Source organism: Phoenix dactylifera, unplaced genomic scaffold (assembly GCF_009389715.1).
Source record: "Phoenix dactylifera cultivar Barhee BC4 unplaced genomic scaffold, palm_55x_up_171113_PBpolish2nd_filt_p 000007F, whole genome shotgun sequence".
Lineage (NCBI taxonomy): Eukaryota > Viridiplantae > Streptophyta > Magnoliopsida > Arecales > Arecaceae > Phoenix > Phoenix dactylifera.
The window spans coordinates 2208750-2331296 of record NW_024067666.1 but is presented as its reverse complement, the minus strand read 5'-3'; the positions used below and the strand labels follow the sequence as shown (position 1 = coordinate 2331296).

At 39.8% G+C, this 122547-nt stretch overlaps 8 protein-coding genes across 18 annotated transcripts; 3 read left to right on the top strand and 5 right to left on the bottom strand.

Moving 5' to 3' along the window:
• Nucleotides 1-9882: 9882 nt before the first annotated feature.
• Nucleotides 9883-13049, bottom strand: LOC120104505 (CCG-binding protein 1-like). Its single transcript, XM_039115734.1, has 3 exons — nt 12656-13049; nt 10525-10598; nt 9883-10432 (listed from the first exon to the last, which is right to left on the bottom strand). Exons 1-3 carry the CDS (start codon nt 12891-12893, stop codon nt 10118-10120), a joined length of 627 nt encoding a protein of 208 aa, XP_038971662.1. The 5' UTR covers nt 12894-13049; the 3' UTR covers nt 9883-10117.
• A 14366-nt stretch (nt 13050-27415) lies between these two features.
• On the top strand, nt 27416-31670 carry LOC103723895. Its single transcript, XM_008814978.4, has one exon. The coding sequence runs from the start codon at nt 28289-28291 to the stop codon at nt 31121-31123; it is 2835 nt and encodes a 944-aa protein (XP_008813200.1). The 5' UTR covers nt 27416-28288; the 3' UTR covers nt 31124-31670.
• Nucleotides 31671-34008: 2338 nt separating this feature from the next.
• Nucleotides 34009-51136, bottom strand: LOC103723894 (protease 2). Of its 2 annotated transcripts, XM_008814976.4 has the most exons (10): nt 50474-51136; nt 47328-47550; nt 47108-47249; nt 46823-47020; nt 44047-44181; nt 40149-40277; nt 38538-38950; nt 38083-38299; nt 36217-36407; nt 34009-35063 (listed from the first exon to the last, which is right to left on the bottom strand). In XM_008814976.4, exons 1-10 carry the CDS (start codon nt 51030-51032, stop codon nt 34883-34885), a joined length of 2388 nt encoding a protein of 795 aa, XP_008813198.1. In that variant the 5' UTR covers nt 51033-51136; the 3' UTR covers nt 34009-34882. The 2 variants fall into 2 exon arrangements, with proteins under 2 accessions (XP_008813198.1, XP_038971658.1); XM_039115730.1 differs by lacking the exon at nt 40149-40277.
• Nucleotides 51137-52504: 1368 nt separating this feature from the next.
• Nucleotides 52505-59740, bottom strand: LOC103723893. Of its 8 annotated transcripts, none has more exons than XM_039115731.1 (5): nt 59403-59740; nt 59171-59336; nt 58910-58982; nt 58134-58216; nt 52517-52774 (listed from the first exon to the last, which is right to left on the bottom strand). In XM_039115731.1, the coding sequence occupies exons 1-2, from the start codon at nt 59555-59557 to the stop codon at nt 59186-59188; spliced, it is 306 nt and encodes a 101-aa protein (XP_038971659.1). In that variant the 5' UTR covers nt 59558-59740; the 3' UTR covers nt 52517-52774; nt 58134-58216; nt 58910-58982; nt 59171-59185. The 8 variants fall into 8 exon arrangements, with proteins under 8 accessions (XP_008813197.1, XP_038971659.1, XP_038971661.1 ...); XM_039115733.1 differs by having other exon boundaries at nt 59218-59336; nt 59403-59737; XM_026800274.2 differs by lacking the exon at nt 58134-58216.
• Nucleotides 59741-60775: 1035 nt separating this feature from the next.
• On the top strand, nt 60776-61457 carry LOC103723892. The gene is made up of 2 exons (XM_008814967.3): nt 60776-60789; nt 60912-61457. Exon 2 carries the CDS (start codon nt 60931-60933, stop codon nt 61297-61299), a length of 369 nt encoding a protein of 122 aa, XP_008813189.1. The 5' UTR covers nt 60776-60789; nt 60912-60930; the 3' UTR covers nt 61300-61457.
• Nucleotides 61350-68049, bottom strand: LOC103723890. 2 transcript variants are annotated; one of them, XM_008814966.3, is made up of 4 exons: nt 67803-68049; nt 63837-63906; nt 63046-63105; nt 61350-62712 (listed from the first exon to the last, which is right to left on the bottom strand). In XM_008814966.3, the coding sequence occupies exons 1-4, from the start codon at nt 67877-67879 to the stop codon at nt 62647-62649; spliced, it is 273 nt and encodes a 90-aa protein (XP_008813188.1). In that variant the 5' UTR covers nt 67880-68049; the 3' UTR covers nt 61350-62646. The 2 variants fall into 2 exon arrangements, with proteins under 2 accessions (XP_008813188.1, XP_008813186.1); XM_008814964.4 differs by having other exon boundaries at nt 61350-62732; nt 67803-68048.
• Nucleotides 68050-79747: 11698 nt separating this feature from the next.
• Nucleotides 79748-84873, top strand: LOC103723889 (probable transcription factor KAN4). Its single transcript, XM_008814963.4, has 6 exons — nt 79748-80602; nt 80743-80819; nt 81098-81134; nt 81338-81485; nt 83635-83743; nt 84518-84873. The coding sequence occupies exons 1-6, from the start codon at nt 80155-80157 to the stop codon at nt 84725-84727; spliced, it is 1029 nt and encodes a 342-aa protein (XP_008813185.1). The 5' UTR covers nt 79748-80154; the 3' UTR covers nt 84728-84873.
• Nucleotides 84874-101751: 16878 nt separating this feature from the next.
• Nucleotides 101752-115158, bottom strand: LOC103723888 (extra-large guanine nucleotide-binding protein 1-like). Of its 2 annotated transcripts, none has more exons than XM_008814962.3 (8): nt 113794-115158; nt 113169-113306; nt 112985-113089; nt 112707-112892; nt 109306-109483; nt 106288-106535; nt 103250-103419; nt 101752-102604 (listed from the first exon to the last, which is right to left on the bottom strand). In XM_008814962.3, the coding sequence occupies exons 1-8, from the start codon at nt 115057-115059 to the stop codon at nt 102019-102021; spliced, it is 2877 nt and encodes a 958-aa protein (XP_008813184.2). In that variant the 5' UTR covers nt 115060-115158; the 3' UTR covers nt 101752-102018. The 2 variants fall into 2 exon arrangements, with proteins under 2 accessions (XP_008813184.2, XP_008813183.2); XM_008814961.3 differs by having other exon boundaries at nt 106288-106538; nt 113794-115157.
• Between the last annotated feature and the right edge of the window lie 7389 nt (nt 115159-122547).

The following is a 122547-nucleotide window of genomic DNA, read 5'->3' as shown; positions in this document are numbered from 1 at the left end:
GAATTAGGGAGTAAAGAAAGCAAAGAAGAGGTGGAGAATCCGTGGAGCTGAGGACCGAGGATCCCAAACCCTCAACCCAAAGCAGCTGCAATCCCACCGGAAGTGGGTGCTTCTAACCGGAGGCGCCATCCAGCACCTCACCAAAAAGACGAGGAGCCGCCGCAGAAGAAGCTCCCGCTGCCCCCAGGGGAACGCCGCCTCCAAAGGATATTCCCATCCTCCCCAGTGGTAGGAAAGAGAAGGAATTCGAGGGGGAAGAGCATATGGAGGCGCGGTCCCGGACTGAGCGTCTGGTGCAGAGCTCAATCGGGAGGCTGAACTTCAAGGAGGGGAGATGTGATCCCGGATGAAACGCCTAGAGCGGAGTTCCGCCGGGAAGACCCTCCTTGTTGATCCCAGATGAAACGGCTAGTTGGCTGAAGTCGCAAGGGGAGCGCCTCCCCTTTTCTTCAACAGGAGTCTCTCAGTCATATGCCAAGGAGGAGGTCCGCGATCCATGGCAACCTGAACAGCTCCGGCTTGGCAAACTCCATCGTACCTGCACCTGTATTTATAGCCAAACTGCGGCCCCCTGGTCGTTCCGATGCGGGTGGCTCCAATAAATGCAGGCGCATTGAAACCGGAGCCGTTCCGGCTCCCGAGGCGTATCTCCCCGCGATTTCCTAAGCGTCATTCTCCTTAAACCGCATTCTTTGCGCAGGACAATCCGGGTGTCATGTACCCCTAGGTCCACATATCTCCGCTCGCGCCCAGGCCGTATCCTCCTCGAAGAACCCGCGTATCGCGGCCGCTCAACTAACACTCCTCGCAAGCAGCAGCTGGCGATCCGATTTCCCAGGTAACGCATTAATTAGCGTTTAATGCCCTTCTCGTGTTCCCCCAGGCAACGCTTAGAGAAAAGGAGAAACATGACCGCGGCTGGCCACGGAGAAACCCCGTCGGGCAGCGAGCGACAAGCGCACGACCAGCGAGCGGAATTTCCCGAGGCTCGGCCCTCGGATGCCTGGCTAGCCCGATGATCATCCCGGGAGCAGACTAGCCGGAAGCCCCGACCGGTCGCCTCGGCTTGCGCCAGCCTTGGCCGACCAACGAGTGGAATGTCCCGAGGCTCGGCCCTCGGATGCCTGGCTAGCCCGATGATCATCCCGGGAGCAGACTAGCCGGAAGCCCCGACCGGTCGCCTCGGCTTGCGCCAGCCTTGGCCGACCAACGAGTGGAATTTCCCGAGGCTCGGCCCTCGGATGCCTGGCTAGCCCGATGATCATCCCGGGAGCAGACTAGCCGGAAGCCCCGACCGGTCGCCTCGGCTTGCGCCAGCCTTGGCCGACCAACGAGTGGAATGTCCCGAGGCTCGGCCCTCGGATGCCTGGCTAGCCCGATGATCATCCCGGGAGCAGACTAGCCGGAAGCCCCGACCGGTCGCCTCGGCTTGCGCCAGCCTTGGCCGACCAACGAGCGGAATGTCCCGAGGCTTGACAACCCTCGGATGCCAGGCTAACCCGACGATCATCCCGGGAGCAGACTAGCCTGAAGCCCCGACCGGTCGCCTCGGCTTGCGCCAGCCTTGGCCGACCAACGAGCGGAATTTCCTGAGGCTTGACGGCCCTCGGATGCCAGGCTAACCCGACGATCATCCCGGGAGCAGACTAGCCTGAAGCCCCGACCGGTCGCCTCGGCTCGCGCCAGCCTTGGCCGACCAACGAGCGGAATGTCCCGAGGCTTGACAACCCTCGGATGCCAGGCTAACCCGACGATCATCCCGGGAGCAGACTAGCCTGAAGCCCCGACCGGTCGCCTCAGCTTGCGCCAGCCTTGGCCGACCAACGAGCGGAATTTCCTGAGGCTTGACGGCCCTCGGATGCCAGGCTAACCCGACGATCATCCCGGGAGCAGACTAGCCTGAAGCCCCGACCGGTCGCCTCGGCTCGCGCCAGCCTTGGCCGACCAACGAGCGAAATGTCCCGAGGCTTGACAACCCTCGGATGCCAGGCTAACCCGACGATCATCCCGGGAGCAGACTAGCCTGAAGCCCCGACCGGTCGCCTCGGCTTGCGCCAGCCTTGGCCGACCAACGAGCGGAATTTCCTGAGGCTTGACGGCCCTCGGATGCCAGGCTAACCCGACGATCATCCCGGGAGCAGACTAGCCTGAAGCCCCGACCGGTCGCCTCGGCTCGCGCCAGCCTTGGCCGACCAACGAGTGGAAGGTCCCGAGGCTCGGCCCTCGGATGCCAGGCTAACCCGATGACCATCCCGGGAGCAGACTAGCCTGAAGCCCCGACCAGTTGCCTCGGCATGCGCCAGCCTTGGTCGACCAACGAGTGGAATTTTCTGAGGCCTAACCCTCGGATGCCCGGCATAGCGCCGGAAGAATTTCCTGAGGCCCAACCCTCGGATGCCTGGCTTAGCGCCGGAAGAGTTTCCTGAGGCCTAACCCTCGGATGCCTGGCTTAGCGCCGGAAGAATTTCCTGAGGCCCAACCCTCGGATGCCTGGCTTAGCGCCGGAAGAATTTCCTGAGGCCCAACCCTCGGATGCCTGGCTTAGCGCCGGAAGAGTTTCCTGAGGCCTAACCCTCGGATGCCTGGCTTAGCGCCGGAAGAATTTCCTGAGGCCTAACCCTCGGATGCCTGGCTTAGCGCCGGAAGAGTTTCCTGAGGCCTAACCCTCGGATGCCTGGCTTAGCGCCGGAAGAGTTTCCTGAGGCCTAACCCTCGGATGCCTGGCTTAGCGCCGGAAGAATTTTCTGAGGCCTAACCCTCGGATGCCTGGCTTAGCGCCGGAAGAATTTCCTGAGGCCCAACCCTCGGATGCCTGGCTTAGCGCCGGAAGAGTTTCCTGAGGCCTAACCCTCGGATGCCTGGCCTAGCGCCGGAAGAATTTCGGGAGCCAGGAATCAGCAAGACGCTACCGAGAGTTAAAAGAAAAAGAAGGACGCCTGGCTGCCGAAGGGTCGCTCGCGCCCCAAAGGCGAATCGACACCATTAAGGAAGGATGTCCGCCGAAATCCTCAGACTGCCAGGTCGGCAATAACCGCCATACGCCATAAAAAGGGCGGGGAGCTCGAAGCGCGCGCGCCTCTCCGAGGAACGGCGGCAATCCCGAAACATCACTCCCTTCACCTGTTCCCCTTCTGGTTCCAGGCTCGGAAGTGGGGGCTACTGTTACGGGGGAAATAAGCCGCCATGCCCCACGTGACCGGCACGCGCGCCCAGGAAGACTACGGCTGCCCTTTGATCCAGCAATCCGACCCCGAGTCGGACATCCTCGGCTCCGCAGCCCGACCCCGAGTCGGCTGCCCTTTGATCCAGCAATCCGACCCCGAGTCGGACATCCTCGGCTCCGCAGCCCGACCCCGAGTCGGCTGCCCCTTGATCCAGCGCTCCGACCCCGAGTCGGAGATCTCCTGATAACGACAGGCTATTCCCCAGAGGCACGCCGCGGCCTCCTGCTCCACTACTCCCTGCAACGGCTGTATCCGATGCTGCTCCACGATCTCCTGCATCAGCCGTACAAAGCGGAGCCCCACTATGCCCTGACGTGGCCGTACCCGGTGCTGCTCCACGACGCCCTGTAACGGCCATGTCAGTGGCCACACCATCGTGCCCCACGATAACGAACCCCCCTGAGAGACCCCCCAGCCAGGTATATATGCGGCTGGGGGGAGAAAGGGGGGAGGTGAGCAATATCTCCCAGAGCACTCTCTTACTTGCGATTATCACCTCTCCTCCTCCTCCAATCTCCTCTGACTTGACCGTCGGAGGGCCATCACCACCCTGGTGGTGGTGCAAGGCTTGTTTGCAGGTTTCTTGGCGGAAGGTGGAGCGCAACCAACACCAACCAAGACAACTCAGACGGAACCCCGTTCACACCGCAGTGCCAATCGTTCTCGGTTTGGACCACCAGCAACACTTATTAAGATCATCCCAAATCTCCTTGGAGGTTTTAAAAGTGCAGTAGACATCAAAAAGGGGATCAGTAAGATAGGACAGAATCCTTCCCCTACACAGGTAGTCTTTCTTCTTAAATTCCTCCAAGTTACAAGTTCTAGCTGGTTCATTCTCTTCCTCATTTGGAGGAGAGTCAAAGATTATGGAAAATAACCCAAGTGTGGTTAAGAAGATTTCCATCTTCTGTCTCCAACGCTTAAAGTTATTTCCATTAAATTTTTCAGGAGGAACCGGGTCACTTGCATTGGCCATTGGGGTAACTCTAAGTACTAGCCTATTATATGTAGGATATCTACTTCAAGAATGTTGGGAAAATACTGTCCCAGAAAATTTTAAATCTATAATACTCTACTTCAACAAATAATAGGCAGAAATAGGCTTATAAAAAATAAATAGAGAAAGTGGAAAAATGGAACCCGAGATGCTGAGGCGTGGTATGTTGGTCACTTTCCTTGAAGTAGATTTCGCCGCCTTACAGTGCACTAGGCTTGGATGGCGTTCTACTCCTGAGATACAACAGCCTCTCGCACTGTTCCTTCTGCCTCAATGATTTGCACGGATCAAAGAAGCTTTCGAACCCAGAATCAGTATGCAGCAAGCCCGTTGATTGAAAGAAAAATAGCAAACAGGGAGAATAGTAGTTTTCTGCTTTCAAATTATATATATCACCTGTCTAATCCGAAGAGGTCTATTTATAGACTTCTTCGGGACAGACGCGACCCAAAACCGATCCAACGGTCAAAACCGGTAAGAAAGTTTGAAAAAACACTGGGAGTATGGCCAGCGGATGCGAGGTCGGTTGCGAAGAGGTGCTATCGAGGAAGCGACGTGGCTCCTCGTGCTAAGGGTGCGAAGCACGACTCATGCGCCTCTTGGCTCATCGCACCTGTTGTCCGACCTCGGCTCCTCTGGGCTCATTGCACCTGTGGTCCGACCTCAACCTCGGCACCTCGGACGAGCACAGGCACAAGGAACCTCGGACGAGCAGGGCCTCAGTCTCTTGGACGACCTCAGCTCTGGGTCGCACAGGTGCAAGGAACCTCGGACGAGCAGGGCCGACGAGCAGAGGCACGAGCGCAAGGAAACTCGGACGAGCAGGGCACATGCGCAAAGAACCTCTGGTCGCACAGGCACAAGGAACCTTGGACGAGCAGGGCCTGTGAGGCGCAAGTAACCTCGGACGAGCAGGGCCGAGCGAGCACAGGCTCGAGCGCAAAGACCGTCGGGTCGGACGAGCACAGGCACAGAACCGAGCCTTCACGTAAATAAATCCTCCATATGAGAGATTTAAAAAAGGAGGGAACAGAGATTCGAACCACCTACCTCAAGCACCTCAAGCGGGCACACCAACCATCCACACCACACTCCCTCTTTAACATATATACATAATATATATGTTTTAAGTATGAAAACTTTTAATCATTATTTAATAAAAATCTAACACCTCCGTGACGGTATGACTTGGGGTTTTTCCCCAACAAACACAAATATCACAAGGAGGAAAAGAAAGGTCAGTTCACATGTAACACTTCTATTGCACCTCTCACTGGTTGCCTGTAAAATGTGAAGTGCTCCATCTACAATGCCACGGTTGGATGCTTGTAATATTGGCAAGCGCTCCATCTAATATTGGTAGGAGGTGCAGCACGGTGTTAATTGGCATGATCTTGTAGCGTTCTGACGAAATATTCTTATTACAATATTGGCAAGCGCTCCATCTACAATGCCACGCTTGGATGCTTGCAAGTCCGTTGTACTCCTTCCATTGTTCTTGCTTTCCGGTGATGGGAACTCCGCAGCAATAATTGAGTTTGTTGGGGACCGGGGCGATGCCGACCGGCCGATAGGCGCTGGGTACGGCGCGGTGAGCGACGGACAGGCGCCGCTGTTCCCCGATCACGGGTTTCTCGGTCCGGCCGCTGCCGTACCAGGTTTGTGTTGCTTTTCCCGAGGTGCTGCTCTCACCGGAACCGGACGGCTAGGGGTGCTTCGCCGCCGCGCCTGAGGCCTGCCGTCCGCAGCTAAACGCTTCCGGCCGGTCTCGGGAGGAAGAAGCTGTGTACCAGCTCAGCTCAGCGGCGCATTAAGTTAATTATCATATCATGTATCCGACCACCTCAGCGTAAAAGTTTTTTAGAAAAAAAGAAAGCACTGCTCACCTGAAGGAGAGAGAAATTTCACAGGGAAACAAAGAGGGAAATTTATAAAACAAAGAAGGATCCCCTTCTCGCCCACCATCTTTCCCTTTCTAAGCCTAGCCTTTTTTCAGTCTGCTGAGGAAAAGGTGGGAGTCATGGAGGTGCGGCTCGATTTTTCTGCCCACTGATGAGGCCCCGCATAGCTGCAGAGGGCTAGCCGGCTAGGTTCGTGGCACCAGGTTGTTTTAGATGAAGGGCCAGGAAAGAGAGGCACGGATGGTGATCAGGCGAGAGATCTAGAACGAGAGGATTGTATTTATTTTCTCTCCATGCGGAGCTCCTCTAGCTCCTCCGAATCAGGACGGGGGAGTTGCTTAAGGAAGATATCGTTCGCTCGGGAGAGGAGAGCGGAGCGAGAGGAGCGGTGCTCGAGAGGAGGAGGATACTCTGAAGAGGATGGAAGGATGTGGGCGGCACTAGCTCTCCATCGTTCGCTCAAGAGATCAGGGCGCGGGTGGTGCTTACTCTCCGCTGTTTGCTCGGGAGGGGGAGGCGGCTGGGGCTCCGTTCGCTTGGAAGAGGGAGCTCTTTTTTTTTCCTTTTTTTTCCTTACACAGAGGCGCACCGGACGTAGGTGTAATTGCTGCTCATAAACGAAAGCTTTGGCCTGACGTACCAACTTAGCGGTACACCGGGCCAATCATATGAACCCAAAAATTATGGTGGAGAAAGATCTTGAGGGTATATTTAGTCATTTGAGTGAAATTTTTATTTTTATTTATTTATTTATTTTCCTTAGAAAAAAAAGCAAGAAGTACAAGTCATAGATTATTCAGTAGCAACAAATTATGTCATGTACCTTGTAAAAGAAACAAAATTTTCTTGCCATTTGCCGGTAATAAATCATGAAGCCTTTCTAAATATAGATTCTGATACGATCTACATTAATGTTATGGCCTTAGTGACTTAATACTTATAAGACTGTAAGACTAAGAAAAATATAGCTAGAGAGTTGACTCAGATAAATGCATCAAAAATGAAAATCTAAATATTTGATGAAAGACGAGATTAGAAAAAAGATTGAGAGTTATTTTGATAAACTTTGTAATAAAAATCACATTAATGATTTAGAATGCTTTATTAGTATCATTAAGGATAGAAATATTAAGTATAACATGTAGAATTAGAGAATATGGGGTAAAAGAGGCTACAAAAAAGATGAAAATAAGAAAAACTATTGAACATGAAAAAATCCCTATTCAGGTTTGCAAGTGTCTAGATCTGTGGGATATACTAACACGAAGGAGTGATTTGATATATATAGAGCGAAAAGGAGTAGATGTAAATGGAAAATTGTAGGAAATAAAGTAATAAGAAAGAACTTGATATCGCTCCATTTCTTAGAAAGTATGAGCATAAACAGAGTCAACAGGAGGAAAAGGATTGACCACAACTAGTTTCGGGTTAATGTTTAGATGGGTTGAGTTGATCATATAAAATGGTTCACTTTATTTAGCTATAAGTGAACTAAAAAATTACTAAATTAGGGAAATTATTATATGGATTTATGACAAAGATATAATCATTATATCTAGAAAATGTGCAAATATTAATTTTTTAGAGCCATAAAAGCTTATTAGAGCCATAATGCTAATCTAGCAATTTAATATCAACCAATTTTTTATGTACAATAATAAATCTTATGAGTTGCATCAATCTCCCTATGGTGCATATAATAGAACTCTTCAGGTGCATATATATATATATATATATATATATATATATATATATAAGACTTTTCATGTACATATAATAGCGTCTTGGAACATTCCTCAAAATTTTTTGCATAGGCATGAAAGATTTTGTCATCTAGTATTTTCGAAGTCATATATCATATCCACTTTTAATCATTGAGTTGAGGAATGCCCTAGAAACATTGGGTGGTATATATTTTGACAAAAGTTCACAGCTGGTATTTGAGTTGTTAAAAATTGGATATTTTGAACAATATGAAACGCTACAAACTTTTTCACCACTTGATGTAAAAGCTAGAAATTTTTAAACTCTTCAAGTGTGAGTAGTTTAGAAGTTGTAAGGATCATTATGTATTTGTGTTTAATTTCACGTCAGCTATGCACTAAGTAAATCTTGGATATTTATACAAGACAAAAAAAAAATCTATGACTAGCTTTTTTGGATGTTTATACAAGACCAAGAAATATATGGCTAGCTTTTTTGGATGAAGCTATAGATTGTTATTGTTAGAGCACGAAAATGGACGGCCCATGTTACGAGATATTGTCTGCTCTGGGGGAGGGCTGCGTAGGTACTTCACCCCCATACGGTTTTGTCCTTTTGGTGCAACTTTCGCTGCTACCAAAAGGGCCCTCACAAAGGAAAGGAAATGAGACGCTTATAAGCACGTCCTTTTTCCGCTACTCAAGCAGTATGGGACTAAAGTGGTCCCTTTCCCATCTGCCTCGCAACAGTACCCTAGTGGGAAGGGTTGTGCGGGGAAGTTTTGGCGGGGCTCTCAACAAAAGCACTAACTATTAGAGCATGAAAATGGACAACCTCCGTTATGAGGTATTGTCCACTCTGGGGGAGGGTCGCGTAGGTACTTCACCCTGCACTGTTTTGTCCCTTTAGTGCGACTTTTGCCGCTACCAAAAGGACCCTTGCAAAGGAAAGGGAATGAGACTCTTATAAGCACAACCTTTTTCTGCTACTCAAGTAGTACAGGACTAAAATAGACCCTGCCCCATCCGCTACCCAACAGTTATAAATAGTCATAGAGCGGACCCAGCTAGGATATTGCAGCATGAATCTATTTGGATTCATCATGATTTCATCTGATATTTGCAATTAAATTTATGATACACATTATTGGATTTGAATGGATATGGATCCTTAGCCCAAATCACGATTCGATCTTGGTATGTGTTTAATCCCACATCGATTATATACTAGATAAATCTTATATACTTATATAGAGCCAAAGAATCAATCTGATTTTTTTAAAGGGAGATTCTAAATTGTTACTGTAGTAGTAGATCACATCCATTATCTAATTCAACAACAGAAAAATATATCTCTATAAAACTTTCACCAAATGTAACTGCCGTACATTATATAGTAAATACATTATATAATATTTTATATATAATATAACTGTATAAAAGTTTCACCCAATGTAACTGCCGTACATTATATTGTAAATACATTATATAATTGTTTATATATAATACTCCATCCGAACATTTTTTCCATTTGATTTTTTGTTGTATTCTGGAATGAACGCTACTTATTCAAAAGAAACTGGCGATCATTTTGAGGAATATTTCTGTACCCCATCAAAAAAAATGAATACTTTTGTACGTACTGAAAGTTCTGTCAATCATGAACTACTTAAGATAATATTCTTTTTAACACCAGATCTCTTCAATTATGTGAAGGCAAATGTTTTGTTTTTTGAAATAACAAATGCTTAACTGATAAAACAATCTCTAAATCCAATTTGAGAACGAGGGTTACCAAATATTGAACAATCTTCAATGTGCAAGATTTGTTTTGCAAATCCCATCTTTGACATGACAAAGTAAACATTATCAGCAGGGACAAGAGGCCCAGTAGATTTTTTACATTCAATTTCTCAAACCAATACACATATTCTAATCTGAACCCAAAAAAAAACTTGATCAAACTTCAAGTGCCAGAAAGCAACAACCAAGTATATCATTCATAGTATACACTTGGTCGAGGACAACATGAAACAAGATATTTTCATTCTAGATGCTGGACCAACTTGAATCCACAACTGTAAAGTTGTGCATCAAAATAAATTCATATCAGCAAGATAAGGTAGTCTTTATACAGAAAACAAGAATAACACGCAATTTGACCAGTTTCACATGAAAAATATATACACACTACCTCTCCTACACCCAAAAGGACCTCAACCTTAAGAGACAAAAAACATACATGGAAAGTATTATATATACATTGATTCAGTCACCAACACTAGAAACAGTTCAATCAGTTTCATGATCTGGGGGTAGCGTATACCAAGCAGGAAGTCTACCCCTCCTCCTAAGTAGCCTGGTGAAAGAAGAGTCCGGCATTCTAGCTTTTTCTTCTTCTTCCATCTCTTCAGGGGTCTTGGGCAGTCCATCAGGCACAGGGAAAGGTCTTTCCCCTTGTGTCTCTGATCTCAATGATGTGGGATTTTGGACTTCTTTATCTTTCTTCTTTTGCATTGCTGTGATCCCATGTAAACAGTCGATTAGGGACTTCATTCCACCAGCTTGCCTCACTAGCTTCTCCACATCTTCTTTTGGCATTTCCTTCTGTAATTAACCCCCCAAAAAATAAATAAGCGAAGAGCCACAATGAGGTCATAATCGCACAGAACATTCCACAACTTGACAGCTGAAGTTACCTCAAGATCCTTAAGCTCAAAGTAGGCCCTCCAACAGCTGTAGGACTCATCACCTTCAAGTGTCGAGCAGTAATCTGAGGAACAAAAGATAAACAATAATGGTTAAAATCTAAGGAATCCAGATACAAAAAAACACCGTAATACCATTAGTGAATGCTCAGATAAGTCATCAATTCCTTCAACCACCTATGGTTTATTTAACAGATCACTTGCCAAAAGCCTTGGACCTAACCAAGAACTTATACCAATGACTTCTCTATCCATAAGTTTGTACGGAAGCTTCACAAAAAAATATTTGTTTCTCATTAGATCCAAAGCAGATCCACTCGAGTATTAGAGTAAACTGCCGTAGTATCAGAAACTGTCCACTAAAAAAAGTCAGTCTCTCTGTTCTGATTTACAGAAAGTTTCATTCTTTAGTTTTCATTTACAGTCAGTTGAGTATGCTGCTATGTTATCCTGAAAAGATCTTTCCAAAGAATATTTAACTGCTGCATTGTGGTGTTCTCCAAACACAGGGATCTCTGCTACTTTATCATCGCCGCTAAGAAGTGCTGCATTCCATTCAGGGTCGATTTTATAAAGGATTGTGCTGCATTGTGGTGCTTCATCAAATTTTTTTATTCACTTCAACTTCAGATCAGAATTCGTGTCATACACGTAAATGAAACAGAACATATTACAAAATATGGTTAGTGTATGAATATACTTTTTCAAAATTTGAATTGTATATTATTCCATAGAACGTCTTTAGCGTTGTTTTGTGCATATATGTTGTTAGCCTATGTATATGTATGCAATCCATTATGTGCTTTGTAAGAAAGGCACTCAGTTCAACTGTTGCTGAATATTGATGTTGGCATCTTATTGGTGTAATGATATATAAAGGATATTCTGACATGGCTATGACATTTTAGGCTTTGAATTCTGATATTTATTATGTTGCCATTTCCTGACCATTGCCCTTCATATCCAGGTACCGCTCTGCATTTTCAAATATTCTAATGTTTTTGAGTTCAGTTATACTTGACCAGAAGAAATGTAAGTTAAACAAGTCCATCATCAATATTTAAGGCACTCTTCGGAATTTGATTCTTAACAAATGATGGCAGCCAAAATTATGATCATTAGAAGCAAGTGACTCAGAAAAATTCCCCTTTTTTCCTTTCTAAGGGAATGAATTAAAGGTCTGTTTTTATTCTAACATTCAGAGAGGTCTTAAGTATAGCATGTGGATCACCTCCACATGTATCAAAATACACACAGTTATGAATCAAAGAAATTGAGAACTGAAGAGAGGCTAGAGTGGTCTCTCGCTCATATAGATCTGATTGAAAGTTGAAATCTACTAAAAAGAGAAGTAAAGCCAAGAAATGGTTCTGCAAGCTTCAATTTGCTTAGATCGGAGAACATGACTTGTGTGTCGACAACTCAACATATTGGTATACAACCTTTTTCTTTTTCACTCTTTCTATATGTCAACAATATCTGTCTGTCTAATATCAATGTTTTACCAGCTTCATCAGAGTTCATATATTGCACAACTAAGAAGTGTAAGAAAAGCAAAGTTAATATAATTCCTAGATCTTCTCCAATCTGAAAAACCCTTGCAAAATTTTGCTCTTATTCACAATATCTCACTTTCTTTTCTTTTCTTTTTTAATGTTTAGCATGTAAGTGCTGCTGCTGGTCGGTCATTAAAGATCTCCATCCCTTAACTATCACTTTGTCCTGGAGAGAGAGAGAGGGCTAATTTTCCTAATCCTCTCTTTAAACTCTCATGTATCACAGTGATTTTCCCCCCTTTTTCTTAACACTCTTCTCTTCGCATAACTATCTCTTTTTTATTATTTTGTTTTTTTTTCCTTTTAATTCCCCCCCTCCCTCATGACAGGGGAGGTTGAGATCATAAGAAAATCGGGTTCCTCCTCGTACATCTACAGAAAAAAATAAATGATTATAGCGTGAACACCAAACATATTTCTCAAATCATATCCCAGAACTCAAAAAAAAAAGGGTGCAAAGAACACCATCATATATCTCAAATCATCACCCAAAAACATAAAAAAGAAGAAAAGAAGGGGAAAAGAGCGAAGGATCAAGGTTTTTATAATAACAAGGCGGACAGTACCTGTGAGGTCGTTCTCGCATTTCTGCAAGAAAGAAGGCTCCTTGATCAGCCTATCTATCCGGCTCCTGCTGAAGGGCTCGAGCTTGGGGATGGAGGCATCGCTCCTCTGTGCGTTGCACACCACGCTCGATCTCGGCACCGGCCGAGCCTGCGAGAGATCGACGGCGGCGGACGGCTCCAAAAGAAAACTGGCAGCAAAAGAGGAAGATGGAGCTCGGATAGCAACGGATCTCAGCATTTCTCTCTCCTTCCGCTCGTATCGCACAAGGATTTGGTCCTTCTTCTCCTACCTCTGTTTCCGGCGAGAGGAAGCAAGGATTGGAACTTTATACACGGATCGCGGGAACGGTGGGCTATTACGGATAAGTATGGCGAGGGCAGTTAAATTAGTTTTTAAATTATATTCCTTGAGGTCAAAGAGTAGTGCCGAAATCTAGGCCGTAGATTCGCGAAGAAGAAGGAGAAGGTGGGGACGAGGAAAACTGCGGGCGTTGCTATCGGTTTGTTTTGGACGCCGTCAAGCGGATTAATCTAATCGGCGCCCACAAGGCATGATGCCCGGTCAAATAACCGGGCGTCGACGGTGACGCCAAGAGTGGGCGGATTGGATGGATTCATGCACGGTAAGAACGGTAGATCTGGTGTCCGTATAGAAAATTCTGTGTACCCGCGTTGGATGATAGTATTGTCTTTTTAACCGACCGTACTGCTGAGTTGTAGACAGTCTGGCGCAAAGAAAGATTTTTTTTTTTCATGGATACTTTCCTAAAAATTTAAATTTACGTGATTTTTTTTATAAAATTTATATTTATTCTGTATCTTTATATAACACTGTTTAATATAATGATTCTCCCAACATCATTAATAAAAATCATATATTATTTTTAATTAAAAAATAAAATTTTGAAATTACTTTTTTGTTCTTCACTGCGATCGTCTTATAAATGTTTTTTTTTTCACATCTACCCATTAAGGATATTTTAGTCATCTTAATTTGAAAACCGTTATTTTTTTAAGGACGTTAGATGGTGTGGATACATATACAAAAATAAAAATAAAAAAAATAAAGTAGCAAAATAAGTGTTTTACGAGGGTATACATGCAAATATTAATTTTAGAAAAGTATTTATATAAAATTCAATATTTAGAAGAGTATTTATGTAAAAAAATAAAATTTTTTTAACATCAATGTCAAAAAAAAAAGTGACGATGACGTGCTAAGAGTCCTGAAACTAACCCGAAATAAAACTATTAAAATATTAAATTAATTTGGATTTTGAAATTGGATCCGAAGTCCAAAATATAATTTTTGATATTTTGTTTATTATTTTTGGATGCACTTAATAATTTTAAAGAACTAGTCCAAAAAAATAAAATTTTAATTGATTTCGAATTTAAATTTTGATTTAATAATTATATTTTGGATTTGGATAAGAACATTTATAAATGTCGCTATCTACTTTGCCCTTTTGATATTTATATTTTAATGAGTTTTGGTTGCTTCTAGGGTTGCGTTGGCTGCCCTTATCATGAAGCTAGTTCATATGTCACAATCACTTATATTATAATGGGGGACCCTCGGGCCCATTTATTAGTTGCTCTTATCATGAAGCTAGTTCGTAATGTCACAGGACCTCACTGTGTAATGGGCCCCCAGGTTTTTATCTCAACCATGGGCCCATGATGTTGATTTATCACTTTGTCTCAAGTGACATAAAACCATAAATTGGTAAACCAATAATCTTTGAAAGAGTATAAGGGGCTCATATTTTTTTAATACTTCTTTTATTTTTATAAATAAATATTTTAATTAATAAATCTTGAACTCAATATCTAGTAATAGTTTTAAATTATTATATTTGTTGAGATTTTAATATCTCAATCCCAACATATGTATCTGGAAAAATGCTAAAACTTCTCAAATTTTCTGCATTTTGGCTTGAATACCTGCAAATTTTGATCGATCCTCCGATCATAGACGACTTCAAATCTTTGAAAATTGATTGAAAAGGCAATTCTTGATTCGTCTTCTGATCATAGCACATTTCTCTTCTTTAAAATAATTGAAAATCTTGATCCACGCTAATAAATCCCACTCAAAGGGAGAAAAAAGATTTAGGGCATATTTGGTTGGAGGAGTAATTAGATTCTGGAATGGAAATTGGAATGAGTGTTCCTATTTCAACCTTTTAGTTGGGAGGAGTCTTATTCTCATTTTGATTCAAGGAAAGAATGAAAATACCCCAATTTCCAAATATCCGATACTTGCTTTTATTTAGTTCAAACCCTATTCTGATTCTTATTCTAATTCATTCTGATTCCGATTCCAATTCTAGTCGTGACAAAATGTGCCCTTAATATAAAAAAATAATATTATAAGCATTACACTGGCGGAGCATAATCCTCTCTATAGCATTATGAGACACACCATTTATAACTGTAAGAGCATGGCTCCGATTTGCTTCAATGTCTTTGATTGGCCTTCTCATGCAATCTCAGGCTGAAGCAGATGAAACCAAAACATGGGAAACTAGAAGCCCTTCATGAGCACCCCCACCACCCCTCCCCTGTTTCGACCTTGGCTATGAGGTTGTGAATTATTCTTTGTCTAAATTTCGGGAGTGAATTATTGTAGCAACGATGGGAATGATCTGCAGATGAGAAGATGGGAAGCAGCAAGGATTGGTTTTCCTTCATTTCTTTATTAGTTATGGCGGCAGGGATAATTTTCTGTGCATGGATATGGATCTGCCAAAAAATATGGTCTGTGAAATCTCGTCACCTTTCATGATGCACGTTTGATTTGCGACGCAAAAAACTTAAGATACCTATGAGATTTGGAGGAGGTAACTCCTATATTTTCCTATCCTATATGTGAGGACCCGTGCGGGCGTGTGTTTAGTCCCACATCGGTTATTCACTGGGTAGATCTTAGGTACTTATACAGGATCAAAAAATCCAAATAATATCTTCCGGCTAGCCATTTTGGGTGAGGTCCTGAGTTGTTATAAATGGTATCAGAGTGGACCGGCCCATAACCTATGTGGACTAGGGAACACTGCAACACGGATCCATTGGGGCTGACCACGGGCCAATCGTGGTGTTTGTGATTTAATTTGAATAGATATGAACCCTTAGCCTGACGAGGACGTCAGGGCTTGAACGGGGGAAGCATGTGAGGACCCGTGCGGGCGTGTGTTTAGTCCCACATCGGTTATTCGTTGGGTAGATCTTGGGTACTCATACAGGATCAAGGAACCCAAATAATATCTTCCGGCTAGCCATTTTGGGTGAGGTCTTGGGTTGTTACACTATATGCATCTTATTCTTGGGGTTTTGACTCCAATCAAAAACCACCACCCTCATCATCCATGTTGCTAGGAGTGGTTATTGAACTATATGGGGCAATAAAATCACTTTTATGACGATGAAGCTGTTGATATCTTGATGTTTGATGCCAGCATTACTGCATTGCAACACAGAAAGAAGATCCGGATATACTCCTCAGCACCTCTAGTATCTTGACTTTCTAAAACCAAGTCCTATTATCCCCGATAAAGAGGACCTCATAAGCACTCTCAGATTAGTTGGAGACCAAGTCCGTAGAATTTTCTTTTATAATGCATCTTACTTATTAAAACAATTATGGAGATTAAGATTGGAATTATCTCTAATATAGTATCCTTATCGTAACTGCTATAAAATATATCCCATCAGCGTATCGGAGGCTTATCTTGAATACAGAATCCAGATTGAGTTAAATTAGTAGGTATGTGTTGGTGTAGGCCACATCGGCATGGGTTTAAATTGGATCAACTTGACATTGATATAATAGGAGCAAGTGCTTGAGATACGATTTACGAGTTATATGTGCATTGACATGTATTATGTGTATGTGCATGGGCATGTATTACATGTGTATACATAAATATTTGAACTTATATTACAGACTATTTTACCATTCATTTGAGAATAGGGGCATTATAGTTCAGTAAAGTTCAAAACAGACTATTTTAGCAATTAAACATGTTAAAAAAAAGGGACCAGTTGCTGCAAAAATGAGCATAAAGTGAATTCTTTTTACCAAAGCCCCTCGAAATTTCTTTACCATAAAATAAAAAAGCCCCTCGAAATTTGAGTGCTATCTTTTCTGATTTGCTGCGTATGTACTATGCTCAAGCAGGAAGTTATTTCAAGTCAATAGCACATTATGTTCAGACACAGAATCCCATTGCAATAAAAAAAACTTCTTCCAGCCCAAAAAATTTCCTTGGCTCAGAGAACTTAAGGTTTTCAGTCCTACCATTGCAATGGGAAAAGCAGGCCGCATAGCATAAATGACTATTTTAGAGCTTAGGAAAAGAGAACAGGGCAAATGAGTTTTTGTAAGCAAGCTAAGACTATTGCCACCAGATTGAGGAAGTGGTAGAACAAGCCACAAAGATGCCTGCCTCTCTTTTCTTTTTCTCTGTTTTGGTCACTGGAGTTAAATCAAAAGTTTCGGGGGCAAAAGCTTTCATTGGAAATGCTTGGAGCCTTCGAGTTTGGTAGCCTAATTAATCGGCTCGATTTTTAGCCATTTTGTTATCTTACCGAGGAGTGCAAAAACTTTGTATCAAAGTGCAGTCTAAAGAAATTGTGGAATCTGTTACTCAATGCAGTGATATTTTTCTCCTAGTGGTGCCAAAATAGAGCTTATTATTAGTCTGCAGAACGACACTTGGGCCATAGCAATTACTACTTGGTTCATTGCTTCTTTCAAGACCTTTCATTATTGCACCCATGGGAATGCCCATGCTTGTGTCATTCTGCATAGATGTTTCTTTCTGATGATTTGATCATGGCAACTATTTGTGTATGGGGGTGTCCTAAACCTGTGGTTTGGGGATGCAGCCAATTTATAGGAACTGTGGGCTGGCTTTGATTGCCCAATGTTGGACCTTCAAGAATTAAGGACATATCAACTTGGGTGCTCACCAAGGGTGGCAGGAGAAATTAGAAGTTTTTCTTTGGCTAGCTTTGAAAAATAGGCTGCATACAGGAGAATTACTTGCAAAATGGGAATGGGAAGACTCTACTGGATGTCCTTTGTATGGTGCTAATATTGAAAAATCTACTCACTTGTTCATTAACTGCCCCTTCACTAGAATTATTTGGCTAGCATTCAAGGCGTATCTTAAGTTGAAAGGTTTAGAATTATTTGGCTAGCATTCAAGGTGTATAGGAGATGCAAGGAAATCCACGCATCATGGAGAAGAGTATGGAATCAACTCATCGATGGAGATTTGGCTTGAGAAAAACTCGAGGATCTCTCTAAGGAAAAAAAAAAAAACTTTAGCATGCATAGTCCTAAATAAAATCCTTCACACCTTCCATCTATATCACGGAAGACTTATTAGCATCCTATAACAACCAGCTCTATGATCCAACCACTTGCTTTCATTCTCCTTGTCTCTCCCCCTTCTCATTCTTGTAAATCCCTCTCCTAAATTTTAATAAAAAGGGGCAAGTGTCTGACTTCCTCTATATTTATATAAAAAATAACGAGAAGATGCTCTCTTTGTTCTTTTTCCCATGTGTGCCTGTAACCCGCCACTTGCAAAAAAATAACAAATCCTTATTTTCTTGATATTTTCTACATTTGATGTCTTGTTCTAAAACTCTATCATTTTATGGGAATAAAAACTTTTCAATGTTTCTTCTTTAGTTGAAATTCTTATAGATCTAGAACTTCTTTTTAATTAAAACTATCCTTTATAATTAGAATGACCCATGGAAAAATATTTTTCTAAATAATATATTATTTTAAGACAAAAATATTTATTCAAGCATTTTGTGTTAAAAAAATCATAACTATGCACCTCAAATAAATGTACATGCTCATCCCACAAGCTAAACTCTATTATTAGATAGTGCAGCATCACATGATACTTGGGAAGAAAGAATCATTAAACTTTTATTTTGAATCATAGCAAACTACATCTTGTGATGAATAGCAGCTTATTAGATTTATTCTATGTGATTTCTCCTCATTTTCCCTTTTTGTTGCTCAATAACTTGATTCATCATAAAGACAGCCATTTCACTTATTCCTCTTCTCTTTTTCTTTATTTTTATTTTGCTGCTTTATTGGATAAAAATGTCTATATTTGTCTGTCTTTGTTCATTTTAGAGGTTTTCTTTAAAAATAAGTTGATAAAACTCTTTCATGACCTGAAGATAGGGATCTTCTTAGATGTCCAAAGTTATGATTTTGCCAGGCCAAAAGAAAGGAAAGGGAAACCTTTTTCTTTTTCTGGAGTGGAGGTTGCACCCCCCCCTCCATATGTTTTGAAGACAAATGATCATCTTGAGAAGTCCAGCCAATCACCTTTACATTATACCAGATATTAGAGCGGGCAGCAAGGCCACTCTATTCTAATTTTTAAAGCCCAGATACCAAGGACCAAGGTGCAAGATCCTCAAGCATCTGGGTCAAATGCCAAAGCCGTCCTTCCCCTTTTCCTCCATATAACCACAATGCCCATTCCAAAAGATCAATGCACCTCAAATCAATTTATTATCTCTTCTTTAGCTGTGTTATTATGAGCATAACAGAGCTGTAGTCCGTAGAGGTGCTCATCTGGATGCCAACTTTTTAGACTAAACCCTTGAACTGTATCAACATCATGGGAAAAGAATAAAAGAGCAGGTGGAAAAGCACTCAAGGAAGCATGATGGAATAGAGACTACATACAACTCAAGTGCACTCAGATGGGGTCTCAGCTCCACTCCCAAAGAAAGAGAAAGGTGATGTCTCTTGGTTGATTTGAAAAGCACCTTCCACTAAACATAGGCGCCCATAAATAGAGATCCTTTTTCATCAACAAAAAACAATAAAGATCCTCAGATATGAGTAGGCCACAGTTTAAACTCTTCCTAGGTAAGGTCTCAATCAATAATCTCATCCCATGTTTGGCACTGCATTATAGCCTTGAAACACTTGAAGAGATGTTATGGCCTCTAAGGAAACAAGAAGTGAGAAAACCCCTTGAAACACTCTAGAGGAATAGTATCAGACGATTTTTCCTCCTCTATCTTCAACACTTCAAACCTTACGCTTACGCCACCTTTTGCTTAGGAAATGAGGAACTGAAAAAAAAATGTAAAGCCTTAGACTACACATTATAAATAGACATAATCAATAAGCAAACACATGAGGACAAAGAAGAAGTAAAAAAAAAAAAAACAGTAAACCACCTAGATGAGAGAAAAGTCCCCCAGTGTGGAGACTGTTCTCCGGACATGCTCCCACTGAAAAACTACAAAGAATTAAGGAAAATGACAAGTGGGTAGTTATCCAATTATTTTTGTATTGAAACTTCGCAAGCTGCACACCTCACCATGCAAGTGTACTGAGGAAAGAAAAAAAAAGATCTGGTGTTCTTTAGTCAGCCACCAAAGAGATCTTACCTAATAATAATGCTATAGAGACAACAAAGGAGCCCCTAATGTGGAACTTTTAACCTTCCAAAACCACCAAAAGAGTCACTAATGGGAATGGATGATGATGTAATACACCATCCACAAGAGGGTGTAATTTCTGAAAGTAGCACTCTTCACATAAATCCCAACTGGTATATTTCCACTCATATATGATAATAGAGTCTTCTTAAACCCGAAAAATTGGAAAAGTATTCAATATAAATAGTTTAGGTACCATTCCTTGTGCTCAATTACTTACTGGTTAATGGTAGATAAGGAGGAAAGAACCAGCTATAAGTCAAAGGAATGGATTGTCTATTTACTAAACACACACACATACACACACTGTCGAAAACGAATTATAACATGTTCTCCAGTCCCTCACAAGCTTATGATTCTAGAGTCCCATGGCAGATTGCTGAGTTATTTTTAGTCCACACCTTTATCATGTCTTCATTTTCACATGCACATAAAAAAAGAATCAAATTCTGTTGATGCAAAGTCAATTTATAATATTTTAGATCATTGGTAATTTTCTATACTAATTCCATCCTAGATTATATGCTATCTTACAGGAGAATATGCCCACCCCTACAACTTGAAAGTGCTATTGCAAGATAATGTCTTATTTCTGGGAACATACACAATCACATTTGTGCTAACTAAAGTTTTGAAAGATGACCCAATATTTCAGACTTTGTATGAGGGAATATGTATTGGAAAGCAGCATAACAATATTTAAGCTACAGTGATTTGCTAAGATCAATAATGCTGCTTATATTATTTGAACCCATGTATCAGCCAAGAAGCACACTTCTAATCATCATGTTAATACAAAATGGAAGTGCAAATTAGAGACAAATTAAGATAGACCGAGTGGCTTCGAGTAAAATGAAGATCAGAATTTGTTTAATGAGATCTGCTGCATGACAATATTGACAAAAAAAAGATGCCTGTAGAATTTCTCTGCTAATCACTGGCTGACAAAACGTAGATTGTTAGAATCTCAATTATTACGATGAGCAGTGCCATGTTAACAAAGAAATCACTCGCAAAAAATGTCACCTAGCTGACGTGACAGCTCTTTTTCTTCATCCGCAGATGGCAACTGTTAATTTGTCGAACGCGAGGAGGAATAGAAGTGCCACGCATCAGCTTTGTGACTGTTTTGGATGAGGTCTTTGTGTCACCTTATCCCTTCTCAATTAAATAGGCTTATCTCCTTGGAAAAGTACAGGCCAGTTAGTTGAGTGAGGAGAAGATTAGTTTCTTCCTTTAAAATCACCTTCTATAAGGACATGGTTCTTATCTGGCACGCTTCTTTCTCCTCATTGTTTAACTTTACAACATCTTTGTTCAATAAAACTAAAAAAAAAAATATTTTTTGCAATAACGAGGGAATACCTATTAAATATGTGCAATGAGGTAATGAAAAGAGATGTATGTGCATGCTACCTTATATTTCCATCTGGGAGAAAAGGTCTTAGCTTGGTTGCCACAAAATGCAGAAAATATTTTATTGTGTTTTGAGTTGAAAGAGGATTGATATCATACCAAAAAAGATGCTAGTGGAGCTTGAGACGGGGGGAAATCATGGGATTATTAGTAACAAAATAATGATGATGACACACTTGGGATCATGATAACAGATAGAAAGGCATTAGTGGCTGGAGCTTTATGGAGGATCTCACTTAATATAGCTTGTTTTATGTGAAAAACAAAAGCAGTGTTGGTTTCAAGAGATAAAATCTGGAGAGTACTCATCATGACTTAGCTTGTTTATATCTGGAATCCTTCTGGCAGAACTTTGGATTAGAAAGGTTTGGTCTATGACTGATATCTTGTTTGGATTGAAGGTGACTATACAACAATTAAATCCTGGAGCAAGAGGAATTTTGATAGTTTGCATGCTACCATCTACTGCTCTCAGATTTGTGGAATGTGTTCTTTTATATCTGAAGTTTGGAGATCATCCTCATATTCTGTCACATTAATCAACTTGTAAATTGGATATGAACTACAAACTAAGCTGATAACTCCGGCTAAATTATATGACTGAACTCTCTCTCTTGGGTTTCTTGAATCGATGAGAGTGGATTTTGGGGACTATCATAGTTTAGAGTAATAATGTAAAATAAGCCTATTGAGAAACAGAAAAATAAATATCACCATCATGATTTACATTCAAAAAATAAAATAATAATCACAAATACCTTAACATTAGCAGCATCCTTCCTGAAAGAGCCAAAATACAACCAAATCTGGAAGGTGACATTGGGCTGTCTTTCGACCAGGAGAGATGTAAGAGCTTCTCCAATGTGTGAGGAGTGCCCTGACATGGAGGAATCTATCAGCCATACCCTTCTCAAATGTCCTCGGGCAGCACAGATTTGGAGAAGGGCTTCATTTTCACTACCGCGGTCTCGGGGTTGGTAGAGGGCTTTTTGCATCTTATGAGGAAGTCCCTTCGGAGATCGAATTTTGCCGAGTGGGGCATCATACATTTGGTTGGACAGAAATGCTCGGATCTTTGAGGGCAGAAGGGCGCCCACCGGAATGGCGGTGGACAGAGCTTTCCGACATTCTGCTGAGATTACCACGGTCACTGCGTCGACTTCATATAGGATGGCTAGGGACATCTGGGCCCCACCTCGCTGCGACAACGCCCAGATTCACTTTTGTCTCTTGGAAGCTCCTACCCCTCAACCATCTCAAGGTGAACTTTGATGGAAGCGTATCCACAGGTGGAGACAGATGAGGCATCATCTTTGTGATTAAAAGTCATGACTCCAGGTTGATTGCAGCTGGGGGGTGTCGCACCATTGATATGACAACTATAGGGGCGAAGTTCAGGATAACTTGGGAGGGCATCACCTACGTGAGGTGGGTATTAGGGGCTGAATGCATCTCCCTAGAAGGGGATTTAGCCATAGTTATCGAATGGATTTAGAACGAGGACCGGTGGGGGGCGGACACCCGCTGCTCAATGATATTTGCAGGCTGGTGAGGGATTGCGGCTCTTTCCAGGCTATGCATGTGTTCAGAGAGACGAATAAAGCTGCGGACTAGGTCGTCTTTTTTGCTGTTCAACACTTGAGGGAGTTCCTATGGATATATTATTATATAGCTGCCCCTCTACTATTACGCTACATTCTCTCTCTAGACTCTTTTGGCTTTTACTCACATTAGAGCTGCGTGAGCAGCCGTTGTACTCAGGAAAAAAAAATAAAGCCAAAATATGGGATCAAGGATATTTGCAATCTTTTGAATGGCGACCCCCTATTGGTTGGTCTACCGACAACAGTGCTGGTCTATTATGGTGCAGAAACAGAGAGTTTCCATTGAGATAGGATGTGATGCGATTCTTTGATCCATTTTTATCCAAATTGTGCTAAAACAATTGGTAGGTCTGTATTGAAGTGATCATCCATCAAATACAAGCCTCAAAGGCTTAGCTTGAAAGTGGGACAAGGGATGGGATAAGTCATTTATCCTGCCTTATCCTGGAATAAATGCCAAAAGAAACAATTATAAAGTGGAATAGCTTATACCCAACAATTTGATCAGCCTCACTTTTTGTCCCTGCTTAATTAGTGAAAATACCTGAAACCCCTTCAATTACCAAAAAACACTTCGTTAGCTAAAAAGTAAGCAAAGGCATAATATCTTTACCCAACTTATAACCAACACAAGTCAGCTTTATCATGCTACTTGATGATGATTATTCCACATACAAATTTTCTATTACTCCTACTTATTCACTTTAAAATGGAACTAGCTATCACCAAATTACTTCTCCTGCTTCCAAGCCAGGCCAAAAAAAACCATGGTCCATGGATGGCAACCCATCCAAGTTGACCCTCCTTGTTTCCACCATCCAACATACTTGAACTGCAGCATGTCACCATCTGCTTTTAGAGCTTGAACTCATCAACTTTCCACAACCCTAAAACTGGAATCATGGAGCAATGCCCAATTCTAACAACCCTAAAACTTGCACCCCATTTGCATTTAGAGACAACATGAGAGTGGGAGGAACATGCTCTTCCAAGGACACTGAGCCCTTTGAGATTAGGATGCCTTGAATATTTTTTGGTATTAACTTGCTTATTATGATCCAAAAAAGGACTGCCCCAGCTGTGCTTTGTCTCAAGTAGTAGGCCTAATAAGTTTGTACATGTCAAAAAAAAAAAAAAAGTTAGGTCAAACATTTGTCGCAGGGCTAGAAAGGCCTAGTTCCTTAGATGGGCGAATAAATTGGCCTCTCCTCCAAAGCGTGCGCTGACCTACACCAGTTCTCCAATCTCAAAAAAATCCTCATGAAGAGGCTGACCAATATCTGACCATCCCCGCTTGTCCATAGCACGACTAAGCTTGTCTTTTCTTGGAGAAAAGAATAAAACCGTGCCTGTTAGCTCATCAATACCGAAGAGGAGGGGGAGGGGAAAAAATAAAGTAGTCATATGATATAATTGTGATGCAACGTAGTCCACAGTTGAAGATGACTTATATGCTTTAATTATACTGTGATTTTGAGTTGTTGTGTGGAAAAAATGATCCTAATTGCATCATGATAGTGATTAATAAATGATCAAATGATGATGGAAAAAGGAATGAGGCTCCTGTATTAAATTCTAATTCATTGATGCTTGGGTGGTCCAATGCTAATTAATTCAACAAGAAATTTATATACTAGCACACATACGAAATTCTTTGGGTTAGGAATGCCGAAAAATAAAATCTATTCTGATGGATAGAAAAAAAGGATGGATGAGAGGACCCATCCTTCTTTGTGCCCAGTGCAACATAAAAAAAAATGAATAGAAATATTTTTTTATTTAATATAGGAGGAATGAATGGAAGGAGGGATGATATTTGTATGATTCATTCAACTACTATTTAATAAAAAAAAAGTAGGACATAAGTCTTTTGCCTTTTGCCAAAAAATTAATGCAGGATAATTTTGTCAACGTAGAAATCTATTCCTTATATGGTCCACCTATCCTTGTATCCTTTCAAATTTGGAAGGATACAAATTGGTGGGCTAGAATGGATGAGCAACCACTTCTTTTTTATCCATTGTTTGTAAGATTTTAAATTAACCAAATAGTGGATAGAGGCCATCCATCCTTCCAATTCCATCCATCCTCGTCTCGTAACCCCAAACAAACACAGGATTACTTTTTAGCATTTAAAGACAAGTACTAGATTATCATATGTCAATATTTGATGATCCACCTCAAACTTTGAGGCATTGATATTGCTTGCTTGATCTTATAAGGAGATCATCATGTGTCACTCAGACTTATTCGAGAACTAAAGATCTAGATCTTATAAAGATATATATCAACTTCATTTTGCTGATCAATCATCTCTCTCTCTCTCTCTCTCTCTCTCTCTCTCTCTCTCTCTCTCTCTCTTCTTCCTCATTTTTGTGGCCACCTTTTTTTATTGGCAAGGGATTTGGCTAAACATGTTCTGTGGCATGTAATGGTTTATGGTTACATTTCAATATTATGTTCAATATAGCCAATAATCATTTTTTCAGACCATAAGTAAAATAGAAATCACTATTATTGACTGATGATAATATGGAGTAGAAAAGTGTTCTCAAAACATACGTAGTAGCCAAATAAGAGCAGCTAATGCTACAACAGACAACCAAAATTATCATGCTCGCTTACTTCTGTCATAATGAGAACTTGGTCCACAAGGAGCTACCAGGATGCAGTCCTTTTCTTGGTGCCAGTTTCCTAGGTGCTGGGGTAGTGATAAGAAATTTTCATGGTGAGTCAGCATGTCATTATCCATTAAAAAATGGCATGAGTACGGTTACCAATTCATGCCTCTATCCAACCAAGGAGCAGACGGCTGGTGTGGTATTGACCTCTGATTGAATTGGCTTTTGTCTATAAATGGTTGTCAGACCTACCGAGTCTTAGTGTTTTAGGCTTATACCATGTTTAAGCTTCTCTATTCTACATCATCCGTCACCAAATATAAATTCTTCTCCTATGTCATTTATTCCAAAACCGTTTAACATTTGCACTTACCTTCCAGGATGTAAACTATTAGGGCTATAACCAAATTGAGTACCATTTTATTCATATCTATATTTATTTTATTTAATAAATATAAATATAAATATAGATATTAATTAGATGTAAAATTTATATTTATATTTGTTTTAAATAGATGCAAATAAAATATAAATTAATAGATAAATTACTAAGTAGAATCTAATAAATGATTAAGTAGGAGATAAATCAAATTAATAGCATATTAATATAGTAATTTATTTTTTAAATAATTATAATTACTATATAAAAATAAATAAGATTATAAAAAGAATAAGATATTTTGATATGGATTGGATAGTTATCTATCCATATCAAAATCTTTTTTTTTTATGGATATGGATACCAATATAGGCATTAATCAGATGCTCAAATTTATATCTATATTTTATGAGATTCAAATACAAAAATGAATTTGGACAGTCCACCTTCACCTCTAGAAATAAGTCTACTCTAACTTTTAGGTTGCTCCAAATCGAAGAAACTCAACGGCCATACCTCAAATTGTTAGAACAAAAAATAAAAAATTAAAAACTTGAAAGCCATATTGAAGGGTGACTCGGCGAATATGATCAGTTAGATTCAAGAGGTTCGAGTGGTGGTGGAGTGGGTCACTCTCTGCTTCGAGATATTTCGGCGGTAGTAAAAGATGGGGTGGCCTTTCAGGCTAAGCATATATTCAGAGAGGCTAACGAGCCGCGGACTGAGTAGCTGCTTACAAAGCCAGCCACTCCGAGAGCACTCTGTGGGCCGAAAAAAGGGAGTCAACTTGGGCACTCCATGATCCATTATTTTCTAATTTTATTGATGTATCGATACTCGTAATATATGAAATACATGTTTTATAAAATTAAAAAAAAAAAACTGCTCATAGAATGCAAGATGAGCTCAACAGGCACGCCCATGGCAGCACGTAGCGTTGCGCTGGCTATGGCTGGGGATTATGGAATTGGGCCCAACAGCAAGAGGCGGCAGGAGAGCCCACCCCCAATGGCATGCCACCCCACAAGTATTTAATTGGCTGTTCGATGGCAGTGATGTGGCAGGGCCCTATGAAAAAAAAAAGAAAAACAATATTTTATCTTGAGAAGTCAATGGCCATGCCCTTTATTTCTTAATCAATATCAGCTGTTAATTGATTAATTAATTTGTTTTATCTGTCCTTTTTTTTTAACTGGGAGTTAACGGAGGGAAGGGAGAGAGAGAGAGTAGGTGGTGTTGGGGCAGGGAAAGGGGCTATAATGGGGGAAGGGAAGAGCAGGCGGAAATAATGAATGCAAACAAATGGAGTAATGGAGCTGATGGGAAAGATGGCCTGCTTTTAATTCGTTGCAGGGAGGGGTTGGCGGAGAGAAGCAAACAGAAAGAGTATAAAGGGGTCGGAGTCTGTTCATGTGGAGGGGTTTGTGGATCTGGGTTTCTGTTGAGATGGGAGAAAGATCTGTTCTTTTGACTGCTCTGAAGGGCTTAAATTAGGGTTCCTGGGACTTGTTTTTGGATTTTTTTTCCCTGATTTTCTTCTTGGTTTTTTTTTTTTCTTCTTTGGATTGCTGAGTTGTTGTGCTGTGTCTATCTTCTTTGCTTTGGAGTGGTGGGGTTCAGGTGTTAGGGCTTCAGAGGCGTCTGGTTCTTGGTGTTTTAGAGGGAGTAGGAAAGGAAAAAGAGTTTGTTTTGGAATCAAAATCTAGTCTTGCCCCAGTTTGCTTCTTTTTCTCTCTTTTTTTTTTGGATAAAACTTCTTTTTCTCTTTTCTCTTCCCTTCTTTTGCTGTGGATGGGATTTTGAACTTCTCAAAGTTCTCATGTTTCGGGGTTTCGTCAATGGGAATCTGTGGTTTTAGAGTTTGAATGCCCTTCTCTTTTGTGTTCTTTTCAAACCCCAAAGTAAAAGTCCTCAAACTCCGTTAAAAGTTCGGGAATGTTGTTGAAGCTCTAGGGTTTCCGTCTCTCCCTTTCCCCAACGCCGTCCCCACCGTTTCAAGCTTCGATTTTTGAACGAAAGCTCGGATTTTGACCCTCTCTGTGCTTCCTGGGGTTAGGGTTTTGATCCAAATCTGATGGTCTTCTGAGGGTTTTCGAGGAGCTTGGCATACATGCATCTGTCTCTATGGAAGCCGATATCCCACTGCGCCGCCCTGATCCTGGAGAAGAAGAACCGGTGGCGGGACGGGTCCTCCGGCTTGTCGGAGGAGGGCAAGCGGCGGCCCTCGATGCTCCGGCAGCTGCAGGAGAGCAAGCTCCGGGAGGCCCTCGAGGAGGCCTCCGAGGACGGCTCCCTCTTCAAGTCCCAGGACGTGGACACCGAGCCTTTCGGCAACCCTGACGAGGGCTCCATCGGCCGGTCGCGGTCCCTCGCCCGCCTCCACGCACAGCGGGAGTTCCTCCGTGCCACCGCCCTCGCCGCCGAGCGCACCTTCCACGCTGCCGATGCCATTCCCGAGCTCGACGAGGCTTTCTCTAAGTTCCTCACCATGTACCCCAAGTACCAGTCCTCCGGCGAGATTGACAAGCTGAGGTCCGACGAGTACTCTCACCTCTTCGACGCTGGTGCCAAGGTATGCCTAGATTACTGCGGCTTCGGCCTCTTCTCTTACCTTCAGAGCTTTCAGAATTGGGAGTCATCTGCTTTTAGTCTGTCAGAGATCACTGCTAATTTGAGCAACCATGCTCTCTATGGCGGTGCCGAGAAAGGCACTGCCGAACATGATATCAAGACTCGAATAATGGACTATCTGAACATTCCAGAGAACGAGTATGGTCTGGTGTTTACTGTCAGTAGAGGTTCTGCATTTAAATTGCTCGCTGAATCCTACCCATTTCACACAAACAAGAAGCTCTTGACAATGTTTGATCATGAGAGCCAGTCTGTGAATTGGATGGCTCAGAGTGCAAAGGACAAGGGTGCAAAGATATGCAGTGCGTGGTTCAAATGGCCGACGCTCAAGATCTGCTCCACGGAGTTGAGGAAGCAGATCTCGACCAAGAAGAGGAGGAAAAGGGATTCAGCTGCTGGTCTATTTGTGTTCCCAGTTCAGTCTAGAGTTACTGGAGCTAAGTATTCTTATCAGTGGATGGCATTGGCACAGCAGAATAATTGGCATGTCTTGCTTGATGCTGGGTCTTTGGGTCCCAAGGACATGGATTCACTTGGGCTGTCTCTTTTCCGGCCGGATTTCATTATAACATCGTTCTACCGGGTGTTTGGGTTTGACCCAACTGGTTTTGGATGCCTCCTTATCAAGAAGTCAGTGATGGGGAGCTTGCAGAACCCAAATGGCAGCACTGGATCAGGAATGGTGAGGATTGTTCCAGTGTTTCCCCAGTATCTGAGTGACTCTGTGGATGGTCTGGATGTACTGGATGGGCTTGAAGATGAGACTGTCAATGGAAATGATGAATCACTGCAATCTGATGCCCACCGACGATCACAATTGCCAGCGTTCTCTGGTGCATTTACATCGGCTCAAGTAAGAGATGTGTTTGAAAGTGAGATGGATCATGACAACAGCTCTGACAGAGATGGGGCGAGTACCATCTTTGAGGAGACAGAGAGCATTTCTGTTGGGGAGGTCATGAAAAGCCCAGTTTTTAGCGAGGATGAGTCGTCAGAGAACTCCTTCTGGATTGATTTGGGTCAGAGCCCGTATGGGTCAGACAATTCAGGGCAGCTGCACAAAGGGAAGTTGGGATCTCCATTACCACCTTCTTGGTTTGCTGGGAGGAAAAATCATAAGAAGGTATCTCCCAAAGTGACATCCAATAAATCAAAGAGCCCAATTTATGATGATCATGTATTATCTTTTGATGCAGCTGTCCTATCAGTCTCACAGGAACTGGACCGTGTTAAGGAAGAGCCTGAAGAAGAGCATCCAGAAAGAAGCCGAAACAATGCAGATTTCCAGCATGTCAGCGAGATTCAGGAAGAGCCTGAAATCAAGGAAGCAGCAGCTACACGAGCTGTGAAGTTTTCCACTACTAATGGAAGGAAAACCAGCAGCTCTGCTTCTGTGTTTGGTTGCCACAACAGTCATGAGAATGGTTCAACATCTGAAATATGCCAAGAAGGCCATGTTGAGGCAAAAGAAAGTGCCATAAGAAGGGAAACAGAAGGTGAGTTTCGGCTATTGGGAAGGAGAGAAGGAAATAATAACAGATTTGCTGGAGGTAGATTTTTTGGTGTGGAAGAGAGTGAAGGGGTCATAAGCATGGGACGCAGGGTATCCTTCAGCATGGAGGACAGCAAGCCTGCAGAAAGATTATATCATACTTTAGATGCTGGTGAAGGATCTACACATGCACTAGGTGATGATGATGCCACAAGTGATGATGATGAGGATGCTCAAGAGTGGGGCAGAAGGGAGCCTGAAATTATTTGTAGACATCTTGACCATGGGAACATGATGGGTCTCAACAAAACCACTCTTAGGTTGCGCTATCTGATCAACTGGCTGGTTACCTCATTGCTGCAGCTGCGCTTTCCAGATTCAGGTGGGGGCACCGGTCTGCCTCTTGTCCAAATCTATGGTCCAAAAATTAAGTATGAAAGAGGTGCAGCTGTGGCATTCAATGTGAAGGATAGCAGTGGGTCACTGGTTAACCCAGAAATTGTTCAAAAGCTGGCCGAGAAGAATGACGTTTCTTTGGGCATTGGCTTCCTTAGTCATATAAGGATCATGGAAAGCCAGAAGCAGTCGCATGGGGCAGCGGATTTGACTGATACTTCATTCTGCCAGCCTACATCAAATGGTCGCCATGACAGTAAGACCAAGAATGCTATTATCAGAGTGGAGGTTGTTACTGCTTCCCTTGGATTCCTCACAAACTTTGAAGATGTGTACAGGATGTGGGCTTTTGTGGCCAAATTTCTGGATCCAGCGTTTCTCGAAAGTGATAGACTATCCACAGTTGTGGAGGTATCAGAGTCATAGCCAGCGGAATTTGGTTGCAGATGCTGTCAAGCTTTGAGGGAGGCCTGCAGCCTCCTGTGCAGCTCGAACCTAGAAGAATGATCATGAATGAGGGTGGTGATTTGGTCTGGGGGATGCAGGAAGCTAACAGAACCGAAGGGGTTGTTTAATTTTCTTCTGCTTCTTTTGGATCCCATGGGAATTTCCCCATCAGAAAGGGATGATAGCTTACGGTTCCGCAGGTAAATTTATTTATTCTTGGCCTGTTTCCTAGATATCTATCATTTTGTTTATGTAGAGTTTGCTTAAGAAATATTTATCACCGAGTTATCAGTGGAGCACCTTTTCGGTGAAATGATGCTTGTAAAGCAGAAGTGAATGGACAGAAAACAGTTCTGCTACATTGTAAGATACTCATTGCTCAGATAGGAAGACGAAGCAAGCAATTTTTACCCCTTCTTTTTTCCATTCTTATGTGTTCGACTTCATGTCTGCAACTGGTGGTGTATTAAACGTTTCTACTATATCAGTTATTTAGAGAGATCTTGAAAGATTTGTTCTTTTTATATATTTGTTTGATTTTCCTTAAGTTGTGTTTTTATCCCTGTTGTGTCACACTTTTCTGCGACTCCGCCTATCTAGGATTTCATATACCATATTTCTTAAAAAGATATTGGAGTGCAGTTGTTTTGATTCTTTGAGGTGAATGAATTGTTTGGAGTCATGGCCATGAGAACTTAGAATAGTCGTTTTGCTTTTACAGGATAAATTTTCTGTTGGGAACCTTAATTTTGTTATTTTGTTTAATAGAATTGAAATTGGTTAATGGGATGATCTGTGGCTTCTATTATCATTTTGTTGCATGTAACCTAGTGTGCAAAAACACCTGTCTGCTTGCGGTCAGTCCCGTTTGCCGGTCCTGAGGTTATACTTGGAGGAGTCTGAGAACTGTTTCTTTTGTCAGGTTCTTTGTGGCTTAGAAAGGATCAACACATAACTTTAGTAGACTTCATTTTTCTCTACCTTGATCTGTTTTAGGTCAAGGTATATGATACATTCTAACAAGTGGTTATCCAACATCTGGTTGCATGTAAACTCCTCTTTTTTTTCATCCTTTAAGTCAGAGCATTCAAGCTTCACTTGAATTCAATAAGAGATTGCCGGCAATCCAGGCCTATCAATATCCATTTACATGATTGAGGCAATATCGTGTTTGCTTGTTTATCCAATTTCTTGTTTTTGTACTATATTCACAATCACTTGTTCTTTTGCCCAGTGACATTATGAGGCTAAAATCTTGAGAGCTATGCTCAAGTTAGTTTGTCCGTTAGCCTGTGCCTAAGTTTTATTCCCTAAAATGGCTGGGAAATGTTGTAGAAGATTGTGATATTAGAAGGTAATTTCCTGTATATTGTTTATCATAAGGAAAACTTGTGAAATTTTTTGAATTATCTATTTGGTTGATACCTTCAAAGGTCATGGCCCTTGGGTCTAAATTGGTGCGGTTCGTGCTTATACATGACTATGAGATTCACTTTTCTAGCAGAATTTTTTTACTTATTTCAAACTCTAGTGATAATGACAAGAAACAGAAAGAGGCAGGATCGCAAAGCTTGCTTTTAGTTTCCCTTTTGAAATAAAATAAGACTTTGCAGGGCCAACCAGCAGATGCACCACATGGTGGTTGTGCATAATCCTGGTGATAGATTGCAGTTGCTAACATTGAATGCAAAACCATTACACCACTGGAAGGCAACTCGCTTTTTTTTTGGGGCCCCCCAGCAGGGGAAGTGAAGTGCAGCATCGATGCATCATTTCTTTTTCTTCAGTCTCTTCAAGTCCGCCATTCTCTTCACCCTCTTCATGATACCAGAGCAGATATTGGAATCTCCTTTTCTGATTGGGCCTTTGGTTTTTTTGTTTTTATTTTTCTGTTGGGTCAAGATATATGTTGGACAAAAAGTTACCGCAGGTAAGAGGTCCTTCACTTGAGAAATCACTGATGGCTAATTTGTTAGAAATACAGATATCCAAACAGTATGCAGCAAGAGATGATGAAGTATTATGTGTTAGAAACCTATGCTGGTTGGTTTGTTATTGATGCATCATGTCTTTGTTGCTTAGAATCAAAGTCAAAAGGACTCTCGCATCAGCAAGAATTAAAATCAAAAGTAGTACAAATACTTGATATTTAGCTAAATAATAGGAGTTCCTTTTTTATTGGTGAAAATAGGATGGCTTTTCCGACCATGTAATCTGCACCAAGAAACAAAGGTGGGAGAACTAATTATGGGCATGCAGTGGAGGTTAGCAGTGATGTGGTGGAGTTTCTGCTTCACTGGTATTACATGTCATATCTAATTACCCTGTTGTTCCCCATGCATTCAGAAATCCCACCATCTAGTTTCCTGGCGCTTCCAAAATTTTCCACTGCCCTCCATGGATTTGTTCACCTGTGGTCTGGTGAATGGGAAGTGGGACTTGGTTTGGCCAAACAAACCTGTCATGATCCACTTGTCAACTCCCTCTCATTCAAGGTGAAATGATGACATGTTGCATCCATACAGAAGTACTTCCAAACAGGAGGAATTGGTACAGTGATAGAAGTTGTGGCATTATATGAAAGTAAGAAAGTAACCCTTTGACAAGAGGGGGATAGAAAGGTGCAGCCACTTGCTGATGACTTTGGTGCCCTTGAAAAATAAACTTTGTGTTGTGCCTTTTGACAATGCATGCGAGCTTTATAAAAATAATGAATCGACAACGAACAAGTTGTGTGGGTGGGCAAAAATACAAGGTAAGATTGGACAATAAAAAGGTCTAGTAATTGGCCATCCCCATCATCATCACAGCTGCGACAAGCCACACCAGCAGTCCATGGAAAAGAAAAAGAAAAAAAAGGACAGTTGATCAAGTCCTGAAGAAATTTCATAATGAGGAACGAGTGTCTTCAAATCACAAGTTTTGTAACTGTACAACCAGCACCATGGATGGCAATTACGTTGACCTATCAAGGCATGGACAACGAAACAAACAAAACAAAATTAGAGATACAACAGCCGCACAAACCGTATAGACATTTGACCACAAATTATTATTCAATAACCTATTGATGTTTTCTTTCTTCAATTAAAACATCAAAGGCCGAGTATACATTACATATATTTTACATAAAAAACCTGGGTCAGCCCTCTATAAACTACAGAAAAATGCATGCTGCCATACTTCAAGAGAATAACCTTATTAAGATTGTACATGAGAAACAGCATCACTGGGCAACTTTGTTGTTTTTGCAAAAAAATGCTTTGTCACTACTGTTTATAAATAAACAAATGATGCAGGTTCAGTTGACTTCTCACATCCATTTCAACATTTGCTGCAGAGAGAGCCAATTGCCTTCATTGGACTAACCCAATTTAGTCACATATGATAAGAAAAGGGTTTGGTGGTGATGACAACGATGAACCAATTACCTTCATAATGGAAGGAAACTTTCCAGAGTCTTGCAAAAGCAACTTCCAGATCGAATCATAAGTAGATAAACAAATTCTGATCTATTTGATAACAATTTTGGGCTGAATGGAGCACCAAAGTCAAGCCATTGATAAACATAACTTACTGGCAGAAGCACCCTTTATTTGTGATTGCAATATGATACCCTTCAAAGGATGACTTTTTCATAAAACATCACTGTCCCATATGCTTGGAAAGTTCCAGCTCTCAAGAGATGCACCGGATGGCCCAACTTTTAGCTACGAGATGCATATGATGGCTCAAATTTTAGCTATCTGATACCATTTTGATAAGAAAAGCAGTCTCCAATGCCAATTCTTTGGACTGTAAATACTTGTTTTCCTCGACTATATCTGTTGTTAAATTGAGCAGTATCGGATGTTGTGGGTCATATATGGTGTGATCACGTACCTTCGCAACCCATTTAGCAGCTTCCCACAAGCCAAACCTACCATATTAAAGAATAAATTTCTTTTGTTTGAGAGTGTGCATGTACATGAGTCTATTTGCGCACAGCAACTGATTTGACAACACTTAACATTCAGAGGGAAGTAATTTTATCATTCGGATACAAAGAAAATAGATGCTAAAAGTCAAGCTGCTACTTTTTAACAGATACAAAGGAGGAACAGTATAAAACAAAATGCAAAAAATAGAGATATTGCATAATATATGCACCATAACTATCATCATTTCTACAACTGATTTGGAAGTATTTAGTTTAGTTAGTATAACTATGCAGGTTTGTCTGCAGCCATGCCGACAAAATATATGACAGATCATCCAAATTGAAATTCTACCAATACGACTTATACTCAAATTCTACTGGTTATGCCCGCCATGTATATTGCACTGATGGGAAATACACTCAAATTCTACCGGAATTACTGTAGCCCAAATTATATAATGGCAAATAACCTCTAACAAGTTAGAACAATGAAAATGTTTTTAGGGTAGGATGGCCTCAAAACATGGAATTTTAAGTTGCAAATATCACATCTAAGCCATGAATTACAAGCATTATTAAGAAATACAAAAAATATTATTAAATGTAATCGGCTATTATAATCAATAAATTTGATCACTTTGTTCAAAGATCCATTAGTATTCGCGTACTCTTCTAGGCATTGACATAATAACAAAGTAGTAAACAAAGATATAGAAGAATCATGTAAAACATAATTCTTATACAATCTTGTACAAGTACTAATTGAACTAAAGATTGCTGGTTCCAATACTTCCTTTATCTATTTAATGCCTATAACAAATCTAAAGTGCAGTTTTTGAAGAAAATATACACCTAGGAACCACGTTGTACCATTCCTGTATTAAAGGGCACTTGACCAATCAAGGCAATACTCCATATGATGCAAGGCAGCCACATTTAATAATGTTGTTTCTGACATAAACCACCTTATAAAAGTATATTACCTAAACATATGACAATAAACTACAAAGTTTATTTTAGAATAAACTTGAACAGTTGAACCTATGATTCGTGAAATGAAGTTTTTATACCGATGGATGGTGAAAAGAAGCATATTAATCTTGTTTTAAACAATAACTGAAATACTCTAATACAGATTTCAGATGAAACTTGCCTTGTAATGAAAGATGATGTCACCAATACAGATGGGTAAAGGACATCCTTCTGAATATTATCATAAGGTGAATACTTCTTGATGGCGAGAAAATCCTCAAGCTCCACAGGATAGCCAAACTCTTCATAATCAACAGGAGTGAGAGGTAAAATTGGGTAAAGAAGTGTGTTGCAGACATCTAAAAAGGGCACCTGAGGAAAATTACGTAATAAAGTTACAGAAATATATACAAAAATGGGATCAAAGATACCAGAAAAAAGTATGTATGTGCTGTCATACCATATTGACACCTGATATGCATCAAAAACGTAATGTTATGCAGCTTTGTCAAGGGGCCTCCACAGATACACAAAGAATGTAAAAATAGATTTACTTTACTAATTCAGGATGTTTTCAGTGGCTCTAAAATTTTTTGGCTGTGGTTGGCAATGCCATACTATAAATACAAATCCATGTGACTAAGCTGCAACAAGTTCATGCTGCATATCAGGCAAAGCAGCAAGAGTTAATTAGTACAGTTTAGTATAGCCAAAACTCTATAGCAGCCAAAGTGGCTCAAGATATCAGTAACCATATGCTCTTGAAGACACTGATCCACCAGCAATGCGAGATTTCATTGCTAAATACTGCGATCTGTCCATAGGTGTCCATGCACTTAGGGCACCTCTAAGGAAAAGCATCAGATCAAACTTCACTAACATATGCAATTTGTAGCACTTTGTTTTTCAAAATACTTAATTTAATGCATTGAATTGAATGTCTAGAAGATAAACTGTTCATGACTTGACTAGACGCATGCTTTGAGATCTAATTTAAATCATGAATTTGAAATAAAACTCAACTAAGTCATAAAAATTAAAAGCATGCATGCAGCAATTTAACGTACAAACACAGTCATCTACATGGGCATATATGCAGAAACTTTTTTACATATGCATACATATGTCCAGAAGAATCTCACTGCCCCACTTAGTCTCTTCTTACCACTGCAAAGGAATTTTTTTTGGAAAAAGAATGTGTAAAGCTGAGAGCTCAATGCCTATATTTTTACCACTTAAAAAACTTGGATGGTCCAATTGCAGATAACATTGTAAGCCTCAGCTCTAATCTGTAATAGACTTTCTGTTTTTGGGGTGGGGGGGATATACTTAAAATAAGGGCAAGAAAAAAAAAATTGGATGAAAACTCAGCTTCAATGGAAATCATTCACTGACTGAAAGAAAAAACCTTGTTTCACTTATTCTTTGATGGGTGAAGAAGGGCGGGCGGAGGATAGGGAAGTCAACTCAGGCAAGGCCAAAGGGTGGAATGACCTGAGGCTGCATGGCAGGGGCTAGGTTTGATGTCCAGTTTGAAGGATGAATGGGTAAAAATTTAATTATCAAAAGTTACAACAATGTTAAAGAATGAGAGAAGTCAGCATCACAAGTCTACAAGAAAAAAGGGAGAGCCCCTAACAATGATTGGATTTATCTTATCTAATCATCATATTTTAAGGAATTGCCAACCAAGAGTGAAGATTATGGTTGGGGTCAGTCAATCCCATTGAATCCTTAGGATAATATACAAAAGAAAGAAAATCAAACAGGAAACATACTCCACAATATGACATGTGAAAATGGAGTACCCTCACAAACCAAAAATTAGCTTCTTTCATTAAGCGACCAGAAATATGCAGACATGCATTCCACCCTTCCCAAACTTCTTGATGACAGTTTCCAGCAAATTATCCAGCGAAAGACTATCAAATAACATCGTTAAAGATCATGAATTCTTTTGAACCAAATTCTGGACAATCATAAAGGCTAAGCATACATTTCAAGTGAACAAACTGAGATGGATTTCCGGATGTGACAGGATGCATACCTTTAAAACTGCAGCTCGGAATAAATCTGGACGAGTATTAATTGCTGAAGCAACCAGAAGCCCACCAGCACTATATCCCCAAGCAGCAAGTTTATTTTCTTTCACAATACCTTGGTTAACTAGAAACTCAGCACATGAAACAAAATCATTGATTGAGTTTTGCTTTTTAGTACGTCTGCCATCATGGTGCCACTTCTTACCACCTCCACCACCACCTCTGTGACCACATGATTTAATCCATGAACATCATTTAACAGAATATCTAATATACTAGTTTAAAATTTGGACCTAGTTTTAAATAACAATGCCGAAAAACTTGGACACCTAGTTGTAGTCACCATGCAAACATGACTTCCTCATGTCTTTAGCATACATAGAATAATGTTATAGCACATAGAGCAACTAAGAACAGATAGAGCAAAAAGAATTTCAGATGGGTGTATAGGCAAACAAACCTGACATCAGCATATGCAATGATCCAACCCCGGTCAAGAAGGCTTTTTAACTCACTTCGCCAACGCTTGTCTAGTAGTTCACCATACGCGCCATGCCCATGAAGTAAACCTGGATTGCCTTCTTGCTTGTGCTTTCTTGAGTATACAATAGTCAAGGGGACCAAAACTCCATCATTTGAAGAAACGTCATAGTATTCACAAGCATAAAACTCAGAAAGCTCATTCCACATATTATCCAGACCATCGACTTCATGTCTGGTGCCAAAGCTCTGTGAAAACGAAGATTTGTTTATATTGTTGGCAGCAGAAGCAGTGCCGTATAATGTTCTTGTTCGCTCATGCAGCATGTTCTGTTGCTGTACTATGCACCACTTCCCGTCTGATAAGTTATAATCAACAACAGCATCAGGCATCTGCAATTTTTTTTTACAAATTACAATGAACTACCAAATAAAATAAACATGCATTTCATATTGCTAATAAAGTATACTGGCATTTAAGCTGCATGCAAAAAAAAATCTTGCGTCATGAAAAGCAACCACCTATAACGTGCAAAATCTTGTGCTGAGTGAGTACCTTGAAAACTGAGAAGGGAAAAAAATAGCACAGGAATTTGATCTAAAGTAGGGAAACCAGAATTTGGTGCTACCAAGCTAACAGATCAAGCTGGTGTTTCATGCAACAGAATAAGCAGGTCAAGGCCACCGGAACATCTCCTGGTATGTTTGAGGGCACAAGAACATTTCAATATATGATAGAAGTTGATGTACAAAGAAAACCAGTTTCAACATACTCCCCCATTTTTTCCTATTTGTGACTGGCCAAAGCCTTCCTTTAGGGCATAGAAAGGAAGCTAAATGTATTGATTTCTAACATCACAGCTTTATAAAGAAAGATATAAGTCTCAAGCCTTTGAGGTCCAACAAAAATATGAGCAAAATGCAAGATCTCAAAAAATCAAACATGACAATCAGAGAAGCTAATTTCTAAACATGTCTATTATGACATCACAGCATAGTTACTCAAAGAAACACACAATCCAATTAAGTATAAAACAACATTATTTACTGGTTAATACATCTCTACTATTTCGATGAGAGAAGTCTACAGGTCTGGACTTCTTGGTTTGTGGCAGCATGTCCTTTTGTAGCCGGACTTCTAGAGTTTCAACATGAGCTGGAGTTCTTCTTCAAGTTTTTGTTTTCAAGAAAAGAGAGAAGTTCAACTCCAGGAACCGAACTCCATGCATGGTGTTCTAGCCTTTTTAAAACTGGTATCTACTTCTCCAAGCCCTGCCCATCTAATCCTCTTCTACCAAGCCCATCTTGGTCCACTCCATATTTCTTCTCTTTCACATGCATTTCACTTGCCGATGGCTAGTTAAAGAAAGTGTGTAAGAGAGTATCTATATGAAAAGATGCAATAACTAAATTCATGAAACATAGAATGATTGTTCTATAAAGGTACTGGCATGTTAATGCAACAGATATTTCAGAAAGGGAAAATCCAAGCTGCAGATTTCACATGGTATCATCATGAAGATTTATTTATTTATTTTGTGGTTGTTAGTAGCACAAAATCTCAGATCATAGATATGAATAATCTTCATACCACAGGTGAGGATATTATGAATCGCATTGTTGACGAATAGTAGTCATAATTGGGTCCAGGTGAGATCTGACAGACATGCTTTGGAAGAGGTAAGTAGCATGGACAAAGGGCTGCTAGATGCACTGGTTCCTGCCAGCAAGAATGCCAGATTGAGTCACTGAAATATTAGTGCTAGTAGTTATTAAGCATGTAATAGTACGGTACCACCTGGGAAAATAGAAAAAGAAAAAAAAAAGTTGGCCACCAATTTAACTGAAAGGAGAGTAAAAGATGATAAACAGGAAAAATAAGCAATGAAAAAAGCTTGAATCCTCCAATACAATTCATTACTCACTGCTTAAATTCATAGATTATCACCTCAAAAGGCTTTATACAGTGAAGATTTTTACTTCCCAAAGAAGCCTCTTCTGGAATTACTCATTATATGAATAAGTTAAAATTTGATTTAATATATTACCAATATGCATTAGATATCCTGTAACAATCTATATATATGACCAGATTATTAATCTATTATTCAGATAAAGTAGCTTACATCACAAAACACTGAGAAGGCTTTCTAATAGATTAGGTATTGGCTGCTCAAAAGAATGCAGAAGTAGGTCCCCACCAGGAGCTATCTTGCAAGCATTGTATCAAGGACTTTACTGCATCTGGTGATCTTTCCCACCATACTACGAGATTTCAGTAAAGCCTAGCAGTAGCAGATTGGCTTCTGCTACAGGATGACATCCAGCTTCAACACAATGAGGGGTCTTGAAGGTGTTACATCTTTGGTCAGCTGGCACAGCATCTTGAAGGTGTGGTGTCCTTGCAGGCCAGGTCCCCTTTGGCAGGTGCCAATGGGAGCTATATGCTATTGCCTTGTGGTAGTTTCTTGTGCGCTGTCATAACTTGTATCATCAGGACCCAGTACCCAGGTTCTGACAAAAGAGTGTTAGCTATGACCAAGTGGTTTCACCATTTGGACGAAAGTAATCCTTTCCTCTATGAATCCCCTTTTCCATGTATTCGCAAGTCCATACACTATTTATGTAGAGGGTGTTGACCACCCGAAACTGCAAGTGGCAGAGAAGAAAGTGAGCATTCTTAGACACCTTGCTGTACGAGGTTTTCCTCAAGCTGCAACCGAGGGAGCTTAGCCTGTGATGCTGCCTCGGTATGTTAAATGAGGGTGATCCAAACTTGGGTGAACTGATTTCTACTCAGTTCCCCTTGGGACAGTTAGGCTTGACACAGGAGGGAGCAGGTAAACTGTGCATATTCGCTATTCCGAACGGCTTTAAACATGTTTTAATAGGGCTGCCTCATGACTGGTGTATGAAGGTTCTGCCGCAAATTCCCACTGACATGACATTTAATCAAACTGCTCTCCCAGCCTGGTTATACCAGTTGGACCACCTTGATTCGTCAGTGGCGACCGGTATGTTTCTGCTACCATTTCAGGAGACGGTGGTCAAGACCTTGTTCAGTCGCCAAGTCTCTTTAGCTTGGGTCTTTAGTGGGTTCAGTAAAAATATGTTTCAGGCTCCTTGTGATTCAAGAAAGGGAACTAAGTCTGTGTGTTTTAATAGTGGGCAACCGTTGGGTTACCTCTCATTTTGGCCTTTGTTACATGTCACCATTTTCTTATCTGGTTAGCAGAGGTCATGTTCTGCTATGTGCTCAAATCAGATACCCAAGCAATAGCGGAACCAGCTAAAAATATAGATGGAACAAAATTAGTAAGACAGATCAACAGCAGTCTATAAAGAAAACATGATCAAATTATTTTAAAGCATTATCCATGTCAAAAAGCTAAGATCAGAAAACACCATGACAATTAAGTCACCGAATGGTATAATGGTGTAATAACATAAAATTCCAGAAGGAACCAAATAACCACATATCCAAGAATGTTGTGCTGAAAACATGCCCATATGTACATGATTTGTCAGGCAACTAACAACTGAAAACAAAAAGAAAACTAAATAAAAAAAGATGAACAGGAGAAAAAGAAAAGAGATGCTCAAAATGGATAAGCTCAAATATGCACTTAATTATGTAGGAAAAGTGCTGTAAGTGTGCTGCAGTAAATAGAGTAGCAACCTACGCTCTTGGAAAAGCCATTTCACATCCCAGAGTAGGGGTCTGCATGGACCAGGTCAGGTGGTTTGAAGATAAACCCGAAACCAAACTGATTTAAATTGGTTTTCTAAAATCGAACCTGAAACCGAACCGACTACCTACAAGAACCGCTTGAAACAAATTCAGTTCGGTTCAGTTTTGTTTATTAGGTTGACGTTCAATGGGTTGGGCTAAATGGACTGGGCTAAGTCTAAACATAGAAATTCCATACCATATAGGGTTGATGTTCAATGGGCTGGGCTACATGGGCTGGTCTAAGTTTAAACATACAAGTTCCATTTACATAAGAAAAAATACAAGAAAAAAATTGAAATATATATACAGACATATGGTTCGGGTCGGTTTGAATATATATATTTACATATATACATATGGGTCAGGTCAGATCGAGTTGGTTTGAATATATATTTATATATACATATGGGTTGGTTAGGTCGGTTTGAATCAATTTTTTGAAAAACTTAAACTGAAATTGAACCAAATTTTCCGATAAGCCTTTCTCAAACCTACATCAGATCGAATTTAAAAAAAACAATATAAACAAACCGAAGAGACCAATTCGGGTTGAGTCCGTGACTTGGCCGGTTTTTGCACACCCCTAATCCCAAGTGTGTAGTAGTGTTTGTTTCACGATGTTTGAGTCCTATAATATGAAAATAAGGCAATAATTTTATATAAATAATTAATTTGGTTCAACACAATATTGCACATATACATGCATACATGCATATGCCAATAGGCAAACAACAGCCCTGCCCCATGCGCACATGTACACACGTCTCCAGGTGTGCATTTTGTAAACTTGACATGCCCGACTTACATATTTGACATCTATCACATTAATCATATAATTCACATCATTATTGTAACAAGTACCAAAAAATTTGAACCCACAAGAAGAATGACCTACCCAACTGCCAATGTTAGAGAATGTAGGATTATACGAGTGTCATCTCAAATCCAGGTATGGTTCAATTCTAATCTTGAACACATATACAAAATATCTCTTTGACACATGCTTTATTTATAATCTACATAAAATCACTTACATAGCAACAAATCCAAAAAGTTCAGGTGGCGAATGGCATTGGAAGAACCAGGACAAGATGCTACAAGCTAACAGCATCACAATTGGAAACATTAGCATTTAAGAACAGCTATTCATTTAAGTAGAAGATTATGTAGTGCAAGTCAGAACAAAGCACGAAATTCCAATAGAAGTTGTGGGTGATGTTTTTAACATTTGTAAGTCTTCTAAATGATCCATCAGCCCTTGATTCTAAAGGTAGGAACTTCAGTCCTGTTACAATGAATTCATGATGTCCTCCAGTCAAATTTATTGTAACTGTTGGATCAGATCGCATCAGTATTTTTGGTAAAAAGAGGAAATCAATATAAACAAACATAAAATTAGAAATATCATCTTTTTTTCTCTTGGCTTCCAGACAGGCGTATCTTATGATTCTGTAAATTATATAACATGTGCCTTGTGGCAATATATTAAACAGATGAATTAATAACTGCCCCATGAGCCATGGCACATGAAGAAGAGATCAAGTTCAACAACCCAAGTTCCATTTGAAATGTATGATTAGACATCTCACATGACAGATATGATCTTTGAGAATTAACAAACTTATATTTAACCAATATTATTCCACTGCCGACATATTTTAAAAGATCGATAAAATGAAAAATAGAAGAATGGGTCTCTGAGCTAGCCAAATATGCACACTAAAAAATTATAAGAACCATAGTAAGAATAGCTTACTTTACCATCCATAGGCAAAGGTAGCGGAATGGAGCAAATTCTGAATGTTTTGCCCTCCTTTAGAATAAGCACCATATGGGTGTCACAAAAATCGACATCCTCTATGGTAGTACCTGGATCCTCGAGAAGTATACTCTGAACACACAAAAGAACCACAAAGATATGTGAGTCGAAAGTAAAACAAGTTCCAAAATGATAAAACATGGAATTTTCTTTTAAAAAAGAAAAACTAATATAAAAAGGAGTTGCGCGAGATCTATTATCAGAAATTCATGTTGAATCAAAACAAGATCTAAAAGACATGAAAATACAGATCAGGCATGACAATTGATTTCCCAAAGTTTAAAATAAAGGTTACAGTGAAGCAATAAAGAAGCCTCTCTCCAATGCCACATATATTACTTATACAAGTTATATTGCTTGACAGCCAATTAGATGCCTCTGTTATTAAGACATTGAACAAAATGAACAAATTACTGAAGAAGAAGAAGATTTATAAGCTTCTATGGTTAAAGTCTGATATGAAATAACCTGGCCAGATAGATATTCTGAAAGCTTGTATTTTGTTAGATCAAGTTATAAACTAGATGTGGAAGTAAAATGCAGCTTCGTGCTCTATTGAATATTATTAAATGAAGATAGCCTCTTAATAGCTGACAGAATCATGTTTGTCTGCAGAAGGTAGCAGACTTTGTTTCTCAGATAATCGAATACAGTCAGTCTATTTTGCTTTCAATAAAAAATATCACATCCATATTTCAGTAACAATAAGAGTTCCTCAATGAGAAATTGACTGCATAAATAACAAGTCTTATCCAAGGCAGCCTAACAGGCATCAATAGAGTAATAGGCAGATATGAAGAGAAACAAATGCACATAGGTCATCTGACATGATGAATGCACATATGCTACATATAGGAGTTGTTTTGTACTTGATAGTCGAACTGAAATTTGATGGTAGAACCAACAAATCTGCAGCTAACATATTCTAAACCAAATCACTGACACTTTATCCAATTAAATTTGTGTCAGCTTTCAGCTAAGTTGCAGTTGATAAGCCCTCACAAGACCTTAACACAGGAAGCCAGTTATTGCAACAACATCACAGATCCTATCATAGTTGAAAGAATAGCTAACAAAAGCCAATCAGTAGGACACCTTATTGAAGACAACCTCACCCACAAGACATGTAAATAGACAATAAAAACTTGATCCATGTAAGGGTAACACTCCATAGTTTTCTACTCCACAAATAAGTAAAACTCACCACAGTAGCTAACATATATGAAGATCAATTAGGTTTAAAGCACTCTTGATGATCCAAAACATATAGAAATAAATAACAAAATCTGAGTCTCAGCCAAAAAGATTTTAGATTATACAATAATTAGAGAAGGAGAGAAAGAATATAGTAGGAAAACAGTCATAAAACAAAAATTAAGGAAAATGAAAAGATTATAAATCTGTTACTCATAGGTAAAACTTTCTTGTAGACCAAAAGAATGTATACACAATAAAGTAACAGGAAAATGTGCATATGAAAGTAGCATAAATTATGAAAAAAAGAAAAAGGAAAGGAAAAGCCTGGCTTCTTCTACATTTCATAAAGTCATGACTATGATTCCAAATAAGAAATTAATTTGCCAATGTTTGCAGATCATGAATCATCTAACAAAATCAGATATGTTATACCAAATAGAACTAGAGAAAGCATAAGGCCAAGTTAGTAAAACTAAATAAATTATTGAACTCCATCATGAATACGACACCTGCTAGGAGGATGATACATTATGGTATATACATACTCCTCATAGTATCTCGAGTTATAGCTAGGTCAAAACATGAGCGAAACCTGGCTAGCATGAGTCGTGAATACTAAAAAAACTTACAAATTTAAGTATTTAGCAATCCGACTGCTTATAATTCTAGGTTTTTAGGTTAATTACTTAAATGCAGTCTTTATCTTGAAAATTATTTCTTTTGTTATTTGCATATACTATTCTCTCTTATCATTCTGTTCCCTACAATTTTGATTGTCTTGGGTAATTTATTTCCTTGCGTCCTCTAAAGAGGGATAGGAAGCGTATCACTCAGGGTCTATGTGAAACACACTAGAGCTTGAGAACACTGTCTGTTTGCCAGTTTAATATCTTTTTCGCCAAACTGCTACCACTTGAAAAAGGAAAGGTTCTAATTCAGCATTCCTCTGACATCAACCTACACCTCATTCCTGTTTGAACGTAATTTGGGATTGGTTTAAGTCAAGTCAGATCGAGGTCAGATTTGGAACTTATTTTTTGTTATCTATTTTTTTTCTATGTTTTCTTCCATTTTATTTTAATTTTATTAAATGTATTTAAGTAATTTATTGATTTTGTTGCCCTTTAATTAGCATCTTGGATCTTTTTAATTATGATATTATACTTATTAACTATTTTATTTTTTATCATATCTCAACAAATAGCACATATTGGCTTTTTTCTTGAAGAAAAGATATGCTATAGGCTTATATATTCAAAGCTTTCATATAATTAGAATAGTTAGTATTTTTGTTGTTATGTCAATTTTTTTACTTTTATTAAATAATATTTTATACATCAATAGCTGAACACTTATTTCTAATTATTATTTTATTTCGATGTTATTTTTGAAATTTAACATTGTTTTTTTTCTTATGCTCCCTACATTGTGAGGGTATGTTATTTGTATAAAATCCATTTGAATGGCCTTAAATATTGTCAATGGCGGTCTAAATGAACACATGCATCTTGCGAACCTCCCAATTCTTTGAACCAGAAGCTTCAGCAACACGACGGAGCAGATAATGTGAATCAACGGGTACGCCTCCTCTTGCAGCATTTGTAAATAAATATATGCATCCTCGATGATGCTCAATAACACAATGAACATGAGGTTCACATTCCCAGACTAGTGTCATACCAGACAAGGGATCAGCTGCATTTATCAAGTATACCTACAAAAAAAGGGAAAAGAAACTTGATGGGACCAGGAAATTTTGATAGTGAAATTAATGCATTAGAGTGTTTGTTTTGGGTGATACCTTTGAATAAGTAGTAGAAAAGGTATTTACAGTTACAAACTGAAAGTCCTTGGTATTTCTAATGTTTACATATACATCCTCACCAGGTTCTTCCAGAATGAGAACATCATCCTTACCAGATCCAAGAATGCTACAAAAGATCCTAAGGAAAAGAAACATTCAATTACAGCACGGAAAAAGAAAGCAATTTGCAAGAATTTTAAAACATTAATGTACTAACCGGTACGGTCTTTTCTCATTGTTTGTGACCGTGTAAAGCAATGCCTTGCCATTCATTGCCCATGACAAATTTGCTACTCGATCAGCTCGAGGTTTGTCACAAAGTGAACCCGTAGTCAAATCCCTAACAGATAAGGTGAAGGAGTCTTTATCTTTGTCATACATAGTATATGCAAGAAAACGATGGTCTGGGGACACTTCAGATAATTCTTCATAAGAGTAACCTGTTAATTGAACAAACAAAAAAGGTATAACATATGTACTTTCTTGACAGGCATATTCTTGAAATAATAAATGCTATGCTTCATAAAATGGCTAGCTTAGCAACTTAGTTATGCTATGTATGTTGGCCAAACAAAAATACCGAATGTGTATAAAGCAATACTAACAAACAAGAAAACTCATGTCTCACATAGCAAGGCCTTGTGACTAATAAAAGATAAGGACAACGAAATGACAACATGAGGCACCTGAAAATTTATAATACAATCTTTAACCAAATATCACTATGCAACGGGATGTGATAGTCTACTAGCTGACTCAATGGATGGTCACGCCAAAATAAATGTAAAATATGCAAAAAAAAAATGAGTGTTTGCACAATAGGCATATGAGCAACATAAAATTATTGTAGAGGTTACATGAAACAAGACTAAGACTAGCAACAGCTCTAATTGAAAGTGATCCAGTTATATGTCAAGAAGGTCAACCACCAAGGTAGTTGCTTGCTTAGACAGCCAATAAAAAGATACTGCAAAAATTTACAAATGGAAGCTTTGGTGTATACATGTTGTATCATAAAAATTATACACAAATTATTCACTCTTTCTGTTCATTTATGCTTACCATAGTGGAGATCATACCACTTTATATTGACATGTATAAGGATATTGACCAGTGCCCACCATAGTGGGTCACATGCACTTACACATCTCTTCAGCTTTTGCTCTCATGTAGAATCGTGTATGAGCTCTTCCTAGGCATTTGCCAGGCTAACGGATCATCTGATCACCAATCTTCCTAAGTGAAATGAATCATCAAATTCCTCTCACGATTGTAAGCTCTCCAAGTAACATGGTATATGAGCTCTCTTAAGCATTTTGTGAGAGCATAGCTCATCCATTGCCAATCTCCACCAGTTAACCAAATCGTCTATACCCTCATCAATTTCAGGTTGCAAGCTAAACCATTGTATTCTAAATTCTAACAATGGTTCACTGCAGACAGTCAACTACTTTGTCAGGATTCAGTTAATTTATAGAGTTCTGTGCCACGGTTATGAGAAGTTCTACGGTATGATCAAATTTCCCAAACAAGTTAAAGCCTTCATATCATCCATGTCTTTGACGCAAACAATAGTAACCAAAGCTACGTCTCAAGCCACTATTCAGCTATCATCTTATCAAATCTTGTGTCAAGAAGGATCATTAAGACCTTTTGGTTTTAAATAAAAGAAAAAAAGAAAGATCTATGTAAGAGTCTGCAACTTGGAAATGCCCTCTCTACCAACCACTCAATTGATTTCAACAACAGCACCATATTAATCACAATAAATTCAAGATATCTCTTTATTTTCTTTTACTTTAGAAGCATGTATCTAATATTCTGACCATCCTAGAGAAGTAGAGATTTATTGCCTCAGAGTTTGTGGTGTGAAAAAGGGCATCCATTCAGAGTTTTGAGAGTTTGAGATATTTAATTTACCACCTTGATAAATTAATTCCACTTATACTAACTTCATTTAGTTTATTAAAAGATCATATGAGCTGTGTTACATAGACTAGGGTAAGTGTGTCGGGTATGGGTGTATGTCCAAGCTTCAAACCCTTCCAATATCTAAGTGACCTGCAATTGAGTATTATACTGATGTCTATGTTCAAGTGTCGGGTGCGGGTGATTAAGGCTAAACTGAAGAATTCAGGTAACGGAGCATATTGAGGGCGACAAAATATATTATCATTTTTCTTAGACATCATTTGCTCATCTCTGGAGTATTACGTTTTGATCAGTTGCATGGCACACTAAGGGTTCTGAACTTCATCTGTCACACTACTCTTTATTTACCTTGATATCTTTCTGCAAAGCACCGTTATGGCTCCATAGATTCAAAAAAGGCTGAATGATACGTATCATCATTTTAATTGAACGGTTACATTTGGCTGTCTTAATTAGGAGCGGCCCTAACAAGGATGTGCACATATTTGTGTATAATGATCAGGAAAATAAGGAAAGGGATTCATAATAAGTAAATGGAAGTTTTGAGATCATTCAAAAAGGTTTGCAATCATCAAGTATGTATGCTAGAGAGAGGCAAAAGTGCAGAATGATTGACAAAGCGATCAAAAAAATAAATGGCATAAAGGTAGATAATTTTAGCTATGTATACAATTGAATTAAACTGTAGCATCAAATACAGTCACCCTAAGACTCCAATGGTTACTAATTCTGGTATCATGCGCATCTAATTAGGTAGCAACTTATGGTATTCAGGTTGATAATTCTGTATCATGCCTCCCTAACTTGAAGATATTTGAAGAAAAAAATAGCATTAATAACATTCCCAAAAAATGGAATTGGAAAATGACTCATGTTAAATATACAAACGGAAGAAGATACCGTGTTCCTAAAGAGGAGAAGAATTCCACATAAAAAATTCGTGTCAGTGGAGTATAATTGTCATGGGAAAAGAAAATTTAATGAACTTCACCATGTTAGCTATATGATATAGTGGCAAATAAAACTTTCAAAGCAATTAACCATAGTTCAGAAGCACAGTGTACTGTTATATGCAAAAAAAAAAAAAAAGTCGAGCCCAGAACGTCAACCATGCCATTTCAACTCTGTTATCCTGTATATCAGCATTGTAGACGTCATATACATGCTCTGAAATATTTTAGTACTAGAATATCAACCTTGCTTAAATTACCCAACAATGTCTGACTAAAAGAATTCTTCGTTTTTAGTCATTCTATTTCTGCTTCGAATTTTATTGTTCGTTGAATTATAGAATTTCCTCTAAAAACAGCTAATAAGTAAGAGGTAAAAAGAAATGAAAAGAGAGAGATATTTCAGCTAGCAAAAATAATGATGGACATAAAGAAGAAGAGCAGAGCATAGGTGGAGAGGGGAAAAAGGCAACATTTTTACCTCCGAATCGCTCAGCTTCTTGATTATAATCGAGCAGCTTTTGCTCGATCCTTTTCCCGGAGTTGTAATCGAACCCCGCCGAAGGCTCATTGTAAGAGATGAACTCCTCGTGAAGGCTGGCCAACCTCCGGCACAGCACCGGGTACGGCTTCCCCTCCTCCACCCGGCGGTAGTAGAGCCAGGGGCCCCACCGGACGGGCGGAGTGCAGAGATCGGAGGCCATTCTCGGGGCCATCTCTATCTGGAGCTTACGCTGTAGGCGGTCGGCGCCGGCGGCGACCATGACGGCCTCCGTGTACTTCTCCTCCTGCTCGATGTACACGTCCATGTGGCGCATCGCGACGTTGTCGGAGAGGTTGGACATCCAGCTGTAGGGGTCGTGCCAGGTGACGCCATGGACAGTGAAGGGCACGGGCTTCTGCGGCGGCCGAGGAGGGGTGGGCGGCGGCGGGGGCGGCGGCGGCTTCGCGGCCCGCCGGTGAGCGAAGCGGACGTGCGCCGCCGCGAGGAGGCGGGGAATGAGGGGTTTCGGGGAGGCAAGGATTGGGAGGCGAGGCATCGGGGAACAGCGGATCGTTTAGGGTTTAGGCCTCGGGGTTTTAGGGGTCGGAGTCCTGGGCTTCCACGGAGTGCGTTTCTTTGTGCATGCGTGAGAGGGGAAGGTGGGACCCCCATTTTAAGATCACAGCGTGACCATCAATTTATCTCCCTAAAAGACCGTAAGAACTAAGAACGGACTACTCTTAAAATTGCTGTTATCGTTTTATACCCGGTCCTCCTAATATTTAATTTTCTAGTCCTGCATGTATTTATATGGAGTTTTCATGCAGACATACATTTATATTGCATACAATTATACTAGTTCTGTATACAATTATATTGTTTCTGCACATAACTACATTATCAATGTATGGAGCTAGGTATAAGTGTGTAGCAGGATCGGGAACTAAACTTTAAACAACTTATGTTTTGTTTGAAAAATTCAGCAGTATTGATCTAAATTTTTTATAGAAACTGGACTATTAATTAGCCTAGCCTGCTCAATTATTTTTTTATAAAGACTCATCCTAATCTTAGCCTAAATTTCAGCTATCCGCCTATTGGACTACAAGATAAAAAAAATAAATATATTGAGATTTTTCTTTTTATTCTCTCATAAGATTTGTGCTAGAGAGGGGTTGGGTTGATATGGATCTTATTTAAATAGGCTGTGTAATCCATTATCTAACGGAAAAAATCTAACTCAATCCTGTTGGATTTTCCTTCGAGTCTGTTTGGGAAATCCATGCTCTCCTCTTCAAGCTAGTTCCATGCTCTCCTCTTCAAGCTAGTTCCTCTTCCTTTAGCATTATGCCGAAGATGAAAATAAAGAGGAAGGCCTGCCTTTGATCATGTACACGCTGAGAGTACTCCAAATAGGTTTCGCATATAGACAATAAACGAACAAACGATCGATACGTTTAGAGCCAGACCAAGCTTATATCCATTGAGATTCCGTTCCTAATCAATATCTCTTACCCCTATATCAGCTCTCAGTTCTGAAATTGCTGACCTTAAGGGTCCAAGTAGTAATAGATATGATAGGCTTAATAGATACGGATAGCGAGTTGCATATTCCTGAATCTTGGATGAAAGGTTTCTGTTCGAGCTCACTGTAAAATGGAGAATGACCTTCTAGATCTTCCGAGTATGATGGAAAATGTTACTTTGCTGTGTTAATCTTTGATAAAGGTGGATGCGGGGAAGTAGCATCCTACTTTCTCTAGAGGAACCTTTCCTGGAAACAAAACCATGTTATCTTTTGGGGCATATGAGTTGGGAACTATCAAGCAATCTCTTTTTTTGCCATCTTCATTTATTTTAGACGTGCCTATTTGCTAGTTAGATTTCAGAAATACAATAACATAAAGTAACCTGATCTGCATATCAACCTACATTAGTCTCTGGATCTCAACAGTTGCGCTTGACATTGCATTTCAAGGACCCAACCACAAATTCAAACATGCACAGTGCCAATTGCATAGTACCACATGAAACAAAAGCAGACAGAATCCATGACATGCATTGAGAGTCCCAGTGGCATGATGAACATCAATGCGATTTTATCCTCAGCGGTTTACCAAAAAATTATAGTTAATCAACCACAAGAATTGGGAAAATTCAAAGTTTATCAAAATATGCAAAACCGTTCATAGGTTTGTCCTACTCCAGCTGCTAGATGATATAGCTCAAAGATTTCGAAAACAACCCTATGATGACTGCTCCAAATGCTTTTAACGAGATCTTACTGCCTTCAAGTACCTGCCCAATGGGGAACATAGATTTCAGCAAGTAATTTAACCATGCCTTAGTCAAACTGTTACCCACCAAAGGTAAAAAAGGTGATTTCAATCAAACAAGACAGTCAGACATTATAAGCTGGCGCATGTGATCTCAAAAAATCATGAGGACTTTTCTTTTGACAAGCTCCTCCAGGATAATAATTTATGCTGCTGTATAGCACAGACATGACTTAAATCTAATATTCCATGCATGTTTGATATCTAATGGTCTGATAATACTATATCAGATGACTAAAGAAAAAAAAACAAAAGACAGGTGGCATGTATAGGTGTTTGGCCTAGGTAAAAATCACTCTCTCAATGTTCCCTGATGTACATACAGCCAACACAATGTCATTATGATTCAATTAAACTAGAAATTAACTAAAATGTTAGAGTAATCAATGCAATTACTTCCATCTTTGCATCTAGACATTTTTTATTGCTTTTAAGAGGTCATAAGAGTTAAATCTTTCAACAATCATATGTTGTGATTAAAGTCAATTCCCTTAACATTTTAAGATTTAAGATTATAACTTCAAATATCCCACAGGCGAGATTATCAGCACCCAGTTATTTTTCCACGTCTACCGAAAACTACTACTGGGAAGGATAAGACACATTCAATGTCTTCACTTACATGGAATCAAATACCAACAAAACATAACAAAACAAAGCTCAAATGAGTTGCTTAATAGATTTCTGCAAAAATGTTTTGGGCAGAAGTGATACTCAGTGATGGGACTATCTTCGATGTCATTTCAATGGTCAGAATAATAAATGAAGACTAACTACACCATATAGTTCAACTTTATGTGCTTTTGTAAGATGGTCAACTGATATTACACCTTCAAGTTTCTTCTCTCTATTTGCTGGAAGTAGGCAAAATGTTTTTTTCGTAGGGAAAGTTCACCGCCCATGGGACTGAATAACATCTGTGGAGAAGAACTCAAGTGTGCGAGTCAGCTACTCCACCAGTACAATTCCACGATTTTGCCCAAAGCTGGGTAACTTAACGAAATCTCAGTTTGCATATCACGTAATTATTTGAAACTGGAAAAGAGTCCATGAACTCAAGACATGGGCAGAGCATAAACACAAAACAGCTCAACTAAAATCTTCAATTTTCCTGGTCATGCCTGCACAAATATGGTCTGTCCTTTTCATCTATGCTGTCCCTTCAATCCAGCACCTACTAACTGCGATCATCTTTATCCTACAATTCACATGGCAAAAATAGCCACTCATCACTTTATCCTCTATTGGTGCTACTCACAAGCTTCTTCCTATAACCTAGTGCAAGATTCATTTCTCTTTATACATCCTGGTACCACACATCAGTCTCAACATCTTCATCGCACAATTTCTTGTTGAAGACCATTCATTTCCATAACTTGACAAGTTTCCTTTTTCCTCGATGATTCCAATGATCATAAAGATCCAAAATACCATTTAAACTTCATTAATATTGCCCTTCGTAATAATATAGAAATTCTTTTCTATATCCACATCCTTCAGCATTGTTTTAGAAATCATTCAGGCTCTCTCAAGATCACGTGTATGTTTGAGTTCAAACACATTACTAAATCCTGAGTTCGCCTAACATTGAAACATCTATTCCTATACTTAAATAATTAAAAAAATTAAACTTCATCAAATAATCCTGAACCTTTTGATTAACATGCACTCAGGGACCTCCCATGTTATCAGATACTTAACAACAAAAGTAACTTTCATAAGGTCAGCAGTCAAAGCCTAGCCCTTGCTGAAGACTTACTCATGCTGGAAGCTTCCTATCCTCCCCATAGGTAGTTCGCAGAGTTGTTCCTCATGTCTTTCACACTATCAGTACATACACCATATAGGTTTTTCTTCCAGAACACCTCCAAATGCGCTCTCTTGGTATCAGAATATGCCTAAGATATCAATAAAACCGCATGTAGGTGTTTCATTGCTCTAAAATATTCCATCAACTACCTGAGTAAAGAGATTTACCTTGACAGCAACCTTCCAAGCATGAATCAGGATTAGGTTTTGGATACCCCAGTTTAGCATTTGTTCGACTAGTTTGCAAATTATTTGTATTCCCTTTAGTCTAAAATATACTGTGCTTTTAACTTCGTTTCACATTCTACCGCTGGTCGAAACCTTTATAATATGATCCACTAGCCAAATCAACTATATATGCTCCACTATATCCATCCATTATGCACTTCTCATCTACTTTTGAAACCTTAACATACTTCATCCTGAAAATCCTTAATTTTAATAGCTTGCAAGCACAAACCTGATCTACTGCTATCAACCATATGCATAAATATGTTGCTAATCAAAAGCTCGTCACTAATCCTCATTTACAGAATCAAGTATCTTTTGTATTTCTAAATCTTTTCAAAGCTCCCCAAAGGACTTCACCACCTTCATCCTTTAAGCATATTTAAAGGTCCACATCTTTCTTCTTTTTTTTTGCTGTCCCTAATCTCCTTGACTTCTTGCATATATCATTAATCTTTCCCTTTTGAACCTCCTATAACTATCATATGATTTTGTGTTTCAAATTTCAATCAATTCTTAGGCAGAACCATAAATTCAAATCTTCATTTTTTCCAAAATATGCAAATACAACAAGTATTCATATTTCCTAGACTCTTTGATTTAGCCTAAACTAACTGCACCAACACTTCAACATAGAAGTTGGTGATTCTTCAACACAGCATGGCAAGATTTTTTTTTTTTTTTTTTTTTTTTGATATTGAAAGGATCCAACGCTTAGACACACACCTACACCCAGCCCAAGAACCCAAGTATATCTAACATAGATAAGTACACATAAAAATCAATAGGACACCCAAATCTAGAAAATGCAACGAGAACCACGATGATGTGAGAATAGCTGCCAAATATATGCATAAAGTTTGGAGGTTGACCATAGGTAGAAATTTATCACAATATATGCAGTTGACACTATTATACATTCGGAGACCTAAAAAAAGAAGGAAATCCAAATCTACAATCAGTGCCATCTTCAATTTGAAATACATTCAATGCTTAACAATCTCAAAACAACAAGCTTACACTCACATACAATTTAACTATGGTTATCCAATGTGTTTTATCAGTAATGGACACTATGAAATAGCATATACCAGGTTGTCATCATGCTTATAAGATAGCATTAAGTCAAAATACATTCACATAATAAATGCCCTCACTAAAAAGGTTCAAACTCCAAAGTTTCGTTATAAAACAGAGATAGTCCCATACCATTACAGAACATTCTGCCTTTTAGATTTTCAGAAATGCAAAAGTTCTCACAAATGCAAAAGACTTCATAATGCACCAGAATGTACAAAAGGCCACAAAGGGACAATTGGGGGCAAGCTATCATCAATCATTTCCACCTCCATTGAGAAAACAAACATGAAGATGCACTATCTAAGTCAGCGCCTAGGATAACCCCATCACATACCAATAACAAACTTAGAGTCTCAATAGCCCCTTTGCATCACAAATGATTTTATATAAACCGTGTACAAACCCCCAATCTCCAAGAAAGAAAGAAAAATATATCAGCAAGAAATCACAAAGACTCATTCCACAAAACTAGCAATATTTCTTCCAATGTAGCCACCTCCCCGAAATACATTACTATTTTTTTTGTGGTGCCAAAGAGTGAAAAGTTAACAGTTAATAATACAGATTAACTATTTCCCCAACAGATCTTATATATGCCCCCTTTTTTTTTATTATGACAGTGCCTCCTCATATGTTTACTTCACATATCCACTGCATAACTTAATCCTACTCCACTTTCTATCCTCGATTGGGCAACACATAAACTTCAATTATTCTCAAGTGTGGATTTATTAGACAACCACATAAATGTCTGCACCTAACATATTTACCTAGACCATCTGTCATACCATCCATGTGCCACTGCAAGGTTTAATGTCATTTTATGATTTTCCACCATACCTCAAGGATGTAAGTTGCTCTCAAGCTAGAGGCACCCCAACACTATTCATCAAGCACCATTTCATTTTTAGATTCCTTGTTTTATCTCTCTCCATTTCAACAGCAACAACAATAGAACAGGGCATCTCTTAGCCATCAACATTGACAAGAGCCTCATTTTCATAAAAATTCCAGTTAAAGTTTGCATGGTACACTACATTGAAGTTCTAAGTATTTGTCCCATAACTTTCCATCTAAGTCATAGGAAAAAGCATGTAACATAACCATAAGGTAACATCTTGAAACATTGACAATTGGTTCTCGATAAGAAGTGTTACAAGACAGTGAAATAAGGCGGCAATTGGTTAATTCAAGCTTAGATATGAATCAGCTTTAGCAAAAGGACATCAACTGAGTAGTAGGTGTTTCTTTTATTCAGTAATGAGGATGTTTCTTCTGCCATGCTCACAAAAATCAACAAAATCAGCCAAATGATTGTTGAAATTGGTCATATCTCAAGCTGTACAAGGGATCCCCTCTACTTAACCATATACCTTTTAAGGGGTATTTTAGTGATAGGTTCTGTAGGAATCAGAAGATGCTGTTTGGTCAAATACCTAATGACAAACTCCTATGTTCCTTTCTTTATGATATTTCTGAACAAGTTCAGTGATGACAATTCTAAAGGTTATAGTCTTGATGATATTATATTGATAATAGTAACGATATAAATGATGATGCTAGCGATGATATCAATATTGATGATAGTGACAACATTGATGATAACCTTGATATGTAGCTGCTAACTATGACTCATCATTAAATGTCAAATTAATAAATCTAACACCAATGATAGTCCTAAAAAATTAACTTCATTAGGCAACATGCACTTTCATGTTTTGCGGAAAATCAAAACTAAATGCTACGCAGAGTTTCATGCTTTCAAAACATAATACTCAAATAGAGAAAGGTAGCAAAAGGACCAAGGGGGAACATGGATAAGGGGAACATCAATTTGAATGCATGAAAAGCTCACTTCTTTATATTCATATATGACCAACAAGATAAACGATAAAATTTCTTGAAGAATTAAAAAACAGAATAAAATGTTCAACAACAACAACCTCCGCAAAGTGGCCCAAGAAAAGAAAAAGAGAAAAGAAAATATGCATGTACTATGTTGTTGCTTTACTACATTATGCTGAACTAGCATGAGCTACCAATTTAGTACAACATCAAAAGAAAGATCCAGTGTTAGGCAAAATCATCTTTACCAAAGAGTTATGTTTATACTTTTGTCCAACTTTATTTTCTGCTATGCATACTTTTTCTTTTAATCTTACATATTTACTTTTGGAATAACCGTTAGGAAAGAGAAAACCTACAGTGGTTGACACAACATCACCATCCTCCTGCTTTCACTGAATCCTGTCCTCTCTCTTGCATCACCCATCTTTCCCATTCCTCCCTATCAAATCTCAATCCCAATTACCTCAAATCAACCAAAAATGAATTCAAATAAAACGATAAGTTAAGAAAAGAATAGACTAGTCTTAACCTTCTAATACAAGCCATCTCAGAAGTATGCAACAATGATCAACAAAAGATGGCGGTAAAAAAAATGTCACTGCAACTCCCAATTAAACACTATTTAATATACCCTTTTTGTCAGTCAGTAAAGGAGACCTCAAATGGTCTCACAAGTACTTTAATTAGTTCATCCTGATACTCATTTAAATATTGCAGTGAAAGATGGAGAAATAACAAAGTACTAACTTCTAGTTAATCCAAGAAAGAGACAAATAAGACAATGCATCAATACGGACATGTAAAGACATGTTGATCTATCTCTAAACTAATTACATCAAATTTAAACATTAAAATGTAAAACAAAGCATGCATGCATACATACATACATACATACATACATACATATATCACTTAAAAAAATGTCAGAAACGTAAGAGATGCATTCACATCAATACTTATAAGGTAAACAATACAGGGAACCAGATTCATCAGTCACATGTAATTTGCAAAACATGATTGTGTTTTCTTTTTCTTACTCTTCAAATCATTCAACTTTCCAAGTTTTCTCTCTAAATTTAAACTTTCCTATCCATTCACTGCAGGAAGAGCAATTAAGAAAAGAGGAACCTACATCAACTTAGAAATCAATGCTTCCCACCGAATGCCAGCCTGTCTCTTGCATCAACCATCTTTTCCATTTTTCCCTATCAAATCCCAATCCCAAAAACAATAAAAACAAGCATCTCAAAAACCCTAACCATCTAATGCAAGATCCCATCGTATCATATAAGTATCGATTCAAAACAACATAAAAAAAGATAGCCTTTTATTTTCTTTCAATCATGCAATTGACATCCTAGAAAAGCAAGACTAGACCGATGACAAGACTCACAAAGAAAGGAGATAACTAGCGATCTTGACAAGTGCGACGAAAGGTACCCTGAGAGAGCTCACAGCACGCTCTCGCGCTGACGGAAAGGTGCGAGGTGAGGCGGGGCACGGCGACCACGCTGTGGAGCGGGAGGAGAGACTGGGCGCACCCTAGCTCTCCCAAAGTCCTGCCGGAAAAAGCCACTTGAGAAATCGACAACCAGAGGAAATCGGGAGAAAATGGACGGATTTACCTGGGAGAGGCGAAAGAGAGGCGGCGGCGCGGGAGCCGAGGGGAGGCAAGCGGCGGAGGGCGAAGGCGGGGGGGAGCCGGCCGGGAACGGAGGGAGGAGGAGGACGACCGCGCTGCGGCGTGCAGCGATCTGGAGATCGACCCACGCCAAGCCATTTCGAGAAAGAAAGAGAAGCTGAGGCTCCGGGGATTGCTGGCTTCGAGGGTTTAGGGATTTTCTGGGAGGGCGTGGCGACACAATAAAAGACGGTAGAGGGCGAAACGATAATTTTGCGCCCCAAGGAGAGCAGCCGATCGAGAAAATTAGGCCGTTGATTTGATAAGCTTTGTGTATGATGGGAAATCGTTCTAAAGCTTCGACTCCCTCGAATGGAGAGTTAGTCCGACGTACCTGTCCGCGTAGACATTTCTATGTGGCTCTCCGGGGGTGAAGAGGATATCGGTGTGCATGGATATTGGATGATGAGAAAAAAATATATCTGATACACAAATTATTAAGGTCTAATATACATTACAAAAGGGTAGAATAAGCTATTTATTCATCCTCTTCCTGCTTTATCTCTTAAAAAAATGGCAAACATGTCTAGAAATAGCCTCAAATTGCTAATCTCCGATATTTTGGTAGAACAAGAATATTCAGGAATCAATAATATCTTAAATACCATGAAACTAGAATTGTTCTTATATTTTATTCTATTTTTAGGATACGTTTCGATATTTATATAGAATTGAGCTGAAAATCCTACAGACTTTATGGATTAGACAGATTATTTAAGCATAACCCCGTATCAACCAAACACCATTCAATTCAAATCTCATATAATTTGAGTAGATTTTTTTTCTTTCTACAGCCCAAAAGCTAGAATCTGGATCGTATTTGGATAAGTTCTTCAAAAATGCAAGGGCAACCTGTCCAATTTCTATAAAAATTTTAACCTAATTTTGTAGAAATATTCAAAAATACTAGTTTGTTATGAAAAAGTAAATACAAATAGTGAGGTATTTGTATCTTTCAATCAAGACTAGACAATATAATTATCAGATAAAATTAATTTATCCAATAAAAAAATTATCCTATCTTAACCCATCTTATCCAAGAATTTGTCATACCCATCGCTGATAACAAATTATTCACAAATTTCTCTTCCAGGAGGAAAAAAAGAGGCAGACCTAACTTCTGACTTGTCTCATCAAGTGCCTATAATTTTAGACCTCCAATTTTCCTGGCCAACATTTAAACTCTTCTCCAAAGTGAGGATGTAATCTCTTTGGCAGCCAAACATCCTTCCTCTCACCTTATCCAAAACTCGCCCTCCCTTTATCATGCAATACTCCTCTCCCTTCCTCCTTCCCACCTCTTCATTCTTTTAGCCTTAAACACACAACAGGTATCAAACATTCATCCTTCTCTCCTTGTTGAATTCCTACTTATAATTCTGTCCTCCACTACTTAATCGTAGAATCAAATAGTTTTATACTCTCAGAACTGATAACATAGTTTATGCTGCAGATTGTGAGCTCTCTCAGAGATGGCAGCTCTCTCTTCAGCAACACTCCCGGCAGCTGCTGTCTCGTGCACCCTGAGCTCCTCAATGAGAAAGAAGTCCAGTGTGGGTTACATTGAAGGACTGAACTCCTATGGAGGCCTCAAAGCTCACAACAAAGTAACCAACCTCGGCCTTCCAGCTTGCACTACCCAGTCCTTCGCCATGGTTGTGAGCTCCCTCAGGTCCTTATCGCAGGGAAAGAAGGGCAAAGGTGGAGCTCTCTCTTCCACCTTCAGTGCGGCAGATGAGATTTTTAAGATTGCAGCGATCATGAATGGCCTTGTGTTGATTGGGGTGGCCGTGGGCTTCGTTCTTCTTCGAGTGGAAGCAACTTTAGAGGAAGCTGAGTAGAAGATGGCAACTTAGTTTCTTTCAACATAATATTGTCCTTGTTATTTTCCTTTGGATATTTGGGGCCGAATGATGAATTGAATATTGGTTGAAAGATTGATATTTGATTAAAAGCAGTTTATATTGATCAGTGCAATGTTTCAATTCTGTGTTTTCAAGAGAACGGCTGTTTCAGAGAAACATGTTAATGATGCCATCATCAGAAAAAAAAAAAAAAAATCATGTTAAAGTTGTTTAAGATGGTGTTTATTTTTATTTTTATTACAGGTTGCACTGTTACTTCATATTCATTCATTAAACGATATATGAAATTAAATAAGCTCGTTTTATGACTAATTTGCTCACTTAATGCCACTTCTGTCTGATCATCTTGACAATGTTGATAAAGTTCATTAGCAAGTAATGATTTTTAAAGCTAATCACAGATGATAGCAGCAGGGCTTGATGGTATTCTGACCTCACAACAGACTATGCAACCAACAGCCTTTGGCCATCCATTTCTTTAATCGGATGTAAGTATAGATTTTACATACTATTGAATATAAGTGTAACAAACATAAATTTCGGATAAGTTTTTGTATTTTTTTGTTTTTTCCGAAACCAACTTGGATCCGTGGAGGACATGATTTAAAATGCTGATCAAATTCAATGAGGACTTCACAGCGAGGTCTCATAAAAAATATATTTCAAATTATGGGGCAATGAGATTCCATCAACATACCAACCTTCTGTAGAGTGCTCAGACTAAACCTTGTCAGCAGATTCTAATAATAAGCAAGCAGATCAAAAAAGGATAGGCTCTCATTAATGGGGGAAAAATTGGCATAAAACCACAAATTAGAAGAACCTTCACAACTGGAGGTGCAGGTAAATGATTATAACATTGCTGTGGGTATACCTGATAATTTTACTTCACCCAGTCAGCTTAGCTCAAAACTTACAATCAAAAGTGACTTAAATGACAGTGCAAGAGTTCTGAAAGTACAAGAGGCTGAGCTTGCTCCATTTGTACTCAGCTGGAGCAGAGAAATTAAATTAATATAAAAAACACATGCTTTGTACCAAAAAAAAAGAAGAGCATATGCTTCAATCAGAGAGCAGGCCAAGATGCTGCAAGCATGACAAGTTTCTTTGGCTTTGTTTTTGGGTACATAGAATCAAAGGACGTGGGTAACCCTTCCCTGACCAAATAACTGAACTGGTGGCAATCTCCATTTGTTAGGCTGGTCTCTGACAAGCATAAAAAAAGCTGCCAACTGATGAAAGCCATCATCAAAGAGGAGAATAATTCAAAGCCCACTATCTTTTTTCTTTTTTGATGTAAAAGCCCACCAACTTTGAAGGCTGTCATCCCAAAGCTCTTCTCAAATAGTTGCAAGATCCAGCGACTTTTTTATTATATTCACAAGCATGCTGGCAAGCATATATGTCAACTGAGATGGACAGAAATAATGTTGCTCACAAAGTCAGGTGCAATCATAGGATCTTTACATACTATATAACAAGAAATTTCAAATGTGAAAATTCGATAGTACATGGCATGTAGCATGCAGCCTGAACAAAATAATGTGGTACTGTTGAATGTGCATGCATTAGTGCAAATCATGATGCATAATGAATCAGCCTGCTATTGAGGAGTTATATAACATTCTAGAGAGGGAGGGATTTTTGCAAGAAAAATACATATTGAAAGTTCAAGCACTATGAAACCAAATGAAGACATTCTCCTGAACATGCCAAAACTACCTGACATGAATCAAAACTGTCATTCTCAGATACTTTGAGAAAAGTTGCCAGGCAAACAAGCTGCAATTATAGAATAAACAATATTAGAAGTAACAAGCAACCTTCTGCTGATAAAGAACTGTAACCATTAGAGAAAATAAGTGATAAATAATTAGTTCTTGAGTGGCTCAACAAAATTCAAAAATAATTTCACTACATCAACATCAGATCAACAAACAAGATGAGACTATAAAAACGAATATATGAACAGCTATGTTAACATAATTCTAATATCCAATTATAGACAATAGACCGGACATGATAAGATTGGAAAACTATAAAATGACTTTTTCGATGATTTAATACAAATTTTCACATTGCCTGTGTTTAACATCTTCATATTTATTCAACAATATGTTAACTGGAACATCTCTCATAGATTTTAAGGGCTTTCTTGAACTTTGAGAAGAGGTCCTTCGCACATTTTCAAATAAAAAATAAATCTGGCTTTTTTGCAGGTTAACACATTGGTTGGTGTCAAGAGAAACTGCAAATCCCATGGTTGTTCACCAATCAAGTGAGTCAAATCAGAACTTTAAAACTTTTTCTCCAACTATGGAAGAAGCAAAATGTTGATCTGGAGAGCTAAAGAAGCTGATGAAATATACATATTTGAATAAATATACGCTTGGAAGTATTAAGCAGTTATCAGAAATAATATCCTTAGATCACTACTTTTATAGGTATTCTGGGATAAACTTCTCCTTCTTTCATATATTTACAAGAATATTAACAGCAAATAGATTACAAACCTTCACTAATGCTGTTCCAAGATAAACAGCAGCAGCTTTGAAAGAAGTTTCAATAGTATCATACTCTGATCTGCATTAAGACAAACTGCATTAAAATCTATCTATAATAAACCAGACTTCAGAAACATTAGGGATACAAACTGGTTATGTATTGCTCTCCCAAATTTTGACAGCGGCAAAACTTACCCAGATAAATTTGATGTTTGAAAAAGCATAATCATCTAATTCATCAATAGGATAAGGACAAAGGAAAAAGAACAACCATTTACCATAATAAGCAATTGGCATAAGTTCTGCTGATCAAAAGCATGAATATTGCCAGAAAGTAATTTGACTAGTAACTATAAGCTCAAATTTCAAATTACTAAAAAGTGCATAAGCTGATTATATTATGAGCTCAATATTTTATGTTGAATGTCAACCATGCCATCATGCATGTACACATAACTATCATGCATCTTTGCAAAAAATATAAGGGTTTTTTGCATAGATACCCTTCTAAATATCAGATTTTGCGTGAATACCCTTTGAAAATTGGTATTTGCATGTATACCCTCGTAAAACTCTGTTATTGTACAAATATCCCTAATATAACGGTTGTTCTAACGGTGTGAAAAAAAATCATATTTTTATTAATTAAAAATAAAATTAAAATATGAAATGACGTTATTATCCTTGCTCCCCTTCCTCCCCCCACGCCGGTCTGCCCCCCCCCCCCACCCCCCCGCGCCCGGCTCCCCCTCCTTCCACCGTGCCCGTCCCCCCCCCCCAACACGCCCGTCTTCCCCAACCCCCCGCGCCCGGCTTCCCCCTCCTCGCGCCCGTCTTCCCCACTCCCCGCGCCCGGCTTCCACATCACCCCCTCCCCCCCGCCCCCGGCTTCCCCCCGGCGCCCGTCTTCCCCCCCTCCCCCTCCACGGGATCGCGGGCGACGCGACCGGGAGATCGCGCTCGCGAGATCGCGATCGCTGGCATTCGCCCGCGGGCATTCACGACGGCGAGATTGCAATCTCCTTCCTCCTTCCTCCCTGGTCTGTGACCCATGACTTGAAAGACTTGCAATTGACCTTCCGTCAGAACAGATGAACCATGACTTACCAAGCCAAATTTCATATCACACTATTTTTTATCTATATGACTGATTGGACGGAACTTGTCGTCTCCCAGCTCTCCTCTCACGAGGACAAAAAAAATCCCAGACCTTCTTCCAAAATCCAATTCCATTGCAGAAAATTGACACGGCCCATATTTCGTTCAGTGTTCCCTCACTTTCTCCCTTCAAAAGTTACAAGAAACAAAAACAAAAAAACAGAAGGAAAAAAAAAAAAACCAGCTACTGAGACACCAGAAGTATCAATAGTGTAATAGATCGAGAGAGAGAATCCTGACGGGCCGAGGTTCCTTTGGATTCTATGAACCTATGCTTGTTGCCATCCTTCCACGCTTGAACCCTACTCCCCTTATGATATTAATCCCATCATCAGATCAATTGCAGGAGGTAAATCTAGATGCAGCCAATTTGCAAATCCTATTATATATTTTTGTTATATTCATGATAAAGAAATAGGCCTTTGGTCATAGAACCAAATACATTTCCTAATAAATACAGGATTATAAAGGCTATCACATTAATTAATGTATCTAAATTCTTTCCATCTACTAGGATTTGTTTTGCGTAAATATCCTTCTAAATATAGAAAATTGTATGAATATCCTTGTAAAGTTACTATTTGCTTGCATACCCTTATAAAAATTTCTATTTGCACGCTTACCCATTAAGGGTATTTTAGTCATTTTAATTTGAAACCGTTAATTTTTTAACGGCGTTAGATGGCATGGGTATATATGCAAAAATAAGAATAAAAGCGGATAGAATAGCAAAACAAGTATTTTACGAGGGTATACATGCAAATATCAATTTTGGAAGGGTATTCACGCAAAATCCGATATTTAGAAGGGTATCCATGCAAAAAACCCAAAATATAATCCTCACTGTTGGATAGATATATACGCAATTATAACTACAAATTAATACTTGAAAATTAGAGATAAGAATATATAGATATGGAACCATCAAACATAACTAAGATTAGTCAGTACTAACCTAATCACGATTTATGTAATTCAGCACTTCAGTGCACTTTGGCATGTTTCCAACAAGATTGAGTGGCCAAAGGCATCCATGCAAGAATTTGAGTATCGACAATTACGGATACCTACCTACTATATAATGTACTAAATCAGCAGCTTCCAGTGTCGATACCAACACAGACATGGTGCATCAACTCATTTTTACCATTCCAGAACTATGGGGCATACTGCATCTAGGCATGCTAAGATATCATGCCTTACCCATCCATATGTTATTAGTAAGATACTAATATTGGTACCTCATCCCTTGCATCTATGTCCTAGGTTTGAGCTTATTATTTATAGCATTATAATTACTTCACGCCTTTCCTCCTTTGCCATCTCTAGACCTTCTTCATTTTTCCTTTGTGTGTCTTAGTAATTCACTTCACTTTTTTCCATTTTTGTATACCTTCATCATTTATGACTTCATAGCAATGAGGAATCAAATTGAAAAGTTCAAATATAAATAAAAAATAAAAAATTACCTCAAAAAATTTAAAAGTCAACAGAAAGAAACACTTTTATATTGGAGAAATCTTTATTCAAACTCGGAACCCCCAAAAAAGGGTCCTAGCTTCTCTTTTTCATTTTTTCACAACCATGTTTACTTACATTCTCTTGTCAATGAAACACAATATATAAGAGCATCCTAATATCCATACTACTAACCATGAAATTCAGATCCAGCTTTTCAGGAACCACACCAAGGATTCAAATTCTATGGTAAGGGGTCATTCTGGTTTTTTCATGGTAAGGTACACTCCACAGGCTGTCCCCTTCTGATGCTCAAAAAGGGGTCGCATCCAACATAGGTTTTCCATGTACTGCGATGAATAAAATGGACCCTAAAGCTGCTAATAGACCACATATATGCAGTTTAGCATGGGTCAGAAACAAAGGAGGATTGGAGAAAACCTAACTCCCCCTCTCTAGCGCCTTCCCCAGCTCGGCCTGGAGGTGGGAACCAATTACAGGATGGACCACACATTGTCCTCAAACTACCGCATTGAAGGCCGTTGACCCTCCTCCACCTTCTTCTCCGGTGCCACCCAACTGCCTCCTCCTCTCGTGGGGCCCTGCCCCTGTCATGCATCATTTCAGCATCCAGATGCTTGTGTCCATCGCTGTTTTCTGCCCCGTTCTTATGGCATTTCAGCCTTTGAGCCATTAATTAAAAATGAATATCATCATGGCCTCACCTTAAATGCCCTGCATTATCTCAAACACCCCATTATTCCCAAGCACTGATGCTTCGATAATTAACAATCCTTTCTTTCCACTGCAAGATTTATCCCAGCCAGAGACCCAATATCTCTAATCGTACGCCTTCTCTTAACATACGTCTGCCACATCAGGCAACAGTGGTATATGGCAGCCATTTTTGTCTTTTATTCCACCACGCCCAATATCTCCATCAGGCAAGCGGGGATCAAATCCCAAAATGGATGGGTAAAGCATAAAATCAAATTTTCCAAAAGAATATACGCACAATCTTAACATCACGGTCCTTTTTCCAAACTACACCATTCACTTCAAGGAATCTGCAACCAACATGGGAATAAATCCACAATAGATGCTGCCACGAGCCGACCAAATTCAAGAAAATCAAATGCGAGCAGCGAGCATCATCTCTCAAATCACAACTAATTCCAATCATATCACATTTTCCTAAAGATATTAGCAGAGTCATAAATCTAAAGACCTAGGGTTTTTGCGACAATTCCGAATTGTTATTGGATGGATTCGGAGTATAAGAAGGTATGAAACCAATCGGTCGGGTGTGGAAATTAGGAGGGGTTTCTTGGAGAAGAAGATGGCGGATTTAGAGCTTACAGAGGAGTGGCGGAGAAGTAGACGGCATGAGGGCCGAAGGTGAGGATGGCGCAGTTGAAGAAGTGGAACACCGTCATCCTCCATTTTCTCTTCTCTCCTCCGCAATCGCACGCTGAATGTCTCTCTGCGCCAATTTCCAAACAATCGACAGAACGAGTGTGACAGAGCGAGAGAGAGCGAGCGAGGGAGGAAGGTGTTTAGAAGACGGGGCTAAGAACAGCTTACTCGAGGTGGAGAAATCACAAGGCTACCGCTGGGACTGCCCTTGAACGGCTTGATTTGGGTTAATCCAATCTAGTGTTCATATCTCTCAATTCTAATTCGATCCAATCTAGTCTTGATTGAGTTTATTTTTAACCCAACCCTATTTTAAGCTGAATTTGGATTGAAATAGCCTGTAACGGTCTAGATTTCGTTACGCTAATAAAACTAGGTCAGATTGAACAAATACTTTAAAATAAAATAATAACATAAAATATTTCCATTAAATTGATGCTTTAAGCATTCATTGATGTGATGGCACACTTTTTAATAATTTTTAATTTAATAATATTAGATATAATATACTATATATATGATATTATTTATATATTTATTTTATTAGCTTAGATTAAATTGGATAGACACGAGGATGTTCATCCTCTGCTCCGGAAGATACGCAGATTGATTTGAGATTTGGCTTCCTTTCAGACGACTCATGTGTTCCGTGAGGCGAACAGAGCAGCTAGCTGGATCACCTCATTTGTTGCTCGGCATATCAAAGAAGTGAGCTGGACGTCTGTATCAGAGATGCTCTTACTCCTGTACCGTCTACTTTCTTCTGATTTGGCAGAATGTACCCACGCTAGAGTGATATGAAATGCCACTTTTACCACCAAAAAAAAAAATAAATTCACGGCCACCCCAAGGGCTGGCAATTTGGTGCCATAATCTGCCAATTTGACCTATAACTAACGCAAGATAAACAAGTTTGGGTTATAAAAGAGCTGACCAGACTCAACATTAAATAGGATTAGGTCTACATGGTTACAATTCGACCTTTTAAGATCTCTTTATTAAGACCCATTTAACCCATTATTACATACCCGACCTAATACAACCTGCCCGTTAGATAGGTTATGCACCAGATGCAACTCTGATATCCAACCTTGTAATCATATCTTAGTTCATTGCTTGGGTACTCAGTCTTGCTGGTTATTTCACATCTCAGCTCCAATGCACTCACTCTCTTTAGTTGCACAGAGATGCAAAAGCCTTTTTAGAGCGCTTCCATTCTTGCTTACCTTGACTCCCTGGACAGCATGCATTGAAACCGTCCTCAACAACAAAATTCTGCTTTCCATTTTACAGTCCAAACCTTCCCTTCTCAAGCAATGGAGGTCTTGCATGTTTGAAATCCAACTCTGAAGCTAACACCACTGAGCTTGACTTTCTTAGATATTGGAGCATTACTGGTCTTTGGAGCTCCTTGGACACTTCACTTCAATTGCATGCCCCATGACCAACCTTACGTCAAACTCAACGTTGATGGAGCATTTCAAAGATCAAAAAAGTAAAGAGATGCTTGTTACATCTCTCTTCATGTCATTAGTCTATTTTATTGGAATTACAAGCTGCGTTGAAGGGAGCGAATCAGATGTACCTACTTCCATTTTAATTCTCAAGCTATCTAGGTAGTGAGAGACTCTCAAATTAAATGGTGTATCCTCAAGAATTTTTATACAGGTGGGATTTCTTCCTCTATGAAAGTTCTGGCTTCAAGTCTCAGACTAGCCCAGATACTTACACCGATTGGACTCATCAAATGGGCTCCCTCATAATCTTGAGAGAAGAGGAAAAAAAACACTAACTAGGTGATGTACCTAGATGATAAATGCTATGCATAACCAATTTTGAAAAGTTTTTATTTTCTTCTTTTGTTGTATGCACATCATTCATGTATATAGATAGGGAGGTAAATCAGCCAGCTGATTGGCTCTCCAGAGAGGCTCTTATTCATCAAACAACACCTTGGCTAGGAAATTATCCTGTTGCCTTGATGAATTTGGTTCAAATAGCCTGTAGCTCTGCTTTCTTTTCTCATAAAATTAATGAACTACTTGCAATGTTGACGAACACTTGCATAAAGGAACCAGGCCCAAGCCTAAAAGTTGGCCTTGTGAAGCAGAACACTAGAAAGCAAACCAAAATCATTGATGAGCTACTCTTAGCTAATGTGACAGCAGAAGGGAATCAGATGGCACTGTTAGCAGAAGTATTCATGCTTTTTTTTGACATCACCCATCACGCTGATCCATCTGTTCAAAGACGATATCGAGTGTCTACACATCAAATTTTCTGGAGTGGAAAGCCGGCCGTCGCTCATCGCCGAATTCAGCTAGTACAATGGAGGCCCCTCATCACTCATGCCTGCAATTTGAAGTTGGATTCCATGGATGTCTCATCTTCTTAGCTCTCAATCACTTGTTGTAACTGAATATATCTAAGCAACTCATCAGTTTCCTCATGGCCAGATTACCTGACTTTATCCTTTTCTTCTTTATTGATCATTAGGCCTTGCAAGCCTCCAAGCCTTTTATGGTCCTTCCAATCAAATCAAACAATTCTTAAACAGTGCATGCCTGCAAGATAGTTAATTATGGATTTACAGTGTAAGTCCTTTACAATGGAAAGCTGAGATAGTGAATGAATCACATCAAAAAGCAGTGTATAGTTAATACTACTTGAAAAAGAATAACACATTGTAAATGTTTCTAACCAAACTAGACAGAATCAACTACACATACAGCTCAATTTAAATGGAGTTAAAGATGAGGAGTTCCAAAATGGACGCTTAACGGTTAATTCTAAAAAAAATATATTAATAACAGGAGTTGTTGAAGACTATGTATGTTAATTGCCGTAATGTCTATTTTATATAAGGATGAATACTAAACATACTAAAACATCTTGGTGAGGCCGATCTTGCTGTTCGAATTAACTAGTTTGATTAATTTCACATCATTTTGATTATTTTTTTGAATCTATGAAATTAATCAGAATAAAACAAATTATCTGTAGCCCAAGCTATAAAAACTACCTGCAGGCCATGTACTAATCAAGTTGGTTCTAAACATCTAAGAGGTGAATAATAAACGACATAAATACCAAACAACCTTTTCTCCTCTTTAAGTTACCCTCCATGATAAATAAGATGTAGCTAGCCAGAGTTATGATCACCTCCATTTAAGAACAACCCATGCTGACTAAGTTGAAACCGGAAATCAGATAAAATATTATCAATTAATACTTCTCCCCTCCATGTTGGCCAAATGAAATGGTCAATCCAACTTAATTAGCTGCTTTCTAACGTATGACAATTCATGTTGTGGAATATTTGCATGACAGTCTTATCAATAGGCTAACTACTTAAATTGTCCTTTGTAACAACTGCGATCGACGTCATCAAATGTACCTCGAACTCATATATATATTTCAACATTTCAGTCTGCCAAATGGATATGGTTGGGATCTATTGGTTTCATCTCTGGATTACATGATGGACAATGCATCCAATGGATGTTGGTTTTATTCACAAGCAGTAATGATGCATGCAAGACTCGGACTGACCAAATTCCATGTTTTGCTCACTAAGGAGCCATGGTCATGTGGGCTCACCCGGACATAAAGCTGTGGCTATGGAGTCGACAGTCAAACAAAGTCCTTTGCCTCCACTGTAGATTATTCCCCCATCTCGTTCCCTTCCAACATCACTACGTGCTCAGTATCTCATACAATAAGTCCATAACAACATCACTTCAAAAGATTAATCAATTCCCTTCCTGCAACCAAAAGTCTCAAACTCCCATCCTTACGTCATGGAAGATTAAATAAGGGCCCCCAACCCCTTCCCTAAGAACATGGCATAGGATTTGTCCACAGATGGAGAGAGGTCCTAAGGTGCTTTTGGTTGTCCCTGTCCTTTTTATATTAGTAGGGTGCATGACAGCACAACAGTGCTCGAGCCCAGGTAGGGGAGTGGGAAAGGGTCAAAAGGGGAGAATTCATCAATAGATTCACACCTCAAATAGGATTATAAGAAACCTAAGTTTAGGACACAGACATATCCAGGTCCATGTGACAGCTTTGGAAATGGGAATGCGACAGTCTTATGGGAATAAAGATACATAGATCTTAACACGTCTTGGGACAAACAAACAGAAAAATACTGAAGACACTGGAAAGATTAATTGAAAGCAACACAAGAACAGAATACCTGTATAGATGTGTTAAGGTATTGATATACGATTTGAGGAACTGAAAGCGATATGTATGTTTGATTATTGTTTCTTTCAGGTACATATATAATAGTTCTTATTGATCAACACTAGGAAATGTATGATGTGCATTAGATGGAGAACTTTGGTGTAAGTAATGAGAAGGTAGCAATCGATCAAGCTTGGTCATGCAAACAAGTAACGTAAAACAAAAGTATCAATGTATCCTTTGGTTTGCGAATAGGTCTCAATGCATTTGATGGAAAGAGAGTTGGATAACATAAGAGTTTAGGATTTTTATAGATTGGGAAGGCTTATGACATTGGGACTCCTTGCCATGGATGAGATAATATTCCATTCATTTGATACTAGAAATCAACCCATCATAGATGGGAAACAAAATTTTTAAAATTATATAGGAACCAATTATGGAGTCCACCCTCCATAACGCATCAGAACTTTGTATACTATGATAAGTTTTTTGCATGGACAAACAAATAACAGAGTACTTCTTATGATTTTGCATATAGTCTAACAACAAATAATGATTTTTAAAATATACATATTTGGATGCGTGCGAGATATTATAAAAATCCTAGACTTAATAAGATAGAATTTTCAAGATTGTACATTTCTCTTGCTTTCATGTCATATACATTTTAAACTCTATTCCATAATAACAATAATAAAATGACAAATTTGTTATTCAATACTATCTTGTTCAACTACGTTATCGTTTAGCGAACCTGACTATTTTATGTAGTCTATATGATGTTAATATATTAATTTAGAAGCCAGGCCACTTGAATTGTACAAGCCAAACTAACATTATTTATTTTGCAAATGTTCAAATGTAGCAAAATAGGATGTTAATTTTACTTACATTAGTTGCTCGACTTTAACTATCAACATGGTGATAGATTGAGTCAACAATTTGTAACCAACCAAGTTTCAATAAGGCTTACTATCTGCAAAAGCTCTTGGACGTACACCAAAAATAATGCAAGAATAATCCCTCGATCTACTAAATTATCGGAGGAATCACATCCTATGAGACAAACTATCATTTTGAGGGAACCTATGTGGACCACCATAATGGATTCATCTACATGCCTGAGATCCATCACATGCGCATGGATTCGCACCATGATAAAATCAAACTTATTGCAATTTCACCAATCCATGCCCTTATTGCAAGGTTAGGTGAACCCAAATGTTCAGTTACTAACCAGCTCAAATGAAGGTGGCGGCATGGATGTTCCATGCAGTGGTTACATGAAGCATCAATCCATCCATCCACCACAACCTCCATCCCTAATAAATTCCAAGGCTGTCGTCGTTGGGTTCAACAGGCACCCAGCTCGCCCTACAAATGGTTAAAATGACTCCAATCTACGAGGCGACAGATGGGCATGGACATGAACGCAATGTTTCTTTGTTTTCACACTGCCACTCGTTTCTCAAAGTTTGAGCTCAGAAGACACAAGGAAGGCCGTAGCCGTAGGCTCCCCCCCTAGGAGCGTGTCCTCTATTCTTTTGTTGAGTCTTTTGAGGCCGAAGTTGAGGCAGGTAAAAAGTGTGGTGATCTCTTTGTCTAAGAAGAAGAAAAGAAGAATGAAAGAGAAAAAAAAAGGTGGTGTAAAGTGCTCTGGCTTTTTAACTCAATTATTGAGTGTCGATTTGGGGTTTGACTGGGGTTTTTTATAACCTCATGCTTTCACGTTAGTCCGTGGGCCCGAGTGTCGGTGATGTAGTAAGTGAGATAGAGAGAGAGAGATAGATGGTATCTTTTAACTCGGCGAGCTGGGGGAGGAGAAGACACGATTATTCTTGGGCATTGGATTTGGAGCAATCTTGCGAAGGATCCGGTCGGCCTATTGGGTGGGGTTTCGGATTGCGTTCTAGAAGTTGGAGGGCACTGCATCGTAACTTGCGAGCATCTTTTAATTATTACGTGGGGAAAAATATTTATATGAAGATTTTTTTTTTTGTGTGTGTGTGTATATGTGTACGTTTGAGTCCCCTTTAGGTGGGGTGCATCAGTTCCCTGTTCTTACAATGGGCAAAGGGGTCTAAAACCGAATGATTGATATGGCCAAGGACTACGATAGTTTCTTTAGGAGTCGGACAATGGAAAAGTTGGTTGGCTGAAAAAGTTATCACGGAAAGCAAAAAGAAAAGCTGATCTGCAAAGGTCCTTGGAAGGTTAAAGAGAGCAGACATTTTTTTTTGAATGAAGCTGCTCGTCGATCTTGTTTGTCGTATATATATTGAGAGCTCAAATGTTTCATGGATCGATTGAATCCCTCCTTCTCCAAACAATAGTCTCTTTTGGATAAGAATATTTGGTACTATATCTTATCATCAAAAAATAAAAAAAAATATTAATAAATGGGATTGCTCTCTCTAATTTAACTGCTAAAATACATGCAACATAGGAGTAATTAGGATGGGTTATTATCCATTTTGATAGGACCAATTGAGAAATGCCATGTTAAAGTTTTAACATATCCCTCTATATATATAGCTAAGGAAGAAGATACAAACATATTAATCTAAATTAATGAAGCATTATATTTATGGTCATACATATTTATATGTAAGTCAGGATACGTGCAGTTGAGGCCCAGCGTTTTGAATCAACTACATAATTCTGAGCCATGATAGACATGCCACTAAAGCATGCATGGGACATGAACAGAAAATTAGCAGTATTCTTTTAGATTTATCGTACGATAAACGACATATAGCTAGCCAGTGGTTCCACCGAGAAGGAGGTCAATTGAAATCATGGGATCGATGGCAAAGCTCGCGTGGCTCACCCAATGGATGGGAGTCATGGGACCCATCCGTTGCATGGCCACAGTAGTCCTATGTTGGTGGACCATGATCAGATCTTTCCCCAGAAATCCATGCTTCCGGATGACATAACTCGCGTGATACAACGGTCGACAACTTTATCAATGCCTCAGGGAAAAAGGCTGGGCATCTCCAATCATTTTCAAGAAAATAAAAATATTATCCAGGTGATAAACTTGAATAAAAACCTTCCAAACTTTTCATGTTGAAGCTACTCTAATGGAGGAGCGGTGCAATTACAGAGTATGCCATAGTTCGAGATTGTCATGGCATAATTAACTAATTTAGCATGTTTTCTATACCTTCATGCTAAGTCCAATTTTTAAAAGGCTATGTTTCGAACAATCTTCTGCGTGTATTTGATAAGAGTTAGTCTCATAATATTAGTTATCTATGTTGATCAAGTTTCATATTTCAAAAGCGGTGTTTTTAATATAATTTATCTAGAGCATCATCTCATTCTAAATAACCAAGGTGCAAGATGCTTATTAAGCATTCAAGCCACATTTTGTATGAGGTCCTTCAAGTTGTGAGATGCCAAATATATGCACCGGTCTATGTAATAATTTATTCTACCTCCATTCTAAGTAATAATCATTTTTATGTAAGAATAATGCTAAACGCATCACCAAGTAATTTGCTATAGAAACCTTAAAAGAATTACTTATATCAAACACCTAGGTGTTTGAACATAAAACCTCCTCATAGCAAAAAATGAATACTAAGTGGGCTAATAGTTATGCTGCCTCCTACGGTGAACATGAATGCACCCTTTTCATAGTCTATGATCCAAAAGGTACCCTACTTTGGTAGGACCCACCCAAAGCAAGTTGTATCTTTCGCGAAATAGAATAATTCACCTTTTTTTCGCAACTTCAATTGTTATATCGTGCAAGGGACACTTCAAGATCTGTATCAATGAATGAAACAAAGAGTTCGGAATGCTTTAAGATCTATGCAAGGTGCGATCTAATATTAGCATAGCAAAAGAAGATCAATTATTCTTTCATGCAAGAGATACAATCGGTTCCTTTATATTAATCTTTATGTTCATCTAAGGTAGGGCTACCACCTTCTCCATCCTATTCAAGCCTCATGCATGAGCTTTGCACCTGGCGAGAGCTAGTGAATGCCTAATTAAATTCGGCTAGTCCAACGTTCTCCCTGCTTCAAGCTAAGCTGCATGAACTATGTACAACTCATATGCTTCATTACAAACAAAATCTTATATATTAGTTTCCCAATGCCCCATTACTATGGCAGAAAGAGATGACTTTTAGCAAAAAAAAAAAGAGATGACTAGTGTACTTAATTTGACCAATAAATCGCCCAATTCTGAGATCGCCGATTGCGATATTTTTATTTTAAACATAAGGATATAGGACCATGATTTTTTAAAAAAAAAGGCATAGAAAGGTAGCAATATTAATTCCTTTTTCCAAGAGCTCAGCGCATCAGGCGCTGACCACAGCTTCGAAATCCATTAACAAATGATTACCCCTTGCCCTTTCACCCCCGCCCTCGCCTCGAAAAGTTCTTTCTCCTTGTTTCCACCAGAAGATAAAAGAATTAAATGGAATAGATAACCTTATTATATTAACAATAGAAAAAGGTCAATCGGATCCCACTACGTTCCAAAGGCTTCGATTCGGTAAATCCGATATTCCCGGATAACTGATCCCTATCCGTTACCGTTTGTTGTAGTTGCAGTGGAAAATTTCCTTAACTAGCTTTGCTGTCCAATGAATTTATTAGAAATCAAATAGTAATTGTTATTGTAAGAAAATCGATAGTTAATAATGAAAATTATGAGAAAATGCTAAAAATAATCTATTATACCGCTGCTTAGTTCATCAATCCGATACAGACATTAGTAATTGACTTAGTGATAGCAATGTTTGACTGACACCACCGATCCTCTTTTGTATTGTATTAATCTCCGGCTACCATATGAGTCCGAGTAATTAAATAATGATTTAGTGAGTGATTGGCACAGTCCTCGAATTATCATATTATTTGTTCTAATAAATGTTCATTTAGTAAAAAGAATATTTTCCGATTTGCATGATATTTAAACTTATTATTATGTTATTAATATAAAAAATACAAAATGATCCTCAACTTTTCATAGATTCAAGCAACTATTTCTACAAAGTATAAACAACACTACGTGTAAGTTTGTCTAAGGAAAAAACACCAACACAACAATGATCAAAAGTATTTATATCCAATGATAAAAAATCCTTATTCATATACAAAGAAAAATCATGAACATTGCAAGTAAAACATACTTTATAATCAGTATAATAAAATAATAGTTAGATTATACATATCATATTTATTTCTTTTGTAGAAATAGGTTGTTTTGAAGTTCATTGAACCATTTTTATCCCATCCTTGGATGATCGCATTTATTTATTAATCAATAGATATATGTTGGTACAAACCTTAATGTAAAAATACTTGGTTAGGGTTGTTGGCTTTGTTCGCTTGAGTATTGCATTAAGTGGTTAACTGTTGTGTCTGATGGAGGTATATATATCTGATACACTTTTATTATGCATGTATCAAAATGAGCCTTAAAGCGGAGTTTGTGCATTGAAAAAATGTTCTTACGAGCAGTTATATGGACAGGGATATAATATGGTGTAGTTTTCTTAAAAATTTTCATATACATAACTCCGTTACACAAGTCGTCTGCTTTAAACTGCGCTACGTACAATTCTATCCCCATCACCTTAGCGGACGGAAGCTGCAAGTTAGAATAACAGTATAACACGTCACGTCCAAGTGGCACGTGAGGACAGCACGTGGGAGAGTTGTATGGGAGCCACGTGGCCTCGAGGGGCTCGAGAATTTCTGGACAGGGAGAGGGAATATAGGGGGTCGGGGTGGCACCCGGGCGGGCGAGGACAAAGGCTAGCCGTTGGGTTGGGCGTCCGGAGAGGCCTGGAGGCACCCGGCACGTGGCTCACAGCGCCGATGTCGCCGGACATCCGAACGCAGCGTCAGTGAGCGCGTGTGGGGGTTGGCGCAGCTGTGCATATACGTGCGGAGATGGACAAAGAAAGGTCGTCGTCGCTCCCTAGTCTCGCACGTGCGGCACGCACAGGAGATGCCCTCCATGTGAGCGTGGGAGCTGCATTCCTCCGTTTTTTTTCCTCTTCTCACAATCAAAGAAACTTTAAATAAATCAAAAGTAGTGGGATTTGGCCTTGCTTTGGCCGTGGCTCACAGAAGACAGGTCCAATCTTGGGAAACGGTTCCCTCATATAAAGATCGAGTTTGATTGCTTAATCAAGGTCTAATTTAAGAAAATGATAAGTTGTGATAATGTATCGGATGTCTCTGATGAAATGATAAGTTGTGAAGTTGATGGCTGGTAAGTGATTGTGTTGCAGGTTCTTGCAGATTTTGCAAATGCATGGATTTGATTCATGCTCCATTAATTGTGGGATTTAGCAATGTTTGATAGCTTGCAAAAGCATGCAAGGTAAATCATTCGCAACTCCTCCGTTTGGAAGGAGTATCTACTGTGTGTCTAAATATTAAGAGGTGCTTTTTAGGATTGGAGATATGTTGCTTTTAAACTAAATCTACTATTGTATATGAATTAGGTTAGAAATTATTCTCCAACTAAGTAATGCACCTTCAGCCAGTAACTTTGAAGAAAATAGGCAAGACGAAAATCCAAGTAGACTGTTCTTGCATGCGTGGTGGGCAAACACAGCTACCTTAGACTCCATTGATAAGTAATTATCTAGGAGACATCTTGTCGAAAGTCAAAAAAAGAAGAAGAAAGAAGCTAAAATTCTGATTAAGATACCTACCAACAATTTGTCAATGTAGAAAAATGAGTAAGTTTATAACATTGCTGATTGATACATGCTCGCTTCTATATCCCTCCTCTTAATAAAAAAACAAATGTCTATTAATTATGCATGTATAAATTGACAATTTCTTTTAGAACTGACATGGAGAAATTCTGCTTGATATTAAGGTGAGGGAAGGTCTTAAAGTGAGACTCTTGGTACTAGTTCTAAAAAACTTCACCAACCACACTAGTTGCCACCCTCATAAAAATTTATATCATTTGATTGTTGATGAAATGCATCAAGTACTCCCTCGACTTGATCAACATACGACAATACTAGATTTTAATTTTGTACAATACTATATTGGCATATGTATACCTTGCAAGCTTTTTTTTCCCGTTATGCTTACTGGTCCATTGTAGCCTCAAGTGACCTTAAGTGCAAAATTGAGAACCCCTCGAATAGATTTCAGTCAAAGTTCATGATTTCTTCCACTAAATGCAGTTTGGCGTATAAGAGGGGACCATTACAATTGCTACAGTTCCTATCTCATTATCTTATGCCTTAATAGTTCACCCAAGCACAAGCCTCATGGCTCAAACCAGTTCCCTTGCAATTCATACAAGCAAGCGTTTCCCATGGTCGTTTCTCTATTCTCGCATCCGATTCTCATTCAGGCGCACCTACAGTCGTAGTGGGGAAATTAGGTCCCAATCTTCTAGTTTTTTCTGAAATTTCTCACATTCCAAGACCTTCGCTCCCATTTCACATAAAGGGGGAAAAGTATCCCCCATTCTCATTCTCTAGGTATTATACTTCTGCTTTCTCAAAATAGACTCCTCTCTCTCTCTCTCTCTTTTAATTTTTTTATAGGACGGATGGATTAATTACTTGAAAGGAGTATATGTACATCCTTAGCGCAAAAAAAAAAAAAAAAAAAGTATATGTACCCTCTCCTTTTCTATCAGTCTCTGTCCAGTTCTTTCCATCTTGGAGGCCTTGCAATTCCCTCACATCTCACTGCCCTTTTGTGGCAGTATAAATTAGCCTAGAGACCCTATACCCTTGCTATTAGCTCATCACTACTACTGAACCTTTTCTCTTTCTCTCTCCTTCTCTCTATAGCCTCTTTCATACTCTCTAAACTATAGAAATCATAAGGCACTTATGATCTAATCACTAACACATCTATTTACCCAATCCCCCACCCGCTTTCCTTTTCATGAGTTCCCTTCCTTTCCCACCACCTTTCTCTTTCTCTCACTGTTTCACTCCACTATTTCCTTTCCTTTTTCCTGCTCTCCCAACCCTTCTACTTTTGCCATACCCCCTTCACCAAACCTCCATTCTCTCGGATACCTTCTTGCACGGACTTTACCTTGGCCTCCCCCATTTGTTTGCTTTTTCCTTGAGCTTAGATAAATGACAACAGGAACCACATCAACGGCCTCCGGCTTCACGGCCTTCCCCGATCTTTCCCTCCAGATCAGCCCGCCGGCGATATCCATTAATGAATCCATGAGGAGGGCTTTCTTCTGGGACTATAATTCGATGTCAGACTCCGGGAGCAGCGGGAGCGATATGAGTCATGACCAAGGTTTCTTGCACTCAGAGGGGGTCCAGGATCCTGGCCATGGCGAGCCAACGCTGAGCCTTGGGTTCAAGACGGCTGCGTCGGATCCGCTGCACCACCAACTCTACCACAACCTTCACCACCACCACCACCATCACTCCCACCATCCTCAGATCTACGGATTCAAGCGGAAACTTCATGGAGGAAAGAGAAGCATTAGGGCTCCAAGGATGAGGTGGACCAGCACCCTCCACTCCCATTTTGTGCACGCCGTCGAGCTCCTTGGTGGTCATGAGAGTAAGCATGTCTCTCCCTTAGAAGCTTCCTCGTACCTTCCTGTCTTTGTATCATTAGACGTTCTAAGTGTTATATAACTACGATTTTCTCATCATGATTGCTTCTCACACTGAGATAATTCTATAAATCCATGTGGGTAGGGGCCACGCCAAAGTCGGTTTTGGAGCTGATGAATGTGAAGGATTTAACACTGGCTCATGTGAAAAGCCACCTTCAGGTAGGAAGAGAAAGGAAAAGGGACCTCTTTTCTGAGATAAGAAGTAACCAAAATTGTGCGTGATGCTTTTCTCCATTGTTGCTGCCGCTGTTGTTATTATGAGCACTTTCCTGCTAGCTAGCTAGGGTTAGGGTTTTGTGATGGGGTGCTGCAGCATACAAGTACTAAGGACATCATGGCATCTATGGAGTAATCTGAGCATAGTGGATTTTTCTCTTCGATCCTTTTCTTTCTTTGCTTTATTATGTTTAATGACTTTCCTGCGGGTGTTGTTGCAGATGTATAGAACAGTGAAGAGCACCGACAGAGGGGCAGGTATTTGGATTTTCCCTCCCTCAAATAGTCCCTTTACATGCCATTTGTTCTTTGGTAGTCTAAGGAGGGCAGATGCCATCACCCAGTCACCTCACTGCCATCAGAAGCTGGGATTGGGCTGGCCTTTCCTTGCTTGAATTATTAGTTTGTTGTCCCATAAAGCACGGCCATTTGGATCTTAGTGGTGGATGAATTGTTTGCAGGCCGAGGCCAGACAGACATGGGCATGAACCAGAGGACAGGAGGAATGGGGGAAGTGGAGGGAGGACTATCATGCGACAGAGCTGGGATCAGCCCTTTCTATTCCCTCAGTGCACCAACCCCACCAACGCCACTACCCAAATCCCCTAGGTCTGTCCACTTCCTCTCCTTCTCCCCTACAACAACCTCTATCAAAAGAAATTCATAAAAGTTAACAAAGAAAAAAAAGAAAATGGTACAACATGGGCTGGGCAGGCACCAATAGTCACCACATGAGGCATCGAATCACAGCCATTCGATCAGCATTCATACATGCGGTCTTCCATGTGGGAATGCTCAATCCATATGCCATTTCTATGGAATATTTTGGTTAATTAGTTTAGTTAGCATGGTGGTGGCTATACGTTAAGATAGTCTTTTTTTTTTTAAGCACCGGCGCTGATGAACGCAGTGTGGATGTGAGTTTTAGATTATTTATCTAGGTTTTTGGTTGTATTTGGTTGGTTCTATCAGTTGGCCTGGGGTAGAGACCATTTAATAATTGCAAGTTCTGGAATTTGACTTCCACTGTTAATGGCTTTGGTCAGATATATAGACTAGGGGCCCAGGTGGCCAATATATTGAGATTGGGATGGTTAAATAAGATAAGAGAAGGGTTGCATGTGTTTCTTTATTTGATCTCCATCTGGTGTTTAGTCTTGCAGCCGTAGAGATCGCTTTTAAATATTTATAGATGTTTATTAAGAATGGTATCTGTCACTCTCACAAATGGTTCTGAAAGGGAACTGCTTTGTGAGAGGTATTTAAGATTATTTTGAGAAATTTGACCAACATAGTTAATTCCTGTTGTGAGATTTGACTGGTAATCCAGCTTTGTCATAACCTTAGGCAGAGAATATGGTTGAAGGAATAAAAGGATTACATGTTCTTCATCATCTGCTAACTGCTTGCTATTTAATGTCTTGGAATATAAATATGATCTAAGTCAGTCTACAAACATCAAGAGTTTTTTTTTTAATATCTTAAGAAAAAAGTGAGATATCTGTTATTAAGAAAAATATTCTCACACATAGCATGTTCCATGAGAGTGAAGGGATCACCTTACAAATGGAGGGTAAAATGTTTTTCAAGAAGTTTCCAGAAGATTTAGAGGAGGCAAAACAGGATTCTTCTCTTACTATGCTACGAGGATTTACATATACCAAAATGCCGCAAATTAAACATCTAAATCTGCAGGTTATCACTTACCATCAAGATCATGGAATGGTCTCGGGGTCTTCATTAAAAGTTAATATTTGTTCTTAATGAGATACAATTTAGATTCTTATGCTTATTATTCTAGAAAGAAAAGTTGAATGGGAGTCTTCATGGTCGTTAATTTTATTAGCGTTCATATATGACATATTCTATGATTTTATACTGCTTTTTATTTGTTTGAGTCAAGAAAACAAGTATAAATAGTAGCATGGGATAATAAGTAAGTCATATTATTGGAGAAACAAACATGCTCGTTGTCCGTATATCATATTACTTTATATATCAGCTGAATAAAAAGTGTAATTTCTGTTCTGAAACCTTCGAAGATTAAACTGGAATATATTCTTCTTTGCCAAAATATTGTTGCTCTCAATGTGGAGCTGTTAGCAATATGTATTAGCCATTGGTATTTCTGCTGCACTAGTGGTTGTAGAATACGGTTCCAGTGCATGGAGAACTCTTTTTCTCTCTGTGCATGTATTGTGACCAGAACGTTAAAAATTCATGTTACGCTTTATATTTGTGCTCCTGGGCCAAATGAAGATAGAACCTAGGACATGAAGGACATGAACATAATTTTAACTTATCCGAGAAGCCCAACAGGAATAATGATGGCTGGAGGGATTTAATTCTCATTAAAAAGTTGTCGATGGGTTGGCAGTTTGTCCGTGTCCCATTTGGATTGCACCATGATGGCTATCAACTGCAAACATTCAGAGAAGACAGGGAACATACAAAATGAAACTGTCCCTAATGTCTTCAAGCTTAAGCAATACCCAGAATATGCACACACACTGCAGTCATTGATGTCTCTTTAGACTGATGATCCCTCCCTATTTTTGTCTTTGTGAATTTCCTAACCCTTTTAATTCTATCTTATTAATCTATTGGATATACTCAGATGCAACAACTTGTTTTAGTCCACACTCCACAGGCTATGAGCATTGAGCACCACATGCATCTGTAATCTATAAGAGCCTCTGAAAGAAAACTTTTCTAGTCTTAACTCCCTAGCTAACACCAAGCTCCGTTTTATTTCCAGAGGACCATATGCATCCACGGAGGAGAACACTTGGAATGCAGCGATGCAGCAAAATGAGATGTCACACTGCTACCTCAAATGTGATAATTTTTTAAACAAAGAAAATCAGGTATATGTCTACCATAAAATTTTCCATTTTTCAATTTTAGGTGCTACCTTTTGTTTAGTCGAGAGAAATTGGCTCCAATAATTTTTCAATCACTTGGATAATGCTATCACCAGGGAGTACGCACAGAAGTTAATTTCTGTGCAGGTATCAACTTTGTCCCTCAAGGACATCTTGATCTAGTTTGCTCATGAAAGATATAACATTCAAGTGTCTCATTTCCCTGTGCATGTTGCCTGCGGTCTATAGAAATTTTTATTCTCATGTGTGCAATATAACATGGGGACCCAACTTTTGGTAATGTCATTCTGCAACAGTAAATGCCTGGTCCTCAACCCCAGAATAAATTCAATATTACTGTTCTGACTTGGATGGGACGCACATAAATTAATGAATTATGTACTTTTTTTCTTCCTGTTTCTATTTACGAAATGTAAACAAGAAACAATAACCCTCCAGGAAGGAGAGACCAAACATTTTGCAGCAACTAAAAAATAAATGTCAAAAAAATTCACACATATAAATTATGTATCCTTGCATGAATTTTTTTTGTTCTAAATATAAAATGGATTATGTGTAAATGCAATTTGAACAAAATTCGATCATAAGCTTCATTGAAAACTTCATTAGCATAACAATTCATAGAAATTAAATCCACATTGCTTGATGCACTTACTGGATCAATCCCTTATTATCCATCATTTCATTCTGTTTTAATTACGTTATGCATTAGACTGATCGTATTTTCCTTTTTTTTCTTTTGTGCTGTTTGAATAGGCAGTGGTGGAGGTAGGAGAAGCCCTCCATCTATCTCCAAGGGGAGGCCAAGGGGGAACAAACCTGAGGACAAGCTTTTCGCCATCTCTGCAGACTGATGCCAACATGTTCCATAAGCTACCGAACCTAGAAATCACCTTAGGAAGACAAAGTTGGCAAATTGAATGTGTCGAATCATCGAAGGAACTGACCCTTCATAAGCGTTTGTGAAGTTTGAAAAGAACCAAAAAAAAAAATCAAATCCTTCTAAACTTGAGGGAGAAGTGTGGTTTGTTGTAAGTTTTGCTTTGGAACAAGAAAATCATCCCATCAACTCTCAATTAACCTGCATATATTATACTGTCTGATTCGGAAAATGGACTGTAAGTTCAAAAGAATAGCACCCTATTGATCATGGGCTTTTCATGTTTGGATTTCCCACTCGAATTACACAATAAGCTTGGTTCTGAGCTAACTTGAAATCATAGAGTTTAATCAGCCAAAGATCTAAGCACATCATTACTTCAGAAAACCCCAAGGTCGACAGCCTTCAGCATGCGCTACACAGTGCCTTTTTTGTTTTTTTTTTGGGTGCGCAAGTGACCATGCATGTGATAATGCTACAAAGTTACCTTGCTAATTATCTCATATAACTCAGGTTCAGCAGACGAGGATGGCCTTTATTTGTTCATTATTTATTTTTTTGGTATGGTGGCATTCTCCATGTAATGCCTGAATTAGTTCAACTAGTTGAAAAAAAGCACATCAAACTATGAAATGAATCCTAATTTGATAAGTTAGCCCTCAACAGGCATTATTGGTGAACGAGGATTTAAAAACCAGCCGGAATCTAGTAGTAGATGTTATACTTATGAGATTGTTTGAAGAACCTTGTTTATCAACAAAAAAAAAAAAGAAGTGCGATTCAAGAACATTTGCATATATATTACCAAACAAGAAAAAAAAAAACATTTCCATTTTCATAAACACTAAATTATTAACTACTAAAAATAGTGCTTGTTGCTGAATGTGTTTGTGAAAATGCAGATGGTGTTGAATTACACTTTTTTGCTGATCAAGATTCTTTGGCATGTTTCTTTCTTCTCTCTCTCTCTCTCTCTCTTTGGTGATCAAATTGGGCATGTATAGTTTACTCTTCATGAAAGAATATATGGTCAGTCTTCAACACATTAAGGCTTCCTTGGACAATATCAGGAGGTCCATGTATTACATCATCTACATGAAAAGATATGGCAGTCTACTGGACTGCCAATTTTGAAACATGTACAACAAATATTCTCATACGGGAGTCTAGATTCCCACTGGATTTGTCCGAGTTATTCACTTTGATTCACTGTTTTTTTTTTTTTTTGGTTGCATATATAGACTGTAGTTGTTGGGACCAACTGCTTCTGTACCCGCACCAAAAAAAAGAGAGAAAAAGTCATTATCTTTTTGAAAAAAAGATATTGACATTACCTTAATTTATGCCACATTATCTTTTGTCCTCAAGGGGGAAAAAAGGGGAAAAAAATCCTTTACGCCATTACCTCATGAATAGATTCAGACTGGCTTCTGGGGTGGGTGGCAGTCTCTGCCATTCATGGTGATGATGATGTTGGTATCAGTCACTGGGGTCTCTAACCAATCTGTCACCTACTGGCCATCCACCTTCTTTAAAGTTTCAACTTGATTTGATGGAGTTCTTACCATCATCACTGCATGCTGAAAACTTACAACGCCAAGCTCGCCGAAAAGGATCCAGGCGTGAACGCTCCTCAGGCTGGTCCATTTCCCTCTGCTCTACTATAGGTTTTGACAGAAGGACAGTACCAGAATTTTTGGCTGGGTGGGTTGCTGTACGCACCTCCAAAAACTATATCAAATTTGTTCTCAAACTGATGCGGCAAGTGGATATTGGTGCAATCCAATTAAATATTAATGTGGCACTGGAAGAATGACTGAACTGTACCTGATACCATCTATCCCTATGCATTGCATTCATTCCTAACTATCGTATTAGATCGACAAATGGAATTTGTAGCAGTTGTTATAGTACAATTCCAAATTAAAGACCCTTGCAAGTGGTAGAAGCACAGGTTTTCCATGGTCATGGAAATCACCCATGGTGATACAAGCAAGCCTGTGCATTGGCCCTTGTGGACTCATGCGGGCTAATAGTGTGTGGGCCAATCAAGCTCGCATCATAGGACGGTCAGTTGACAGGGGATTGAGCCATTGATGCAGAGCCAGAGAAGAAGAAAGCACCTAAAGTCACTGTTCCTTTTCCCTGCCATGGGATACCGTTCCGTCTTCAGTGCACTACAGTAGGAAAAGGGGTCAAAGGTGATGTTTTGCAAATCATTTTGCCGGCATGAAGGTGCGTTACAAATTTCCGTGCCAACGTTTCCCAAAGCATCGTATGGATGTCGGCAATGCAAGCATGGAAAATCTCATCATCTTCTTCTCCGCCGACAGCAACGCAAGGTATACAAGCTTTGTAAGCTGCCGCACAGCATGAAGAACAATATTTTGGTGCGTTGCGGGCTCACGACGCTTTCTGAAAGCTTCCAAAAGCCTTTTACGCTGCGGTTGAAATGATGATGGAAGAAAGCATCATTAGTTTGTCTAACTTTTTACGCTTTAAAACATCGCCATATTATATATAATATGTATATACTAAACTTATAGGAAAACGTATATAACAATAACGGCATGGTTTATATGTACATAATATCAAATATAAATATCCACCAAAATTTTAAAAACTCCAAAAACATAAATATGTGCATGATACCTTGAGCTTCAAAAAATAGTCGGTGCTATCATCAACATGATCATTATCTCTAGCTGTGAGGACCCGTACGAGCGTATGTTTAGTTCCACATCGGATATTCGCTCGGTAGATCTTGGATACTTATACATGAATAATGAATTCAAATAATACCTTCCGGCTAGTCTTTTTGGGTGAGATTGTGGACTGTTACAAATGGTATCAGAGCAGATCCGGTCCATAACCTATGTAGACTAGGAAACACTGCAATATAAATTTATTGGGGCTGACCATGAGTCGATTGTGATACTTGCGATTAGTTTTAAATGGATTTGAACTCTTAGCCTGACGAGGACTACAGACGTGTGTTTAATCCCACATCGATTATTCGCTGAGTAGATATTAGGTGCTTATATATGATTAAGTAACCCAAATAATATCTTTCGACAAGTTTTTTTGGATGAGATCCTGAGTTGTTATACTAGTACTACTAGAAGTATTAATTGGAAACCTATATATATTGAAAAAAATAAAAAATTTAAAAATTTAGAAATACGAAAATGATAAATCATTAACCTCATATAACAATGTATATGATAAAAATAACAGGGAATTGAGCTATTAATGCAGCATCTGAAAAGGAAAAGCCTCTTGAATTCACCATCCCTTATTCCCTACTATGTGATGCCATCTTCATGGCATATACATTATGGCCATTATTTCTCTACATCAATATAGATGAAGGATCCTTAATTGAAGAGAGTGATATTAAGAGTACTATATATTAGAGGACTTTTTTGAAGGCCTTTGCACCGTCTATATATATATCCTTTTGGAATTTTGATGCGTGGAGAAGTAATTAATAATGTTGACACCTATAATTGATGTTACACCCTTTCACATAGCAATGTAAATACCCTTCGTGCCCTACTTCATGACACGGGTGCAAGCAAGATTTTTTATCATCATACTCAATTCATTTCCACTTAAGTAAATATTTTATTTTGCATCTGTTCAAAGATTTACCTCCAAATTAATATGCAATCTTGAACTCATGAGGTGCTTGGCATATCGCTGTCGCACAGGGAAAACACAATTAATTGGAGTGTTCAGCACATCCATCACAAAATTTGCTCCGCTTACATGTTGCTCTTTACATCAATTATTTTTCATGTCAAAGATGATTATGGTGATGGAAATTTGAACGCTTGAATAGTTTCTGCAAGAATTCTTCACTCTCAACAATTGAAAATATAGTAAAACACGCATATGTTTCATTGAAATAATGGCAAAAAATTATAGTTACGTTGGTCAACACATCTGGAGATAAAATTAGAATTTCAACTCATACGTATTGCTTCATATCTACACATATTTTGTGCAAAACCAATCGAAAGATTATATCTTGCACCGTGTGCACCAATGTAGCCATGCACCATGCTAATAACCCTATCTCGTTCCTGTGGGCCAATCATCATGATGAGTCGATGATGAATGGGGTCCATAAAAATAAGATGAGGGAATTAGCATTACGCTTGGCCGTATGGTGCATATATGCTGGTTTAGGGTATAATTTCTCCAACTAAAAGTTGGCAATTTTCGTCACTTTTTAAAGAAAAATTATATCCTATAGGGCATGCACTATGCGGCCGTGCATGCCTCCAATTATAGCTGTTTATTTTTATAGTAGCATATCTAGATAAGCGCTTGATGAATGGAGTTTATAGAAAAGAGCAGCTGTAATCGGCAACTGAGTGCACTGTGTAGGATATAATTTCTCCTTGTGAAGGGTCACGTCGATCTTGTCTCAACTGAGTGGATGGGAGTCCACCATGTTAAAAACGTAGTAGAGAAAGGAGAGAAGAATTTTGAGAATATTTCTGTGTATTCCAATAAGTATAAGAGAGCTCACCTATTTATAATTGACCGTGGTCATACAAAAATAGTAAATAATCAATTGACGGTGGTTATATAAGAATGGTAAATGATCAATTGACGGGCTCATATACACCAACACACTACGCTCCCCGGTCTCGCGTCACCATGCAGCCTATAGATCCCTTGTCCTTCCAAGCTTTTAGCTAAAGTCTTTCAGTGGCTTGGCCATGTTTTCCCAGGTCGATCATAGCATCCCACCATTACAGCCATCTTTGTTCACGGTCGTAGATACAACAACAACTCAAAACAAATTGGCGAGGACAGGCGAAAAAAGGACACAAACCAGTACACTTAACTCTTTTTTTCTCGCATGGAACAATATATTTGGACGCAAGCATCTACTTTCCGGGCTCACATAGATTTCCTTTACATCTTACCGTCCAACTTGATGGGACAAGCACTTACACCAGAAGACTGGTGGTGTAGGATTGTCCGAAACAATAGCTTTTTGCATCTTTCCAGAGAATTATTGATGCATGAATCAGCAACTTTCTTATCCTAAAGAACGAGAAATCATGATGAGATAGCTAAAATCCGTTACATGTCTCTGGTGATATATGGCTGAGCAATAGCTCTTGCACTCAGGAACAGTAGTGGTTTTTTTACTTTGTTGTTGTCGTGATGTGAATGGAGGTAGCCGGCAGCTTCCCCCAGATGTTATTAGATCAGAAAAGATATTTACAAACTGAAGGAGGAGCAGAATTTACAGGGGAGAAGAGAGAGAGAATAAGAAATCAGTTGCATAGATGGTTGCCAAGACTCCTCCAAAGTTGCTGATGCTTCTCCTTTATTTTTTTGGATGCAAGAGACACTCCCAATTATGCTATGTGTTTAGTGCCTTTTGAAGTGTTGCATGAATGGAATGATTCATTCTGAGAAAGATCCTCGCATTTCGTTCTTGCCGAATTTTCTAACAAATGACTGCAAGAAGCTGATCATCTGCTCTTCTGATCAATAGTTGACGATTTTTTGGCTCTTCATTGGGTTCATAGATCATGAAGAGTTGCCGGCCAGTCCCTCAATTTCAATTGCATTTTGATAGTGGACCAGATGCTTTTTGTAAATGGGCACCTTGTGAACAAGTGATTAACTGATTCAGAGCTATTACCACATAAGCAGCACCCCTGGCATTAATTGTTTTGGCTGCACTCATATGCGTTCTGTGTGAGGAGCCGGTGTACTAAAAAAATATTCCAACGTTTCTTGGCTAAAACTTCCCCAGTGTGAAGTTTGTTTTTTAATGCAAGCCACAAAAAAGAGGCCTCCATTGTTCAAGAATGAATAATAAGATTCAACGGAATAAATGCCATTGGGAATTAACTTCCATAGTGGAACATTGGCGAGCAGTGAGAATCTTACCAGAGCAAGAATCTCATGCAGAGCCTCCATCCGATATGAATCAATCAAACCATCCTCCCAGAGGTATTATGTTTCATTGCCCTGTCGTATAAGCTTGCAAAAAGAGAATGGAGAGATGATAGAATCAATCTAACCATCCTCCCAGAAACGAATGTCGAGACCGTTCCTCTGGAACAGTTGAAGAGAGAAAGTCTTCGAAATGTGGCATCTCACATCAATTTGTGTGACCTTTCTTTTTTTTTAGTTTATAGGTTAGTCATTAAGTGCCAATTATGAGTTGGGCGTTTTAACCATTTAGTCTTAAAAAGGGATCATCATGCATTATGAATAACTAAATTCTAATTAAAATAAAATTTTTAGAAAGAATCAATGAAACGACATCAATTCAAATCCAAAACTCATTGCCTATCGATAAGGAAGGACTGTCTCAATATCAAAAACAACAAAAACTAGAGCAAAGATGAAATTCTTAATGATAGTTGGTTATATTTATCAATTTTTGCAATAATACCTTGTTTCACAATAAAATTAACCATATTTTATATGTTTTGAGGTTAAGACAGACACAAGTTGAGCATCGATCCTGCATCAAAAGTTTAAAGATAAAAAGACATGCTAATTTCAGACTTGGTTACTGTATGTAATGATCGAATCATACATGATAAATAAGAAGAAAAAATAAGGCCATTTCTTAAGAAATAATTAGATTTTTTATAATCAAAGTTTATAATTGTAAATTATCATTAATATATATATATTCTTTAACATATATATACATATTAAAAAATATAAAATTGCTACCACAAGAATTGAATAATTTTATGGACAATCAAATATTTTTGCAGAATATATAGCTTTACAGTTAAAAATTAGAGTTGTCTTACAGATTATCTTCTATTCTTTCCTCTTTCTCTAATAATAAGGTAAACTTGTTGGATCCCCTCATTCTCAAAGCTAAAAAAAAAAAATTGATAGCCAAATTCCTGTTTAGAAAAGAAATAAAAGTCTCACATACTAAATAATCACTTGCTCTATCAGAAGCCTAAGAAACAGCACGCACAGACAATCATACAGATATAAAATCCAGCATGCTGAACTGCAAAGCTACAGGAAAAAAAAGGCAACATGATATTATAATAAGATTATACAGAAATTAAGTATCAACCTGGAAGAAGATTATAGAGATAAATGCCCATTATTTAGTAATCAACCTGGATCCCCTCATAATGTGCTAACCCTTGTGGCTGTCCATTGTTATGGTACCCACAGTTTGCCTGTACCTGTATCAATATCTGCTTTCCTAAACCTGTTTGAAAACATCCAACGAAAAGATACTAATCATATAAGATCTTGCAGATAAGTGCATCACTATTTTAAAGTAGGATCGTACCATTCAGTCTCGTACAGGCAATATCCTCAGAAAAATCATAGGTATCAAGCAAAACCAAACCGCATAGGCCATATTATTTTCAAAATCCAAACCAAGACAAACCATGCAGAATCACATTATCTAGACCATGCCAAACATATAAACCAAACTATAAGTTCGCACGTAAGTGAGACCGTTCCAATTTGCACTAGCCAAACTATAATGCCTTTCAAAAGTGGCTCAAAAGTGTTGATGGAAATCATTACTTGATTTGATGGAAATCATAATTACTTCTCTTGGCATTAGATTAGACAAATATGGGCAGCTATACAATCCCACGGATGAAAATCATTTCTTGATTTTCTCAGCCAACCATGCAATTGGATTTGGCAGAGAGCTATATAATCTCAAGTGATGGAAATCATTCCTCGATTTTGCCAACTATGTACATATTTGTAGAGATTTTCTTTATACGGACCATATAATTTCTTTGATGTAAAGATATTGATCACTTTGATGTAGAGATACCGATCCCTTTTATAGCGTATATAAGCATATTATCATAGCTAATGAAAAACAAACCTTGTGGCTACAAATTTCTTTCTTAACAAGTGCCATATCTAGAGTTTGCACAGTTGCTTTTCTTGTGGCTTTCTATCGATATGCAGATATATAAAGCTTCTTATAAATCTGCAATGGTTGCCTACTTGGTTATGAGCCATCAAGATTGCATATGTCCATATCCTTACATTAATCATAAATAAATGTATCACTTATGTTTAAAACATGATTACGGTATATGGCATAAGTAGATGATATAAGTTGTCTGCATTCATTCCACTTCAGTTGAAAAAGCTTGCAATAGTACTATTGGTAAACCTTCATGGAAATTATTTAGCAAATAAGGACTTAGAAAGCTAGCTAGTAATGGGGACAAGGTTTCATAGGTATGTTTGGAGCAGAATTTGTGTGTCAAACAAGTTGCTTGTCTATTAGTTCAAAGTAGTATAAGAGCTCTACGATACTCACCTTATCAAGTTAATTATAATAAGGAAGAAATACAACAATTTTATCACGAAACTTGTTTTTCAGGTTTATTTTCTAGCAAAATTTTAGTGGAAAGCAATTAGAAGAAAGTTGTTATAAAACTTAGTGATTTTAAATCTGATATGAGCTCATTTTTTATAGACGTGCCAACTAAACAGCCTATGGGATCTTTTTCAAACTTAGATAACTTTTTAAACTCAAATTTACCATATCTTACACATGGTTGGACCATTTCAGCTCATCTTTTCAAGCTTGTATTTGTTTAAGCACTCCTTGCTTGCTAAATGAAAGATGTTTTCCAATGCAAAAAAGGGGGAGGGGGGGGGGGGGGGGGGGGGGGGGGGGCGATAATCTTTAGAACACATTAGACAAATAAAAAATTTAAAAACTATTTTAAGAGGCCAAAATCAACCTAAATTCTAATCATTACAGTGAGATACCATCAGGTGCTTTCTTGATAATCTTCCAAAACTACCATATTTTTGAACTCCACTCCTACTGAACCCTTACCACATGAAAATCCGATACAGAAGGCAATGCATAAAATGCAAGTATTAAAGTGGTGCTGAACATATGTAGAAGGGAAGAAGGGGGTGGATCGGGATTAGAGACATCGAGATCCACTTTAGGTTATGTTGCTGGAAATTGGACCCGGGGGCGGCCGTCGGCTGAGGAGGAGGAGCTCCGGCGCGAGAATGGCGGCGGCGGTCCGTCGGCGGGCGGCGTCCTCCGGGAGACCTGCAAGAAGCCGGTGGCCGGGCTCCCCGGCGCCGGCCCTCCGATGCTTAAGTCAGAGGGGGGCTTAATTTTGGAGAAGGAGATGTAGTTCGTATGTAGCAGTCCAAGCCAGAAAATTAGAGTTAGGAGCCCTCCCCCCCCGGAGGAAGAAGCCTCCCTTTTTATAGGGAGGGTGGCAGGGTTACCTGTGATGTGACTGGGCGAATTAATGGGTTACCGTCACGATTGGATGTGGGCGTGTGAAGTAATGAGTTGCCGTGGATGGCCCGTTCCCATCATGGGAGGAGATGGCGCGTAGCCAGAGCTTGCTTGTGGCGCGCAGTGCAGTACATTCTTGGGAATGGTGAGGCGTTGACAGTCGTAGCAGGGTATGGTTCCTGATTGATATGTCGTGGCGTGGCTGGCAAGCAAAGCATGGTGCGGTGAGGCTGCTGCAGGGCATGGCCGCAGCATACAGATGACGAGGTCGGCCTTCTGAGGTCAGCTCGACCTTCTGTGCTCGGCCTTCTGAGCTCGGCAGCCTTCTGAGCTCGGCCTCGGCAGCCTTCTGAGCTCGGCAGCTTTCTGTGCTCGGCAGCCTTCTGAGCTCGGCTCGGCCTATGAGCTCGGCCTTCTGTGCTCGGCAGCCTTCGGAGCTCGGCCTCGGCAGCCTTCTGAGCTCGGCTCGGCCTATGAGCTCGGCCTTCTGTGCTCGGCAGCCTTCTGAGCTCGGCCTCGGCAGCCTTCTGAGCTCGGCAGCCTGCTGTGCTCGGCAGCCTTCCGAGCTCGGCTCGCTGTCGGATTTGGGTGCTTTAATTGTATTTGTGGGGTGGTCCATTTTTTCCCCCAACACTACCCCCCGACTTCCGAGTTCGAGCTGCTTTTTGGCTCGGGCGAAGGAAGTAGTCCAGTCGTCGATCATCCTGTAATATAGCCAAATATGTATAGAGATGTACGTGCCAAGTAGGATGTACCTCTAATGCAGTTGGAGTTAAGTGCTCCAGGTTGACTCAGCGGCCTTCTTTGGCTTGTGGTCGACTCAGCAGCGCCCCCACTCAGATCGGGGCGACGTTGGAGATGTAGATATCCGGAGACGACGGACCTTGTCCGTTGGCGACCGTGCGCCCCCACTCAGATCGGGGCGACGTTGGAGATGTAGATATCCGGAGACGATGGACCTTGTCCGTTGGCGACCGTGCGCCCCCACTCAGATCAGGGCGACGTTGGAGATGTAGATATCCGGAGACGACGGACCTTGTCCGTTGGCGACCGTGCGCCCCCACTCAGGTCGGGGCGACGTTGGAGATGTAGATATCCGGAGACGACGGACCTCGTCCGTTGGCGACCGTGCGCCCCCACTCAGATCGGGGCGACGTTGGAGATGTAGATATCCGGAGACGACGGACCTCGTCCGTTGGCGACCGTGCTCCCCCACTCAGATCGGGGCGACGTTGGAGATGTAGATATCCGGAGACGATGGACCTTGTCCGTTGGCGACCGTGCGCCCCCACTCAGATCAGGGCGACGTTGGAGATGTAGATATCCGGAGACGATGGACCTTGTCCGTTGGCGACCGTGCGCCCCCACTCAGATCAGGGCGACGTTGGAGATGTAGATATTCGGAGGTCAGCTTTGGCCTTCTCCGACCTGGGAATATATTGAATATTGAAATTATTTTAAAGCCGAAGTGACGTCTCGTACCTTTTGTAGGCATTTTGACGATTCCCGAGCTTCGAAGTCCCTCAGGACTTAGCTCAGCACCGGCGGAGAGTCGTTGGAGACCCTTAGGAGGTAGGCGTTGAGTTTTGGGCTGCGGCACTGCCCCCCAAGGCCACAGAGTCGTTGATATGTAGTATATAGGAGCTATATTGAGCGTCTTCTTCTCCATGTTAAGCTCGGCTAGTGGAGAATTGCACGAGGGGGTGGCAGATAGGGACCGCAGCTCGGAGAGAGCCTGGTCGGCCAATAATAGCGTTGAAGGCCGAGCCGACCTGGGCTACAAAAAAGTTTAGCTTCACAGTACTTTCTCGGGGCGCGCGCACAGCCGTGATTAGCAGGCCGAGAACCCCTTTCGCAGGTATGAGACCTTCTGTGAAGCCGGCCGGAGGGTTGCTCATTTTCTCCAGTTGTTTTACAACCATTGGAAGGCATCAAGATGTCCGTAGTGCTTTTATTATCCACGAGTCCTTTTACGTCAGACTTTGCAATAACTACAGCATGGCTATGAGGGGTTTCAACACCCTTTTGGTCTTCATAAAGGGAGCTCAGGGTCCCGTTCTTCTGGCTCCCCCCTTTTAGTCACGGACGAACCGACCCAGTCGACCTCGGCGGATGAGTGCCTCGATCTCGTCACGGAGCCGGTAGCAATCTTCCGTGTCGTGGCCGTAATTTCGGTGGAAGCGGCAGTACTTCTTCGAGTGCTTCTGCAACTCTGACGGCCATGTTTTTGGGGGAGGTCGGAGGTAACCCTGACCCTCAATCTCCATGAGGATCTCGGCTCGGGTGGATGTGAGGGGAGTGTATTCCTCAAATTTTTGGAGGGAAAACCTCTGCCGAGCTGGACTTTTGGGCCGAGGAGGATTCTCCTCGTGCCATGGGAATCTGCTGCTTAGTTGGGAGCGCTCCTCGAGGTGCTTCTTTTGCATCTTGGCAGGTCGTTTGGCTGCTTCCCGCCGAGAGGCCATGGCTTCTTCAGCCTTGGCGTACTTGCGAGCTCGGGCCAACATTTCAACAAAGTCGGCAGGGAAGCTCTTCTCAATCGAGAAGACAAATTTGTAGGACCGAGCTCCAGTCTTCAATGCTGACATTGCAATTGACTGGTCGAGATCGCGAACCTCCCACGTTGCAGCGGTGAAACGGTCGATGTAGTCTTTAAGGGACTCTCCTTCCTTTTGCTTGATATTGAGGAGAGAATCTGATGTTCGCCGCTGGCGTCGGCTGGCAGCGAAGTTGACAGCGAACTGCCTGCCGAGCTGCTCAAAGGAGGACACAGTGCTCGGCTTCAGACCGGAAAACCAAAGCCGAGCCGCTCCTCGGAGGGTTGCAGGGAAGGCTTTGCAGAGCACGGCCTCCGAGGACCCTTGCAATGCCATAAGGGCTCGGTAGCTCTCCAAGTGGTCAAGGGGGTCGGTGGTCCCGTTGTAGGGCTCTATCTGAGGCATTTTGAACCTCGGTGGGACCGGCTCATCTTCGATCTGGCGAGAGAAAGGTGACTTGGTGGTGAACTCAAAGTCATCTTCACGCCTTGCTTTCTGGCTGTGGAGCGCCTCGATCTGCCGCTCGAGTTTCTCGACCTTTCTGCCGAGCTCGGGTGGGACTCTTGTTGCAGCTCGGCATGGGGCAGGCCCCGCCTCAGATGGGTGCTCCCGAGCTCGAGGCGTCAGGCTTCGGCGCGAGCTCGCAGGATAATGGATGCGCGACAAGCCCTCCCGGCTCGATGGTCGAGTTCGGTGGGAGCTTTGGTGGTGGCGACGCTCTACAGAAAAATGATGTTGCGAGCGGCGTCCTGAGGACTCATGGTTGTGAGGAGGGAGTAGAGGCTGGTCTTCTACTTGCTGTAGGCCTCGAACGGCCACAGTGAGTGCTTGTACTTGTTGAACAAGCAGGTTGAACTCCTCTGGTTGGACTTCAGGGACTTGATCCGCCGGAGGCCTTGGTGGCGAGTTCTGGACTGAGTGTCTAGGACTTGGTGCGGGACGCCGGGAGGCATTGGAGGCCCCTTTGCTCCTTAGCTTCATGGTCACGACTCGGGCCCTTCCTCTAGCGCCAACTGTTGCTGGAAATTGGACCCGGGGGCGGCCGTCGGCTGAGGAGGAGGAGCTCCGGCGCGAGAATGGCGGGTGGCGGTCCGTCGGCGGGCGGCGTCCTCCGGGAGACCTGCAAGAAGCCGGTGGCCGGGCTCCCCGGCGCCGGCCCTCCGATGCTTAAGTCAGAGGGGGGCTTAATTTTGGAGAAGGAGATGTAGTTCGTATGTAGCAGTCCAAGCCAGAAAATTAGAGTTAGGAGCCCTCCCCCCCCCGGGAGGAAGAAGCCTCCCTTTTTATAGGGAGGGTGGCAGGGTTACCTGTGATGTGACTGGGCGAATTAATGGGTTACCGTCACGATTGGATGTGGGCGTGTGAAGTAATGAGTTGCCGTGGATGGCCCGTTCCCATCATGGGAGGAGATGGCGCGTAGCCAGAGCTTGCTTGTGGCGCGCAGTGCAGTACATTCTTGGGAATGGTGAGGCGTTGACAGTCGTAGCAGGGTATGGTTCCTGATTGATATGTCGTGGCGTGGCTGGCAAGCAAAGCATGGTGCGGTGAGGCTGCTGCAGGGCATGGCCGCAGCATACAGATGACGAGGTCGGCCTTCTGAGGTCAGCTCGACCTTCTGTGCTCGGCCTTCTGAGCTCGGCAGCCTTCTGAGCTCGGCCTCGGCAGCCTTCTGAGCTCGGCAGCTTTCTGTGCTCGGCAGCCTTCTGAGCTCGGCTCGGCCTATGAGCTCGGCCTTCTGTGCTCGGCAGCCTTCGGAGCTCGGCCTCGGCAGCCTTCTGAGCTCGGCTCGGCCTATGAGCTCGGCCTTCTGTGCTCGGCAGCCTTCTGAGCTCGGCCTCGGCAGCCTTCTGAGCTCGGCAGCCTGCTGTGCTCGGCAGCCTTCCGAGCTCGGCTCGCTGTCGGATTTGGGTGCTTTAATTGTATTTGGACTACTTCCTTCGCCCGAGCCAAAAAGCAGCTCGAACTCGGAAGTCGGGGGGTAGTGTTGGGGGGAAAAATGGACCACCCCACAAATACAATTAAAGCACCCAAATCCGACAGCGAGCCGAGCTCGGAAGGCTGCCGAGCACAGCAGGCTGCCGAGCTCAGAAGGCTGCCGAGGCCGAGCTCAGAAGGCTGCCGAGCACAGAAGGCCGAGCTCATAGGCCGAGCCGAGCTCAGAAGGCTGCCGAGGCCGAGCTCCGAAGGCTGCCGAGCACAGAAGGCCGAGCTCATAGGCCGAGCCGAGCTCAGAAGGCTGCCGAGCACAGAAAGCTGCCGAGCTCAAAAGGCTGCCGAGGCCGAGCTCAGAAGGCTGCCGAGCTCAGAAGGCCGAGCACAGAAGGTCGAGCTGACCTCAGAAGGCCGACCTCGTCATCTGTATGCTGCGGCCATGCCCTGCAGCAGCCTCACCGCACCATGCTTTGCTTGCCAGCCACGCCACGACATATCAATCAGGAACCATACCCTGCTACGACTGTCAACGCCTCACCATTCCAAGAATGTACTGCACTGCGCGCCACAAGCAAGCTCTGGCTACGCGCCATCTCCTCCCATGATGGGAACGGGCCATCCACGGCAACTCATTACTTCACACGTCCACATCCAATCGTGACGGTAACCCATTAATTCGCCCAGTCACATCACAGGTAACCCTGCCACCCTCCCTATAAAAAGGGAGGCTTCTTCCTCCCGGGGGAGGAGGGCTCCTAACTCTAATTTTCTGGCTTGGACTGCTACATACGAACTACATCTCCTTCTCCAAAATTAAGCCCCCCTCTGACTTAAGCATCGGAGGGCCGGCGCCGGGGAGCCCGGCCACCGGCTTCTTGCAGGTCTCCCGGAGGACGCCGCCCGCCGACGGACCGCCACCCGCCATTCTCGCGCCGGAGCTCCTCCTCCTCAGCCGACGGCCGCCCCCGGGTCCAATTTCCAGCAACAGGTTAGGGTTAGGGTTAGGGTTGGAAAGCAAAGCTTTGAAGAAGGCTAAGAAGAAAATCTATAAAAATCAAAAGGAAAACAGGGAGGAGGAGGGAATGGTTGAGGAATTCAACCTGGCAGATTGGAACTTTGGGCTTTTCAGAGACTTCATGGACTTTGGGCTCAACCCAGCAAGTGAGCTAGCAATCCAAACAGCCCACATATGCGGAATTTCTGCAACTGGGCCTATGAGGAAACAACATAAGCCCTAAGATTTGGTTGATTTGGTATAGAATTCATATGGAGATCTCGGGTAAGGGACCTAAGGGTTCGGCCTAAAATCCTGGCTCGGAATATTTCTAAGCAATCCCGCCGTCTCCCGCTAGGCCTTCGGGTTGCGTGGTCTCTCGTCGCTCACGACAGAAGCAAACGAGAGGACGCTGTTCCATCCGGACCCACCCATCTCGCTCAAAACAAAATCTAGCCAACCAACCACCTTTGCTTCCAGGTCCAAACTGTCGACTCCCCAGGTTCCTCGAACCTACGGTTTCCTTCTATCCCACTAATACAGTGCTTGTACAAAAACGAGCTTACACCCAAGTGGGAAGCCTCCATTGCATTCTTCACAAAGAAAGCATTAAAACAGGCCAACTCAGAGGGAGAGAGAGCGAGAGAGAGGAATAGGGAGATGTCGAGTCTAGTGGTAATGTTGAATCGGGCGGTCGTCGATGTGCGCGAGAACATGGCGAACCACAAGAAGAGCTTGTTTTAGCAAAGCAGCATGGAACTGAAGCTAAGGAGAGGAGGGAAGTGATCCTCTCGGACGCCACCGTGTGCATGCTGATGGATCGTTTTGCGCCCGGATGAAACCGAGGATTTGGTCTTGAGAGAAGGGATCCTCTCGAGTTCTACGATGTCTCTGTTATTTATACCACGTTCTAAGGTTTTCTTCCATGTCTCTGTCGATCAGTTGTTACTACCAATTTTATTTTGCATTTATGTTTGTACTGCATGAAAAAAAGAAAACAAAATTGTTCATGTCTCTGAGCAGGCTTGCAAATGGTTTTTAGATTTACAGTAACTTTTGCTAGCTAATCTCCAGCTTTGTTTTTAAGTTTTATCAGCCTATTTTGGAGGATCTAATACTTGAACATTTTATTGATTAGTTCCATATCAATTATCAAGAAACGGATAACCGTGGATTGTGCATTAGATGGCTGTTACTGGTAGTCTGGTATATGGTAATTATTAAGTATCACATGTCCTGTGCTTATGTGATGATACTTCTTTTAGATTTTCAGATGGGATGCAGTAAATGCAATGGTAATACTTATAACTTTTTTGAACTAATTTTTTCCTCTTTTCCCCCTTCTCTTTCTATCTTTTCTTTTGGTTTACCAAGTATGAGAATACGGTTTACATTTCTCTCAGTTATTCATCTTTCATGCCATTGGCTGCCAACAATCTATTAACCTAGTCGGAAGAGACCTAAAATATAGGATGCGTATGAAAAACAAGCCTAATATTTTATTGTGTTGAGTTTGGGTTCTAAAAAATTAAAGTTGAAGCCATAAATGGCCGGGTTTAGTTCAGGTAGATCCGTGTCCAAAAATCTAAAAACGGACCAAATTATATTCATACTCGTATATATAAATACATATATATCTATGGGTATCTATCAAAAACAAGTAAAAGAGCAGTAAAACTGTAATCCATCTTGTTCGATTAGATTGCTATCATATCAATTGTTATAGTCTTTTTTTACAATATATTTGTTATAGATTGTGATTTAGCATTTATACTAAGCTCAGTAGTGTACAATCTTTTTTCGTTTCTCATATTTCTAGATTGTACTGATGCTTAAATAACAAAAGTAATACTTGAATATATTTAAAATATACTTTTTATTTTTTTACATTCCTTTTTTCATGTTCCATAACTTGTGAGATGTCATATTTGGTACGTTTAAATAATTTTTAAAAATACTCCAAAATATGTAGCACGATAGCTTATTTAGTACTTTATTTCTTGGATACAATACTGGATATGGATATAAATTTCATTGGATTTATATTTAAATTTGGATTTGGGTACAATAAGGACCAAACCCGAGCTACCTGTGTGGTAAGTACACATCTTGCTCGATCGTGGTGTTCTAAAATAGTTTTGCAATCCAAATGCAATGGCAAACCAAAATAAAGCCTGATTTTCCAAAGAGAACCGCTTAGCACATGACATTAGACGCCATGCCGGCTCGGATTTTGAGTATTTGTTTGAATGATTCCCAGAGGGAAGCGAGGTTTCATCATCGTTCCTGCCTCGAGCTTAGGAGACGCTGTCGCTGGACAAATACAGGCTTTTTTCCCACTAAGAGAGATCATTTGACACATTTGCAACATAATCGCATGAGCCATCTAACCCATCCATGTCCATTAAGCTGCTCATAGTGTGGACTCTGCTGAGATGGGCAACTTAAGTACTCATATTACAACCGTCAAGACGCTCCATGCTCTCCCCGTATGGTCACAAGGGGCAGGTGGAAGCTTTTCTAAATAATTACACTATTACAAATAATGTATACACACATGAAAGACGTACAGTGTAGGGAATACTGGGGAAAAAAATGAAAAAGCTGATCTACTTACACAGTTTTCCACTCCAACCATTAGGGAGAATACGAGCTCGGCTCGGTGCTGTAAAATGATTCACTGGAGCTGAACACCAGCCTCTCATCCTCCCACTTAATGATCTCTCTTGCATATCGGAGTGCTACATCTACTGAATCCGAGTCCAACCCGTTTGCTAGTGTAACATATAGTTTTCGCCCAGTAAGAGAACAAAATAGCTTCTTAAATTTCACAGCAATGTAGTGAAAGGCATGCTGCGCCATGGTGGCACAATTGTTGATGCTGCGGCTGTTGCTGTAATGATGACGACTTACAACTGGATCGAAGTCGTCAAACCATTCGCATACGGTAAGCGGGGTCATGTCTATCTTCTGCTCCAGCAGATCAAATTTGTTGAGTATCAAAAGAAAATCCATCTGATAGAAGCTTGGATGACCAACGACGCTCTCAAAGAATCTCTTGCTCTCCAACATCTTGTTTATAGCCACTCCATTTGCATCTTCATAGTATTCATCATAGTCACTCAGGGCAACACAAAAGATAACAAGCCTGACATCATCAAACATATCCAGCCACTTGCAGTTCTCTCCAAGGCCTTTTGCATGCAGTCTGATGAGTTGATACCTGTAAAAAAAAAAAGAGATTTCAAAGGTTCAAGCTTTAGCATATTCTGAAAGTCAAAATTAAATAATGAGCAATCAATGATGTGTTGTAACTCAAGCTCCTGAAGTCGCCAACTTTGCACCATTGAATCGCAAGAAACTATCCATCTAGGTCATTAAACAAGACATAATGGTGTATCTCCATCAGAAATGGGCTTAAACTTCTCATCAAACTAGATACAGCTAGGGGAGAAAGTTAGAATACATAGGTGTAATCCCTTGTAAACTTCTCATAGAAAAAAATGTTAAATGTGTGCTTATTGCACATTTAGAAAACTTTTGGTCTCATTTTTGTGATAAGATGTCAAAATTTTGATAGAGATGATGAAATGACATGATTCCATCAAATCCTCTTAAGCGCGAACTATTTGCACAACAAGTGGCTCTTGTGCTGCTCAAGACAAGAAAAGCTGATGGTTTTATTTGTAAATAATGTACTTGATGCTTTGAGTAAGGGGTTGAGGATATTCTTTCACAGTGTGCACGTCTTTCAACACACTATAAATCTAACTACAGTAATCAACCAATCTCCGCATAAACAAATGATAAATTTTAACTCTATCCTGCATGCATTATTATAATCACCGAGTGCAGACAGTGTGTCAACCTTATCAGTAATGTGTCCTGCTGATCAGCATCATCATTGCCGCTTCCATCAGCAGCCAATTGTGAAGAAAAGAAATCTGTGCATGCTAGTCCATTAGATGAAGTTATTCCATCAGCATAGAGGATATCCTTGTCAGTGGGCTCATATTCCACTCTAGATATATCAACAACCTGAAGAAATGACCGACAACATTCTTAGATTAAATGGAAGCCTCTGAAAATATTAATAAGATACTACAAATACTTCATGTACAGACCAAGTTTCAATCAACCAATTATTTTTATTGGGATGAATAATGTGATATGTAACAGGAGACAAAATCCTAGAAGCTTATGTCTGCTGTGAATTGATAATAAGGAAGTAGATATCACAGGAAGAAGACAGTGAACAATTACGACAAGCATCAAGATCTAACCAGAAAGGGGGACTATGCAACAAATTTGACTAAAAATCTCGCTTCTTATCAACATTTTCTAGCTAGTGAATTCCACCAAAGTCAATAGCAATATTGGCCAATTTCATGTTTTTGACTGATATATAAAAACATCGTGCCCTTATATGGAGCAAATAAAAGAAACAAAAGCACTTGATTGGCTAAGTTTCCCTTTTTCCTCAAGAATGTAATTAAGATACCTATAAGGAAAACAAATATAATGAAATAAATAACTTTTCCATCTAATGTGGTCCTGATTTGTTGCATTGACTATTTGATCATTGAAAGACCAGGTTTTAACCATACAACCAGGGGAAGTTTATACCAATTTCAGGACACAAGTTATTTGGAGAGCAGGTCTGGTTATTAACTTTATTATCTTACTATAATCTTCGCACATATTCAAAGAGCTTTTTTGTGGTTGCTTATAGACTTTGAGTAGGATTGGTGCCTTAAAGTCCTAATTTACTTATAGGCTCAGCTAAGTAAATCTAAGGGTTTTAGGATTTAGGTTAAATTAAAGAATACTTTAGGTATGCTTACTTATGGCAAACTCAAATTCTAAATTTTTTCTCTCAGTCATCAAGAAGTCATCTTCTACTTTTCATAACCTTGTGTCATGGAGTCTTTAAGTTAGAGCTAATGTACACTATTCCATTTTACAACTCATAACAGGAGCCTATACCTTTCCCCTTGGGAAAAGAGGTTTTCTTTCCCTTTTATGTTTTGTGCACCTACAGCAACAAGGAACTTATCTACCACCTATATAATGGTTGCATGTAAAGATCTTCTTTGATTGGGTGTACATATAGGAGGAAATAGGCCCAGGCCACCCCAAGGCCCGTCAAGCGAGATGGCTTTAGGTCAGGCTCGGCCGCAAAAATAAGGTATGAATAAATTATAAGTTGGCATCGAGGTCCCGCTGAGTTCTTACTCCATATAGCGAAACTTTGATCTACTCCCTAACATACAAATTGGAAAGTTATCCAGTAAACATAATTAAAATATTATATTCGTAGAAATGACAAAACAGATCCTTTGTTTCTTAATAATTTGAAGAATTAAATCTATTGATTGATTCATAGTCTCTGTCGTTCCTCCATAATATGAACTCTTACAAAGCAACAAAAAAGAAGGAATCAATCGATTTTCTGGATAATCCAATATTTATATGTATTTCTACGGATGAGACATCCTGCAAATTTTTTGCTATACTAAATTAATAGAACCTTATTCTATGAAAACTCTGATGAGATAATAAATAAGAATTTGGATATTTTTTTCTATACTTGGCCCATCCTGGATCTGGCAGGAAGTCCAAGCCCAACGATAGGCCCGGTCCAAGCCCGACAATGGGTCCGATCAGTTCTCTCTCCCCTCTCTGCTCTCCCTCCTCTCTACCTCCTGATCTCTCTCCCTTCCTCTCTCCCACAATCTCTCCCCTCTCTTTTTCTCTCTCCCACCGATCTCTCTTTCCTCTCCACTCTCCCCACTCCTCTCTCTCTTCCTCTTGATCTCTCTCTCCTTTATCTCTCTATCACTCCCACCCAATTTCTCTTCCCTCTCCCCTCTCTTTCTCCCTCGTAATCTCTCTCTTCCCTCTCCCTCTCCCACCCAATCTCTCCCCCCCCCTCTCTCCTCTCTCTCCTTAGTCCCACCTGATCTCTCTCCATCTACTCTCTCCCTCCCAATCTCTCTCCCCTCCCCCCCCCCAATGTTTCTTCTCCCTCTTGATCTCTCTCTCCTCTCACTATTCTCCCCCACGCCCTCTTTCCGCTCTCTCTCACTTTGGATTGGAGCCTGGAAGAGCTCGGGTTTGGGCTCTAGTCAAAGTTTTGAAAGAAATTTCAAGCTTCTCAGTGCAACCTAAAGCCTGAAATTTTTTTGGGTTGGGATCAGGCTGCATAGAAATCTGACCCATCCCGCCCGCATTCCAGCGCTAGGTCTATATGGTGGTAATGATTACATGCAGTAATCCACTTCAAGCTTTTCTATTTAAGGGCACCGCTCCTGTCCTTCCATATACTTCAAATCACTTCAAAATCCTATGAAAAGTGAAAATACCGTGGATTTGAGATTCAATCGTTGCAACTGGGACCCATCAAGCAATGGTTCAACTAAAAGCAAATTCAGTTCAGCAGTAACATAATAGTTAGCTAAACTACTAGACTCCCTTTAAAATTCAATAAAACCCTAGATTCATAGTTCCCTATGCATAATCCTACACATTTGCCATAACATTTTCAAGGCTCCCCCCCTTTTTTTTTATGTTCAACTTTCAGGCCATATCTATTGTTCCAACAATCAAGATTTCTGATTTATTGTCCTTATATCCAACTACGGCCCTACAGATATCTTAGTCTTGTCCTATGTTGACATACTAGCACCATCTTCAGACACTTTACTTTCGTATTAGTACATGAAACACAGACTGACTGAACCATAATTCAAGATATCCTTTTATATACAAAGATGGAGGGAGGTCAACGATAAACTTCTATGCACCAAAATAAGAAGCGATAAGAATCATATATGCTAAGGAGTACAGAGTATTTAATGTATTATGAAGATAATTCAGGGAAAAAGAAACAGAAATGCTAATTACCCGCTCTAAGAAATAACTGGCAACACTAGGAAGCAGTGGTAGTTCCCTTCTACGCCTATATGTCGCTTGAATAGCAGCATCATTCCACAGTTCCTCAACTAATGGGGCATATTCACGAGTGGCAGCTGGGAAAATAGCTTCTAGGTTACCAGAAGCCATAACCTTGAGAAGCCAATCAGAAAATGCTTTCAGCCTTGGACCAATGGAGTACTCAGTTGTATCATCATGTTCGTCTAATTCCTTGTTTCCTGCTGCTAACAAATTTACCTTTAATATGGTTCTTGAGCAATTAAATAGCAGTCTTGAATCATATTAGCCACATTGAAAAAGTTCAAAGCATAACTTAATATCCTTTACAAATATGAAGTTAAAACAGAAAGAAAAGAAAAAGATAGAGCTGAGCATCCATTAATAGAAACCAGAATTTTTTTATTATTGAGCATGAAATAATTTATTAAGATGACAGATCAAAGAAAATAAATATGGCTTTTCGTGATACCCAGCTGTATGTGAACTTGGCAGCAGTTCAGTGCTCACAACGCCCACCTCGACTTTGTAACTCCACCAGCCAGATCTTTCTTCTCTTTTCCCAAAGGTAGAGAGAGAGAGAGAGAGAGAGAGAGAGAGAGAGAGAGAGAGAGAGAGATCAACTAAATCAAGATACAAAAATCCAGTGTGCATGATTTTAGTATACAAATATGAATAGAAAAGGCGAGTATAAGGAATATAAATTTACAGGATAAGGGCTTAAAGATTAGTAAAACAAAGACAAAGTATATGGATGTAAGTTTAGTTAGAATGGAAATGAAGATGTGATACTAATTAAAATTGATGACCAAGAGATGACATGATTACATTATTTAGGATCTATCATACAAAATAACGGGAAGATAGACGATGATACATATACTAGAATTTGAGTTAACTAGATGAAGTGGAGAGGTGCATCTGAAATATTATGTGATACGCATATACCTTGAAAACTTAAGGAAAAAATTTATAGAACAATAATAAACTCTGCCATGTTGTATCGATCAGAGTGCTAGGCAATAAATAACATGCAAGAAAATAAAGTAAAAGAAAACAACTTGAGTATGATAGAAATGAGAATGTTAAGAAGGATGTGTGGTAGAACTAAAAAGGATAAAATAAAAATTGAATATATTTGAGGAGTTGCAAGAATTGCATAATTAAGGACAAAGTGTTGGAAAATCAATTAATATGGTTTGGACATGTACAACAAAAATCTGAGAACGTTTCAGTATCGAGAGTTGCTTTGTTGAAGGTTGCCAGAAAATGAGAGGAAGACCTTAGTTAACTTGGATGAAGGTTGTAAGGAAAGAGAACGAGAAACTTGAAACAACATCAGAAGTGGCCCTAAATAAACTTGGCAAATGAGGATTCATAAAATTGGCCTATGCTACATAAGAAATGAAAATCAAGATAACAGAAAATACCTATACTCTTGGAATGAATTAACTTACGCTTATATGGTAGTAAAACAAGAAAAAAGCAACACACAAGTTGCAAAGACAATGTTGCAACCAGATATGATTTAGAGGTATGGTCTGAAAGACATTCTCTAATGCAGTTAAGAAGACATTCTCTAACCATATATGCAAGTAGCAAACATGAAAATTAGAAGTTCTTACATCCCTAACCCTTGGTTGTTATGAGGAACACATTGAAAAAAGAGAGGCCAGTCAAAAAAAGTCAAGAAAAGGACCTAAACAGCAAGGATAGAGGTTCGTCCACCAAAGCATGTCTTGCCCCAAATTTTTCGCTCCTTCTACGATGACAAAAATATCCATCTCTAAAAGAAACTCTAAATCAACATCAAAAAGGATAAACAGCTGCAAAAAAGTTTTATATACAAGCACACAAGATTTCCTCAAACAAAAGTGAAGAAGATGCAGTTGATATAACTAATGCCAATGCCATCATCATCTAGCATTGATTGCCTCTATAACCAATTAGCGGTTATTTGTCAAGCTTCTCCTCATCATAACAAGCAAGTCAAACGCTCATAATTCTTTTAGATACCCATTCAACATTAACTGATAGAAACTATTAGGCATCACTAGAAGGACTTTACAAGAATTCACCATTAGGTTCCCATATCTAAGGTTCTATACACCTCCTGGCCTTCCATTTTCCGATATAGAGCATCTAAAGGTTCTAAGTATCCTCAACTTCCCTTCTCTGAGATATTCTCCAGAGTCCATAACATGGGACGTTTAAATATCCCCAGTGTCATTATCTCAAAGCACATGTTCATCCCAATTCCATACAAATCAACTAAATTAAGAAAACTAATCTATGGGAGGAAAATTTTCCTATATGTTTGCTTCACCTAAACCTTTTTAGGTTCTTGCCCTCTTTAGTTTGAACTTGATCCTGTCTCGAAACAATACTAACTCTCCAACAGTCCTTTCCTAATAAAGAGATCGTCATAAAGGAACAACTATTGCACCACCTTGGCATCCATTTAGGATCCATATTGTAGCAAAGACGACAAATTACCCATCCATGTTGCACAAATATATAGTTACCGACTATAGATATATCAATGGCTGAGTTTCAATACATCATAGCAACTATATGTTGGGGCTTCAATATTCAGTAACTAACAATTGACAAAAGCAATGGAATTCATATACTAGGGTGGATACGCAGCCTTGATGTGCCCATAAAGAAATGAAAACTTGAAGAAGTTGATGAACAGTAATATCTTAATGGTTCACCGACCCATACCCGCCATTACCAGGCATATTGTACCGACCCAATAAGGCATTGGTACGATACAAGGGCTAGCAACAACATTGTATCAAGAGATGGTCAACTATTTTGTCTCCTTTAGGAGCATACCATATTTCAACATGGGAGTGTACCGTACCAACCCAACCTAATATAATGAACTATTTGTACAAGGTCCAATACTGACACTAAAAACCTTGTTCTTGATAATTAATAGAAGAAATGGTAAAAGAGATAACCGAAACTAGCAGGAGATCATACTTGTGCCTGAAGAACGTAGTTGCTGGTTTTTCCTTTTCTCAGCCAAACTCTCTTCCTCAAACCGTTCACGCCCCTCAAGTAGTATACCAAGATAGTTATATATGTTGCTCTGTACCATAAGCTTAATATCTTGAAGTTCATCCTCAGAGAAAGGGATACTTCTGTACAAGAACTTGGCCTGAGATAAGTATTCAACAAATTCAATCAGCTAGCTGACAACATTGAATATGTAAAGAGTGACTTCAAAGTTAACACATAGATGTAACATTCTGCAATATATGGTGAACTGCATATGCCTTGACCTTTTAAATAAAAAAAAAGTATGTGGTATAATAGGAGGATAGTTGTAAGGCGGTCTAGAAGAGATCTAGAAGGATGTTAATTCAAACTAGTACATATTTGGCAGTTAGCAAAACAACTTGCATTTTATGCAATCATCTTCATTAAGTTAGGATATTGTCAGATACATAGAGCTTGTACTTACTGTAACATGAAAAAGCTTGTCAGAAAAATAATTGTGAATATAAAATGTAAACTCAAGCATCAAAGGATGCTTTTCAGACCTCAATTAGAATGGCAGACAAGGCAGGTCAGAATGAGTGAAGATGCATGCGATCAGGAGTCAAAATCAATCAGACCTTGCTGATAACATCTAATTAGAAAAATGTAAGGTAATGATATCAAGCCAGTGAGTTACAAAGTCTAGAAAATCTTACTAATGGATTGCAACCACTGAAAAGTGGGAATTTAACCAACTTATGCTAATATATAAATGATCTACTCCCTTCAGATTCGAATTAACAACTGGAAGAGATTTACCTCATCCAAATTTAGAATTAAACTGACTCCGAATCTGTAACGATTTACTCCATCCCAACCACATAGCATGGCATGCCACTGTATGGGACTCCCATCCATTCTTTTTTTTTTGGGGAAAGTATAGTGGATTAGTGGCCCACAACAATGCAAGCCATGGCCTCGGACCATAATCAAAGCCCCCAAGCCCCCCAAGACCAGGACATGCTCTACATTTAAGTATAGTTTCTTAATAAAGCAATCATTGTAATAAATAAGCATTTTAAGGATCCACACTTATGAGATATTCATACAGATTAGTACTGTCAATTGGGCATTTTAAGAAGGGGCAATGAAAGCCTGAACAAGCATCACTAATTAGCATAGGCAATAATCTTATTTATTTTCTTTTCCTTTTTCTTTCTTTTTGAGAAACAGTTTGATGCTTCTAGTGGCACCGTTTCGGGCTTATAGTTGAAACATAGACAGTCTAAATGCTATCCAGATGGTGATATTAGAACATGTGCGCATACCATGACCAAAACTCTTAAAGAAAGAACTCTTATATGCTAAGTTAAAATCTATTTTCCTATAAAATCTTCAGATTTCTAGAGATCATCTATGGGTATTCCTAAATATTCTTCCAACTCATGTACCTAGAATGGTGCTGGAAATTAAAAAAATGAAAAAAAACAAAAAAAAGAATTATATTGACATTCATGCTTGGCTTGTATGCAATTATGATAATTTGTAGATTAACCCATAGATTGTCATTGATTATCAGATGCTATTACTGCCTCTACTTGGGTGAATGACTGGCTCCGCCACTGAGCCCGGGTATAGTTATAGGACCACCTTCTGACTCGCCATCCCTCTATAGCCAGTAAACTATTTGCTAATGTAGCCAAAAGATCTAGTTCTTCCCTTCTCAAAGCAAAGTAATACTTTTATGTTGATATATGCCTTACACTGTCCACTTCTGCTCTTTCTGAAGTAAGTTTACTTGACATTGCAAGTAAAAATCATCGGTGGCAAGTAAAATTACACAAAGACTAAGGTTAACCCTTGATATACGATTTTAGCACTTAAAAGCTGTCCAGCCAGTACTATTTCTAACATTTGTGCCTACAGGCTCGTATACATTACTAAGATCTCAAATTACATCCTTTGCATGGATATTCTCCATAAAATAAAAGACCAAAGAGAGTCCTTTACTCAATTATTTTCCAATATAAATTGGTTTTCTTAGAAATAATACTGGCCTAGGGCTTGGTATTGTTCATAACTCCAAAACTATATTAATTAACTTATCTCACATGCTGGTCCTCCTACATGGCATGATGCAAGTCTACACTAATAATCTCTGGTGCAACTTGTACTATGCATGTGAATATGTTCTATCAAATACTAATACTCTTTCTTTTCTAACTTGAAGATTATATTCTCATATTTTTCTTCCTAGAATTCCCCACAACAATAAGCATGTTAAAAGCGCACAATAGTTCAAGTTTGGAGAAGCAGCGCTGACGGTTTTAAGTTAGAAACTAAAAAAGTGCCACGAGAGTTCACATGACAATAATAAATTTCATTATAAATATTTTCAGTTGATCTCATTATCTCTCTTACGAAGATGCTTGGGATCCATCTCTTGAGCATAAGAACAAGAATTGTCCCCTAAAGTTGAATAAAAATATCTCCAATTTCATAAAATACTATTTCATTCGACTGACAAAATATAAATATCTATGGATCACCAACTATTTTGATTCAGTACAGCTTCAAAAATGAAAAAAACATATCCTTATGGCAAAAATGAATAAAAGTTTATAACAGTGATGATCACATCTGTAATTTTCAATAATTTTTATCTAGAGACTGCATCTTTTCTTGATGCAATAGTAGAAAAACCAAAGCTCTAGACATGAGAGTGCATAGGAAGCATCTAGAAATAATGACAGATATTATAAAATAACAAAAAAAAAAAAACTCATTTGGTATTTTTTTAACAAAAAATGCAGTACTGCAACTCTAGAATGATAAATAATTTACATTAGCTAATCTAACTTAGACTAGATTATGGTCGATTTGAAAGCACATTAAAGATGAACAATTGAAAACTAGGCAAAAAACATCAAGAATGGGTGCATCAATAGACATGGCTTGTAGGAAGAACCTAGCTACTACCATCCAGACCATGGTACACCTTACCAATCCAAACCAGACAGTACTGGGAGTACCATACCGTACCGGTTGATACCGGTATCTGGTATGGATGGTATACCGAGACTCGGTACAACAAAAAAAATTTGTACCGTACTATACTGATACTGTACTAGTGTGGCACCAATACGAGATCCGATACCGAGACGGCAAACTTGATCAAAACCATGTTTACTACCTAAAATTTGCTCTTAACTTTTCCAAATACTTCTTTTTGTTGAATCTAAAATTTTTGGCATATTATCCATATATTTGGCTGAACTAAGCATCAAGTTAGATGCCTTCATGCCTCAAGTACAGGTATGATTGTAGCTCAACCATATATATGTACATAATATGTTTGTTTTCATGTCTGGATGTATCTGTATCCATATAATCTGTAGTACCTGTTTAAATATGGTACTTGTCCCTGATCCATGATACCCAACCAAAAGAATTCTTTGGAGTGTTTTTTGCTCAAGATAGTCAGGAACAGCTCTATTGACCATGTTATCCAGTTCTTCACCAGAAGGATTTGCAGGCTTACTGGGAATCGGCAATGATAAAACAGAACAAAGCAGCTTCATTGTAGGCTGCCAAACAAGTAATAAAAAATGTATCAATTTCTCAAATATGGCCTACAAAAAAATGAAGATAAAAAATTTGCAAGAATACCGGGACTCACCTTGCCCCAAATCTGCCCTTTTATATTCTTCTGCCCCTCCTCCTGGTACGTCCCATCAGCATTTACCCAAAAGTGAGGATTCCCGGCACACTGAACTCCTGCCCACTGCAAGATAGACATGTTTACATCTGGTTCTATATTTAGATTAAATTTGAAGTTGATATACAATGCTTTGTTGATAAACCTTAAGCATCTGTAGCTCAACTTTTGTAATCTCTCGTCCATTTATCAAGATCCCAGTGTTCCCATTGCTTGCATTTCGCATAATGCTGCCCCCGACATTCAGATGTGGACTGATGATCTTGTCAGGTTTGTGTCCTTGCTGTTAATTCGTTCATCAAAAAAATCCAAACAACTTGCTGAGAACTTCATAAGTACTCTAATGAGTAAGCTCATGCACCTTGTGAAACAAAGCACAATTTTTCACTTGAAATATTAAGCTACATTTGATTGAATCACGAATCCATATAATGGAAAATTATTTAAACGAATGGTAATAAGTTCATGTCGGCAAATATTAACTCTTATATTGCACCGTCCACACATTCCAATTTCTTGTAGAATAAAAGGCAAAGGTAAAGGGAGAAAGTAAATGTTTTCCATATAATGAGATAGACTTGTGTCCCAAAACTAAAGAATAAATTTCACGGGTTCCACAATCAAAACTCCAATAATTGAGTTCAACTTCTTCTCAGAAAAAACAATCGAGTAGACATGCATGTGAAAGTTTTCTTTCCTTTTTCTTTTGATTAAATATATGGATATGATACCTTTTGATGAAAATATGCATATGATAATTGTTTGCTCACCTGTCCCCAAAAACCTGAAACTTTATCATACCAATAGTATCCTGGCTTCAGCTTAGAGGGCGGGCACGGACAACTCTGCAATAAAACCATCTCTTCTTGGGTAAGCTTCTTCCCATTCACGCAGATATCTTCTGGTCTTAGTTGGTTCGCCTCGCAGTCTTTCTCAGCCTTCATCACCAGCTGGACTTCCGACGAACTCAGCAATCTTTTAAGCATTCGGGAGGATTTGCCCAATTTCTCCCTCTTAGTCTCCATTATCGAAGACCCAATGCAAGAAACACACTTTCTCCCTTCCGGCATGGAGCCCATCGCTCTCAGCACACATCCATTACAGTACTTTGCGTCGCAAGCCAAGCATGCTTCCTTCTCCGTAAACCGGTTTCCTTTCAAGCATCGGTAGCAAGCTCCCTTCGGTACCCTCATTCCGGATTCCTCCATCCTCCCTCGAGGAGTTAATCCAATCGCCGGGGAAGCCGAGCCACTAGACTGGGCGGAATCTTGGAAGGTCACGAGCACAGCTTTCTTTGCCTGGGTATCAAAGGCCTCATCATCCCCCGAGGCTGATGACCGGAAGTCAAACTCCGAGCTGAGAGCCGACTCCGTCGAAATCCTGCCATGAACCATGTCATTCGGTGAACCCTCCAACCCCTCGCCCTCCTTGAACTCGCTGGAGAATCCCACCACGCCGGAGCTGCCGGTGCCCTCAGAAGAACCCTCGAAACCCTCGCCCTCCTTGACCTCGCCGGAGAACCCCAAAACACCGGAGCTATGAATACCCTCCGAAAAACCCTCGAACCCCTCCCCCTCCTTGAGCTCGCTGGAGAACCCCACCGCGCCGGAGCTGCCAATACCCTCCGAGAGCTCCGCGGAGCGGTCAGGAAACCCAGCCGACTCCAGCACGCCGGAGCTGCCGACCTCGCCGGAGACCTCGACGGAGTCGAGACGGTCCATCGCCGCGTGGTTCTCGATGACGGAGGTAGGTGACGCGCCGGCCGGGTCGGCGGCGAGCCGCCCGCTCTTGGAGGGCTTCTTCAGCGGGCCAGGGGACGGGAGGGGCTGGACAACGGGGAGGGAGAGGGGGTCGGGGAGCGCCGACGGGGCGGCCACGGCGGCGACGGGTATCCGCTCGATCTCGATGGGTATCGCCTCGGGGATCTCATATGGAACCGGGGGGCCATGGTACTCGATGGCGAAGGAGTAGTCGGCGGAGTCCACAGCCGGCGGCGGGGATACGGCCGGGAGCATCTTCTTGGCGCGCCGCTCCATTTTTCGGCGATGAGCCGGAGCCCTAGAAGAGATCAGGATCCATTCTGGAGCTTATCCTCGGTCTTATGGCGGAAAATTTTTACGAACCCTGACCCTAACCCTAGCTTTTTTTTCTTTATTATACTTTTCCCTTTTTTTTTTACCCAACTTTCCGAGCACGCGCGAGTGAGGGTGGGGGAGGCAAGCGGGAGAGCAAGGACGGGGGAATGGCGAAGAGTGGGACCCTATAGTGTCGCCCACTGAGTGACCTGGAGAGCGGTTGACCGCTGGGACCCACGCGCTTCTTATCTTATCCGTGCTCGGAATCTTGAGTGGGGCCCGCCGTTTTCCTTTTCCTTGAGACCGTACACCGTAATTTGGGGCACGAGGCGTGACTCGGCTGTCCTGGATGACACAGGGAACAGCATTTGATCTAGTGAAGGAGTAGCTGACACGTTGCACGTGACAAATAGAATCCGCTCGTGACGCTAACTTCTTAATAACGACCGAAGGTAAGTTTCTATTTATTAGGTTTTGCAGAAAATTTCACAACCTTTTTGGCTGGAATGTTCAAAGAAGCTATTAGATTCTCATATCAAATTTGAGAATAATCTCGTTAAGAGACGTTGATTCTTCTTTTTAGAAAAAAAAGCCGACTCACATTAAAATATAGAGGTTATATGATTGTACATTGAAGATACAAAGATTCTTCAAACTACATATGACATTGTTCAGCTTGTTGAATAGTTTAACAAGTCTACTTAGAGATCACTATCTTTTATAAAAAATTTTTTTTGTAAATTCTTTATAAATAGTTTTTGTAAAGTTTTCTTTTCAAATAAAAAACGGGTGGCTTTGCTTCACTCTTCATAAAAAATAAAAATAAAAAAAAATTAAGCCTTGGGATACTGTTCTATACTTTTGAAGAATGACCTGGTTTCATTTAGTCAAATTTCATAAGATGTGAGTGGAACTGAATGCTTGAACTGTTGTTGGTCAACCACAGTCTAATAAAGTCTGAATTAATCTTGCTCCAAACTATAATTTAGGAGTTTATACACAATTAGCTAGTCTAGATTTAAGGTCTAGAGTGCATTAGTTTGGTTGCGCTGAAGGTAATATTATATTTGACTAGCCTATATGGGATCATGTCATCCTAGCCATATATGGGGTCAAAATTTGTATCTAGATTGATATCTGGGAGGTCAATATTTTCTAATATACCTTCTAGAATTTTAAAATAATAATTCTGTTATTAATTTTTCAAATCAACTGCTAAATATAATAGTTAATATGTGGTTACTATAATAATTGAGATTTTGGAAATCTTAATCCCTATAATACCAACTAAGATTACTGAGAAGTATTGTGGTCATGCATAGCTAAGCCCATTGACAACCAACTGTTTTCCTAATTTCTGAATTTCAAATGACCCCTGTGGACGATATGTGCCAAAACAAAGTCCAGGATTCCTCAGTACAAGCAAAGGTAGCAGCCTCTTTGCCCTGCCCAAGCCTAATCCTATCTCTGAAAATGATACAAATCTTTCTTGGGTAGAAGCCCGGAGACATTCATTGCTGATTAAAGATAATACAATAAGATTACATCAAGGCAAGAAATCCAAAGTACTCAAATGTTAACATGTAGCCTACATATTAGAATTTGTAAGTTACAAACATAATAACAATCTATTCCTCGTCAAGCACAGAGTATGCACCTCTGTGTATGGATATATGAAACTGAATCAAATTATTGCCTTCAGGCTTGGGAAAATATTGGCTGGGTCACTTTGCATTGCATCTACAAACACTCTCACAAGAAATTCTTGTTTCTTACCAAAAGGGAAAAAAAAAGGATAATTGCAATTTGCCAACCTCAAATTTTTTCAGGTACTTCCTAAATACCCATCATTGCTTCACAGGGGCCACAAGGAGGTAAGGTAGGGAAAAGCCATTGCTCAAATAGTCATCCAATAGCCCTTCACCCTTCTTTCCACATATCACAAATAAAAGTAGTCATGCGCATGCTAACTTGACAAGGTTTGGAAAGATGGGACTTGCAAGAGGCCAAAGTTTCTATGAAAATTCCATGCTCACATTCACAAACACAAAAAAAGGAAGACTGCTGCTATGGAACATTCCCCCCTGCAGCTCTCACCGGCATCTTACATTGGGTGTCGATTCAAAACAAAGCAACAAAGCAAGAGCAAGTCTTAATATTGCCACTATTTACGGTGCCTAAGAGTTTGAGACCACACTCTTTCCAAGAAATATGTGGGCAAATTGCCTAAGAGTTTGGACAATAGCTTGTAGGTATTTTACAAAAGAAACGTGCCAATATTGACTGTGAGAGTTTGTGTTTGAGAGTTCTGAATTGGGATTGAAATGCTCAAAGCTTTAAGAATTAATCTTTAGACTAGATGCAAGGCTCCTAGCCTACTCCAATCTCAACTCCTTAGAACTATGGTATCTCTATTATTATGACACAAACTTTTAGGAACCTCACTCCATGGTCCTGAGCCTCCCTTAAATAAGAATATTTGCTAATTAGTTCTCCACTTAAAGAACATAAATACCAGGAAGACAGTGGATCACAACCATTGTGCTTTCTCCCAAACGATCGCAGCCATCCATACATTCCTCACATGAATCACACGTGACAAGATCTATTTAGGCCTAAACTACAAATGGCTTCATATGCAGTAGTCTACAAATGCCAGGATATATTATGCTTCCTATTACCTTAACAGAATTCTAAGCGTATGAGCAATCAAATGGAGCCAACCAGCTGCAGTAAGAGGGGGTTGCATTTGGATGCACCTGGAAGTTAGCTCATGGGTCGCGATCCTGTTTACACTTCCATTGGGCCAGCCCAAACTACTTTCTGGGAAGCGCAAAAAGAGATGACTGACTAATTTTATGGTTTAATTAGCAACTTGGGCTATGGCTCAACAGTTGCACTCCTCCTTGGACAGGGGAACCTGTATTTAAATCATAGAAGGCAATTTCCAAGTGCTTACCTATGATAATTTTATAATATAATTTTGTTTGTAGATACATTACCGCTGTTCATGTTGTTCATGCTTGATACATAGGTAAAAGTGTTCATTTTGTTCATGTTTGATAGGCGGAAGATTGATCTCTAAAACAATTTTTTTTAAAAAAATCTAAATATTTTCAACATCTTATTTTGGAAGATTTAACCCATTCATTTAAAAACACTAATAATAATAATATTCCAAACAAGAATTTCCAGCTCACATGTTGTGCTGCACTAACAAATCTGCTTTTACATATCCCTGCTCGGTGCAAACAGCAAACAATCTGCTTTTTCTAATCCTTAAGCCTTTAACTGAGACCTAGAGTTAAATAGTTGTGTGAGGATCTGTGCGGGCGTGTGTTTAGTCTCATATCGGTTATTCGCTGGATAGATCTTAGGTACTTATATAGGATCAAGGAACCCAAATAATACCTTCCGGCTAGCTATTTTGGGTGAGGTCTTGGGTTGTTACAAATGGTATCAGAGCAGACCCGGCCTATAACCTATGTGGACTAGGGGACACTGCAACACGGATCCATTGGGGCTGACCACGGGCCAATCGTGGTGTTTGTAATTAGATTTGAATAGATTTGAACCCTTAGCTTGACGAGGACGTTAGAGCTTGAACAGAGAGAGTATGTGAGGATCCGTACGGGCGTGTGTTTAGTCCCACATCGGTTATTCGCTGGGTAGATCTTGGGTACTTATACAGGATCAAAGAATCCAAATAATACCTTCCAGCAAGCCATTTTGGGTGAGGTCTTGGGTTATTATAAGTTGATAAAATATGCCAAATACAACAACCATAAGAATTTCCTGAGGTTGTAGAAAATCCCTACTACTTGATGGAGTGATGATTGTGAGCTACACAAATCCCCACAGATCACAATCCTCAGTGTACCCAAATTATCAGAATTTTCTGCAGTCAAATATTTAAAAGATATATGGACACATATCATCCACTCTAAAAAGCGTAACTATCCACTTTGAGATCCACAAGAACTCACATTTAAAGGAGATTTTTTGCAACAGATAAAAAAAGAAAAGAAAGAAAGAAAAATCTCATATTTGGACCACATCAGTCCTATTAGTCGCAGCTTTTAACTGATTAGCCCTACGGTTGCAAGAATATGTTTATATTGTTGGGAGAAAATGTTCCATGAGGACCTCCATGGCTTAGGTTGTATCTTTCGCACCAAAGAATGGTTGATCTTCTTCAGCAATGCCAACAATTATTGGAGCATATTTTTCACAATTTCAAAGCACCCCAATCTCTTTTTTTCTCTGTCTGCACAAATCCAATGGTTGATACTTAGGGCTCGTTTGGTTCGCGGAAAGCATTTTTCCTCCTAAGAATATGATTCCTGAAAAGAAGATTCCTAGAAAAAGAATACCTGCGAATGTACTTTTGGAATGTTTAGTTAAACATGAAAAAGTGACAAATTTTTAGAGTGCTTATGTTTGGTTGACCATCCACTTTCTTGTAAAAGTTATGTGTAATTCCTATTATACTCTTAATAAAAATTAGGTCTTTAATACCTCTTTAATGCTGAAGGGACTTTTTGGAAAAAAATAAAGATGGAGTGATTCCCACCTCATGGAAAAGTAACTTTCTCATGTTTCTCATGGAAAAGTCTTTGATTCCCACATTTCATGGAAATACAACTTTTTCATTTCTCTTCTTTGAAAACTCCAACCAAACAAGAGGTATCTCATTACTTTCCCGTTGACTATACTTTCTTCCCGTCTTTTTCCGCGAACCAAACGAGCTCTTAGAGAAAAAAAAATCATTCTTCCATGCAAAAGATACAACCCAAACCCAGCTACTACATGGGTGTGTCACAAATTAGGGAGTGAGGTGGGGAACCCCCATTTCAGGCCCCTGCTAATCTCATCAGCTGTTCCAAACGGCAACAAGAAGCGACCAACCGAATGGCAGGAAAGAGAAACAACAGAGTGATTGTAGCAGTTGCAAGAACTTTCCGACAGTTGCCCAGAACTTCCCCAGGGTCGAGTTCAGGCAGCCGTTGTAATTCTGAAAGAGTCATAGCAGAGAAAGCAGATAGATGAGCAACACTCGCAAGAAATCCTCTTCAATGCAGCCGATAAAAAAAGCAGCACAGGAGGATGAGAAGGAGGAGACTCGAATTTTTCAGAATTTTCCATAGAGTATCAGCAGAACATCGACAGCAGTTTTCTAAATAAAAGGGAGAAAAGAGTGGCATAAAAGCCTCCAGTGTTTGAATGGGCTGCATGAAGCTTAGAAACAAAATTGGCTCATCATAGCACAAAGTAAGATAAGCTGGCAAGCAAAAACATCCTTCGATGTAATGTTGCATTCCACACCATTGCACATCTCTTCATTGATTACATTGCACTCTCGAATAATCCCTCTTAAGTGCGGCCCACACAAAAGCTATTGCTGTGATTAGGAAAAGAGAATATATTTTTCTTGGAAGACAATCTCCCATGGCGCAAGCAACAATGAGAAAAGAAGAGAATATATCTTTCTTGAAAGACATTTCCCATCGTGCTGGTAGACGGAAATATTCTTGCTCCAAATTCACGTATCGAATCGAATTTCTAGTCGTTTAAATACATGGGAAGAGGAGGCGAACATGCAGCAGCGGGGAGGAGGCTATGGGTCTTTATATTTAGTTCAAATTGACGAAGGTATGTTCTTTATATTTAGTTCTCGTTTTTCGGTCTCCAATCACTTGTAGTTGCAAATTTGCGTTTTTGTTAGTGGTTCGTTCGTCCAACCTCCTCCTCGCTGTTTTGGGAGAATAATAGTGAAATTGCCAATCCACAGTCAGATATGAAATGCCTCCTAAGCGCACGTGCTGAGTGGAGAAATGACAGCCAACTTAGCAAGCTCTAGTTGGCTTCACCCAGGGACAGCAATTTTTGACTTGCCCCGTCAAGCCAACCTGCAAACGACTTGCTTTATAAATCTTGCTTTTTGACTTGTTCCGGTTTGAGATAAATTTGTGTGGATCATACGTGGGTTTAGACCTATTTCTTAAACGGGTCAGGTTCTAGTTTGAACCTTGGACTTGTTTAACTCCTTTTTAATACTTTAATAATTTGATCGGGTCATGACTTTGACCTATTTAACCCATTTAAGATTTGCTTAATTTGTTCTTGTCCCTTTTAAGCCAACCTTCTTAACCTATTCAACTTGTTTAAATACATTTAATCTGTTAAAAATCTACATAACTTTTTTGACCCATTAAACTTGATTCGACTTCTTTAGTAAATGGGCTATATTGGTTGGGTTGGGTTATCTATTTAATAAATAAGTCGGTTTCAAATTTGAATTTTTGACCTATTTAATAAACAGTTTGGGTTGACAAATTTTTAACCCGACCGACATCCGACCCAATTTGTATTTGACACAATCATCCCAAATTGCCACCCCTATCTTCATCGTGTCTTTAATCTATTTTGGGAACTTATCAATTGACATAAAAAGGAAAAAAATGGCCCGCTACCAGAATGGCAAGGGGGTGGGTATGGGTTACGTAGGCCATTATCCATACCTGCCCCACAATTTAGACTCACATACCTATACCTGCCACATGCGCAGCTCAAAATGGGCTGGGTAGAGTTAGATGGGATAGGTTGGGATGGGTAAAGCTGCGGAAAATTATTTTTCTAAATATAAAGCAAACAAATAAAAAAAATAAAAGTAAATCTCAATATTTTATATAACATTAAACAAGATAAGTGTCTAAGACATAGAATCTAACGAACCAACTTTTCAATAATAATAGAAATAACAAATAGAAATATTATTCCTTAGGAAGTCAAATATTCCTCAAAATAAGAAAAGCAAACAATTAAAAAGAGAAATAACTAAGCATTATCTTGTAGCCTCTCACATGTCTAATTTTTCTCGTGATTGATTACAAACTTCTTTCTCCATTATCATCATAATCATCAAGGCTTATATATAATCAAATCGGGTCCGTGGCAGGTATTGCTATTATCCATACTTGCTCCAAATTTGCTGTGGGTTTTAGAATGAAGATGCATCCCCGCCATCGACTCTAAATGTGTCCAAAATTACCCACCCTATTTGGGTCGAATTAGGTCAAATACTCAACGGAGTAGAGTAAATTGCCACCTATACAGGCTACATGCTATGTTTGAAAAGAAGATGAAATACAATTTTGCACTATGAAAATATAGGTTGATCAGTGGACAAGCCACCTTTTCATTGACTCTGTTCTATATTTCAATTTTTTTCTTTATCAAGTGATTTTGTTGAGTATTCTCACTTTTCCTTCTACCTGTGTCCCAGCTCACTTTTGATAAACCCAAATTTTAAGGCTAATCAGGTGTAGAAAGAATTTTGGTATAGTACTAACTTTGTCTGTCAACATAAAGAACATTTCTTTCTTCTCCACCTTGAGCGGTTTCATATCACAATTCCTATTTAATTTATTTCTTGCATTTTCTCCGTTA

Bases quoted from the DNA above. Each gene is read 5' to 3' on its own strand.
- LOC120104505 (XM_039115734.1), bottom strand. From the start codon at position 12,893: ATGCTGAGATCCGTTGCTATCCGAGCTCCATCTTCCTCTTTTGCTGCC. The intron at 10,599-12,655 runs GTACTGTCCGCC...TTTGTTCCTCAG, and splicing joins ATGCGAGAACGACCTCACAG to ATTACTGCTCGACACTTGAA. The intron at 10,433-10,524 runs GTAACTTCAGCT...GGTTAATTACAG, and splicing joins TTGAGCTTAAGGATCTTGAG to AAGGAAATGCCAAAAGAAGA.
- LOC103723895 (XM_008814978.4), top strand. From the start codon at position 28,289: ATGCATCTGTCTCTATGGAAGCCGATATCCCACTGCGCCGCCCTGATC.
- LOC103723894 (XM_008814976.4), bottom strand. From the start codon at position 51,032: ATGCCTCGCCTCCCAATCCTTGCCTCCCCGAAACCCCTCATTCCCCGC. The intron at 47,021-47,107 runs GTATCACCCAAA...CTTTTTTTGTAG, and splicing joins TTTCTACTACTTATTCAAAG to GTATACTTGATAAATGCAGC. The intron at 40,278-44,046 runs GTAAGCTATTCT...TCTTGCTGGCAG, and splicing joins CTTTGCCTATGGATGGTAAA to GAACCAGTGCATCTAGCAGC.
- LOC103723893 (XM_039115731.1), bottom strand. From the start codon at position 59,557: ATGGCTTGGCGTGGGTCGATCTCCAGATCGCTGCACGCCGCAGCGCGG. The intron at 59,337-59,402 runs GTAAATCCGTCC...TTTTTCCGGCAG, and splicing joins CTCTCTTTCGCCTCTCCCAG to GACTTTGGGAGAGCTAGGGT.
- LOC103723892 (XM_008814967.3), top strand. From the start codon at position 60,931: ATGGCAGCTCTCTCTTCAGCAACACTCCCGGCAGCTGCTGTCTCGTGC.
- LOC103723890 (XM_008814964.4), bottom strand. From the start codon at position 67,879: ATGACGGTGTTCCACTTCTTCAACTGCGCCATCCTCACCTTCGGCCCT. The intron at 63,907-67,802 runs GTAAGCTCTAAA...GTCTTAATGCAG, and splicing joins TACTTCTCCGCCACTCCTCT to ATCAGAGTATGATACTATTG. The intron at 62,733-63,045 runs GTAGTTTTGGCA...TGTCCATCTCAG, and splicing joins ACAGTTTTGATTCATGTCAG to TTGACATATATGCTTGCCAG.
- LOC103723889 (XM_008814963.4), top strand. From the start codon at position 80,155: ATGACAACAGGAACCACATCAACGGCCTCCGGCTTCACGGCCTTCCCC. The intron at 81,486-83,634 runs GTCTGTCCACTT...TTTTATTTCCAG, and splicing joins CCACTACCCAAATCCCCTAG to AGGACCATATGCATCCACGG. The intron at 83,744-84,517 runs GTATATGTCTAC...CTGTTTGAATAG, and splicing joins TTTTAAACAAAGAAAATCAG to GCAGTGGTGGAGGTAGGAGA.
- LOC103723888 (XM_008814961.3), bottom strand. From the start codon at position 115,059: ATGGAGCGGCGCGCCAAGAAGATGCTCCCGGCCGTATCCCCGCCGCCG. The intron at 113,090-113,168 runs GTTTATCAACAA...TCTATCTTGCAG, and splicing joins TTGAGCTACAGATGCTTAAG to TGGGCAGGAGTTCAGTGTGC. The intron at 102,605-103,249 runs GTTGACACACTG...TTTTTTTTACAG, and splicing joins CAGGACACATTACTGATAAG to GTATCAACTCATCAGACTGC.